At 31.1% G+C, this 144179-nt stretch overlaps 7 protein-coding genes across 13 annotated transcripts in view; all 7 read left to right on the forward strand.

Moving 5' to 3' along the window:
• LOC122270360 (uncharacterized) overlaps positions 1 to 9396 on the forward strand; it is a 9906-nt gene extending 510 nt beyond the window's left edge. The window contains exons 1-3 of the mRNA XM_043047396.3: positions 1 to 1254; positions 3476 to 3573; positions 7390 to 9396. The exon at positions 1 to 1254 is cut by the window's left edge and continues 510 nt beyond it. Coding sequence (XP_042903330.2) covers positions 1 to 1254; positions 3476 to 3573; positions 7390 to 8808 — 2771 coding nt within the window. The 3' untranslated portion in view covers positions 8809 to 9396. The remainder of the gene's footprint in view (positions 1255 to 3475; positions 3574 to 7389) is intronic.
• A 7639-nt stretch (positions 9397 to 17035) lies between these two features.
• On the forward strand, positions 17036 to 17572 carry LOC107436286 (speckle-type POZ protein). The gene has a single exon (XM_087156522.1). The coding sequence runs from the start codon at positions 17036 to 17038 to the stop codon at positions 17570 to 17572; it is 537 nt and encodes a 178-aa protein (XP_087012648.1).
• A 3869-nt stretch (positions 17573 to 21441) lies between these two features.
• On the forward strand, positions 21442 to 31469 carry LOC107436339 (uncharacterized). The gene is made up of 2 exons (XM_016048017.4): positions 21442 to 23474; positions 30062 to 31469. The coding sequence occupies exons 1-2, from the start codon at positions 22043 to 22045 to the stop codon at positions 31333 to 31335; spliced, it is 2706 nt and encodes a 901-aa protein (XP_015903503.3). The 5' UTR covers positions 21442 to 22042; the 3' UTR covers positions 31336 to 31469.
• An 8891-nt stretch (positions 31470 to 40360) lies between these two features.
• Positions 40361 to 100846, forward strand: LOC122270362 (uncharacterized). Of its 3 annotated transcripts, none has more exons than XR_015431318.1 (2): positions 40361 to 45545; positions 100372 to 100679. XR_015431318.1 is itself a non-coding variant. In XM_087157064.1 (2 exons), the coding sequence occupies exon 1, from the start codon at positions 54555 to 54557 to the stop codon at positions 56061 to 56063; it is 1509 nt and encodes a 502-aa protein (XP_087013190.1). In that variant the 5' UTR covers positions 54343 to 54554; the 3' UTR covers positions 56064 to 56091; positions 100372 to 100679. The 3 variants fall into 3 exon arrangements, 1 of the variants encoding a protein (XP_087013190.1); XM_087157064.1 differs by lacking the exon at positions 40361 to 45545 and adding an exon at positions 54343 to 56091; XR_011636112.2 differs by lacking the exon at positions 40361 to 45545 and adding an exon at positions 82750 to 84394 and having other exon boundaries at positions 100372 to 100846.
• On the forward strand, positions 50611 to 114877 carry LOC107436317 (speckle-type POZ protein B). 4 transcript variants are annotated; one of them, XM_087157068.1, is made up of 2 exons: positions 50611 to 52813; positions 113112 to 114877. In XM_087157068.1, the coding sequence occupies exon 1, from the start codon at positions 51384 to 51386 to the stop codon at positions 52788 to 52790; it is 1407 nt and encodes a 468-aa protein (XP_087013194.1). In that variant the 5' UTR covers positions 50611 to 51383; the 3' UTR covers positions 52791 to 52813; positions 113112 to 114877. The 4 variants fall into 4 exon arrangements, with proteins under 4 accessions (XP_087013194.1, XP_087013192.1, XP_087013191.1 ...); XM_087157066.1 differs by lacking the exon at positions 50611 to 52813 and adding an exon at positions 86155 to 87672; XM_087157065.1 differs by lacking the exon at positions 50611 to 52813 and adding an exon at positions 105902 to 108588.
• On the forward strand, positions 63825 to 76663 carry LOC107436303 (uncharacterized). 2 transcript variants are annotated; one of them, XM_071177313.2, is made up of 3 exons: positions 63825 to 64229; positions 66983 to 68459; positions 76297 to 76663. In XM_071177313.2, the coding sequence occupies exons 1-2, from the start codon at positions 64224 to 64226 to the stop codon at positions 68429 to 68431; spliced, it is 1455 nt and encodes a 484-aa protein (XP_071033414.1). In that variant the 5' UTR covers positions 63825 to 64223; the 3' UTR covers positions 68432 to 68459; positions 76297 to 76663. The 2 variants fall into 2 exon arrangements, 1 of the variants encoding a protein (XP_071033414.1); XR_011636111.2 differs by lacking the exon at positions 66983 to 68459.
• LOC147814871 (uncharacterized) lies at positions 96022 to 96408 on the forward strand. The gene has a single exon (XM_087156523.1). The coding sequence runs from the start codon at positions 96022 to 96024 to the stop codon at positions 96406 to 96408; it is 387 nt and encodes a 128-aa protein (XP_087012649.1).
• Positions 114878 to 144179: the final 29302 nt, after the last annotated feature.

Genomic DNA, 144179 nt, shown 5'->3' on the forward strand with positions numbered 1-144179 from the left:
CAGTCTCGTTCATATTGGAAATAATTGATTCGCAAGGTAATATTTTAAGTTCAACTGAATTTACAGATGAATGCAAAATGTATAAATCTGAAATGCATGGAAAACATGAATTTCTCACCCAGGAGCAACTTGCTAATTCCATGAAAAGATGGAAGGAAGACACTTTAGTATTCCGCTGCCATGTGTTTAGCGAAACCTATAAGCAAGAAGCAATACAATGGGAATCCCGAACAGAAATATTGGTAAAGAATTGCTCTTTCAGGTGGAAACTTAAGCCAAGTGACTTAGAAAACTGGACGAAATTAATAAAACTACCATTTCAGAACACTACCGAGTTTGCTATCACTGCTACTGCTTCCAAGGAAAAAGTACGCTTCGAAATTAAGAAATCCAACTCGATGTTTGATTTTTTAACGACAACTTTGCAAATGCTGAAAGTTGGCGGAATGTTCGAAAGCTTTTTTGTCGGTGAGATTTACAAATTAGAATTTTTTATTCTCGATGACAACGGAGTGCAAATGAATGTGGAAATACCTTCCATTTTGTTTAAAACAAGAGAAGGAAACCCTTTATTGAAATTTGAGCTTTCTGTTGGTAGGAAGAAAGTGATTGATTTAACAGATTTCACATTGATGTGTTCTATTTCGTATGCGAATGGTATGTGGACATCTGAAATTGAGAGCTATTCTTTTGGGAAAGTCTCTAAGCAGTTTGTGGTTCCTTCATTGTCCTTGCAAGAAGATCTCAAAAATATGTTATTCGGCGGGAAATTCTGCGACGTGAAATTACGGACTGCCGAAAAAATTTTACCAGCTCACAAATCTTTAATGTGTGCCCGCTCGCCTGTCTTGTCCGCCATATTCGATCGATTAAAGCTGGAAGGTCAGATTGATACTGTTGATTTTACTGATACCGACGCTGAGACAGTTCTGTCTTTCTTAGAGTTTTTGTACACTGATACCATCACCAATACTGCAAGTGATCATATTTTTAAGCTGATCTTATTGGCTAATAAATACCAAGTGAATGCGTTAAAAGAATATTGTTCTGATATCTTAATGTCCAAATTGTCAACAGAAAACGTCTGCGAAGTGATATCGGTTGCTGAGGCGATCAATCTGCTAAATTTAAAATTGTCTGCATTAGAGTACATAAAAGCAAACAAAAAGGATATTCTTTCGACTCCTGTTTGGAACGATTGGGCAGAAAAGAATTTGCAGCTATCTAATGACATTTTATCTAAAATAGTGCTTGACTGAGTTAAAAAAAATTGAGAAAACATAGCTCTTTCCATTGATAATAATAATAAAAAAATAATTAGAGGTTATGTTACTTTTGAAATAAATTAAAATGAACATTTAATCAAACTAAACAGTGACGTTGATGCTTCTATCAACAATCAATAATTGATGTAATAAACATGACCTCTAATTTAAGTTGCGTTAATAAGTTGTGTCGTAACTATGTTTGATTTTACGATAATAATGGAACAGAAGCTAAAGTATGTATGATAATTATTTTTTTTAAATTTACTAACTGAGTTTCGCAAAACATATGCTTTTAAATAAATGCCCTTTTATATTTACAATTGTATTTTAATTTTTTTGAAAACTTAAAGTAAGAGTAATGAATTAACGCATATTTTTTCTTGATATATATAAATTTGTCTTTGCGGCATTATTGTTAATTTCCTTTACTTCATGTAACCCAATTTATAGATAACGTTTTATGTTTATGTTTAGTTTACTTTTCTATTGTAAAAAAATTATAAATAAGAATAATCGAATGTGGAAATTAGAAAAACTTGTTAATAGTTTACTTTTCTATTGTAAAAAAACAATAAATAAGAATAATCGAATGCGGTAATTAAAGAAATTCGTTAATAGTTTACTTTTCTATTGTAAAAAACGATAAATAATAATAATCGAATGAGGTAATTAAAAAAACTTGTTACTCGTTTACTTTTCTATTGTAAAAAAAACGATAAATAAGAATAATCGAACGTGATAATTAAAAAAAACTTGTTAATAGTTTACCTTTCTACTGTAAAAAACTTTCTTAACTTACTACAATCAGATATGTTATTACGAAATTGCATACGAAGAGGGCAATATTGGGATGTCTAGATTTTTTAATATTGGTCCTAAAATGGTCTATATAGGGCCTGCATTGGCCAATATATATATATATATATATATATATATATATATATATATATATATATATATATATATATATATATATATATATATATATAACCGTTTTTCAGCCCTCTTATCAAAAGAAACTATTTCCAACACCCCTGATGTATGTTACCGTAAATGACGGAAATCAAAAGAATGTAGACATTCACCGCTGAATGTCAACAATCACATAGTCGTTTTGGTGAATGTTTGAAATAATTGTTATATCCTATTTGATATGAATTTTTTCATTGATATTATTATATATTTATTATCTACTGAGGACAGAGTAAGAGAAGTATCAGTGCTCGGAGTACCGGTTAAATGCCTACAGGGCAGTGATTTTTGACTTTAAAAAATTGATGTAGGGCATACCGGGCAGTGGCGTTAAACTAGACCTAATATATATCTCAGACATTTACCACAGCGACTATGTGATTATCAACATTCACCGGTGGAAGTCAACAACCACCAATTTTTGTCAAATGTTCAGTCAACAGCAATTTTTTGTTGAGCAGTTTAAAAAGAAATATTTTTACATTCGCTAATTTCAATTTGGTGCACTTTTAATGTTGCCGTTAATTTATTGAAAATTTCTACTAACCAATGTTTTTATATTTAAACATTTTTACTGTAAAATTTTAATTAGAGTAGCCCTTACGTGAGCAAAAGACTTGTTTCTTGCGAACTTTTATGTTAAACGATGAAAGATTAAATTAGTGGTTATTTTAAAAATTCCATACTAGTTTAACATCGTATCCATATTGCATAAAAAATAACGAAACTAAATATTTTGTTAAAAATCCAAAAAGAATCGTTTGAGTTTTAAAAGCAAAATAAAATGTCACATTAAATTTTCTAGTGTGCATTATTTTGTTTTTGTATAGAACATCAAGCAAATTATTACTCTCTATATAAAGTTGGTAAATAATCTTTTTATCTGTAAATTGACGCAATTATTAACTATCAATTAATAGCGCGTAATGAATGGGAAGTTAAATAAGTACATGTTTTTGATACTAAACAAAATAAAATTCGTGAATTTAAAGAGCACTCGATTTAAAAGAAAAAAATTCTTCTGTAAGTTTTTACCCAGCTTCTAGATAGTCCCAACTCCCACTCGGGAAAGGGGTACGATAGTGCAAAAATTGGGAACTTATACATAGGTTCCCGAAATATGCTCCACGGAACCTTAGGACCCCATGGAAGAATGACAGGAGTTTCAAACGTTTGGATACTTTTGACCAGAAATATAATAATTACCTGATTAAAAACCTCATTCCCTTCAATAGTACCTGAATTGGAAATAGCATTCGATACGTTTCAAGCTCTCGAAAGCGGGCTTCCCTTTTCAAAACTTACCAGATCTGAACATAAGCATCAACGTCTGGTAAGTCTTGAAAATGAGCGCCTGTTTTCGAGCAATTCGACTATTATTTTCAATTCATGTATTTTTGAAGTGAATAAATTTTTTAATCAAGTAATATATTACAATTTAAATTTTTTGGCATTATTTATTCAAGAGTAATAAAAATATTTATATCCAAACAATTTACCACAATTTATTAATATTATTTCAAGTGCTTATATGAACTTTTTAACGTAAATTCTAAATAAAAAAGTAGAGAAATTTAAAAAAACATATATATTTTTTCCAATAACGATATTTTGAATGAATTATGAAAATAATATGAATTTATAAAAATTTCACAAGTACTTCTGATCGAGCTTTTTTGCTAAAAATAAAATAACTAAATTCGAAAATAAGAAATTATGTTTTCCTGATAACTTCTCATCGTTTAGAACAGTTCTAGTTTAAAAATCCTAATTCAACTTAATTTATTCATTTTCAGCCTGTGCACACGCTAGAAAAATTTGAAAACATTAAATATATTTCATTCTAAACTCTAAAAATAGTGTCAAAATAATAAGTAATATTTTTTTTTTGTTTCACTGCTGCTAATGAACTTTCTCTTATATAATTGCCAGGGGTTACGCCAAAACAAGTTAGATTATTTCGGGTTTGATTGCCGAAACAAATTGAGAATTGCCGCTTTAGAGGAAAACATAACTAAAAAGATACTGGGCAATTCCATTGTAACAAACAAACTTTAACAAATAAAAAAGTGGCAATAAAAAGTGGTAAATATATATGAAAAAACTAATTTATGTATGTTTCTATTTAGAATGTGACTTTAGGTAGGAAGGTACTTGATTTACATCGCACAAGAGCTGGACTACCATCTGGGAAAAATATCCCTGAGAATGATCCGAAGATATGTAATCGCAACTTCGATCCGCTGCAGAGGGAAAGACTCCCTTGCTTTGGTAGTCCGACGACCTGCTCGCGAAGTCTAGCACTTCACGGTAGAACAGTTCAACGAGGACCGATATTCCTTTAGCAGGCTGATCAAAGTGGTCACCCACCAGCTTACTGACCGCAGCCAGTGATGCTTGATTTTGGGGATCTACTGGGAACCGTGTCTTTACAATCAGTCCACTGTGGGACAAATGTGATTTCAGAATCCAGTGACTTTATGGGGCTAGAGGATGCACAAGTTAAGGGAATATTGTGAACATATCTCATGCAAAAAATTAGGGTTAATTGCTAACATATATTTCAGCAGGAAATTTATAGATTGAATTGTATTAACATTAGGTAGCTATTTACATTTTTTATATTTATTCAATTTTTTTATGCTTTACGCTTTTGTTTTTCAATGCAATTTTATTCATTTTTGAACAGCTTAATTCAATGCAATTCTATTCATTTTGGAAAGCTTAGAGATATTTTATTTAGCTTCTTAATTATCTTTACTTAGTTCGTTATTGATAAAGAAATACACATGTTGGATCAACACGTGCGGACACGAATAACGGCCTTAAAACCCTTATCAATTCGAATAACAGAAATGCATAGTTTAGGGAAGGCAAAGATACATTCAAATTTATGACGAGATTCGAAATCGCTACCATTTTGCTACAGATCATTTTTGTAGCAGTTGTAAAATGCGTGATTTGATTGACATTGCATTTGACTTAAGAAATTTTTTTCCCTCATCAAGCTTTTATTAATAATTATTCTATTTATTTTTGAGAAAAATCAAAATTTCATGAAAAATTAGTGCTTTAAAATGGTAAGCTTCTTTTAGTTATGCTGTTATTAATGACTTTTATAGTGATTGTTAAATGTAAACTTACAAAATTGGCTAGTATTTGATGACATGTACCTGTGAAAACAGGCTTGGATCGCTTGGCTGGTAAGGCGTATGGCCGAGAGGTCGTGAGTTTTATCCCGGCCAGCCAAAGACTTCCCGTGTGCAAAATGGTGACTGGTGCAAGCTCAATCTGTCAAATAAGTTCCCATAGCAGATCAATACCACTGGGGGTACTGGATTGGAGATTTGTCGTACACTGGTTCAGATCAAAATTACGATCTGCGGAGGGATGGTAGGATGGTATTTTATTCATGTCGCACTACGCAATAGGAGATGGTCTGGGAAACATTTCCGATGGTGATCCGAAGTCATGCGATCACAATTTTGATTTGCAGAGGGGATGGCTCATCCGCTTCGTTAGTCTGACCACCTACGTACTACCTTAATTTAGGACAACAGTGCCACCAAACAGGAACTAATACGAGCACACTGCACTTAAAAAACATGTAAACCGAGCAAATGTACCAGGCAGTAGCGTTTAACCTTAAAAATAAACATAAGTGTGGACCGTTGGGTATATCGGGCAAACGCATATCGAGAAGGAGCGCTTAATCTTAGAAAAAAAGACATATGGCAAACCAGATAAGTACAAATAAAGCAATAACGACATAAAAAAATTGAAAATAATAAGATAGTGAGAGATTCGATGTTGCCAGTTACAAATTGTAACATTTGTATTAGAGTAGTAGTAGTAGATAATTTACTCTGCTCTATAGCTGCAGAATGAGTTATTTGCAATAGTCTGGGAAACATTTTTAAGGATGATCCAAAGGTATACCATTACAATTTGTTCCGCTCCTCCTCTTTGATAACCAGATGTCCTGCGAGCAAAGTTGAGCACTTAACGGTAGAACAGTTAAACGAGGACCGATATCGCACACCCTCGATCCCTACGTAGGCCGATGAAAGAGGTCACCTACCCGCTCGCTGACCATAACCAATGATGCTTGACTTCTGTGCTCTACTGAGAACCGTGTCTTTACGATCTGTCTTACTGCGGGAAGAAGATAAATTGATGATGTGTGAATGTGTCCTCTTCTGAAACGGGATGTGACGGATGTTTAACTCAAACATTACTTAAAAAATTCTTAAAGTGGTAGCAAAAGTTAGAAAATAGAATGTATTTTTAAAAATTCATATCAAAAATTCATTTCAAAAGTCCTATGCTTAATTTTTAGAAAAAATCATATGTAGTAACAAAATTGCCGTTTTTGTATTTTTAATGTTGAATTGAAGGCTAATTAAAACAAATTTTTCACTTTTTTATTAAGATATTATCGCCATATTTTACTATTTTTAAGGACAGTCAGAACTCCACAATTCAAAATAAAGACAAAATTTCAATTCGTAAGTAAAAAAGGGGGCTGGCTAATTCCAACTGATGTTCTGTAAACTTTTTGACAATTTTTGCCCTACATTCTTTTCTCTCCAATTGCAATGAAACTTAGAGAACAAAGAATGTGCGGAAAATAAGAACTAAATTGAAGTTTCTTTTTTATTATGAAGCTTACAAAGAAGCTTAAAGCACTGAATAAAAACTTTGATTTTCTTCTAATAGTGTGTTGCTTAAATCTCCCTTGCTTAAATCTTAAAACTCTTAGAAAAATCTAGCTATAGACAAGAGGGTTTGGGACAATTGTTCAAACGTTTTTGGACAAGATTTTATCGCGAACTTTTCGATCATATTATGGTGTCAAAAATTTTAACAACACTGATTCAACGAATGCATTCCCAATAAACACATCTTTTTTTATGAGACAATAACAACAAAGCTGATGAAAATTGATAAAAAACAAATTCTAGTTCTCAAGCTGAAGTGATAAGCAACACTTTTTAAAAAATATCTTATCTGTATTAATTTTAAAGATTATAAAGTGTTCCACGTATACTTTTATTGTGATATCGTTTTCCGTTTTACGCATAGTATTCTAGATCCTATCGAGCTACTTTCTATTCAAATTGTTATATTCGAAGAGTTTTAAACTTCAACCATGGAGTCGGTTCCTGGGAAAGTATTCACCTTTAACTGGAAAATTGAAACTTTTCATTTATCCACATTGGATAAGATACTAGTCATAGAGAGTCCAACAATTAGTATCAAATGCTTGGCAGATGCAAGATGGTATTTAAAACTTTATCCCAATGGAATAAGCTTTGCTTCAAGAGGTTTTGCGTCGTGCTTCCTTTGTAAGAAAGAATCTGTTGATAGTAATAATGATGTTATATTAGAAATTCTTAATTCAAATGGCGAAATACTGTCATCAATGGAAAGAACACCTCTTATTGGAAGTGATGCTGGAAAACCTAAATTTATTGAAATAGAGCAATTGAGAAATAGCTTAAAAAACTGCAAGACTGGTATATTACAGATTCGCTGCCATGTCTATGATTCATCCTACAATCAACCCTCTGTTTTATGCGAAGCTCTCACCCAAATGGAAACGAATAAAATTGAATTCAGTTGGAAAATTACATTCTCAAAAAATCGAAAATGGATGAGAAAGATAAATTGCCCCTTCCAGGGAGATTTACCGTTCGACATCACACTGTCTTCAACTGACGATACAATTTGGATAAAGTTTGAAAAGTTAAAAGACCCCTTATCTAAAATAAGTGTTCTGAAGATACGGATTATAAACGACACAGGTGTTGATGTTGGTTCGAACAATTCCTCTTTCTCCTTAAAATTGCCAGAATTTGAAACATCATTTCTACAAAATCAGCTAGAATGTAAACCAGGTTTTACTTCCACCATTTCTTTCCAGTTAGTATGTACCATCTATAATTCTGAGGGAAATTTTTCAACTGAATATGTAAACTATTATTATGATGAGTCTTCTGACGATTTAATTTCAAATGTCTTGATCCACAGATTCCATTTGCAAGATGATCTGAAGGATATGTTTTTATATAAAAAGCATTGCGATGTTAAACTGCGAGGAAGGAATGAAATCATACCTGCTCACAAATGCTTGCTGTCAGCTCGATCTCCAGTGTTCTCCGTCATGTTCGATCAAGATATGTTGGAAACTCAGACAGGTATTGTCGATATTTCAGATGTAGAAAGTGAAACTCTGCAATCATTTTTAGAATTTTTGTATACCGACTCGATCACCAATACTGCTTTCAAAAATATCTTGGAGCTGATGTTAATGGCTGAGAAATATCAGGTGAGTATCTTGAAGGACAGATGCTCTGAATTATTAATGTCAAAGTTATCCTTAGAAAGTGTTTGTGATGTGATTTCGGTTGCTGATATGGTTAATGAGTTTAACCTAAAACAGTCAGCATTATATTTTATAAAAGCTAACAAAAAGAGGATTCTTCTGTCTTCTGAATGGTCAGAATGGTCACTAGAAAACATGAAGTTAGCCAATGAAATTTTGACAAAATTGTCACTTGATTAGATATGAACTATCTTTAGAACAAACTTTACCATTAAAACCATCGAGGAAAGAACGAAAGGAAATTATAAAAAAACTATGGCAATGGTCATGCTTTTACTTTGTTTCGTCCTTAAACCTATATAGTATTCAATTTCTCTTATACAAATTTCAATATATTGATCTATTATCGTATTACTATTCAAGAATCATTAATCACTGATTAGTTTAAAATAAATTTCATTAGAATTGAACCCCAAATTTTATTGATACTCATTTTCATGAATTTCTCAAATTTTTACTGCAATTTATTGATTTCTGACGTATTAGTTTATATAAATTTTACTTTTAGTAAAATAAAATTTAAAGGACCTCAAATTTATATATTTCTTTTATAGTGATGTAAATGAAAGTAGCAGTATCTTTACTCAAAACAGATGAATTATGCTGCTTATTACATTTGTATGCTATTATTTTATTATGTATGTTATAGTTATATGCTACTCACTTTAATCAATTATATGTCATTCCTTAACTACCATATTAATGATATGTAGAAAACTTATATTTAAATATACTGCATGGATTATTTTATAAAATATTTTACTCTCAGTTATTCTACATTTATTAATGGTACTAAGAATTCCAGATAAATAGAAGTTATAAAATAAAAAGAATAGTCCCAAGAAACTTATAAATGGAAAGATATAATTGATAATGCTTCAATTGAACGATATAATTGATAATGCTTCAATTGAACGATATAATTGATAATGCTTCAATTGATATAATTGATAACTTCATTTGCTTCAAAAAAATATTACGAGAATACAAGTCGACATGTTTCAAGCACTCAAAAATAAGTTGAGTTTCGCTATTCCCTTGGTGAGAGTTCCCTGATCTTGAAAATGTGCGCCTTGGCTTCGAGCGCTCGAAACCCATTAATTTTTCTAATAATCCTCAAAACCTTTTTTATCTTAATAATTTTAGAAGCTAATTAAGTTTTTTTTCATTATCAAACAGTTATCTATTTTTTTTTTTTTAGTTTTAAAGGCATGCATTTTTTCTATACTTTCTATATATAACTCAGGATGTGAATAGAATAGATTGATAGGTAGAGCATTGGGTCCATGTTCAAGAGATCATGATTACAATCTCTCCCTGTTGAAGACTGGTGCCCATTAAATTTGTCGGGTCACAAAATCATTCACAATACTCCCATTACAAATCATACCTCTGAGGTTACTGAACTGGAGATTTTCGTTTTCTGATTCAGATCAAAAGTATGATCTGTGTATGACTAAATGGATGTATGAATGGGATTGCCCTATAAACGGGCTGTGACGTGTGTGTGTGTGGCTGAAATCGTATTCTGATCCATAGATACCGAAAAACAAGAAACGCAATCTCTGCCCTAAATTCACTTGGTTCCAACAAGCAGGCTTTCAGGTATTGACAGGTATCATAAAACAACATAAGGTTTGTACTATTCATTTGAATAGATTATATTTTTTTACTTATTGGGCATATTAATTTAATTTTCAAATTTCATTTTGATATAGCTCAACTAAAGCTTAAATAAAATAACTTTTTATGGTTGAATTCACTTAAGAAAAGAAGAGTAATAGTGAATAATTCACAAGAAATAATTAAAATGAAATTAAAGTGAAAAGATTCATTTTTAAATGTTATAGCACCGAAATATTTGTCCTTTAATATTAATATATCAAATATATTAATGTTGCATAATATTCTAAAATTACTTAGATTAACATACGGTAATACTTCTGCTACATTTTATATGTTATCCTATACTTTGTTTAATTTATTGACTAAGAGTAAAAACAGCACAGTAGACTTATCCGTTGTTTTTTCATCATATTTTATACTCCTATACAGTTTTTTTGTACCTCGATTTACATAGGATGTTCCACTACATGTTCAAACTAATACTCTTTCAGCCGATTTTACCTCCATATACAGTTTTTTGTACCTCTGTTCTTTCTCAGTGATCCATTCGTGATAAATGAAACCAAAAAGCAAACATATAAGAAGCCTCAAAACGATAATTTAACGTCGAATTTCTCGTTAAAGAAGGAAACTAAATTAATATAATGGGGAAAGTAAATAAGAAGCATCATGAATACCAGGTTGATTGCTTCATGAAACTTAAATTTGCTTCTAATTATACATTATCACCTTTGCTTTCTTTCCGGTAATCAACCGGGATTTGTTTCTTTTTTAGTTCCAACTAATTTCGATCGCATACTTTTCTTTATTTAAACATTAAGCTAAGAACGCTAAGACAACGGTTCCCAAATGGTGTTCCACGGTACCTTTGGGTTCCGTGGAAGAATTTAGGAGTTTCCGCTAGTTAGTACTTTTTATAACCAGTAATGAGTTTTGCAACCTCTGACTATATTTATATATATATAGATCCAAACTATAATTCATTATTTATATAATCTTACGGTTATCTTTATGAAATTATTTCAAGTAAAATAGAAATGAAATAGAAATTTCTTTTTTTTCTTAAAGTAATAATTCCAATAACAATATATTGAACAAATTATGAAAAAAAAAACAAATCTTTATAAACATTCAATTTGTATTTCCTATAGCGCTTCTCAAGTTAAAATAAATAAATTCTTTAATAAAGAAACATGTTTTCATAATTTCATTTCGAAATAAGCCATAATTCGGCTTATTTTAATCATTTTCAGATTATGTATATACCAGAAACGAATCCATAACTAGACTAGATACAGCACAAAGAATGCAGATTCAACTGCTGGACATAAAACCTAATTAACCTAATTATTAATTATAAAACTATGAAAGATCTTCATTCTTTTTATTAAATACTTTAAATTTATTGCTTTATAGATCATAACGTTCGCGATTACCTTAAACTTTATTTATAAAGTTGGAGTTCCGTCGAATGAAGGTGACATTAATATACAAACTCAGTTGTTTTCGTTATTTACGAGAGTTCTACAAATATGTTTTTCTATTAATGGAGATTACAAAATATTCTGCATAGGTCTCTAATTTTTTTAAAATTACTTTTTATATAAATCTAAAATACTACTAAAAGTTTTTACTTTATTTTCAATCCTTAAATAAGCTAATTTCATTTTTTGCTGCAAAACTTTGGCCATCTTTAGTTCCTTATCAGAAGCATAAGGGAATATAAATATGTGGTATAAAAGATGCCTGCATTTTTCTAAAAAAATTTTATTTTAATTAAATTCCTCCCCAAAAAAATGACTCAACTACAAAATCATACTTATAGCTGGTACACATTTTCAAGAGTTTTTGTAATAAAAGTATTTAAAAAACTAAAAGTATACAACTTATATTTGCACTGCAAGTTTTAAATAATTATCTGTGTAACTAAAACAATTTTGTTTAACGTTTTAAAACACCTATAAAGAAACATTTAGTAGGCTTAGTTGATTTTTATTCTGAATCAATTTTTGGATCAGATTTAATTGGATAAGAGGCGTCACGTGAGTGTGTCGATCTTGATTGGGTTCTAAATCGTGGCATAAACGAATTATACGATTTATCCCGGCTGTGACAATTACTGACCAATTACTGACTTCATAAGCTCTTAAGACGAACTGAACCAGTATTTTAGTATTTGAAAATAAATTTTCTTTTACTATTTTGCTGAAAAAAATCATCCAATAATATTTTTGATTTCAGCTATTCAATATTAAAGACTTTGAACTAAAAGTTGTGTCATGTATGTAAATGTGCTAATTTATGATTGAACAATTGAAAATATATTAAAATTGTTATTTTTCTGCTAATTAAATAGTTTTACGATTAATAAGTAGCATAAAAATGAATCAATTATACTTGGAATTTATTTACTTTCAGGTAAAATTATGTCAATTAAACTTACGTCACTATAAAATATTTAAAGCAAAATAATTATGCAAGGTAATTTTTTAATCGATTAGTAAGCACTGTCAACCGCTTTGTCACCCCGGTGACCCAGAGGGAAAAATATCTTCGTATTAGAAAATAAAATTTTGAAAATCAAGCATTGCTTTAGTGGCATCTATTTACGCAACTGAAATTTATTCTTTCAGAGCGATGGACGAGATGACTCGCCTTCCAAAAATATTCGTTGAGCTCCATTGTTGTATCAGTGAATACAGTTATTGATTGCAATTAGTTACTAATTTTTAAATGAACAGATTTAAGGGAATTTGCGTTTTGTTTCAATTATAGTGCTGTTGGGAGGGGGGGGGCAAAAGTTCGTCACTGTCGCTATGAATATGTGCAGAGGCTTTCAAAATGCTTAATAGACTTCTAATCCTCCTTATTTAATTTTCTCAGATACGAATGCTTACACTAATTAGCAGCATATATTAAACATGAATTCGTAGTATCAAAATGAGAGCTGTGCCGAAGTTTTTAAATTAACTCGACCACTAGTCTAAGTATGCACGTGGTTTTCGAAGCTTTGCCGCCAAGGAAAAAGAAAGCCATTATTTAAGTGCCTTGCACTTAAAACAATACTATGAACTATACTATTACCTATACTATTAAATACTATTAAACTATCTGCGGATTATTTTGCCGTGAAGAATTATCTGGGCTTTAGAACAGACGAATAACTGAAATATTTTGAATGTTGTTGTTTTTGAAAATCGCTCTCACATAGTTTTTGCTAATTTTAGTGAACCTAGGTAATGCAGCATTAGTGTGAGTTTTTAAATATCAAAAAAATCAGATCACAAACGCTTTTTATTTTCACAATACTGTGGCTTTTTTTTCATATTGACGTTTTGCGCCATTTTCAAAATAAGCTTATGCAGCGCTGGGTTTAGATAGGCTAAAATTGACCTAACAGACATGAGTAACAGCTTCAAACTCACATAATTATAGAAATGACATATTCTTCGCAAATAAGGCCTTTTTTCACATTATGATGGAGCCTTTGAGAAACAGCGTTAAGGATAGAAAATGGATATTTAATAAAGGAAGAAACAATTGCACTTTAGCTTTTTTTTCTAATGCCCATCTGTGTTAACATCCGTCAATTTAGGCAAATACAGGGCGATTTTGTTGACCTCTCTTTCAGGGACACCATATTAGGCGGGCCAACACAGCTCCCACAGTGAGGACAGATAGTACAGAGAAGGACGTCCATGCCTTGCCCGGGATTCGAACCCAGAACCTTTCTGATGCAAGGACAGTCCCCTGTCCCCTACACAGGCCGGTCAGCACAATTGCACTATAGTAATGTGCGAGAATTAGTGATAAAGCAATGTAAAAACCATAGTAACCATCTTGGTAGCCAGATAAAACTTTGACCTATTTAGTACCTGTTTAATTATTGATGTATTTTTAATAATATATAGCCCTCTGTTTTTTCCAACAATCAAACAAATTTTGACGTTTTTAGTTACTACACACTTCATTTTTGACAAAGGTTCTGAAACCACATATTAAGGGTATATAGTACAGGAAGCCCTGTATTCTCCTATAAATTCAAAAGAATTATCCAGAAAGATAATTTATTATTACATTCAGGTTTATTTTTAAATTTTGCCAGATTAAATGATTATACTAAGTCTTAAAAAAGAAATATTAAGAGCAGACAAATTTACAACATTATACTAACTATCGAAAAAAAGATTAATCTTATAATATTATAAAATATTTTCTTTTCGTAATATATCTAGAGAGGTTCGTGATATTTCTCCCAATCTTATATAACGATGTTTTTATTTCTAAGTTATAATAATCTGAAAATATATATTAAGGATAGGCATTACGGAAAACTTTCCACTTTTCTTGAATTTCAAAGGATTTATGCACAAGTTCAATCTTAAACTTCGCCATTTTAAGTGATGATGCTAAATTTTTAAAACAGGAAATATAAAAAGAAAGCAACTGTATAGCGTTAAACTAAATATCGAAAGAAGTTTATGCAATAACATATATTAATTTCTTGTGATAAATATAGAGAAGTTCTGAAATATATCTAGCTCATTTTCTCCCAACCTAACATGGAAATTCCATTTTTTCTATGTTATAATATTCGTAAACTACATATTAAGAATAGACATTAAGGAGGACCTGGTATTTTTTTTTTTAAATTCAAAATATTTTTTGTCAGAAAAGTTATTCATTATACTCAAGTTCTATTTGAAACTTTGCCATTTTTAGTGAAAATACTTAATTTTCGAAAAAGGAAATAGAAAGCAAATGTGTTGAGTTAAACTAAGTATCGAAAAATGACTAACAATGTAATATAAGAAATTAAATTTTTTGTAATAAATCTAGAGAAACTCTATTAGATATCTGGCGCAATATCTCCCACTAACGATGCCTCTATTCCTGTCTTTTTTGAGAGATAATATACTAACGAATACTTCCTAAACAGCTTTCGTAAAATTCTTTTAAAGAGAAAAAAAGTATGAAGGAAATGAAAAACATCAAATCAAAAAAAAATTAAACTGAAATCAATTAACAAGCAACACTCTGTGGGAAATAATTAAAATTACAACTTTAAATTTTAATTCTGATTTTCTGTTGTTGTTGTAGTTAATTTCCGTCGCACTAGAGCTGCGCAAGGGGCTATTGCCGACGGTCTGGGAAACATCCCTGAGGATGACCCGAAGACATGCCATCACAATTTTGATCCTCTGCAGAGGGGATGGCTCCCCTGCTTCGGTAGCCCGACGACCTTCACGCGAAGTCGAGCACTTTGTAGTAGAACAGTTTAACGAGGACCAATACCGCACACCCTTGGTCCCTACGCAGACTGATCTAAGTGGTCACCCACCCGCACACTGACTGCAGCCGGTGATGCTTGACTTGATCTGCTGGGAACCGTGTCTTAACGATCAGTCCACTGCGGGACTCTGATTTTCTGATTATCTTTTCTCTACCTAATAATATGTAGAAAAAACAGTTGTATAGAATGCAAAAAAAGGTTAAATATAACTAAAATAATAGAATAAATAGAAATTTTTAATATAGAAGAAAAAAAATTTAAAGTGGAATGCAGTAGAACGATGGATACTTTATATCGATTCTAATGATTTATACTGAGTAAATTTGTTAAAAAAAATTGAAAGAAATTCCATGATAGCAGGCGCTTATGGTCAGATGAAAAGAACCATTATGCATATTGACGTTGTTGCAATATCGCAATTATTACTAGAAATACTTCAAATAATAAGCTTAAAACATACCTGTACTCAAAAAATAAAATGCGAAAAACTAGCCTTATAATCAAGTTTATTAAATATTTAATATTGATATTTTTATGATACGGTCGCCAACTGGCAACCTTTCTCGGGATTGTTCACATCCTTCGCCCAAATCTAGCGTAATAGTATCAGCGGTTACCACGTGACGGAACCAAGTGCCAATTCTTCGTAAAAGAACAGAATAGTTACGTCAAGCATGTCTGGAAAAGTGTTTACGTTCTGCTGGAAAATCATAAATTTCTTATTGTGTTCAATGGAGAATGGAGCCTATTTACAAAGTCCTATTATTCGTACCAACAATTTTAAAAATGCGAAATGGTTCTTTCATTTGTTTCCGAACCTCTCAGATTTTATTTCACTTTCTCTCAGATATGAATTTGATGACTGCAAAGATAACATTGAAATATCTTATATGTTAGAAATAATTGATCCAAATGGCAAGATCTTGAAACAGAAGTATATTCCCCAAAGTTACTTCGCTACAAACTCTAGGCAAGGACCATATTCCCTGATGAAAATTGAAGAATTAAAATATCACCTGGAAAAATGGAAGACGGGTACGCTAGAAATCTGCTGCCACGTATTCGATGAAACTTATAATCAATTACCATTTTTTTACGAAACACGAACCGAAATCCAAGTGCAAAAGTATGTATTTGACTGGAACGTTACAGTCCCTCCATACAAGGACTGGTCGAAAAAAATAAACTGCTCTTTCCAAGAAGCGTACTCGTTTGATATCACTTTCACTGCACCTGATAAAAAGATTTGCGTACACATTAGGATACCTGAGGAACAACCACTACCTAGACTACACAAACTGAAAATATCTGTATTAAACAAAAGAGGAAGAGGATTATCTCTGTTTGCAAAACTCTATTTATGAATTCCAACCATCAGAATTTGAAATTTCATTTGAGAAAAACCAACTTGAATATGTAACAGGGTCTCTTTACTCTTGTTCATTTACATTAGCATGCACTATTTATGCACCTGCTGAATATAAGGAAATGGTATGTAACAGTTCTTTCCTGGAAAATATCTCTGGTGAGGAATTACAACAGTTTCTGATCCAGAGGCGCACTCTGTGTGATGATCTTAAGTGCATGTATGAAGACAAAAAACATTCTGATGTGAAATTACGATCAAACAATGAGATTATGCAAGTCCACAAATGTTTGCTGTCTGCTAGATCTTCTGTGTTTTCCGCCATGTTCGATCATGACATGGTTGAAAATCAGACTGGCATTGTTGACATTTTTGATGTAGATAATGAAACTCTGCGAGCCCTTATGGAATTTCTGTACACTGATACAATCAATATTACTGATTATGATCAGACCTTGAAGCTGATATTAGTGGCTGATAAATATGAGGTGAATATTTTAAAAGATGAATGCTCAAAGCTGTTAATGTCTAAGCTGTCTCCGCATAACGCTTGTGAAGTGATTTCTGTGGCTGAAATGATTCACCAGAAAGACTTAAAATATTTCGCATTAGATTATATAAAGGTAAACAAAAAATTAATTCTTTCGTTACCTAATTAGACAGAATTGGTAGATAAAAGCAAAAAATTAGCTATCGAGATTTTGACTAAGTTGTCAATTGAATAGATAGCATGCCTTATTATATCAATAACTTTGAAGCAAACTGCTTCTTAACTTAAAGAATAATTTCGCCTTCCTCAAAAGGCATTTTTATCTTTTTCTTCTATTAATTTGAATTTTAAGTGTCAAAACTTGATTTATAAGACAATCAGTTTTATTTAGCGTTTATCATATTGCAACACTCAATCAATTATATGCTATTTATTTAAACAGTATGAGAAAAATTACGAAGTTTAAAAAATAGTGGAAATAGTTCTTAAGTTTATTAAAGAACACATTATCCATCTCTGTTTATCACCTCAAAATTATGTTACTAAGTTATGTACTAAGTTAAGTAAATTATGTTACTAAGTTATGTAAAACTAAGTTATGTACTAAGTTAAGTAAATTATGTTACTAAGTTTTATGTTACTTCAATCTTGGAAACTTGAATGGAACAGTTCTTTCGTGTATGCTGTAGAAATAAAGTGCTGTAAATGTTTGTATTTTTTATTTGTTAATGGAATATGTTAATTATAGTTAATTAAAAATGAAAACCAAAATGTAGTCCCAGCGAGGGTTAAAAGTCCAAATATAAGACGAAAGAGATTAAAAATTCAATTGAAATCTGACAAGGTGGCAGAATCGATTATTAAAATTAGTTTGATTTTTAGTTGAAATTTTTTTAATAATCAAATTATCGTTGTTCAAATATATTTCAGTTGACTCCGATAATTAAACTAATTTTGATATTTAATGAATCGACCTTCCTTGACTGTGATTTATCAGATTTCGGTATCATTTTTGTTTTTTCAACACTTAAATGGGCCTTGGTAGCACACTGGTTAGAGAATTGGACTACGGTTCGGAGGGGCGGGGTTCGATCCATGACCCCGGTAAGACCCACCTAGAAAACGCAACACACGTTCTTGTAAAATCTGTTGATTCGAAAGTCTTGTAGTCGGTTACTGAGCACTACCATAGGTACAAGAGTCTGGAGAATATTTCATTCTAATTTAGATCTATTTGTAAATTGAGGAAGTTGTCTCCAAAAATTGTGATGGCATGTCTCAGGATCATCCTCAGGGATGTTTTGCAGACCACCGTCAATAGTCCATAGTGTAGTTCCAGCTTGAAGTATATAAAGTACCTGCCTAACCCAACACTTAAAAACTAATTTGAAACCCTTAATGCGTATACTTTCTTGAATTCATTTTTGTCAAGGATTCTAAGAATTCATATTAAGAGCAGTCACAGCGGAACACCCTTCACATTTCCTTAATAAAAAAATGCATGAAGCAAAGAATATTTACGATAAGGGTTATTTGTCTATACATACTCAAATTTTGCTTAGACAAGATATTCAATAAAACAAAAGCGTTTGTAAATACTATATAAGTAGTTTCCTTTGTTAATTTTTTTTAAACTGCTCTTTAACGTTATCGAAAATGTTGATACACCAGTAAGTATTTTATTTTCGCCATCCTAGAGCTGCTCAACGAAATATTGGCGACGGTCTGGGAAACATCCCTGAGGTTGATCTGAAGATATGCCATTGAAATTTTGATCGATTCCCTGCAAGGGCTTCAACCTGTTGAGTAGTCCGATGACTTGAGCATGAAGGCGAACACTTTAAGGTAGAACAGTTTAACGAAGGCCAATATCACGTAGATAAACTAGCTATATAGATAAATAGATAAACTGGCAACTATCATTAAAATTAAGATTTCAGATATATTTTATTGACCGCTAACTAGATTTCTCTTGTTCCTTCTACCACAAAATATTTCCAATCATAATCAATTCGTACTTATAATTATCATCCGTTATGTTTCTAATTCCCACACATATTATAAAAATAAACACCGAAGAGTAAATTTAGCAGAAAAACTTATTTTTAAGCCATATTTGAAAGAATCGCGATAAAATAACGAGATTGCCTTAAAGAACCATTTATTATTTGGTAATTTGATGGCTATCCTTTTTTATTAAATTTTGATCCTGATACTTCAACTTTGTGTCTGTGCTATTCGTGGACCTTTTAATAAATAGAATGGCTTCAGATATTAGAATCCGTTTACTGTGCAACGGTTTATTTAAAATGACGATTTATTAAAATGTTTAATATGAGTTAGATGATGATTAATTATTAATTTTAATACTAACTTGGAGAGAGAGGGCGAAAAGGGATATAAATTAGGCTTTCAAAAGCTTAATTATAATGTCCTGTGAGATAGATCTGTTTTATGCATCTTTTTTTAGGGTACTGAGATTTGTATATCTATTCGCGTACATATGCAGGTTTATTTACATATACAAAGAAAGGCTTATGAAGAATGGAATCGATATCAATTTTAAAAACAGATAACACAAGTTTGAACAGGAGAGCATAAATATAAATCCAGCGTTATACCGAGATTCGATCTCGCTACCTTTATGCTTTAGAGCGTTTAGCAGAAGAGTGATACTTCACGAACCAAGAATATGAGACTATTGGAGGGGTATACAGAGGGTATTGTCCTTCTACCAAACGCTCTGAAGGATAGAAGTAGCTGGTGCAATAGCTTTGGGCAAACTTTTTCAAATTTATGATATCTGTCCTGAAATTTTGTAAAAGTTTGCAAGTAATTCTTTGTATTGTACACACTAACAAGGGCACATGTACGTAAAACAATTTCAAGTCCCGGAGTGGATTGATCGTAAGGACACGGCTTCCAGTAGAACACCGAAGTCAAACATCACTGGTGTCAGTGAACGGGAGGGTGACCACATTGATCAGCCTGGGTAGGGACCGAGGACACGGTATCGGGCAAAGTGCTCGACATCGAGCGCCGTTCGTCGGGTTACCAAAGAAGGGGAGTAATCCCCTCTCTGCGGAGGATCAAAATTGCGATGGTATGACTTCGGATCATCCTCTGAGATGTTTACCAGACCGCCGTCAATAGCCCATTGTAAAGCTCTAGTGCGGCGTAAATAAAGTACCTAAAACAATTTTATTTATTTAATGTTACTTAGATGAATGCAAATTTGTGTATTCATCATAAAGTAAGCCCTAGTAAAATCGTAAAACAGATTGTACGAGTTAGTAATGGATATTAAAACGATGCACCCAGGTTTGCGGAGGGATTCGAAAATTCTACCTTCATTCTATAATGCATTATAAGAAGTGGAGTCCCGCAGCGGACTGATCGTTAAGACACGGTTCTCAGCAGATCACCGAAGTCAAGCATCACTGGCTATGGTCAGTGTGCGGGTGGGTGGCACCACTTGGATCAGTCTGCGTAGGGACCGAGGGTGTGCGGTATTGGTCCTCGTTAAACTGGACTACCGTAAAGTGCTTGACTTCACATGTAGATCGTCGGGCTACCGAAGCGGGGGTGCCATCACCTCTGCCGAGGATCAAAATTGTGATGGCACGTCTTCGGATCCTCCTCAGGAGTGTTTCCCAGACCGTCGTCAATAGCCCATCGTGCAGCTCTAGTGCGACGTAAATTAACTACAACAACAACAATAAGGAGCGGAAGCAATACTATTTCAAGTATTTATTTATTTATTCCTTATAATACATATGTGATTGCATGGTCATTACAACACATGATTTATGAGTCCTTATTAAGTTGAAGAACTGATAGCACAAGTTAGAGAAGGACGATACAAAGAATCAATCATTGTAGTGTCAAAGTAGCGGGTTCGAACCCCACCATAAACTTGCATCTTTGCAATATTCTTCTTTATCTTGTGCTATCAGGATTTTCAATTCATCAAGTACTTATGAGTCAAAATTTGGGACCACAAGACTGATGTGCATGTAACAATAAATGAGTAAATCAAAATTGATGCATACAGGCTTGCAACGGTATTCCAACCAGCTACCTCCATGCTTCCGTCTAAGGATGGTGGGACGGCCTGTTTGCTACATTTCAATGAGACACATCTTTATCACTTTTATAATAGTGTCTGTTAATTGCTATTTAAATAGAATCTTAAAAATGAAAACGATTTAAAAAAATTATGTGGACAAAATATAGAAATCGATTATGAGAATTTTGTACAGATGTTCTGATTTGAAGCATCACTGTATCTAAATGATGGAAATGTAGTCTTTTTAGTCAATATTTTGAAACCAAAAAAATCAGCAATCAAAACATTTAAGCGCTTCTTTAGTATTTATTAACTCAGAATGATTAACATCTACAAAATTAATCCAACACTATCAACTATTATCAAATGCATTCGATGAAAAAAGGAAATTAGAGAAATGATAAAACTTTTATGACATTTGACTAATCAGCGAAAATGACGTCAGCAATAGGAAACAAAACCTTTTGAAAACACTGAACAAAAAGCATTCCAACAGTGTTCGAACAAAGAATGTTCTTTTAATGATTCTGCTCTCATTACAAACAACCATATTTTTAGAAGCGTTTCATAATGCCGACTCTGTCTGGAAAAGTATTTACGTTTTCTTGGAAAATTGTAAATTATTCGCTGTGTCAATTGAAAAATGCGGAGAGATTGAAAAGTGTAGTGATTAGTACTGAAGATTTCCAGGACACCAAATGGTACTTAAGGCTGTACCCAAAAGGAGCTGACAAAGAAAATGTTGGTTTTATTTCATGCTTCCTATACAGAAATAAGGAGTGCGAGAAAAATGAATATGGTTTTTCAACATCCTGTACTTTAGAAATACTCAATCCAAATGGTAAAATATTGGCGTCCATGGAAAGAAAGTCCGTAGATGAACGTGGGAGAGGTTTGTTTCAATTTCTGGAAGTAGATCAACTTGAAAATGATATGAAAAGTTGGAAGACTGACATATTAGAGATCCGTTGTCAGTTATTTGATGAAAACTACAAACAACAATCTGTTATATGTGAAGCTGTAACCAAAATACAAAAGAAAAAACATTCATTCAACTGGACGATAACAGTTCCTGTAATGCAAGACTGGGTAAAAAAGGTTAAATGTCCAATCGAAGAACAATATCCGATTAACATAATTTTGACTGCGTCTGAGGGGAAAATTTTTTTAAAATTTAAAAAATCAAAGGAGCAACCATTAGCGGAGTTCTGGAAGCTCAAAATATTCATATTAAAAGAAGAAGGAATTGATATAGATTTAAAAAATTCTACTCATATATTCAACTCATCTGAGTTTGAAACTTCATTTGAAAAAAACCAGCTAGAGGATAAAAGTGATGTATATTCCATGTGTTCATTTAAATTGGTGTGTACAATTTTTATTTCTGATGGTACTTCAAGAACGAAATTTGTAAATTATTCCTACGAAAATGATGCATGTGTCGGACTTGGTCTGTTGGAGATTCCTAAGTTACCTTTGCAGAAGGATTTAAGGAAGATGCTTTTGGAAAAAGAACATACTGATTTGAATTTGCATGCTGGAAATGAAATTATTCCAGTCCATAAATGCTTATTGTCAGCCCGATCTCCTGTTTTCTCTGCCATGTTTAAGCGAGATATGATGGAAAATCAAACTGGCGTTGTTGACATTCCTGATGTAGAAAGTGAAGTTCTGCGCTCTTTTGTTGAATATCTGTACACTGACATATTCTCTAACACTGATTTTGATCATGTCTTGAATCTGTTGTTAGCGGCTGATAAATATCAAGTGAATAGCTTGAAAGAAAGATGTTCTAAAATATTGATTTCCAAAATATCGACGGAAAACATTTATGAAGTGATTTCTGTCGCTGATTTAGTGAATCAAGTAGCCTTAAAACAGCTTGCATTGAACTATATCAAAACAAACAAAATGACAATTATTCAGTCACCTGAATGGTCTGAATGGGTGGAAAGAAACATGAAACTGGCTATTGAAATTTTGACGAAACTATCATTAGATTGAAAAGGAAATGTTAATCATTATCACAAAGTTATTCAGTTTAAGATAGAAACAGAATGACACTTTTATTTACAGGGAAAACATTTTTCAATTTTCTTAGTGCTATTGATTTGATTCATTTATATATTAAACATGATTCTTAACACCAAGTATCGTCAATCTAGATATTTTATTCGCATATTTTTTTGTAAATCTGCTAATAGAAGTATTATATATTTAACTTTTTTTCTAAGAATACTGGATGCGTGGAGTCTAGCCCAACTGACAATAATAAAATAGAAACTTCGTTCTAAACAGGTACATCAATCAATAGCCTCGTAGTAAGTATATTAAGTTATAAATAAAATGTTATTTTTAACATAATATAAAAAGCATATTTGTCAAAATGTCAAATTTTTTGACGTGTTTTGAGGAGATTTAATAATTCCTGATGAGCTCATTGGTGAGCCCCATTTTACTTTTTTTATTATTTTTCCTAGAATGTAAGTTTGTCTATTTCATTAGTGCACTTACCTTCACTAGAATTTAGTGCACGAAATATTTATCGCACTATTTTAATGTGTTACATTACTGAGTGTTTAATTATTTGCATGAATTTTTTTTTATTCTCGTTAAATACACTTTATTTTTCTGTTTTAAAGCATATTCTCAGTTTCAAAAACTCCACCATGGCAAATCTGTGATTGTTAAGAACTAATTTATCTCTACCTAAAAGAAATATAAAATTTAAAGGTTTAAGTTCCATATTCTCCTATGTTTTTAGAGCTAAAATGATAGACATTAATAATTTTTTTAAAACTAAGTTATTTTGTGAAAGATTCTGCATTCCTATGTTGAAATATTTGTAAAGTACAGTTGATTATTTTCCGAAACCATTCATTTCAATAGGATTTGAAATGCTCTTGGATAAAATTATGACTAGGATATATCGTCGCTTTGAAACTAAACCGTGGTAATTCAAAAAAGCAAGTTTTTCAGGAGAGCGATTTCAAACTTTCCGCGCTAATGCTAACCGCGGCAATGCGATGACGATTTATCTGCTCTCTAAATTAACTTTATGGAACTATAAAGATAACAGGTTGTTTTTCTAAAAAGGTAACTTTTTTTAAACAAAATGTCCCAAAATCTCATTTTTCGACTTTTTTAAGATACAACGGTTTAGTTCAAAGCGACGATATAAGAAAGACTTTTTAGAAAAAATGGAATCTCCTAGTTATTTAAAAAGTAGCAAATGAATTAAAAACAATAACATTTAATTGGTTTTCAGGCATTCTTGATATCTTAAAAATGGCCTCTTTAAAAATACTTATCAAAACATAAGAAAATGTAACGAATTCAATCACAATATGATCTTTTTTATTTTATATAATGTCCTAGAAATTGTTAACCCGACTATAAGCACAATTATCGGTTAATATTTGATTTTTAATTTGATAATAATATTGCATCCTTTTTCCATTTAATTTTTTACTTGGTTCTGAATTTACATAATATAAAACAGGTTCAATTAAGACGAAATATAAAATGGGAATTAACATTATTTTTTTTAAAAAATAAAACGAAATATTACTGTTGAAACTCATGTTATGTGTAATTTCTCGGATTAAAAATACTTCTTTTATTAAGAGTCATTACAGTTTTCATAAATTTGTTATTTTTTATCGAATTTATGTTTAAGTTGTATTTTTAAGGCAAAAAGGAAAATATATTAAACGTATTTTACTTACTAATTTAGAATAAAATAAATGTGTAAAGAGAAATGCAAATTTTCATTGATACTATCCTGTTTCGGAGATCTGCGAAAATCTTTTTACAGCAACATCTATATCCGTATATTAAATATCTAATTCCACATTACCATTTGTACATAAAACTACAATTCATTAAGCACGATTGGTATCAACTATAAGTTAGCAATTTTTGCGGAATAATAAATTTTTATTCTGAAATTTAAAGGTTTGTATGAAAGGTTATATGGGTGTCTTCGTAAATTTGTATTTACAAAGAAGCAGCTTAATAACTCTCTTCTCAGTTTGAGAAACAAATAGAACTATTAATGAATGGCAGCAAGAAAAAGTAGGTTACAGCAGAATTTGAAGCCTGTTCGACACTTCATAGCAGTCAGCGGAAGAACAATATTGAAGGGCAAGGTGCAAATTAAAAAAATAAAAAGCATGTTATCAGGGCCTTCTTTGTGGGGTGTTGTCTTTCTGCCAAATGCTCTGAGGGGTTGAGATAATGGGTTCAATATCATTGTACTGTTTTTTTTCTTCATTTTTTTATTATCTGTTCTGCTTAAAGGCCATTAAACACACAAGTCTGTATATGTATCTAAAACAAATTATATTTACTAACGCATCCATGGTTAAGCTTTGATTCGAACCCACTTCCTCTATTTCAAACAGCGCTTGGCGGATGAACCAACCTGCTGTAAAAGAATAAAAATAAAAAAATAGATAAATAAAAGAAAAATAAATAATAGTATTCCAATTATTTATTTGTATTTGTGTATTGTTTCACATACATTATGAACCCTAGTCAAGTTAAAGAATGGATTGCTCAAATTAGAGAAAGACATTACAAACATGCATCTAATGTAATGTGGAGATAGAGGGTTCGTGTCCCAGTAAATGTCGTTTGTGACGTCCTTCTCAATCCAGGCAAGACATAAGCCGACTAGACTTGACAAGGGCATAAGCCGAGCCTTGTAATGAGTACGCAATCCTGGTAACAAATTATAAATATACATAAATAGCTGCATCCAGGGTTGCACTTTGTGTTAGATTGCGAACACTTATACTACTATAGCACTATACACTTACTATAATCGAGCACTTTATGTTAAAACAGTATATCGAGGACGGAAACCACACACACACTCTGGTATTTCGAAGGATTATTAAAGTGGTCACCGAACCGTTTAATGAGCGAAGAAGTCTGCAAGTCTGTATAACAATAAATGAAAATAAATAATTGAATACTTTAAGTTTATAATGGGATTCGAACCCATCTCTACGCTTTCATTTCAGGATTCTGGAACAGATCTATGGCGTAATAATTAAGGTACTGATTTAGTTTAGCCTTGTCCGGGCATTCATACATTTATATGCGCATGTTTTCTTGCAGTCATAATTTTTTCAAATGTTAGTACATAGAGAAAGAAACTATAAACCGACATTTAATAAATGTAACAATCGTTAACTAAACGAATTTATTCAACTTCTGTGCCTTCTCAAACTCTACTAGTGTTATTTTTGTTAAAATTCATCAAAATTCCAGCAATTTAAGCGTTTCAACACAAATACAGTTCCTCCAGGGAGTGAAAATACTCCTCAATTACTTCAGTGCCTTAGTGAGGAATTAAAAAAAAATAGAGATTACTAATTTATAGAAAATAGACAGTTTTGAACTAAACGTTCTTTTTTAAATAATTTATTGTAAATTTTACGAACCTTCTTAAATTTTAGCAAAATTTTTTAAAAAAAATGGGATTTAAATAATGTTTTAAATTAATGATACTTTAAATTAAACAGTATCCTTTTCTTATTATTTTTATATAACAAACACTTTTTGTCAATAGTTTTGATCTTGTCCTAATCTTAGTCACAAGGAGTCAAGTTTCACCTCACCCAATCCCCCTTATGACAAGACCCGCTACATAAAAATATACCAACAGTTTAGAAATAAAATTCCTCCTACAGATCATTTTCTAAATTTTGCTTTTAAACTTTCGAAATATCTATTTTAATCTACTTTCTAAGTCAAACAACAATAATGGGAAGGTGAGTACTTATTCCAATAAATATGAAGAAAGAATTATAAAATAGGATTATGTAATAATATTTAATCCATAACTGAATGCCTCTGTTGACCTACGAGAAAGTATAAGGGATAAGAGCTGGAGTGAGGCAGATATTAAGGCAGTGCCAGATAAGCCTCGCCGAGATGCAGCAGCCACCTTTAGACTCCTAACAGGTCATGATTGTCTAGGAGAACACCTACATCGTATAGGTATTTATGATCACCCTCAGTGTCAACTGTGTGGTTTTGGAAAACCAATGAATAGAGAGCACCTCCATGGCTGTAGGAGGCTCCACGGACTTGAATCGGAGACCGCAAGATATTGGCATGGGAGGGAGCTTTTGGGAAAATGACTTCGGTCTTTTGTTATTTTCTATTTTTATTGTTCCTCTGTGTTATTGTTTGTATTCCCTGCCATTGAAAATTTAAAAAAAAATAATATTTAATCTGCGGAGATCGAAATGCGTATGTCACACTTCTTGGTATCTCCTCTCCTCCTGCCCAGTAGAATGCCGAAGTCAAGCATCACAATCAGCGGGTGGGTAATCATTTTGATCAACTTGAAAAGGGAGAGAGGGTGTGCTGTATCCGGTTTCATTAAACTATTCTATCATAAAGGGCTCGACTTCACGTACAGGTAGGTCATTAGGCTACCAAAGCGGGGAAGTCATCCCCTATGATAAAGATCAAAATTGTGATAGCATGTCTTCGAATCATCCTCGAGGATGTTTGCCTAATCGTCACCAATGGTCCATTGTGCTAACCGTGATGGTTATGGGATTAAAACTCTCGCCTCTCAATAAGATGATCGGGGTTCGAATCCTGGCGATAGCTGGTTTATACTAATTCCGCTCCCAGCTCACATCGACCACATTGCTGATGTAAAATATACTCTGAGTTAAGCGGATCATGGATCCGTTTAACACCGGATCTCGCCTTGCCATCAGGCTAACAGTGGGAGGTTTTCCTGGTTTTCCTCTCCATGTAAAGCAAATAAGGGTTAGTTCCATCAAAAAGTCCACCACGAAGTTTAGTTTCTCCCAATACTTGATCCAAGAGTTCTTTTGTCTTCTGGATAGGCCTCAAAATTACAAGGCAATGGAGTTGAAGACTGGTATACCTAAACTCAAAACTGGAACTATCGTTCAGCAACGGTTATAAAATAAAATAAAATCCATTCTGCATCTTTAGAGCAAAGTAATTCATCAAAATCTGCTAAGCCATTCCGCATATTTACGAGAGAAAAAAATTCTCATTTTATTGCGAAAACACAAATAAAATTCCAACTTAATTTGCTTTTTTTCTGAAAAAGAAAAGAAAACGCTTAAGTATTAAACTAGGTATCCATTTCTCACTTCTTACACTTTCGCTAACAAATCTAATTCCCTCCTTGGCATTGAAAAACCCATACGTCAATCGCATGGAGCTTCAATTCCCAATAAAAATGAGGCAGTTTCATCTGAAACTGAGACATATGAATTCTTCATGCACCTAATCATATGAACTCTTCATGCATCTTCAAGCACCTTTTCGCACTTCTTTTATGAAAATTCAAAAGATGCAAAAGATAATAGGTGGATACAGATTGGTTAGTTTTATAGACGAATGCTGCATGAAGCTAAGGAAAAAAAGTTTCAATTTATTTATATATTGGAGAAAGTTATTTTAATTTTTAAATACATAAAAAGTTTCTATAATTGACAGACTCTGTAAACAATGTTTAACTTGAGGGAAGTATCATACTTTTGATTATCATTTTAGATTTAAGATAAAAGTTATTGCCACTGGCACTAATTTCTCAGAAAATTATTATCAACATTGCTTCATATAGTCATAACACAAACATTAAATGATACACTCTGTTATTTTATGTAATACTCGAGAAATGATTAAAGAGCATTTCAAATATAGAAATATTATTGATGCGGTAATTATGCTTCAAGTTATTTTACACCAAAATTTAAGATTTATTTTTTACATCCTTTCATTCAGTTTAACAAAAATTCTTACGTCACGGTGAGTTAGTAAATCTGAATACAGCTCGAAATGCACGTTTACGAAAATGGACATAACTCGAAATGCGTGTTTTCAAAAATGGACATAATTCGAAATGCATGGTTACGAAAATGGACATAACTCGAAATGCGTGTTTTCAAAAATGGACATAATTCGAAATGCATGGTTACGAAAATGGACATAACTCGAAATGCGTGTTTTCAAAAATGGACATAATTCGAAATGCATGGTTACGAAAATGGACATAACTCGAAATGCGTGTTTTCAAAAATGGACATAATTCGAAATGCATGGTTACGAAAATGGACATAACTCGAAATGCGTGTTTTCAAAAATGGACATAATTCGAAATGCATGGTTACGAAAATGGACATAACTCGAAATGCGTGTTTTCAAAAATGAACATAATTCGAAATGCATGGTTACGAAAATAGACATAACTCGAAATGCGTGTTTTCGAAAATGGACTTAACTCGAAATGCATGGTTGCGAAATTGAACCCAACTCGAAATGCGTGCTTACAAAACTGATCACAGCTCAAAATGCATGTTTACGAAGCTCTAGCTGTGTCCACTTTCGTAAAAACGCATTTTGAGCCGAGTCCATTTTCATAAACATGCATTTTGAGCCTTCTCCAGATCTCATCGACAATTAGCAAGGGAATTACGTATTCTCATGTCCGTAAATGAGTAATATGTTCCTGATCTTTCATATGCATCTGATTGTTTTTTGTATAACCCCAAAGGTTAATCTGTATGTTTTAATCTTTTATTAAAAACCAAATAAGTTGTCGTTTATGTTTTTATTTGGGGAATAAAAAGTATTTATTTCAGGCTTCAAACACTGTAAATTTTCAAAGTATTAAGGTTTTTATCATGTCACACGAAACTGCAGGAGTGCTTACAATCAACTTGACAATCGGCAATCTCGGTCCAATTTTAAATACAATGGGTGAATACCAGAAAAAAAGTAAAATTATTGAGGCTAAACAATTGAATGGCACAAAATGGTATTTAACACTGCACCGATATCATTCATCACCTCCAGGTTGTTTTTCGTGTTTTCTATGCAGGCAGAATGACGACGACAAATCTGAAAATATATCAGTAACATATAAATTAGAACTGATTGATATGATGGATGGGACAATTTTAAAATCAGTCGTAAAGGAAAATATCACTTTTTCAAAAGTATCCAGCAGTGAAGTTAGCAGTTTTCTTGATAGTAATTCCTGGGAAATGTATCGGGAAAATTATGGTTTTTCGACAATCCGGACAGTTACTGTCCGCTGCCACATAACTGACGCAAGCTACAAAAAACAAGCAATGACGATGGAAATTCCAACTGTAATCCATACACAGTGGAAAATAAATATTTTTGGTCCAGAAATCTGGTCAAAGAAAGTAAAAGTTCCATTTCATGAATCTACTCAAATAGATATTATTATGTGCGCTTCCGATGAAAGAATCAACATAAAAATTGAAAAAGTGGATTCGTTACAACCTTATGAAATTAATATATCAATATTGAGTGATGGAAATCGTAAAATAGATTGTGAATTGCCAAAAAAAGCCGTCGAAAACCAGAAATTTGAGACTTGGATTGAAAAAAGTCAGCTTGTGGACAAATCACGTTTTCACTTACCGTATTCGTTCATTCTGGTGTGTACCATCATAACTTCTGATGGAAATTTGGATTCAAGAGCTGAGAATCGGACGCAGGATAGTTCTTTTCCATGTTTAATGGTTTCTCCTTTACCTCTACAAGAGGATCTCAAAGAAATGCTATTGAACGACAAGCATAGCGACGTTAAATTGAAGACACATGACAAAATCATACCGGCTCACAAATGCTTGCTGTCAGCCCGATCTCCCGTGTTCTCCACCATGTTCGATCAAGATATGCTGGAAACTCAGACTGGCGTTGTTGATATTCCTGATGTAGAAAGTGAAACTCTGCAATCATTTTTAGAGTTTCTGTACACTGATACGATCACCAACACTGATTATGAGAAATTGTTGAGACTGATGATGGTGGCTGATTAATATCAAGTGGATTACTTGAAAAAACGATGCTCATTAATACTGATGTCCAAACTGTCGTTGGAGAACGTCTGTGAAGTGGTTTCTGTTTCTGATGTGGTCAATCAACCGAATTTGAAATTGTGTGCAATTAATTTTATAAAAGAACACAAAAAGAAGATTGTTTCCTCACCTGCTTGGTCTGAGTGGGTGGAAAAGAACTTGAAATTGGCAGTTGAAGTTTTGTGGAAGTTGATTGATATTTGAACCGAAACGCAATGCAAATTTCACTAAAGTAAGTCATTTTTTAATGGTACAGAAATTTGGTACAGAAATTTAAGTTAATATTTATATAACCTATCTAATAATTAAGTTATTGTAATTATAGCTTATAAGCTTACCCTCAAAACGCAACTTCTTTTTTCTTTTAATTGTCAATTTCATTAATTTTATAACGTTTAGAAAACAGTTTATAGAAGGTGTTTTGGTTAGGTGTTAGGTTTTGCAAATTTACTTTTCTGGCTTTAATACAAATTAATACCACTGCATCTTCTTTTTAGATAATTTTCTGTAATGTTATTAATGTATTGCTTTTCTTATTGACTTCGCTGTATTAGATTTGACAAAGCACGTTTTATAAGGGCGCTTTTTATATATTAATAGAAATATTAAAAATATTTCCTTATTCCTAACAATCAAGCTTTTTCTCAATCATAAGTTTGCACAAAAATTATTAGCATACAAAGATTTATACCTGAAGTTATTCTGCAATGGGGAGGTTACATTTTTTTTCATCATTAAAAAAATCACACTTTCACAAATACCACTCAAACGTTTAGAATGAAATATTCTAATATTGATTGATCTTTCTCGTGTTTTTTAATATCAGTAAACCAATTTTCATCGAAATGACCTTTGATTGCAAACCCTAAGAGTGAAATTATTTGTTCACAGATACAACGCAAATTTTCGGAGTAGAATGCTCTAATGTTGAAAGTGACCCCACCTCCATGCTTCAAAATATCTGAGAACCATATTTCATTGAAATGGTATATTAAGTGTTAGCTCTAATAAAAATTCGTTTTCACACCACTCGAAATGTTCGTAATAAAATGCTCTAATGTTAAAATTGGCCTTGCTCATGCTTCAAAATATCAGTGAATCAATCTTCATTCACTGATAATTTGAATAATTGAACACACCAGAAACAGATAAACAATCAATTTTTAATTCATGCATGTTTGAAAGTTGTGCTTTTTTAAATTGAATGATATTACAGTGTTAAACCATGACCCCGTTTAAATTTTCTGCAACCAAATATGGTGCTTCGTAAAACCACATTTTCATATTTAGGTTTATCCTTTTTGTACTGTAGATAAACCTGAATAGAAATCGAGCTCAATTGAGCACCTTATTAATGAATATGACATTACAAACGGACTGTGTCTGGTCACATAATTCAAACGCGTCACGACTAATTATTTATCTATAGTAAACTAGATCGAAAGCCTTACAACCGGACCTAATCCAAATATTGCCTGAAGACGTAAACAGACTGTGCTGAAAAATGTTAGTATCTTCTTTAAAAGAGGAAACTAATTAAAACCTTAAGAGAGAACTTGAGGGCCGAGCTTAATCTTTTAAGCTAATAACATCGTATTGTGGTTCTATCTATTATGGCTCAACGTTAAACTTGTTTTTTCTAGTATAGATGAAATAGCCCAGGGATTCTCTGAAGATATTCCGCGGAAAAATCAGTTTGTTAGTTTTTTTTTTCCTTTTTTTTGAAACTTTTAAAACTTGCTTTGAAACTTGTAATAGGTTTATATCTAACCAATAAGCTTTTATTTATTTAAAAAAATATTTGGGTTAGTCTATTGAAATTAAGTAAAATGTGAATAAAAAAGAAATGACAAATTTTAAAATAGATATACATATTTTTCCATTAACAATATACAGAATAAATTGCTGAAAAAATAAGTATTTGCAAATGATTACATCAGTATCACTCACCCAATATTAAAATTCAAAAAAAAATCGAAAATCTAAAATCCAAAAATTAAAAGAAATTTTTCTTCCTTGATTAGCATTCATCCAGTTTATAACAGTTTTTTTTTCAAAGACCGTAATTCAGCTTACTTTACTTCATTTGATTTATGCATGTGCCAAATACTACTAGTCTTTCCTTTTGCCAAAGAAAAAGCTTTCTTAGCTAAAAAAATATTTTAAACCACTAAACTAAGCATTTTATCATAGTTCAAAAACATTAATCTACAGTTTTTCTGCAATAAGGCTTATTCAAAGAAAATCAGAGAAAAAAAAAAGATTTAAAAAGAAATCACAAAATCTTGTATATCTTTATCTGAGATATCACATGAGGGTAAAAAAACGTTAAAAATAGAGAATTACAGCACAAAAACGATAAATACTTTTGTTCCATTGATAAGTAGTTATAAGTTCCATATTTTGAACATGAGGAGTTTTTGAAAGATTATTTATTTATATTAAATGATTTAAAGTATTTATTTTATGTGATATGTGGTTGAAGGAGTGTTTTCGTTTACGAAATGTGCTAACAATAGTCAGTTACTTCGATTAAGGCTTTTAGGAACAATCGAAAGTTATCGATTCAGTTTTTAATTTCTTTCATTTCGATTACAAGACTGTTAAAAAATGATCCTCATACACTTTACGTTGTGAGTGACAGAAAGAGCTTTTCTGTCTACCTGGTGTGCTAACAGTAGTCAGTTACTTCGATTAAGGACTTTAGGAACAGTAAAAAACTATCCATAAATTATATAAATATAAATAATATAAATTGGCAAATGAAATTTATCGAAAATGATAATGGATTAAACTGAACAACAATGTGGAAACAAACGTTTCCTTTAAAAAGCTGAGGTTAGTAATTTGTTTATTCTTTTGGATGAAAACAAAGTGCCTTTTTTGTTTCTATTCGAGGACTATTCGATTTCTATTTTTTATCTCCATCCGAGGTGTTAAGAAAAGTGCTATCTTCTCTTTACTGGATAGTAACAACAGAGTAAAATAATTTATCATAATAGGACATGAAAATCTCTTAGATCATTCAATTTTAGTGAAAAAAAATTATGTTTTATTTTTAAAATTAATTAATTTTAAAAATAAAACTTAAATTAATTAAATTAAAAATTAAATTAAATTAATTAATTTTTAAATCTTTTTTTTTAAATTATTAATTTGCAGGTCTACTTTTTTCAACTAAACGTGATCTACACAGTAAAAAATTAGAATTCGGAACAATATTTTAAACAGGCAAAATAACGCCAATAAGTAGAAATGATGAAAAAAGCAGGATATACATTTTTATCAATTCTGCACATGACTCTGACTGCAAAGGAAATTAAGAAATAGGGGAGAGGGGGCACATGTGGACATAGTATGTTTTACCAATATGATTTGAAATAAAAAATCTTGAAAAATTTTCAATTGATGGCAGTACTAGTCCTACCCATATATGGCAGTACTTTTACTTTCGTTACTTGTACCGGCGGTACAAGTAAAAAGTACGTACTTTTACATCGTTACTTTTTAAATTTAGTACTTTTACTTGTACTTTCGTTACTTTTCTTAGAGAAAAAGTACAAGTATTTGTAACGGAAATATGGAATGAAATCATTACTTTTTTCTGAAACTCGGTAAGCTTTCTAAAAAAAAAAAGAAATTAAATTTAAACATAAATGCTTATGTTTTTTTAATTTATTAAATTAATGTGCAATATATATGCATTCACAGCTAACTTCGTGTTTAAATACTTTCTGTTTCAACTTATACTGCACATTCAATTATTTTTTACTAGCTCAAAGATCACAAAGCTATCTGAAACCCCGTGTTTGCTTTGCTTATGTTTGTGCTTTTAAAAAGCGTTTCTAAAGAGTAAAATAATTTTAAATCAATGGTAATTTAAATAAATAAAAATAATAAATTAAAATTAAAATCAATAGATAAAATTTCTTTTTCGTGCAAATCTATAAAAAGATAAAGTTATATTTGATTTTAAAATTATATTATACGATTATATTATGAAATTATATTATAATGTTCTTCGAATTTAAAAGTAAATGAATGTCCATAACTTTCAAAATTAAAAATAATTAACAACAATTTTGCAAAAACATAAGAGAACATAAGAATATTATTCAATAAAATTTTAGGTTACTTTAAATTTTCGATTTCCTAGAAATGTGCTTTTAAGTCGTTACTTTTTTTGTTTAGTACTTGTACTTTCACTTGTACTTTTTACTCGTTACTTTTTAAAATAAGGACTTTTTACTTTTTACTCGTTACTTTTTTTAAAAATACTTGTACTTTTACTCGTTACTTATTAAAAGTAACGTTGCCATATATGGTCCTACCTCTCTGCAAAACTTTCAGAGCAATGAGACATTTTGTTGTTCCATTCTGACAATTTCTTTGTATTAGCTGGTGTTGTATATATTATAATCACTCGCTTCTTCAAGGGAAAGCATGGTATAAATCAACTAATAAATTAAAATTAACTATTTCAGACCATTATATGAACATTCAGGTGAGTTTATGACAATAATTTTTTTTTTTACTCAATTAAAAATTCTTTATTTTTGAAATTAGGTTTAAGAAGGATGATGGGACACTTGTGAACAAAACATCTGGGGCAGATGTGAACAGTTCACATGTGCCCCTACATAGTATTAAGATTATTATCCTCATGATATTATAAGTTTAAAAAATATGTATGCATTCAAAATTAAAATTATTTAATTTTCCATAATTAATTTCTTAATTTTTTCTTTAATTTTTTTTAAAATTAAATGGTTGATCGCGCATCACGCATATTAACTGATACACCTGAGGAAGATAGAATTGCTAAAGCTACAAATGAAAAGATAGAAAAAATGAAAAAAAAAAGCATGAAAGAGTATTAGAGAAGAAAGAAAAAGGCCCATTACAACTCCTGAGGAACATGAAGTTGCGAAAAATCCAACATTGAAAAAATTATTGCACAGCCGAAAAATTATTTTCTTATTGACAGTATTGCTGTACAAATTAAATTCACATAGTAAGCTACAACCCCTTCAGTATAATGCGGATATATATCTGTTATATTAAAGATTCTTTTTCTTTGAAATATGATGATTGCTTTGTATTTTTAATCTTGTTCATATGTGCCCCAGGCATGTTCACATGTGCCCCCAATAGGGGCACATGTGAGCGATTGAAGTCATTTTTCTAAAATATCATAAAGTAAAGAAATATTTTATTGAAAAATCTCAAAAAATTCCATGAGACAAAGAAAACACTATTTAAACATATGGACTTCGTTACTGCGAGAAATCGATGATATTTTTTGAAAAATGAAGAAATAAAAAAATTTGTTCACATGTGCCCCCTCTTCCCTAATAGTGCTTTGATTGCTGAATAATGCTTTATTTCACTTTGAATTGAACAAGGGAGTCAAAATCACCTTGTACTAAAATATTTTTTTAAAATACTACTTTATATTTTTTATATTTTACTACACAAATGCAATTTCAATTCTTATTAAATTATACCGGGCGTCCTTAGTGTCCACCTATTGCATATTTTTGTATATTTTTATATGTTTTTAGTGCTATTATAAATTTTATACGTTTTACATATTTTTATAATGTATTGCCAGAAATGAAATCAAGAATATCTACATATTAGGGGTCAAAATTATTTTTGGACAAAAAGTGAGAAGAGTGAACGATATTAATGAAAAATATTGTTTTATGAGTGATGTAGATTGAAGTAGATGACGAAAACAGGATCATAATCACAAACTGTTTGTTGATGTTGTTTCTAATTCTACATGCCACAGGGGCAAGCCTGTTTGGTGAAACCGAGCAAATTTAAGGCAGAGAGTGCGTTTCTTGTTTTTCAGTGGCGCCATCTGTGGCCAAGAATTTGATTTCTGCCATACCATACGTCACACCTGTTCATAAGGCGAACCCATTCATACATCCATTCATTCATCCACAGATCGTAATGTTGACCTAAATCAGAGAACAATCGATCCAGTACCCCCCAGAGGTATTGATTTGTTATGGGAACATGAAGGACTTTGCGACTCCACAGAATTTTTACGTGCATCAGTCACGGGATTCGAACCCATCAACTATCGGACATGGGTCCAGCGCCCTACCGGCCAGCTATTCCAGCCTACAAACTGTTTGTAAAAGCATGAAATCTCTTATGGTTATTGGAGGAAACAGAGAGGAGTTAAAAAGGTGATTATTAGATACACCTCAAGATTCCTCAAGCAAACAAACTGTTTGTAAAAAACACGAAATTACCTTTTCAACTCCTTTCTGTTTCCCCCTATAATCATATGAGATTTCGTGTTTTTACAAAAAATTTGCTTGCTGATCAATCTTGAGGTAATCGCTTTTTCAAACAGTGACTTACACAGACTTAGGTGCTCCCCGCTGCAAGATTTACAAATATGTCCTATTTTTGACTAGACACAAAATTTTCAAAAATTTAATACGAGACAAGAACACTATGAACGGACTTTCGGAAATTTATAATTATTCATTTTTTATTAATTTATATAATATAAATTATTTTAATATTAGTTAATAAGGAATTAATACCTGCGATGGAAAGGTACCAAAGAAGAAAAAGTACTAAAATGGAACATTGTGTAACACTTGCCGACTAACCACATTGAGAGAAAATTTATCTTAATAATACTAGAAAATAGCAAATAACCTCAATAATAATTATATTCAAAGCTTAGTTGAGAGTAATTTTTATCGGTAAAGTAATTTAAAAAGTAGCTCATTATAGAAGAAAATATTGAAATTCATATGGTAGAGTCGACAACATTTTTGAGTCTAAATATCCCCAATTATTCAGACATGTTGCCGGCAAGTGTTATAATTTAGCATAAAAATCAGTTTTTTAGACACCGTTCTTTTTATTAGTCAACTCAGTAATATATATTCGCATGAAATTAAATTCATTAAAATAATTAAAATTCTTTTTAATAATTTTAATTAATTCAACTTAATAGTCTAAACTTAAATCAACTTATCAATCAACTTAATAGTCAACTTAACAGTCAACTTAATATATTTGCATGAAATTAAATTCTTTTTAACGTTAAAATTCATTCAAATGTGAAGAAAACCGAACATGAATTTCAAAATAACGCCACTGTTTTCAACTCTTTTTCTCTTAGTAATCAAATATGATTCCATGTTTCTATTTGTCGCGAATAACTTAGAGTACGATATACCAATTAGAGATGGGTTTCTACTCCTTATTTAAAAGTACCTAGTATTCGAAACGAATGCATCTTAAAATACATTTTATAATACTTCATTTTGTATCATAGTATATTTAGCCCAACTACTGAAAAAACTATGAAGTTTTTACTTTATGAGTTTTCTGTACCTGATACTAAAAGTGTGAGAAGTTTTTATAATAAGTTTTTTTTGTACTTAAATGTACCAGTATCACTTTGTAATTGAAACAAAAAATTGGTACTTACCCATTTCTAGTCTTAAAATTATAAAAGAAGTAATTCATTTAAAAAATCTTGTCTTTTTCAGAGAAAGATTCCTGAAATTATAAGAAAGAGCTGCCTTGGCACAGATGGTGAAATTGGCTCTATTTCTGTGATAATGAAATTTTTAGTTACGTATTTTTCAAAATGTTAGATAAAAATATACTTTTTATGTAATTTGTACTTTCATAACAGTATATAATTTTGATTATATTTCTTGTGCTTATTTCAAAATATTAAGGAACGAAGTTATATTTTTATGGAGCTAATTTAAAGTTATATTTCTTACCTTACTTCGTTTATTTGCAATTTCATCAAAAATAAAATGAATACGCCAGCAATTTCCATACAGTATTTGATGATTTAAATTTAATTTTATCTGTTGTTAATCTAAGTTGCATAAGTAATGCATGCACATGTGTTTCAAAAAATATTTTTGAACATAAATCATTTTCAAATTTCATCACAAATAAAAATTCGTAACTCCTTTGTCTATTGTTAATTTTGTTTCATTCAATGTCACTATAAAAAAAATGGTAAAAGAATTTAAAAATGCGAAATCCTTAATTTTGAAAAAAGTATTTGCGTGGGTTTTAACTTTTATGGAAAAAAGCACATCTTTTTAATAACTTATTTAAGTAAAAACTAAACAATAGTTTATTAGCAAAATTAATAAAAATTGCACATTATTATGTTTACAACAAGATGCCCAATGGTTTAATGCAAATAGCTTCGGACGTTCATAATTTAATTTGGTTAAATTTTGTTTTCCTTCAGTATTTTCAATTTCTTTCAAAGTTACCCCATATAGCTGTTTTCGAATTATCCTTTAGGGTTTTCAGTTTTAATAATGTTGTTCCAGTTGTAATAATGTTTTTCCAGATTTAATGATATTGCTTCAGTATAATTAAACGAATTTATAATGTTTCTTTTTATGTTCTGCTTGGTGTTTTTTCGACTTACCTCTTTCTGCAACCTAAACTGCAATTCTTTGTATTATACACACTAACGCGTGCAATTGTACGTAAAATAATTTTACGTCCCGCAGGACGCCGATCGTAAGGACACGTCTTCCGGTAGAACACCGAAGTCAAACATCACTGGCTGCTGTCAATGAGCTGGTGGGTGACTACTTTGATCAGCCTGCGTAGGGACCGAGGGTGCATGGTATCGGTCCTCGTTAAGCTGTTCTGCAGTAAAGTGTTCAATTTCGGGTGCATGTTGGAGGGTTACAAAAGCAGGGGAGCGATCCCCTCTGCAGAGGATCGAAATTGTGATGGCATGCCTTCGGATCATCCTCTAGAATGGTTCTCAGACCGTTGCCAATAGTCCAATGTGCGGCTCTAGTGTGGCGTAAATGAAGTACCTAAAACAATTTTACTTATTTAATGTAACTCAGATTTGTGTGTTCATCAAAAAGTACGTTATATAAACCCTAGTAAAATTGTTAAACAGATTTCATGAGTTAGTGAAGGACATGAAAACGGTGGTATTTGAAAATTCTACCTTCATTGTGTATGTCCCGCAGTGGACTGATCGTTAAGACACGTTTCCCAGCAGATCACCGAAGTCAAGCATCACTGGCTGCGGTCAGTGTGCGGGTGGGTGACCACTTGGATCAGTCTGCGTAGGGACTGAGGGTGTGCGGTATTGGTCCTCGTTAAACTGTGCTACCGTAAAGTGCTTGACTTCGCGCGCAGGTCGTCGGGCTACGGAAGCGGGGGTACCATCCCCTCCACAGAGGATCAAAATTGTGATGGCATGCCTTCGGATCATCCTCCGGGATGTTTCCCAGACCGTCGCCAATAACCCACTGTGCAGCTCTAGTGCGACGTAAATTAACATCAACAACAACAAAGTCTAGAAATCATGAGAATTTAGTGCTGATGTTTTAATTTGAAACACCTCTGTATCTAAACGATGGAAATGTAGTATTTTTAGTCAATATTTCGAAACCAGAAAACCAGCAGCCAAAAAATTTAAGCGCTTCTTTAGTATTTATTAACTCAGACTGATCAAAATCAACAAAATTAATCCAACACTCTCAACTGTTATCAAATGCATTCGATGATAGAAGGAAATTCGTGAAATGATAAAACTTTTTATCACGTTTGAATAATCAGCTGAAATGACGTCAGCAATAGGAAAAATAATCTTTTGAAAACACTGAACAATAAGCATTCCAACAGTGTTCGAACAAAGAATGCTCTTTTAATGATTCTGCTCTCATTACAAACAACCATATTTTTAGAAGCGTTTCATAATGCCGACTCTGTCTGGAAAAGTATTTACGCTTTCGTGGAAAATTGTAAATTATTCGCTGTGTCAATTGAAGAATGTGGAGAGATTGAAAAGTGCAGTGATTAGCACTGAAGATTTCCAGGACACCAAATGGTACTTAAGGCTGTACCCAAAAGGAGTTAACAATAAAGATGTTGGCTTTATTTCATGTTTCTTAATCAGAAATGAGGAGTGCGAGAAAAATGAAAATGGTTTTCCAACATCCTGTACTTTAGAAATACTCAATCCAAATGGTAAAATACTGGCGTCTATGGAAAAAAAGTCCCTATCTGAACGTGGGAGTGGTTTGTATAGATTTCTGAGCAGAGGAAAACTTGAACATGATATGAAAAGCTGGAAGACTGACATGTTAGAAGTCCGTTGTCAGTTATTTGATCAAAACTACAAACAACAATCCGTTACATGTGAAGCTGTAACCGAAATACAGAAGAAAAAACATTCATTCGACTGGAAGATAACAGTTCCTGTAATGCAAGACTGGGTAAAAAAGGTTAAATGTCCAATCGAAGAACAATATCCGATTAACATAAGTTTGACTGCGTCTGATGGAAAAATTTATTTAAAATTTGAAAAATCAAGGGAGCAATCATTAACGGAGTTATGGAAGCTCAAAATATCTATATTAAACCTAGAAGGAATTGAAATAGATTTAAAAAATTCCACTCATATATTCAAATCATCTGAGTTTGAAACTTCATTTGAGAAAAACCAGTTAGAGGATAAAAGTGATGTCTGTTCCACGTGTTCATTTAAATTGGTGTGTACAATTTATATTTCTGATGGTACTTCAACATCGACATTTGTAAACTATTCCTACGAAATCGATACATGTGTCGGACTTGGTCCGTTAGATATTCCTCAGTTACCTTTGCAGAAGGATTTAAAGAAGATGCTTTTGGAGAGAGAACATACTGATTTAAATTTGCATGCTGGAAAGGAAATGATTCCTGTTCACAAATGCTTATTGTCAGCCCGATCTCCTGTTTTCTCCGCGATGTTTAAACGAGATATGAAGGAAAATCAAACCGGCGTTGTTGACATTCCTGATGTGGAAAGTGAAGTTCTGCGCTCTTTTGTTGAATATCTGTACACTGACATATTCTCTAACACTGAATTTGAACATGTCTTGAACCTATTGTTAGTGGCTGATAAATATCAAGTGAATAGTTTGAAGGAAAGATGTTCAAAAATATTGATATCCAAAATATCCACGGAAAACATTTATGAAGTGATTTCTGTCGCCGATTTAGTGAATCAAGTAGCCTTAAAACAGCTTGCATTAAACTATATCAAAACGAACAAAATGGCAATTATTCAGTCGCCTGATTGGTCAGATTGGGTGGAAAGAAACATGAAACTGGCTATTGAAATTTTGACTAAATTATCAATAGATTAGATCAAAACAGAAATGTTTATCATTATCACAAAGTTATTTAGTTTAAGAAAGAAACCGAAAGACACTTTTCATTACAGGGAAAACATTTTCCAATTTTTTTAGTGCCATTGATTAATTATTGGTATCTGCATGTATACATTCAATTATATATTAAACAGGATTCTTAACTCCAAGTATCGTCTATCTAGATATTTTATTCGCATATTTTTTTTGTAAATCTGCTAAAAGTATTATATATTTCACTTTTTTGAAAACTACTGGATGCGTGGAGTCTAGCCCAATTATCAAATGATAATATAGAAAATTTGTTCTAAACAGTTATATCTATCAATGGCTTCATAGTAAATGCATTAGGTTATAAATAAAATGTTATTTTTAACATAATAAATACTTTATAAAAGTTAACAGCATATTTAGGAAAGATGCCAATATTTTTGATGTGTATTGAAGGGATTCAATAATTCCTGATGAGCTCATTGGTGAGACCAATTTTACTTTTATTATTATTTTTTCTACAACGTAAGTTTTTCTATTTCATTAGTGCATTTACCTTTAATAGAACTTAGTGCACAAAACATTTACCGCAATATGTTAATGTGTTACATTATTAAGTGTTTAATTATCTGCATGAATTTTTTTTATTCTCGTTAAATGCACTTTCTTTTTCTGTTTTAGAGCTTATTCTCAGTTTCAAAAACGACCCCAGGATAAATAAGTGATTGTTAAAAACTTATTTATCTCTACTCAAGAGAAATATCTAGTTTAAATGTTTAGGTTCCATATTCTCCTATGTTTTTAGAGCTAAAATGGTAGACATAAATAATTTTTAGTAAAATTAGTTATTTTGTCGAAGATTCTGCATTCCTGTGTTGAAATATTTGTCAAGTACAGTTGATTATTTTCCAAAACCATTTATTTCATTAGGATTCGAAAGGCACTTGTATAAAATTATAACAAGTATATATAAGAAAGACCATTTAGAAAAAATAGAATCGAATAGTTACTAAAACAATAGCAAGTGAATTAAGACTTAACTGGTGTGACTTAACTTAAGTGAATTAAGATCATTTAACTGGTTTTAAGATATTCTAGCTATCGTAAGAATGGCCTCTTTAAAAGTATTTATCAAAATATAAGAAAATGTAAAGAATTCAATCACAATATGATCTTTTTTATTTTATATAATGTCCTAGAAATTGTTAATACGATGATAAGTACAGTTATCAAATTATAATTTGTTTTTAATTTGATAATAATATTGCATCCGTTTTCCATTTAATTTTTTACTTGGTTCTGAATTTACATAATATAGAAGAGGTTCAATTAAGAGGAAATATAAAATGGTGTTTAACATTGTTTATTTTTTAAAAGAAATAAAACGAAATATTACTGTTGAGACTCATGTTATTTTGTCCATAAATATGTAATTTCTCAGATTAAAAATACTTCTTTTATTAAGAGTCATTACAGTTTTCATAAATTTGTTATTTTTTATCGAATTTATGTTCAAGTTGCATTTTTAAAGCAAAAAAGAAAATATATAAAACGTATTTTACTTACTAATTTAGAAAAAAAGAAATTTGTAAAGAGAAATGGGAATTTTCATTGGCACTATCCTGTTTCGGAGATCTGCGAAAATCTTCTTTCCGCAACATCTATATCTATATATTAAATATCTAATTCAACAATACCATTTGTACATATAACTACAATTCATTAAGTACGATTAGCGACTTTCGAGGAATAGTACCTTTTTATTCTGAAATTTAAAGTTTTTTATGAAAGGTTATGTGGGCGTCTTTGTAAATACAAAGAACGGCTTAATAACTCTATTCTCAGTTTGAGAAACAAATAGAAATATTTATGAATGACAGCAAGAAGAGATAAGTTATAGCGGGATTTGAACCCTCTACTTTGACGATTCATAGCAGTTAGCGGAAAAGCAATATTGTAGGGCAAGGTGAAAATTAAAAAAAAAAAAAAAAACACGTTATTAGGACGTTCTTTGAGGTGTTGTCTTTCTGCCAAATGCTCTGAAGAGCTGAGATAGTGGGTTCAATATCGTTGTGCTGTTTTTTTTCCTTCATTTTTTTATTATCTGTTCTGTTTTTAGGCAAGAGAAAAGCCATTCTTCGCCTTAAGCACACAAGTCTATATATGTATCTGAAACAAATTATATTTACCAACACAACCATGGTTAAGCTTTGATTCGAACCCACTTCCTCTATTTCAAACAGCGTTTGGCGGAAGAACCAGCCTGCTGTAAAAGAATTAAAAAAATATATATGTATATAAATAAAATAAGGTAATAGGTATATATAATGAAAAAATAGATAAATAAAATAAAAGAATAGATAAATAAAATGAAAATAAATATTAGTATTGAAAGTATTTATTTGTATTTGTGTATTGTTTCACATACATTATAAATCCTAGTCAAGTTAAGGAATAGATTGCTCAAATTAGAAAAGGGCATTACAAACATGCATCTAATGTGACGTGGAGATAGTGGGTTCGTGTCCCAGGAAATGTCATTTGTGATCTCCTTCTCGATCTAGGTCTATTTTGACTTGACAAGGGCATAAGCCGGGCCTTGTAATGAGTAAGCTATCCTGGAAATAATTAATAAATATACATAAATAGCTGCATCCAGGATTGCACTTTGTGTTAGATTGCGAACACTTATTATACTCGTATTATAGCACGATACACTTACTATATTCGTGTACTTTATGTTAAAACAGTATATCGAGGACCGATACCACACACACTCTGGTATTTCGAAGGACTATAAAAGTGGTCACCGAGCCGTTTAATGAGCGCAGAAGTCTGCATGTTTGTATAACAATAAATAAACAAACATTGATAATTGAATACTTTAAGTTTGTACTGGGATTTGAACCCATCTGTGCGCTCCCATTTTAGGAATCTAAACAGTTCTGTGGCGTAAAAATTAAACTACTGATTTAGGTTAGCCATGTCCAGGTATTTGTACATTTATAAGTGCATGTTTTGTATTGTCTAATTTTTTTAGATGTTAGTACATAGAGAAAGAAACTATAAGTCAACCTTAAACAAATGTAACAATCGTTTACTAAGTGAAGTTATTAAATTGGTCATTTTTTAAACCATTACTTTCTCAAACTCTATTACTAGTGTTATTTTTGTTAAAATTCACCAAAATTCCTGCAATTTACGCGTTTCAACACAAATACAGTTCCTATAGGAAGTGAAAATATTCTTCAATTATTTCAGTGATTTAGTGAGGAACTTAAAAAAATAGATATTAATAATTTATTGGAAATAGACAGATTTAAACTAAACGTATTTTTTTTAAAAAAAATTTTTAAAAAAATGCAGTTTAAATAATAAATGATACTTTAAATTAAACATTGTCCTTTTAGTATTATTTCTTTATAACAAAAACTTTTATTCAATATTTTTGATCCTGTCCTAATCACAAAGAGTCAAATTTCACCTTCCCCGAACAGCTTGAGGACAAGACTCGCTACATAAACATATAACAGCAAATTTCTTGTTATAGATCATTTTTAAATTTTGTTTTTTGACATTGGAAACGAGTATTTTAATCTACTTTCTAAGCAAAACAACAATAATGGATGGGTGTGTACTTATTCCAATATCAATGAAGAAAAAAGTATAAAATAGGATTAGATAAAAATATTTAATCTGCAGAAATCGAAATGTGCATGTCACACTTCTTAGTTTCTACCCTTCTCCTTCCCTGTAGAACAACGATGTCAAGCCTCACAATCTGCGGGTGGGTGATTATTTTGATCAGCTTAAAAAGGGACCGAGGGTGTGCGGAATCGGGCTTCGTTAAACTGTTCTACAATAACGTGCTCGACTTCACGTACAGGTCATTGGGCTACCAAAGCGGGGGAGCTGAAGCTCAAAATTGTGATGCACGTCTTCGCATCATCCTCATGGATGTTTTCCCAATCATCACCAATGGTCCATCGAGCGAGCCGTGGTTAAGGGATCAGAACTCTCGCCTTTCAATAAGATGACCCGGTTTCGAATACTAGCGATGGTTGGTTGATACAAATTCCGCTTCCAGCTCACATCGACCACATTGCTAATGTAAAATATACTCGGTGTTAAACGAATCAGGGATCCGTTTAACACCGGATCTCGCCTTGCTTTCAAGCTAACAGTGGGAGGTTTATCCTGGTTTTCCTCTCCATGTAAAGCAAATAGACAGGGTTAGTCCTACGTCATCAACGACGTCACTAGCTCTCCCCGTTCCAAACAAAGTTTCGAACGGAGCAAACAATATGGCGTTTCTCATGTAGTTAAAAGTGGGTCAACTAAATCTTTGAATTTATTAATATAGAGTCGAATTTAACCACTGAAAGGGCAAGAAAAAGTGTTGCATATATTAATATTACGTTAATCTCTTTTTATGATATTAATTGGAGTAGCTTATTAATTGTAAATGATTATGAAAACTTTTTGTATGTATGATTGGGAGAATTAGTATTTAATATTTACCATATAAATTGTAGTTATAATCTGGAAATCGGAAATTTGTGAATCTTATTATTTGAAAAATGTTATTTCTAATTTATGTTTAATTTTTCTTAAAATATGTATATTATATTAAATAAATTTTTTTTATAATATTGAGACAACTTATTAATTGTAAATAATAATGAAAATTTAAAAACAAATTAAAAAGTTATGTAAGGAGCATGAATAAAGTCAGATAAGTTAGTGAAAATTATAAAGCATTTAAGATACACGTTTTTAAAATAGTAAATTTACCAATAAATTTGAGCTAAAATGATAGGAAGTAAAAAAAAAAAAATATTATGTAAACAAGATCTTAACACAGACGTTGACAGATCTTAAAACATATTTACAACCAAATTATGAAATAAATTTGGATGACTTGAATATTACGTTCACTGTAACAAATAAAATATTACTATACTATTAATTATTAAATATTATTAATTAAATATTACTATTAATTTAAAAATTTTTGATTTAGACTGTTAAATGCAAATTTTATTCTCTAAAAAGTGATAACAGTAACATTTGCCAAATATAAAAGCTGTATAACTAAATATGTATACATGCATTAAAGAGTTAAGTTTCTAAATTAAAAATTTTCTTAAAAATTTGAATTATATTTATTTGAAATGCATGCGAAATTAATATTATTATATAAGTAAAATTTAAACACCTATGTGAATACATAGATTAATAAATATGAATGTTAAATAAAAGTTTCTGTATGGGATAAGTATGTTTTAAAGAATTCTAAAAAATTCATGTTGCACTTTCTTATCGAATAAAATAGGAATCTGAGATTTTAAGATAAATTCATATAAAACACATACAAAAATTGTTCCTCTCGCATTTTAAAATGAAAATTAAAAAAAAATTTAAAATAATTTAGCTATTCTATATATTAAAATTCTGGAAACTAAACATAGTATTGACCCTTTTAACATAACACTACACTGCACTATCATAACACTACACATTAACATAGCACTACACTAGTAACGTTAAGAATAATCTAATATTAATTATCTAATAATAAGGTATCTTAATTTTCTCAAAAAATTTATGCATAAAATTATTGTTAAAAACTATTTAATGATGATGTTGACAAATATAACAAGAAAAAATCTCAAGTCAAAATAAATCTCAGTTTAAACTAAAACTCTGTGCACATTTAACAATAAGTTAGTAACATAATTTATTCCTATTTAGTAGTTAAAAACTAAAGCTAATGAGAATTAGCAGCAATAATCAGAAAATCTTAAGCAAACAAAGTTTACAATAACTACAAATTTAATCATCAGACTTAATTAAATAAACAGACATTAGTATTGATAAATACAATCTAATTATAGATTAAAAATTACAAAACGTTTTTAAAAACAATGCACGCCTATCCATAACTAAAGAAAAAAATTAGATGTAGATAAAGAATATGTAACAAATTCTAAATAAAATAAGACATTATTATAAACATGAAACAAGAGTTAAAAATATTGACGCTTAAATTTTTATACATCAAAATTAAAGATAACTTGACCATTTTGAAACTTTTTTTATAGCATTTAATGCACTTAACTCGTAAAACCTACTGATACCCCGTATAAAGAAAACTACATAAATTAGGAATAAGTCTCTTAAAAGCGCTAAATAATTTTATTTATGTCAATAAACAACTAAAAATCTTGCCGTCTTAAATAAACATAGGAAATGCCATTTAAATGGATCGTTCAACAGAATGTTTGGAACGGAGATTGGAAGGACGCGTCGTTTGACGTCATGAAATACGTCATCACTGTCCCTGTCTATAAGGGTTAGTTCCATCTAAAAGTCCACCACGAATTCTAGTTTCTCCCTTTGCTTGATCCAAGAGTTCTCTTGTCATCTGGATTGGCCTCAAAATCCCAAGGCTGCGGAGTTGACGATTGTAGACCTAAACTCAGAACTGGAACTACTGCCCAACAACGGTAATAAAATAAAATAAAACTCATTGTGCAGCTTTAGAGCAGAATAATTAAGAAAAATATGCTAGGCCATTCGGCATATTTACGAAAATTTATTTTTTTCTCATTTTATTGCGAAAACTCAAATAAAATTCAAACTTAATTTGCTTTTTTTCTGAAAAAAAGAGAACGCTTAAGTATTGTTCTAGGTATTCATTTTTCACTTCTTACACTTTCTTCTACAAAGCTAATTCCCTCCTTGCCGTCGAAAAGCCCATATGTCAATCGCATGGAGCTCCGATTTCCCCATAAAAATGTGCCAGTTTCATCAGAAATTGAGACATACCAATCGGCTACTCTTCAAGCACCTCTTCGCACTTCTTTTATGAAAATTCAAAAGGTGAAACAAAGAATACGTGGATATAGTTTGGTTAGTTTTATAGACGAATGCAGCATGAAGTTATGGAAAAAAAGTTTGAATTAAATTATATATTGGAGAAACTTATCTTAATTTCTAAATACAAAAAAAATTTCCATGATTGATAGACTCTGTAAACAATGTTTAACTTAAGGGAAGTATCATACTTTTGATTATCATTCAAAATTTAAGATATAAGTTATTGCCACTGGCACTAATTTCTCAGAAAATTATTACCAACCTTGCTTTATACTGTCATAACACATACATTAAATGATACATTCTGTTATTTTATGCAATACTGGAGAAATGATTAAAGAGCATTTCAAATATAGAAATGTTATTGATGCGGTAATTATGCTTCGTGTTATTTTAGCACAAAATTGAAGATTTAATTTTTTGCATCCATTCATTCAGTTTAACGAAACGTCACTGTGAGTTAGTAAATCTGAATTCAGCTCGAAATGTACGTTTACAAAAATGAACATAACTCGAAATGCATAGTTACGAAATGGACATAACTCGAAATGCGCGTTTTCGAAAATGGACATAATTCGAAATGCATGGTTACGAAAATGGACATAACTCGAAATGTGTGTTTACGAAAATGGACGTAACTCGAAATGCATGGTTGCGAAATTGAACCCATCTCGAAATGCGTGTTTACAAAGCTGAGCACAGCTCAAAATGCATGCTTACGAAAATTGACAATTCTCAAGCTCTATCCACTTTCGTAAAAACACATTTTGAGCCGAGTCCATTTTCATAAACATGCATTTTGAGCCTTGTCCAGATCTCACCGACAATTAGCAAGGAAATTACGTACCCTCATGCCCGTAAATGAGTAATATGTTCCTGATCTTTTATATGAATCTGATTGTTTTTTGTATAACCAGGAGGGTTAACCTGTATGCTTCCATCTTTTTTCAGCAAGCAAATTTAAATAATGAAATAATTGGGAAGTTGAAATAATTACATACCTGATAGTAGGCTCAATGTCAATATTTATATAAAGTAGTATCTTTCTTTTCTTCCCTTGCTCATGTGACTATCTATCTATTCGGAATTTGACGAGATATACCTATTGCCAAATCATTTGATTCGTGGGATAATGAAAAATTAAGTCTTTATCTTAGCTGTGGATTAATTTATGTTTACTTATCAATTGGTTCATTATTTATTGATTAGATAAATAGGAAAGCTATAGCTCAGTGTAGTCAAGGGGCTTATAGAGTGAAGAATCCTCAATTTTGTGACCAACAGGCTGATCGTGGGGATAAGGTTAGCATTGCGCTCATGCCGCCTTTACTTCCTGGACAAGCTGATACCCATCAATCTGATGGGCCTGAGGATCGAACCCCAGTTTTCTTAACAGTTAAGTGCCTAATTTTATTGACCAATTACTGCTGGAATAATTATGCATGAGATCGTTAGACCTTTAATAAATTATTAGAATATAGTAAGTCAAAATGTTAGCAACAAAATGACTTTTTTTCGAAGCAAATGAAAAGCCGGCAAATACAGGGCTCTGTCAAATTAGAAGTTTTATTTGGCAAAGTGATTATTTCCCCCTCCCAAAAATATGTGTTTGCGGTTCCCCTGTCACAAAATGTGATAATTTTAAAAACCTCATCTCTCCCCTTCAAGTGTGACATCATTATGAAGGATCTTAAAATGAAACTTTTTCATCGGGAGTAGCAGATACCAGTTAAAAAAAGTGTAAAAAGCAAATCTGAGAATGTGGATATCTTATCACGTGCATGCATTACATGATATGAGTAACTACGTCAACAGATTAGAAGAAATAATCAGTTCACGAACGGCACATTTAAGGTAAGACCAATTTTCGTTTAGATTTAAATGCATGGAATGAAAAGTATTTATCACAGACAAAAATGTGAATTTTCGCATGATTAGGTTTGAATCATGTCGAACAAAACTGAAGGAATGTTTACGTTTACTTGGAAAGTTAACAACGTCTGCGATTTATTTGAACTAAAAGATATATACCAGAAAACGAGTCCCATAGTTGAGGCTGAAACATTGAAGGGAACTAAATGGTATTTAAGAGTGTACCGCCGTGAATCATCACTTCCAGGCTGTTTTTCGTGTTCTCTGCGCAGGCTATATGACGACGGCAAATCTGAAAACATTTCTGTAACATATAAATTAGAACTGATTGATAAAGATGGGTTTATTTTCAAATCTATCAGAAAGGAAAATATCACTTTTTCACAAGGATCTAGCAGTGAAGTTGACAGTTTTCTAGATAATAATTCCTTGAAAAAGTATTCGAAATTTTTGGGATTACCTTCTACGATGCTAACTGTCCGCTGCCACATAACAGACGCAAGCTACAAAAAACAAGCAATGACGGTGGAAATTCCAACTGCAATCTATACACAGTGGAAAATTAATATTCCTGGTCCTGAAAACTGGACGAAGAAAATAAAAGTTCCATTTCATGAATGCAGTCATATAGATATTATTATGCATGCTTCCGATGAAAGAATCAACATAAAAATTGAAAAAGTGGATTCGTTTCAACCTTATAATCTGAAAATCGCAATATTGAATAATGAAAATCATAAAATAGATTGTGAATTTCCAAAAAAAGTCGTCGAAAACCAGAAATTTGAGACCTGGATTGAAAAAAGTCAACTCATGGACAAGTCATGCTTTCACTTACCGTATTCGTTCACTCTGGTATGTTCCATGACAACTTCTGATGGAAATTCAGATTCAAGTGCAGAGAATTGGAAGCAGGATGATTCTTTTCCAAGTATAAAGGCTTCTCCATTAACTCTGCAAAGAGATCTCAAGAAAATGCTATTGAACGACATGCATAGCGACGTAAAATTGAAGACACATGACAAAATCATAGCTGCTCACAAATGCTTGCTGTCAGCCCGATCTCCCGTGTTCGCCACCATGTTCGATCAAGATATGTTGGAAACTCAGACTGGCGTAGTTGATATTCTAGATGTGGAGAGTGATATTCTGCAATCATTTTTGGAGTTTCTGTATACAGACACGATAACCGATACCGATTGCGAGGAAATTTTGAAACTGATGTTAGTGGCAGATAAATATCAAGTTGACGAACTGAAAGAACGATGTTCACAAATACTGACTACAAAATTGAGCTTGGAAAATATTTGCCATGTAATTTCTGTTGCTGAAAGGGTAAATCATCCAGAACTAAAACTGTCTGCATTCGATTTTATAAGAGCAAATAAAAAAGAAATCATTTCGTCCACTGTTTGGTCAGAGTGGATGAAAAAGAACATGGAATTGGCTAACGAAATTTTAATGAAAATGATTGCCGATTAAAACCAAAACAACTTTTTATAAAAGTGAGTAATTCTTTTTTTATAAATTTATATCATTGCTAGAAATTTATTTATTTAGAAGGCCTTTCATTGAGATATCAAGTCTATTTTATGTTTAAAATTAAAAAAATTTTTTTATTAAAATATCGATGACGCTATAACATAGCACACATTTCTATCATATTTGACATGACTTCCCAGGGTGGGGCATGGACTATATTCACCAAGATTTGAAATATATTTCCCCAAGACAGCCTACTGTTTGACCCGGACTGTCAATCTTTTCTTCCAATAGCTTTAAAATCTAAATCGAGACTAGAATCGAGTCATAGTGGTTTTGCCCTTCTTCTTTTTCGATTAGTCCGTTTAGGTTTCTTTTAATCCATTCTTTCTGATAATATCAGAAGCAAAGTTAATTTTTTTATTTGATTTTGATATTCTTGATAATATGGGACTCTTTAAAAAATTTATAAATTTCTGAGCTAAATGTCTTCGCCAGAGGTCATTTTATCTAAATTAGCAAAAAAAAAAAAAAAAAAAAAAAAACCTCTCAAGAACTTTTTTTCTTCAAAAACTGCTATTTTTGTTATCTATTTATAGTTAGAAGCTAGTTGTTTTAACCTTAAATTAGAACTAGTCTGATGGTCTGTTTTATAGATTAGGAACTTTTTTTTTTTGGATAAAAGAAGAGTTTTCAATAAAAGCGTTTTATTGCTGAATGAAACGTGCATACCTAAATGCTTTTGTTAACATTTATTGACCATACAGTTTAATAAACATATAGAATTTACAGTGTATAATCAAATTGATTGTTAACAATGTATTAAAAAATTGATTGTTAATAGTATACTATAAAATTGATTGTTAAAATTGCATCATATGTTCGCAGTTAAAATTTTTATTATACGAAAATTGACCTAGTTGCGATTACTTTAAAATATGGTTTCATGAAGATAATATATTTGCCGTATTTTTTAAGAAATGAAAGTTATAAAAATATGACTGAAAATGAAAATTAGCTGTCACTACATTATGAAATTCATTTCTTACCAAAGCATTATATGTTTGCCGCTAAAATGTTTTTCATGCAAGGAATTAACCAAGTTGCAATTTGTTGAAAAATATGGTTTGGTTTTACGTAAAATTAAATTTCCCCTCCGCAGAGGATCAAAAATCTGATGGCATGTCTTCGGATCATCCTCCGGGATGTTTCCCAGACCGTCGCCAATAGCCCATTGTGCAGCTCTAGTGCGACGTAAATTAACAACAACAACAACAATTTACGTAAAATTTGCCGTATTTTTTTTAAATAAAAAAATTTGGAAAATAAATATAAAAAAAGAAAGTGAAACAAACTTTTTGTCGACTATCATATCGTAAATTATAATTTTTTGAACTTTTTTTTAAGAAAGATTCACTTATTCGATGATTAACCGATTCACGAAAACGAGCGAACCAAATCTTATCTCTCGTCAGCATTGAGATGATAACATTCAATTCTTGCGTTTCGAAAGATTTATTGTTTTCCCAAAATATAAATTGATAATTGTTGTGTCGTGAATTCCCCTGAAAAAAAATTTAACCTTCCATGTTCCGTAATAAATTATCGAATATTTAAAATTCGTCGAATCAACGTCCTTCAAAGGAAGTCACTAAATATATAGTAGAAAAAAAATCTAAAACTTTTGATATCTTATCACGTGCATGTGTCACATGATAGTAGCAACTACGTCAGCAGAAAGAGAAGAATTAATCAGTTCATGAAATGCTGATATGTGGTAAAAATGATATAGGTTGTCGTTTATGGAATAAAAAGTATTTCTTTCAGGCTTCAAAGACTGCAAATTTTCAAGGTATTAAGGTTTTTATCATGTCTAACGATATTGAAGGAGTGTTTACGTTCTCTTGGGAAATCGGCTACATCAATGATTTAGTAAATAGAAGAGATGAATACCAGAACGAAAGTCAAATTGTTGAGGCTGAACAATTGAATGGCACAAAATGGTTTTTAAAAGTGCACCGATATCAATCACCATTTCCAGGCTGTTTTTCGTGTTCTCTATGCAGGCTATATGAAGACGGAAAATCTGAAAATATATCAGTAACATTTAAATTAGAACTGATTGATGGAAGTGGGAAGATTTTCAAATCAGTCGTAAAGGAAAATATCTGTTTTTCAAATGGATATAGCAGTGGAGTGGACCGTTTTCTAGATAGAAAATCCTTGGATATGAAAATGACGCAATACATTACGAATCCGACATTAACTGTCCGCTGCCACATAATTGAAGAAAGCTTCAAAAAACAAGCACTGGCGGAGGAAATTCCTACTGCAATCCGTACACAGTGGAAAATAAATATTCGTGGTCATAAAAATTGGACGAAGAAAATAAAAGTTCCATTTCATGAATCTACTCGTATAGATATTATTATGCAAGCATCCGATGACAGAATCAATATAAAAATAGGAGAAGTGGGCTTGTTACAACCTTATGAAATGAATATATCAATTTTGGGTGATAAAAATCGCAAAATAGATTGTGAATTGACAAAAAAAGCCGTCGAAAACCAAAAATTTGAGACTTGGATTGAAAAAAGTCAGCTTGTGGACAAATCACGTTTTCACTTACCGTATTCGTTCACTCTGGTATGTACCATTATAACTTCAAGTGCAAATTTGGATTCAAGCTCTGAGAATCGTACGCATGATGATTCTTTTCCATGTTTAATGGTTTCTCCTTTACCTCTGCAAGAAGATCTCAAAGAAATGCTATTGAATGACAAGCATAGCGACGTTCAATTAAAGACACATGACAAAATCATTGCTGCTCACAAATGTTTGCTGTCAGCCCGATCTCCCGTGTTCTCTAAAATGTTTGATCAAGATATGCTGGAAACTCAGACTGGCGTTGTTGATATTCCAGATGTAGAAAGTGAAACTCTGCAATCATTTTTAGAGTTTCTGTACACTGACACGATCACCAACACTGATTATGAGAAATTGTTGAGACTGATGATGGTGGCTGAGAAATATCAAGTGGATTACTTGAAAAAACGATGCTCAGTAATACTGATGTCCAAACTGTCTTTGCAGAATGTCTGTGAAGTGGTTTCTGTTTCTGATATGGTCAATCAACCGAGTTTGAAACTGTGTGCAGTTAATTTTATAAAAGAAAACAAAAAGAAGATTCTATCCTCACCTGTTTGGTCAGAGTGGGTGGGAAAGAACATGGAATTAGCCAATGAAATTCTGACGAAATTGATTGATGTTTGAACCGAAACACAATGCAAATTTCACTTAAGTAAGTCATTTTTTAATTGTAAACTTTGTGAGGTTTTGCAATTTCAATAAATTGCATATGAAAATTGCAGATTTGGGACAATACTATAACGGAGTATATATATTAAAATAGTATTTAAGATGTTGGTTATTAATTTTAATTTCATAATTACGTTACTCATTTTAACAGTTCATATTTAAAAATCAATTATAAACTCTCGCCTTATCTTAGTAGTATCTCGATATTAGTCCTGAAAACAAGCACTAGGCAATTTAACGAAAAAATGCGACTTGAATAAACAACAGAGCTTTTTCTTAAAACTCATTTAATGATACAAGTGTAACAATGTAGCAAGAGTCTCTGTAAAACCGAATTTTCATTAAAATGTCTCCATTCAAAATTTTGATCTTTAAGAATCCATCAATTTGGGGTGGAAAGACCCAAATGGAAAGAAAGTTCGTTCGAAAACTTAGTTTTAAAGTTCGAAAACTTTAAAAACTTTTGGCGTATTCGTTAAATGTATTTTCCCTCCCCTAATATTTTTATTTAAAGTTCTTCAATATGTGAGTATGCTTAACTAAATTTTCTCAAATATTTGCATTATTTTTATACAACTTTTGAGTTACAACTTTTGTTATTGTATTATTTCACTTATTTTATTATATAATTGTATTGATAATTAATTGAAAGGATAATTTAATCCAAGTGAAAAAAAAGTCTGCAATAAGTGGCTTTAAAGTGAAAAGGACCGATCAATTCACAGACTAATTTATTTCGAAGAAAAAGCGGCTGCAAATTTATTAGTTTATCAGTCACTGGTTAGTAACTGAAAATTTAAATTTTCCTTCCATGGTGTATCGTGTACTTAAAACTGCTTCATCTGTTTCGAAGAGTGGTTAATTTATCACCTATTCTTCGTTAATCAGCTTTATACTCTAATATGTACAATATGATAGCTTGCGCGAATCTAAATTTATTTCGACAACTTAATAACTTGTTTACTTTGAAAATGACTTTTTAGAGTTAATTTTGAGTTCGAACAGAAAAATTGCTTTTATATCATCATGTTAAATTCAAATCTGAACGCTGGTTCAAAATTAAAACGACACTTCTGCACTCACTTCTCATGTTATTTGAATGAGAAGTGAGTGCAGAAATGTCGTTTTAACTTTGAACCAGCGATATGTTCTCGTTACAGTTTAACATTAAAACGTAAACTGTGCATTTTAAAACTCAAGTGCATAAAATTCAACTTGTAATATGAATATTATGGTTATTTAATATTCGGATTAAATAATTAAATTAATTCGTTTTTTAGCCTTTAGGATTAAATTATGATATTACTAATTTTGCCAATATATACAAATTTTTAATTCAATAAAATTCAATTATTACTGTCTATATGGTATATAATCATCTACATATAATAAGGTTAAATTTTTAAGTTTAAAATAAACTATTATCAGTGATATCATGGTAATGATTTTTATATAGCTTGTGATAGTTATGGTTTTCATGCAGAATTACATTTTTTAATTCTACTAATTAAATTTGATTATGATGATTAAAGGTTTTTCATAATTAGTTTATCTGTAATATCTTCGAAGTATAAGGCATTTTTTAAGATGCGATGCTAAAAATGGCACATGAAATATTATCAGATAATATCTCATATGCAAATTTGAATTATATTTACTAAAAATTTAAGTTTTAACAAAATTAACTTAGTAAACTTAAAATCTTTTGTAAATACCTAATTAAAACAAGTTTTTCTTGATCTTTGAAATATGCTGATAATAATGATAAATTAAAATCAGATGAATAGTATACTATTTTTCTAAATTAAAAAATGAAATGCAGTTTGATAAAAACTCACTTCAAATGATAAACAGTTTGTAATTTAATTCTTAAATTTAATTACTCTTGGTATCATTGTAATTATAGTTATTTTGAGTGAACAGAGCAAAACTATTCAATAGATATCTCTTTTTAACCCTGTAAGCCCGCTAGACTGGTACATACATTTAAGTTAATAGTAATTATATACCCAATCTATAATTAAATTATATTAATTATCGCTTATAAGCTGGCCCTTATTATGTCACTTCTTTCTTCTTTTAATGATCCTTTTCATTACTTTTATAACGTTTTGAAAAGAGTCTGCAGAAGTTGTGTGGGTTAGCGTTAGATTTTACAAATCTGCTTTTCTTCTTTTACAACAAATTAATACCGCTGCATCTTCCTGTTTAGATAACTTTCAGTAATGTTATTGTATTGCTTTTCTTACTGACTTCGCATTGAAAAAATACACTTTCTAGGAGCACTTTTTTATGTATGAATAGAAATATTTCTCAATTTCTAACAATCATGCTTGTCATCAATCATAAGTTTACACGAAAACTATTAGCATTTATGCTAAGATTTATTCATGAAATTATTCTAAAATTGAGGTGAAGAAAAAAATCGCTTTTCACAATTACCACTCAAACGTTAAGAGTAAGACATTCTAATATTGATTGATCTTCCTCATTCCTTATAATATCCGTAAACCAAGTTTCATTGAAATGACATTTGATTACTAACCCTAAGAAAAAAATTAGTTTTTCACAGATATAACGCAAATTTTTCAGAGTAAAATGCTCTAATGGTAAAAGTGGCCTTCCTCATGCTTCAAAATATCAGTGAAACAATTTTCATTCACTAATAATATGGATAAGCGGTATAAGATATATGGTATAATTACGCATCCGTAACAGTCAGACAAACAATAAATTTTTAACTCATGCACTTTTAAAAGTGAATGATATTATAGTGTTAAACCATGACCCCTTTAAATTTTCTGCAACCTAATATGGTTGTTAAAACCTTATTTTGTATTTAGGTTGATCCACTTTATGCTGTAGATACACCTGAACTGAAATCGAGATCATCTGAGCACCTGAATATGGCATTACGAACGGACAGTGTCTGATCACATAATCTAATTCAAAAGCCTCACGACCAATTGTTGTTGTACCATGCCTGTTTGGGTAGAGGTGTGCGATTGTTCTTGTTTTCCAATAGCCACACCATACTTCTGCCACAACATACGTCACACCCGTTTATACGGCGGACCCATTCATACATCCATTCATTCATCCACAGATCGTAATTTTGACCTGAAACAGAGAGCGATCAATCTCCAATCCGTTACCGCCAGAGGTATTTATTTGTTTATGGGAACATGGAGGACTTTTGCGACTCGACAGATTTAACGTGCATCAGTCACTTTACTACATGGGGAATCTTCGGCAGTCGAGGTTTGAACCCACGAACTCTCGGACATGAGCCCAGCGCCCTACCGACCTATCCCGGCCTACGACCAATTATTTCTCCACAGTAAATTAGACCGAAAGTGTTACAACCGGACCTGATCCAATTATTGTCTGAAGACGTAAACAGACTGAAAAATGTTAGTATCTTCTTTAGAAGAGGAAACTAATTAAAACCTTAAGAGGGAACTTGAAGGCCGCGCTTAATCTTTGAAGGCAATAACATCGTATTGTGGTTCTATGTATAGATATTATGGCTCAACGTTAAACTTGTTTTTTCTAGTATAGATGAAATAACCCAGGGATTCTCTGAAGGTATTCCGCGGAAAAGTCAGTTTGTTAGGTTTTTTTCTGTTTCTTTTTTTTTTAAAACTTGTAATAGGTTTACATACTATATTGTACAGGTTTATATCGAATAAGCGTTTATTTTTTTTGAAATATTTCGGTTAGTTTATTGAAATTAATGAAGTAAAATTTCAATAAAGGAAGACAAATTTTAAAATAGATATACATATTTTTCCATTAACAATATACTGAATAAATTGCCAAAAAAATATGTATTTGCGACTGATTACATCAGTATTTCTCATCTAATAATAAAGTGCAAAAAAATCGGAAGTTAAAAGTCCAAAAATCAAAAGAAATTTTTTTTTTTTATGAGCATTCACCCAGTTTATAACAGTTCTTCTTCAAAGACCGTAATTCAGCTTATTTTACTCAATTTGATTTATGCATGGGCCAAATACTACTAGCGTTTCCTTTAGCCAAAGAAAAAGATTTCTTAGCTAAAAAAAAATTTATACCCACTAAACTAAGCACCTTATCATAATTCAAAACTATAAATCTACTGTTTTTCTTTTTACAATAAAGCTTTATTCAAAGAAATTCAGAGAAAAAAAAACATATTGAAAAAGAAATTCCAAAATCTTGTATTTCTTTATCTTATGCATCACATGAGGATGAAAAAAAAACGTAAAAAAAGAGAATTACTGCACAAAAACGATAAATACTTTTGTTCTGCTGATGAATAGTTCTAGACTTTGAACATGGAAAGTTTTTACAAGACTATTTATTTTATCGTCTTCATTGCCAAACTCTTACACTGGTATTAAATGATTTAAAGCATTTATTTTATGTTATATTGGCCTGAAGGAGTGTTTTCGTTTACCAAATGTGTGAAAAATAGCCAGTTACTTCAATTAAGGCTTTTAGGAACTATCGAAGGTTATCGATTCAGTTTTTAATTTCATCATTTTCGATTACATGACTGTTAAAAAACGATCCTCATTCACTCAGTTATTTATTTCGATTCCATAGGTTTTTAAAAGAAAACCCCTATTTAATTTGTGCTCTGAGTGACTCAACGAGTGTTCCATACGGTTACTAAGAATTTTAAAAGAAAATTCTAATTTAATTTGTGCTGGGTGTGACTCAAGGAGTGTTCCATACCATTCCTAAGGTTTTTAAGAGAAAATCTCCGTTCATTTTGTGTTCCGCGTGGCTGTTCCATACGATTCCAGAGGTTTTATAAAGGAAAAAATATCCAGTTAATCTGTTCCGTGTGACTAAAGGGGTATTTTCGTTCATTAGATATGCTATCAGTAGTCAGTTAAAGGAATAGAAGAGTGGTATTGATCGTTTGCTGATTCTTATCGATTCAATAACTAATTACATTAATTTCGATTCAATATTAGTTTAACATATATAAGAAGTAATTTTACTTAATTATGGCTACTGAGACTAAAGTATTTACGTTTACTTGGACTATTGACAGTACTCAATTACTTATATTAAAGAGTACAAGAGCGATTGAGAGTCCTATTGCTGATGATGATATAGTTCAAGGAAACAAATGGTCTTTAAAAATGTGCAGGAGATCCCCTCTGTCAGATCATATCAATATTCACTTGGAGAGATGTAATTTGGATGAAGCTATAAAAGATGTATCGGTTTCATTGAGTTTAGAAGTTGTTAATTCGGATGGAACTTCCTACAATATTGCTAATGAATCATATACATTTTCGAAGCTTTTATCACCTGCAGTCGATTTTTTTATTACAGATAAGAATTTTTTCTCATATCTAGGAAAAAGAATGGAAAAAATTAGTGCGAGAGACAAATTGATGCTGCGTTGTCATATAACTCACGAAGAACAGCATACTTGCAGCAATCATGCAGCCATTCAAGCGCAGATGGAAAATAAATATTCCTGAGATTTCGATTGTTTCAGAGAAATTAAAAGCTTCCTCTCAAGAAAATATTCTTTTCGACATAATAATATCCGAGTCCAGTGAAAGAATTTACATAACAATTGAAGTGGATTTTAATTTGTATGAGCTGAAAATAATGGTGCTAGATGATGAGGAAGTGGAAATCGACATTAAGGATCCAAAATATATACTCGAGTCTACTCAAAGATTTGAGACTTGGATCGAAAAGTGGCAAGTTGCGGCTCATTCATGTTTTCATTTAGCTTATTCGTTCAACCTAATATGAGTTATTTCTGCTTACAGTGGAGTTTTGGAATCGATTGAACGTGGTTCGTTTGATGATCATGGTGATAAATATGCCCTTAAAAAATGACTTCATCATTCTTGTAACAAGATTTAAAAATTATGTTATTAAGTGAAAAGCATACCGACGTGAAATTAAGCATTGGAGACCTCTTTTTACTAGCCCACAAATGCTTGCTGTCAGCCCGATCTCCAGTGTTTGCCACCATGTTCGATCAAGATACAGTGGCAGTCAAAAGTATTCGTACAATGAATTTTGAAGTGCTCATCGCTTCATAGTATTTTATTAATTATACTACGTCATTAAACACAGATACCAGGCCTTGTATCCTTTATTTTTGAGCAATTTAATCAAAAGAAGTTTTCTTGTAAAACAATTACAGAAAAAAAATATAAAAAATGGAAATTAATTATCAAAACTTTTGTGCCAAAAGTATTCGTACACTTAAGAAATTTCCCTAAAATTATATAGTATATCACAGTTTAATACTTAGAAGGATACCCTTTCGCCTTAATTATTGCTTTCATTCGACTTGGCATTGAATCTACCAACTTCTTTGTAATATCTGGTGTAATTGATGCCCATTCTTCCAATATGGCGGTTTTCAGCTGATTTTTATTTTTTACTCCTCAATTTTTGATTTTGTCGTCTAAAATACTCCACAAATGCCCAATAGGACTCATGTCTGGTGATTGTGGAGGTGTGTTGAGTCTTTCGGGAGTGTTATATAATACCCAGAGCTTAGCATTATAAGCTGTATGCTTTGGGTCGTTATCTTGTTGAAATATATATTTAGTTAGTTTGAAGACCCATTTGTGAAGCGCTAGAATTTAAATTACTTTTTAGAATGTCAATGTACTTTTTGTGATCCATAATCCCATCAATGATGTGCAATTTACCCACTCCATGTGCGCTCATACATCCCCAAACTAGAATGTTACCACCGCCATGCTTTACTGTCGCACTCAAATTTTTTGGTTGTAGCTCTGTACTCTTTTTACGCCACACAATTTGTCTGCCATCAGATCCAAACACGTTAAACTTGCTCTCATCCGAGAATATAACCCTGTTCCAGAAATCAGGATTTTTATTAACATGCTGTTTGGCGAAAGACATTCGTTTCTTTCTATTAACTTCCGACACAAAAACTTTTTTCGAGATACTCGATCATGGAATCCTGATTCGTTAAAAGTGCGGCGTATAGTACTTACCGAGATCGAAATTCCCTGTTTGAGGAGTTCTGCTTTTACTGCCGGGGCACTCAATTTTGGATTTTTCTTAATCAATCTTACGAGTAGGCGTCTGTGCTTAATGCTGAGAATTTTTGGGCGTCCACTTCGTGGAATATTTTCAACAGTATTGCGTTGGCAATGTCGATCTATAACACTCTGCACTGTAGATCGGAGTCTTCCAATAGCAAGTGATATCTTTCTTAAAGAGTTATTATGTAGTTTCATTATCAGTTTTCTTTCAGCGAGAGAAGTTTCTTTTCCCTTCCGAGCCATCTCAATTTAAAGCTGTATGATTGACAACCAAAAATGCGAGTTTCAAAGCTAGTAAACATAAGAATGAAACAGATAAAGCGGTAAAAGTAAGAATAATATAAAATCTCGCCAAATATATTCCCACAAACGATATTTGGTGCACAAATTCTCTTAATTTTATTATTTTACAACTTGAAATGTGGATGTACGAATACTTTTGAAGCACGAGGTTTAGTGGTGAGATTCAAATTCTCACTCTATCGAGGAGCTCTTTATGACCAAATTTAAAACTTTTCTCTTAAAAATTCAAATCATTCATGCAACAACTTGAAAAACATTAAGATTTTTTGAAAATTTCAATTAATTTTTACGCAATTTCAATTTTTATTCACTTTTGAAGTTAGTAATTTAAGTGTACAAATACTTTTGACTGCCACTGTATGTTGGAAACTCAGACTGGCGTTGTTGATATTCCAGACGTGGAAAGTGAAACTCTGCAATCATTTTTAGAGTTTCTGTATACTGACACGATAACCGAGGCCAATTGCGAGGAAGTTCTGAAACTGATGTTAGTAGCTGATAAATATCAAGTTGACAACCTAAAAGAAAGATGCTCACAAATACTGACATTAAAATTGAGCGTGGAAAACATTTGTCATGTAATTTCTGTTGCTGAAATGGTAAATCATCCGGAACTGAAACTTTCTGCATTCGATTTTATACGAGCAAACAAAAGAGAAATAATTTCATCCTCTGTTTGGTCAGAGTGGATGAAAAAGAATATGGAATTGGCTAACGAAATTTTAATGAAAATGATTGCCGATTAAAACCAAAACAACTTTTTATGAAAGTGAGTAATTCTTTTTTTATAAATTTATATCATTGCTAGAATTTTACTTATTTCTAAGTCTTTTCGTTCTTATCAAGTCTATTATATTTTTAAAATCAGCAACTGAATATCGATGACGCTATAACATAGCACACATTACTATCATATTTGACACGACATCCCAGGGTGGGGCAAGGTTTTCTGCTGAATATTTCACTAAGACAGCCTTCTGTTTGATCTGGACTGTCAATCTTTTCTTCAAATCGCTTTAAAATCTGAATCGAGACTAAAATTGACTCATAGTGGTTTTGGCCTTCTTCTTTTTCTAATAATAAATGGCTTCTTTTATTCCATTCTTTCTGATAATATCAGAAGCAAAGTTAAATTTTTTTATTTTAGTGTAATATTCTTGATGACATGGGGCTCTTTAAAACAATTATAAGTTTCTGAGTTAAAATGTCATTCATTCAGATTTTATTCAAGGCCATTTTATTCAAATTAGCTACAAAAAAAGAAAACCCTCTTGAGAAACGTTTATTTTGTTTCAAAAACTGCTATTTTTGTTCTCCATTTTTAGCATGAGTTAAAACTAGTGTGATGGGCTGTTTTATATATTAGGAACTTTTTTTCCGGATAGAAGAAAAGTTTTCAAAGAAAAGTTTTTATTGGTCAATGAAAAGTGCTTAATGCTTTTGCTAAAATTTATTGATCATGGAGTTTAGTGAACGTATGAAATTAAGAGTGTATTATAAAATTGATTGTTAACAATAAAATGTTTACATATCAAATTTAAATGCGATGGATTTCAATACGTTAAATTATAAGCAGACAACATAGTTTTTTATGATAAAGTGATATTTGTTATTTCCTGCAATATTAAAATCCAATAGTTTTTTTAACGTCTTGAAAAGCAATACTTTTTTCACCAGTTTCTATTTATATTTCAAATTTAAGGATTTTTATGGCATTTGTAATTCCAATAGAATGCGCAACGCTAGAAAGTTCTATTTTATTGATTGTATTGACTGAAAACCATCGGACGATTCCATAACCATAAACCATTAACGATTCTGAAGCGCCAAAAATAATCTACAGCATTTATATATCTCGTGATAACGAAATCAAAAGGTGATTCATACTTAATCAGGCTCAAAAAGAAGGAACAAATTAGAGTATATGTCATTAAAGTTATTAAAAGGTCTCCTGATAAAAAAAATACACTTGAATAATTTACTTTATTCGAATAACATCTGAAATTTTAAGATAAGGATTTTTAAATACAAAGGTAACCTTATAACATATTTTTTAAAAAAGACTATGAGGACTATACTTATTTAATAATGCTTGCTCGCAACCCATAATAAGGAAGACTCAAACGAAGGTGTGAAAGCAAACGAAAGAACTGAAAAAGATCTAAAATGAAATTTCGTTGACTCAAAACAAGCGTCATATAAATAAAAGAATATCGGTATATTATTGAATTTTAAAGTTATTGTCATTTTAGTGATAGTAACCTTTTACTAAATTTGTTATTTTAAATGGTGCAAACTATTTTGGATGTCATTATCTTCTACATGAGTGTTGTTTTAATTGTAATTATAATAATAAAATGTTACTAATTTTTAAAAAAATCTTAAATTTTTTTTTAATCATCATACAAAATCTAAAACCTAGCTTCAAAGAGTATTTATTGTTTATTGTGATATTACTTTTACTTTAAATTACATATTATACATATTACATACACTTTAAATTACATATTATTACTCTAAAACGAACTATTGTTATTAATTCATATCGGCATTCTTACTTATTATGCTATGAACCACGTTCCAAAAAGGGAGCAACCTTTACTAACAAATCTTCTGCGAGTCAATAAGTTAAAAAAGTTTAAATCAATCCCTTATAAATTGATCTTTCTTTTTTTATACATGACAGAAAACATTATATATATATATATATATATATATATATATATATATATATATATATATATATATATATATATATATATATATATATATATATATATATATATATATATATATATATATATATATATATATATATATATATATATTCTATGTGATGAGAAAAGCAAAAAATTTTATTTTTTACTTTTCAATCCTTTGAAAAGTTATGCGATAAAATACCATTTTTCTCTGTGTTTCTGAAATCACACTAAAACAAATTCTTTGACAAACATATTACAATTTAATACAGTTATTAATAATTTTGTAAGCTACGCTATTTTGAGAAAAAAACACGAAAGGAAATAATTATGCTGTAGAGATCAATGAAAAGAAAACAAACAATGAACTTCATTTAAAACTTAATGCAAAAACGAATGAAACCAACTCTAATCTCTTGCCAACATTGAGATAGTAACATTCATTTTTTAAGTTTTGAGAGTCAATAAATTGTACTATTTTTTAAAAATTTAAATAGCTTATTTTGTTAAAATGTATTAAATTAATAATTGTTGTGTCTTGAATTCCCTTGAACAATAATTGAACCTTCCATGTTTCATAATAAATTTTTTAATATTTAAAATTCGTTCTATTCAGCGTCCTTCAGAGGGAGTCACTTGATAAATATTTAAAAAAATCTAAAAATGCTGATATCTTATCACATGCATATGTCACATGATAATATTAACTACGTCTACGGAGAGAGAAGAAGTAATCAGTTAATAAAAGTTTGATATGTGGTAAGAATTATATAAGTTGTCGTTTATGTTTTCTTATATATAAAATAAAAAATATTTATTTCAGGCTTCAAACACTGTAAATTTTCAAAGTGTAAAGGTTTTTATCATGTCTAACGAAACTGAAGGAGAGTTTAAGTTCACTTTGACAATCGGCAACCTTGATCACATTTTAAATACAACAGGTGAATACCAGAAAAAAAGTAAAATTGTTGAGGCTAAGCAATTGAATGGTACAAAATGGTATTTAAGATTGTACCGATATCAATCATCACCTCCAGGTTGTTTTTCGTGTTTTCTATGCAGAATTAATGACGACGACAATTCTGAAAATATAACTGTAACATATAAATTAGAATTGATTGATATGTATGGGAAGATTTTCAAATCTGTTGTAAAGGAAAATATAACTTTTTCAAGAAGATCTAGCAGTGAAGTTGACAGTTTTCTAGACAGTAATTCCCTGAAACAGTATTGGAAATTCACCGGATTCTTGCATTTAACATTAATTTTCCGCTGCCACATAATTGACGCAAGCTACAAAAAACAAGCAATGACGGTGGAAATTCCGAGTGTGATCCATACACAGTGGAAAATAAATATTCCTGGTCCTGAAAATTGGACCAAGAAAGTAAAAATTCCATTTCATGAATGTACTCATATAGATATTATTGTGCATGCTTCTGATGAAGGAATTAACATAAAAATTGAGAAAGTGGATTTGTTACAACCTCATAAAATGAATATATCAATATTGGATGATGAAAATCGTAAAATAGATTGTGAATTGCCAAAAAAAGCCTTCGAAAACCAGAAATTTGAGACTTGGATTGAAAAAAGTCATCTTGTGGACGAATCACGCTTTCACTTACCGTATTCGTTCACTCTGGTATGTACCATTACAACTTCTGGTGAAAATTCGGATTCAAACGCTGAGAATTGGAAGCAAGATTATTCTTTTCCATATTTAATGGGTTCTCCATTACCTCTGCAAGAAGATCTCAAAGAAATGCTATTGAATGACAAGCATAGCGACGTTAAATTGAAGACACGTGACAAAATCATAGCTGCTCACAAATGCTTGCTGTCAGCCCGATCTCCCGTGTTCTCCAAAATGTTTGATCAAGATATGCTGGAAACTCAGACTGGCATTGTTGATATTCCAGATGTAGAAAGTGATACTCTGCAATCATTTTTAGAATTTCTGTACACTGATACGATCACCCACACTGATTATGAGAAATTGTTGAAACTGATGTTTGTGGCTGATAGATATCAAGTGGATTACTTGAAAACACGATGCTCAATAATACTGATGTCCAAAGTGTCGTTGGAGAACGTCTGTGAAGTGGTTTCTGTTTCTGATATGGTCAATCAACCGAGTTTGAAACTGTGTGCAGTTAATTTTATAAAGGAAAACAAAAAGAAGATTATTTCCTCACCTGTTTGGTTAGAGTGGGTGGAAAAGAACATGAAATTAGCCAATGAAATTCTGATGAAGTTGATTGATGTTTGAATAGAAACGCAATGCAAATTTCACTAAAGTAAGTCATTTTTTAATTGTAAAATATCTGAGGTTTTATAATTTGAATAAATTGTATTTTAAATTTGTAGATTGGGGACTATACTATTACGGAGTATATACATTAAAATAGTATTTATGATGTTGGTTATTAATTTTAATTTTATAATTACATTGTTCATTTTAACAATTCGCATTTAAAAATCAATTATCAACTCTTGCCTAATCTTAGTAGTATCTCTATATTAGTCCCGAAAATAAGCACTTGGTGATTTAACAAAAAAAATGCGACTTAAATAAACAGCAGGGCTCTTTCTTAAAAATCGTTTAATGATACAAGTGTAACAGTGTAGAAAGATACTCTGTAAAACCGAATTTTCAATGTCTCCATTCAATATTTCGATCTTTCGGAATCCATCAATTGGGGGAGGAAAGATTCAAGTGGAAAGAGATTTCTTTAACAATTCGCCAAGTTTTGGCGTACACGTTAAATGTATTTCGATTCCCCAAATAAAAATTACATTAAGTTCTTCAATATGTTAGTATGTTTCACTAAATATTGTCACATATTTGTATTATTTTTAGAACTTTTATTATTGTATTATTTTACTTACATTATTATATAATGTTATTATTACATACTGTATTATTTATTTCTTAACGTTTTATATCAGTATATTTCTTCTAATATATTTTTTTTAAAAAGATAATTTAATCCAGGCGAAAGAAAGTTTGCAATAAGTGGTTTTAAAGTGCAAAAGGCCTATAAATTTACAGACTCATTCATTTTGAAGAAAAAGCGGCAGCTAAGTTAGGGTTTACCTGCCACAAGTTACTAACGGAAAATTAAAATTTTCCTTCTATGGTATATTGTGTACTTGAAGTTTGCATTAATTTCAAAATTGCATTCCTCGTTAATGTGCTTTAAACTCTTATATATATAATAAGATAGCTTGCACGAATTTAAATTTATTTCAACGATTTATTTACTTTGAAAATGATTTTTCAGAGTTAAGTTTGAGTTCGAACAAAAAAATTGCTTTTATATCATCATGTTAAATTCAAATCAAAACGAGTATATGTTCTAGTTACAGTTTAACTATAAAACGTGTATTATTTATTGTGCTTATTAAACTCAAGTGTATAAAATTTAACTTGTAATATGAAAATTATGGGTATTTTATGACCGAATTATATAATTAAATTTATTCGTTTTTCGGCTTTTAGAGTTAAATTATGATATTACTAAGTTTGAAACCCAATATATATGAATTTTTAATTCAATAAAATACAATTATTACTCTCTACAGGGGCATATTGTTATTGACAAAAAAAATGAAATTTTAAATTTAAAATAAACTATTATCAATAACATCAAAATATTTTAATGATAGTTATATAGCGTGAGATAGTTATGGTTTTTATACAGAATTATTTTTTTGATTATACTAATTGAATTTAATTATGATGATTAAAGGTTTGTCATAATTGGTTTATCTGTAATATCTTTGTAATGTATGACATTTTTTAAGATGCAGCGCTAAAAATGGCATGCGAAATATTATGAGATAATATCTCAGAGACAAATTTGAATTATCTTTACCAGCAATTTTAAGTTATAAGAAAATTAACAAAAGCTTAAAATCTTCTGCTAATACTGAATTAAAACAAGCTTTCTTAATCTCAATGAAATGCAAACTGATAATAATGATATATTGAAATCATATGAATAGGGTGAGTATTTTCTAAACTAAAAAAGGAAATGCAGTTTGATAAAAAAAAAGGCAATTTAAGTGATAAACAGTTTGTAATTCTCAAATCTAATTACTTTTAGTATTATAGTAATTATGATTATTTTGGATGAGTAGAGCGAAACTAAAGTATAGATACCTGATTTCAACCCTGTTGTAAGTCCACTTGACTAGTACAAAAATTTAAGTAAATAATTATATACCCTATCTATAATTAAATTATTGTAATTATAGCTTACAAGCTAACATTTAAAACGTAACTTCGTTTTTCTTTTAATTGTCATTTTCATTAATTTTATAACGCTTAGAAAAGAGTCTACAGAAGGTGTGTGGGTTAGCGTTAGGTTTTACAAATCTGCTTTTCTTGCTTTACTACAAATTAATACCACTGCCTCTTCTTTTTTAAATAATTTTCAATAATGTTATTAATGTATTGCTTTTCTTATTGACTTCACTGTATTAGATTTGACAAAAAACGTTTTATAAGGGCACTTTTTATATATGAATAGAAATAGTAGAAATGATATTTCTGAATTCCTAACAATCAAGCTTATCCTCAATCATAAGTTTACACAGAGACTATTAGCATCTATGCCAAGGTTTATGCATGAAGTTATTCTACAATTGAGATGTTAACATCGTGAGAGAAAAAAATCGCTTTTCACAAATACACAAAAATTCGAATCAGTTTCATAACATAAAATGTCTATAAAAAAGAAATAGCAATTTTTAAAATAGATATACATATTTTTTCATTCACAATATACTGAATAAATTGCTACAAAAATATGTATTTGCAAATGATTACATCAGTATTTCTGATCGAATATGAAAATTTAAAAAAAAATCGAAAGTCAAAAATCAAAAGCAACCACCCGCTTTATAACAGTTCTTTTTCAAAGACCATAATTCAGCTTATTTTACTCAATTTGATTTATGCATGCTCCAAATACTACAAGCCTTGCCTTTAACCAAAGAAAAAGGTTTCATAGCATAAAAAAAATTTAAAACCACTAAACTAAGCAACTTATCATAGCTCGAAAATATTAATCTACAGTTTTTCTGCAATGAAACTTTTTCAAAGAAAACCAGGAAGAAAAAAAAAGATTTGAAAGGAAATCACAAAATCTTGTAATTCTTTATCTTATACGTCACATGAAGGTGAAAAAAACGTAAAAAAAGAGAATTACAGCAAAAAAACGATTGTTGCTTTTGTTCTATTAATAAATAGTTATAAATTTTAGACTTTGAACATGAGGAGTTTTTGGAAGATTATTTATTTTATCGTCGTTATTTCCGGACTCTTATTCCATTGGCATTGAATGATTTAAAGTATTTACTTTATGTTATATGTGACTGTAGAAGAGTTTTCGTTTGCCAAATGAACTAACAGTTGTCAGTTACTTCCATCAAGGGTTTTTGGAACAGTTATCGATTCAGTTGCTAATTTCATTAATTTCGATTAGAAGACTGCTAAAAAACGATCCTCATATAGTTTATGTTGTGAGTGAGAGAAAGAGCTTCTCTGTCTACCTGGTGTGCTAACAGTAGTCAGTTACTGCGATTAAGGACTTTAAAACCTATCAAAAACTAACGATTTTGTTATTAATTTCGATTCCAGAGGTTTTTAAAAGAAAATCCTCATTTAATTTGCGTCCTTGTGACTGAAAGAGTATTCCATACGATTCCATAACTTTTTAAAAGAAAATCCCTAGTTAATTTGTGTTTCGTGTGACTGAAGGAGTGTTCCATACGAGTCCATATGTTCGACTGAAGGAGTGTTCCATACGATTCTATATGTTTTTAAAAGAAAATCACCATTTAATTTGTATTCTACGTGACTGAAGGAGTGTTCCATACTATTCCAAAACTTCTTAAAAGAAAATCCCCATTTAATTTGCGGTTTGCGTGACTAAAAGACTGTTCCATACGATTCCATAGGTTTTTTCTTTTTTAAATTCCTCATTTTTAAGAGGAAATCACCACTTAATTTTCCGGGTGACTGAAGGAGTGTTACATACGATTCTATAGCCCTTTAAAAGAAAATCACCGTTTAATTTGTGCTCCGAGAGACTGAAGGAGTGTTACATACGATTCTATAGCTTTTTAAAAGAAAGTCACCGTTTCATTTGTGTTCCTCGTGACTGAAGGAGTGTTCCATACGATTCTGTAGCTTTTTAAAAGAAAATCACCGTTCAACTTGTGTTCCGCGTGACTGAAGGAGTGTTCCATACGATTCTATAGCTTTTTAAAAGAAAATCACCGTTTAATTTGTGTTCCGCGTGACTGAAGGAGTGTTCCATACGATTCTATAGCTTTTTAAAAGAAAATCACCGTTTAATTTGTGTTCCGCGTGACTGAAGGAGTGTTCCATACGATTCTATAGCTTTTTAAAAGAAAATCACCGTTTCATTTGTGTTCCGAGTGGCTGAAGGAGTGTTACATACGATTCTATAGCTTTTCAAAAGAAAATCACCGTTTCATTTGTGTTCCGAGTGACTGAAGGAGTGTTCCATACGATTCTATAGCTTTTTAAAAGAAAATCACCGTTTAATTTGTGTTCCTCGTGACTGAAAGAGTGTTCCATACGATTCTATAGCTTTTTAAAAGAAAATCACCGTTTAATTTGTGTTCCGCGTGACTGAAGGAGTGCTCCATGCGATTCCAGAGGTTTTTAAAAGAAAATATCCATTTAATTTGTGTACCGTTTGAGTGAAGGAGTGTTTCATATGATTTCATAGCTTTTCAAAAGAAAATTCTCATTTAATCTGTTCCGTGTGACTGAAGGGGAGTTTTCGTTCATTAAGGTCTGGTTTCTTAGGACAAGCGCCTTATCTGGGCGTCAGCGGGACGTCAACGTCGCGCTGACGCCAAAAAAATACTTTTTTGTTAGCTCAGCGTGAGCAGTCGGTCCAACGCAGACATTATCTCTCATTACGCATGCGTTAATAAAGTAAACAAATATTTATTTTGAATTTGTATTGATTTTGTGATTGTCGACCAGTGTTTTAGAGAACAAATAATGACTTTGTCCAAGAAATAACCCATTATAGCTGAGCTAAATGAAGAGTGCTATGCTTAATGAAGAAGCTATGTTTAATGTCAAAGTCAAAATCTTTGCTGATTTCAATGTGCTGTTGGATGTTGTCCGCCATTGCTTCTGCGGTTAACGTCACGTTGTAATCCAACTGCAGTTGAGTTGGACGGCAATTGTAGTTCAAGATGAGCGTTCGATGACGTATACTATCAAACTCACAAATGGACCAATCAGAAGTTAACGCTGATTTCCAGCTGACGGCGTCCTGTTCTAAGAAACCAGGCCTTTAGATGTGTCAGTTAAAGGAATATAGGAGAGATATCGACCGTTTGCTAATTTTTATCGACTCAATAACTAATTACATCAACTTCGAATCAATATTAGATTAACATATATAAGAATTCCTTTTTTTAAAATTATGGCTAACGAGACTAAAGGAGTATTCACGTTTATTTGGACTATTGACAGTACACAATTACTTATATTAAAGAGTGCAAGAGCTATTGAGAGTCCTATTGCTGATGATGATATAGTGCAAGGAAACAAGTGGTCTTTAAAAATGAGCAGGAGATCCCCTCTATCAGATCATATCAATATTCACCTGTAGAGGTATAATTTGGATTAAACTATAAAAGATGTATCGGTTTCATTGAGTTTAGAAGTTGTTAATTCGGATGGGACAGCCTACAAAATTGCTAAGGAATCATATACATTTTCGAAACTTTCATCACCTGCAGTCGATTTTGCTTTATTTCGGATAAGAATTTTTTCTCATATCTGGGAAAAAGAATGCAAAAAATTGGTGCGAGAGACAAATTGATGCTGCGTTGTCATATAACTCACGAAGAACAGCATACTTGCATGAATCATGCAGCCATTCAGACACAGATGTGCTCCTTCAAATGAAAAATAAATATTCCTGAACTTACGAGTTTTTCAGAGAAATTAAAAGTTTCCTCTCAAGAAAATATTCATTTTGACATAATAATATCCGAGTCCAGTGTAAGAATTTATATAACAATTGAAATGGATTTCAATTTGTATGAGCTGAAAATAATGGTGCTAGATGATAAGGAAGTGGAAATCGACATTAAAGATCCGAAATACTTACTCGAGTCCACTGAAAGATTTGAGACTTGGATCGAAAAGTGGCAAGTTGCAGCTCATTCATGTTCTCATTTAGCTTATTCGTTCAACCTAATATGCGTTGTTTCTGCTTACAGTGGAGCTTTGAAATCGATTGATGATCATGGTGATAAATATGCCCTGAGAAAAGTGATTTCATCATCGATGCAACAAGATTAAAAGTATATGTTGTTAAGTGAAAAGCATTCCGACGTGAAATTACGGGTTGGTGACGACTTTTTACCAGCCCACAAATGCTTGCTGTCGGCCCGATCTCCCGTTGTTCGCCACCATGTTCGATCAAGATATGTTGGAAACTCGGACTGGCGTTGTTGATATTCCAGACGAGGAAAGTGAAACTCTGCAACCATTTTTAGTGTTTCTGTATACGGACACGATCACCAATACTGATTATGAGAAATTGTTGAAACTGATATTAGTGGCTGATAAATATCAAGTGGAAAATCTTAAAGAACGGTGCTCACAAATGTTGATTACTAAAATGTCCGTGGAAAACATTTGTGAAATAGTTTCTTTTGCTGACATGTTCAATCAACCAAATGTGAAACTATTTGCAATTAGTTTTATAAAAGCAAACAAAAAAGAAATAATGTCGTCACTTATTTGGTCAGAATGGATGGAAAAGAATACGAAATTGGCTAATGAAATTTTATCGAAAATGATAATTGATTAAACTAAACAACAATGTGGATACAAACGTTTCTTTCAAAAAGCTGTGGTTAGTAACTTGGTTATTCTTTTTGATGTAAACAAAGTGTATTTTTTATTTCTATTCGAGGACTATTCGATTTCTATTTTTTGATTATATTCGAGGTGTAAATAAAAGTTCTTTCTTCTCTTTACTGGATAGTAACTACAAAACAAAGGAATTTATCAAGAAAATTTCGTGAAAGTCTCTCACACATGATATGACATGAAAATCTCTCAGACCATTATATATTAAATTTTAGTGGGAAAAATTGATTTTTATATTTAAAAAGGTTCATTTTTCAAAAAAAAAATTTTAAATTATCAATTTACAGATCCACTTTTTTTTACTAAGCATGATCTACACAGTGAAAAACTATAATTTAGAACGATATTTTAAACAGGCAAAATAACGACAGTTGGTGGAAATTATGACAAAAGCAGGTTATAAATTTTTAGAACTTCTGCACATGGCTCTGACTGTAAAGGAAATTAAGAAATAATAGTGCTTTGATTGCTGAATAATGCTTTATTGTTCTTTGACTTGAACAATGGAGACAAAATCACTTTGTACTAAATTTTATATTAAAATACTACTTTAAATTTCTTTATATTTTACAACACAAATGCAATTTCAATTTCTATTAAATTATACAGTTTGTCCTTACTGTACGCCTATTGTATATTTTTATATGTTTTTAGTAATATTACATATTTTATAAGATTTATATATTTTTATTTCCCTGTCAAAAATGAAATGAAAAATATATATACATAAGGGGTCCAAATTTGTTTTGGGTAAAAAGTGAGGAGAGTGAACAATATTAATGAAGAATATTGTGTTGTGAGTGATGAAGATTAAAGTCGATGACGAAAACGGGATCATAATCACAAACTGTTATTAAAAAATATGAAATCTCTTATGATTACTGGGGAAAGCAGAGAGGAGTTAAAAAAGGTGATTATTAGAAACACTTCAAGATTCATCAAGCAAGATTCATCATTTTGTAATAATTCATTTTGTATTATAATAGATTTAACACAACTACTCATGGATTAACTTAATGATTGTTCTTCTCCTCAATAAATTAAGATTTTTGTGTACTTGATACTAAAAGTGTGAGAAGTTTTTTATAATAGGTTTTTTTTGTACTTAAATGTACCAGTATCACTTTGTAACTGATAAATTTTAAAGTTATAAAAGAAGTAACTCATTTGTAAAATCTTATCTTTTTCAGAGAAATATTCTTGAAATTATGCAAAAGAACTGGCTTGGCGCAGATTGTGAAATTGGCACTATTTCTGTAATATTGAAATTTTACTTATGTATTTTTCAAACTGTTCGATGAAAATATATTTGTATATTTTTTTGTTGTATAATTTGTACTCTTATGACAGAATTTAATTTTGATCTTTATTTTTTTATGCTTACTTCGAAATATTAAGGAACGAAGTTATCTTATTGTGGAGCTAATTTAAAGTTATATTTCTTACCTCTTTCACTTACAATTTCACCAAAGAAAAAATAAATATATACAAGCAATTTCCATGCAGTATTTTGTGATTTGAATTTCATCACAAATAAAAATTCTTAATTCCTTTTTCTATTGTTAATTTTGTTTCATTTAATGTCTCGATAAAAAAAAGGTAGGTAAAGGAACTTAAAACTGAGAAATCTTCAATTTAGTAAAAAGTATTTGTGTGGTTTTAAACCTTTATGGAAAAAATCACATCTTTTTAATAACTCATTTAAGTAAATACTAAACAAAGTTTATTGGCAATATTAATTTAAAAATTGCTGATCATTATTGTGTATCACAGTTAAGTCTACAACAAGATGTTCTATGGTTTAATACAAAGAGCTTTTGACGTTCATAATTAATTGTGACTAAATTTTGCATTCTTTTAGTATTTTTAAATTTTTTTAAAGTTACCTCTTATAGCTGTTTTCGAATTATCCTTTAGAGTTTAAAGTTATACAAATTTAGGCTTCTTTAATTAACCTCTTATGGCTTAAAAAGGCTAACTTAAAACTACTCTTTACGATTATTTAAGAAAAAGAAACAATGGATTTTAAATGAAAGGAGATTTAAAATTTCTCCATTAATTATTATCATAATTAGGGATTAAAAAAATAGTTATGTAAAGAATGAATAGTATACTATATGCAAAGTATTTTGAACTTTTTTATTCGCGTTTTTTTTTCAAATAGTTTTCTAGATCTTCTGGAAGGTTAGTTGGCGTTGCAAGTCGGAACAATTAAGAGAGTTAAAGCTGATCTCTTTCTCTTACACTTTCTTTTCAACAATTGATAAAATAAAATTGTGAAATAAAACGGAATGTGACGAAAGAACTTGGAAAAAAAATAAAAAAGATTCTACGCCTTTTCAAAGGAAGTTAAATGAACCATGCTTTATCAAGCTTTCATTGAAATTAGTTTTCGAAATAAAAATATTAATGGGTAAGCTATTATTAAGATTCACTTTGTTTAAATAGATGCTTATATACGTAAATATTTTTTCTTCCACAACACAAAATAATGTAAAAAAAAAATATTATAACTAAAGCTGTTTCTTTTGTTATACTTTTCTGCTGAAGTTAATTTTAAACTATGACAACTAAGATCAATATAGTGCGCATCTAATCCAAAACGTGTGTTACTAGGAAATAGATATAATTCATGATGAAAATTGTAAACTTAGCCTATGGGTTGGTTATTTTTTTAAGGAGTTCTGTTCTCCTGACCGACAACATACATTTGTGGCTATTTCTAGCTTAATAGTAATTGTTAATCAATTGTGGAAATAAAGGGAAAGAAACTATAAACCGACATTAAACAAGTATAACAACAGTTTACTGTTGTGTTGTTGTTGTTGTCGCTTGACAAGTGCAGAGAAGTACAAGTTAAATAGGACCAAGGGCATGGAGTACAGCCCTGGCCACATCTCCGACTTTTTTTGGAATAAAGGGTGTCATGCCAGCAGATGAGGTCGATGTTCAACAGTTTACTAAATGAAGTTATTAAACTGATCATTTTCTGCGCCTTCTCAAACTCTACTACTAGTGTTATTTTTGGTAAAATTCACCAAAATTCCTACAATTTACGCGTTTTAAAACAAATACAGTTCCTCCAGGGAGTGAAAATTATTTCAGTGCCTTAGTGAGGAACTTAAAAAAAATAGAGAGATCATTAATTTATTGGAAATAGGCAAGTTTGAACTAAACGTTCTTTTGTAAATTAATTTATTAAATTTTAACAAAAAAATTTTATAAAAAATGGGATTTAAGTAATGCTTTAAATTAAACAGTATCCTTTTTTTTTTAATTTTATTTATAGCAAACAAATTTTTTCAAAATTTTTGATATTGTCCTAATATTAGTCACAAAGAGTCAAATTTCATCTTACCCAATCCCCCTTATGACATGGCCCGCTACATTAAAATGTACCAGCAGTTTAGAAACAGAATTCTTGTTATAGATCATTTTTTAAATTTTGTTTTTCAACTTCTGAAATGTGTATTTTAATCTACTTTCTAAGTGAAACAACAATAATGGGTAGGTGTGTACTTATTCTAATAAAAATGAAGAAAAAAAGTATGAAATAGGATTAGATAAAAATATTTAATCTGCAGTAATCGAAATGTGTATGTCACACTTCTTGGTTTCTCCCCTTCTCCTTCCCAGTAGAGCAACGATGTCAAAACTCGCAATCTGCGGGAGAGTAATCATTTTGATCAACTTCAAAAGGGACCGAGGGTGTGCGGTATCGGACTTCGTTAAACTGTACTACCAAAAAGTGCTCGACTTCACGTACAGGTCATTGGGCTACCAAAGCGGGGGAGCCATCCCCTATGCTGAAGATCAAAATTGTGATGGCACGTCTTCGGATCATCCTCATGGATGTTTTCCCAATCATCACCAATGGTCCATTGAGCTAGCTGTGATGGTTAAGGGGTTAGAACTCTCACCTCTCAATAAGATGACCCGGGTTGAAATCCTAGTGATGGTTGGTCAATACAAATTCTGCTTCCAGCTCACATCGACCACATTGCTGTTGTAAAATATACTCTGGATCCGTTTAACACCGGATCTCTCCTTGCCATCAGGCTAACAGTGTGAGGTTTTCCTCTCCATGTGAAGCAAATGAGGGTTAGTTCCATCCAAAAGTCCACCACGAATTCTAGTTTCTCCCAATACTTGATCCAAGAGTTTTCTTGTCTTCTGGATTGGCCTCAAAATTACAAGGCTACGGAGTTCAAGATTGGTAGACCTTAACTCAAAACTGAAACTACCGTTCAACAACTGTTATAAAATAAAATAAGACCCATTGTGCAGCTTTAAAGCAAAGTAATTCAACAAACTCTGCTAGGCCATTCGGCATATTTACGAAAATAATTTTTTTTTCTCATTTTATTGCGAAAACACAAATAAATTTCCAACTGAATTTGCTTTTTTTCTGAAAAAAAAAGAATGCCTATGTATCGTTCTAGGTATCTATTTCTCATTTCTTACACTTTCTTCAACGAATAATGAACTTTTGGACAGGAACCATCCATTGAGATGCTCGGCTCTGCGTGGGGACTCTGAGGTGAGGCGCTACTGGAGTGTCCTACATTTGTTAATGAGATAGTGACTTTTTACTCTTACCTGTTGTTCACTGTATTTGTAAGAGTTTGTCGTTTTCTTTTACCATTAAAAAAAAACACTTTCTTCAACAAATCTAATTCCCTCCTTACCGTTGAAAAGCCCATCTGTCAGTCGCATAAAGCTCCAATTTCCCAGTAAAAATGAGCCAGTTTAATCAGAAATTGAGACATATCAATTGACTAATCTTCAAAATCCTCTTCGCACTTCTGTTATGAAAATGAAAAATTCAAAAGGTGCAACAGAGAATAGGTGGATACAGATTGGTTAGTTTTGTAAACGAGTGCTGCCTGAAGTTAAAGGAAAAAAGTTTCATTTTATTTATATCCTAGTGGGCTGCGCACTTGCTCGCTAACGCTCGCCAACCCCCGAAAATTGCTACTCAATCTTATACGCTTCGCTCGCTACTAACTTAGGTAAATTGCAAATGCACAAAATTCTAAGAATTCAAAACAATCATTCAAATTCATATAACAAATACAAAGTAAATACAAAGTCATTAAAATAAATTTGAATTCAAATAAATGACATGCAATTCGCTAAACCTGTAGTATAAAATCTTAAGATAAAATTTCTTAAACTAATATCTCTTTAAAAAGGTTAAAATTTTTACTATAATTAAGTCTATTAAAAATTTAAATAAGTGAATTGAAATGGAAAAACCTGCATAAACAAAACTTGTTTTTAAACGCATTATGTTGCTACGCATTCTTTCACCACTACGTCTTTCATAGCTGTCATCAATGCTCTCTTCCAATCTTCAAACACGCTTCTTTTTATTATATTTCAAAAGCGTAACAGTACTACTGAGACTCATTTTTCAATGAATAACTAATAACAATAATAAAACAAATTAATTCGTGATATAAATCAAAAATCGTCAAATAAATTCGTAATAAATAAATTCGTGAAAAAAAGCGCTATCGACAAAATACTAAAACAGAGATATATCGACAAAGACTACTCACTTCTGCCTAGCTTAATAGTATGAGATTGCCGCAGCTGAATTGAACATCCTGATAGGGTGAATTTCGGAAGAGATCACATTTGGTGAGAATGTTTTCTCTGGTTATTTCCGTTTTTAAAAGCGCTATATGTTGAGCCAATTTTAACGGCAAACATTGGTCGATTTTCCAGCATTGCCAATCTGAGAGTTGTAATGGGGCTTTTTTGTCGCCGTGTAAGAGAAATATATATATATATATATATATATATATATATATATATATATATATATATATATATATATATATATATATATATATATATATATATATATATATACAGATTTGAGAAACTTAATTGATAAATACATAAAAATTTTACATGATTGACAGACTCCGTAAACAATGTTTGACTTGGGGGAAGTATAGTACTTTTGATTATCATTTTATACTTAAGATAAAAGTTATTGCCCCACTGTTACTAATTCTTCAGAAAATTATTTCCTACCTTGCTTCGTACTGTCATAACACAATTATTAAAAGAAAAATTCTCCTTTTATTTTTTTTCTTCACAATACTGTAGAAATGATTAAAGAGCATTTCAGATATAAAAATGATATTGATGTGGTAATTATGCTTCCAGTTGCTTTACACCAAAATTGAAGATTTATTTTTTGCATCCTTTCATTCAGTTTTACGAAAACTATTACGTCACTGTGAGTTAGTAAATCTGAATACTGCTCGAAATGAGCATTTATGAAAATTGACAAATCTTAAATACGTGCTTACGAAAATAGACATAACTCGAAATGTATGTTTACGAAAATAAACTCAACTCGAAATGCGTGTTTACAAAATGGAAAAAATCTCTATCTGTGTCCACCTTCGCAAAAACGCATTTTGAGGTGAGTCCATTTTCATAAACATGCATTTTGAGCCTTGTCCAGATTTTATCAACAGTTAGCTAAGGAATTACATACCCTCTTGCCCGTAAATGAGTAATACGTTCCCGATGTTTTATATGCATCTGATTATTTTTTGTATAACCCGTATGTTTTTATCATGTAACCTGCATGTTTTCTTCTCTTATTAAAAACCAAATTTAAATGATTAAAATAATTGGGAAGTTAAAATAGCTGCATACCTAATAGTAGGCTCAGTGTTAATATTTATATAAACTAGTGTCTTTCTCCGCTTCCCGTGCTCATGTGACTATCTATCTATTCGTTATTTGACGAGATTTACCTATTGCCAAATCATTTGATATTTGATTCGAGGGACAGTGAAAAATTGTGTCTTTATCTTACCTGTGAATTAATTTATTTCTCTTTTTTTAACTTATCAAATGGTTCATTATTTACTGACTAGATAAAAAAGAAAGCAAGAGCTCAGTGTAGTCAAGGGGCTCATAGACTTAAGAATCCTAAATTTCACGACCTACGGCCTGATTGTGGTGATAAGGTTAGCACTGAGCACAAGCCGCCTTTACTTCCTCGACAAGCTGATACCTGTCATCCGATGGGCCTGAGGATCAAAAACCAGTTCTTCATAACAGTTCAGTGCTTAATTTACTGACCAATCACGGCTCATTTACTAGAATAATTATGCATGAAATCGTTAGACCTGTAATACATTTGCTGAATATAGTAAGTCAAAATGTTAGCAACAAAAAAATTTTTAATCGAAGATAATGAAATACATGCGTATACAAGGGGCTGAAAAATTTGGAGTTTTATTCGGCAAAGTGATAATTTCCCCCTTCCAAAAATATGTATTCGGTGTGCCCCTGTCAAAAACTGTGACAATTTTAAAAACCCCATCTCTCCCCTTCATGTGTGACATCATTATGAGAGATCTTAAAAATTAAACTATTCCTCCGAATGTAATTATAAACCAGATAGTACTGGTCAAAAGTATTGAAAGTCTTGCGGCCTTGCGGAATTTTGTTTTTAATGTAAATTTGTAAATTTTTCTCCTTTTGTTTTCTACTTACAACTGTAGGCCTCATGCTATACTTTGTGGTGCATGAGGAGTTTTAAGTCGCTTAAATTTAAAAAAAAATATTAAAAAAAATAAATAAAATTTTAAAAAAACCAGATAACAGTTAAAAAAATTATAAAAAACAACTCTTAGAATGGGGATATCTTATCACGTGCATCCTTTACATGATATGAGTAACTACGTCAGCAGATAAGAAGAAATAATCAGTTCACGAGCGGCAAATTTGCGGCAAGAGCAATCTCGCTTAGTTTTATATACATGGAGTGTTTATCACAGAGAAGAACGGTGAATTTTCATATTAAATTTGAATCATGTCGAACAAAACTGAAGGAGTATTTAAGTTGGACTTGAAAATTGGCTACGTCGAGTATATATATAATCTAACGAGTTACTACGAGAAAACGAGTCCCGTAGTTGAGGCTAAAACATTGAAAGGAACTAAATGGTATTTAAGAGTGTACCGATATCAATTATCACTTCCAGGTTGTTTTACGTGTTGTCTATGCAGGCTAAATGACGACGACAAATCTGAAAATATATCAGTAACATATAAATTAGAATTGATTGATATGTATGGAGAGATTTTAAAATCAGTCGTAAAGGAAAATATCACTTTTTCAAAGAGATCTAGCAGTGAAGTTGACAGTTTTCTAGACAGTAATTCCCTGAAACAGTACAGGAATATACCGGAACTCATTTTCCTTCAGTCAATAGTAACTATCCGCTGCAACATAGTTGAAGCAAGCCACAAAAAACTACTAATAATGGAGGAAATTCCGAATGTAATCCATGCACAGTGGAAAATATATATTCTTGGTCCTGAAAATTGGACAAAGAAAGTAAAAGTTCCATTTCATGAATGTACTCACATAGATATTATTATGCATTCTTCCGATGAAAAAATCAACATAAAAATTGAAAAAGTGGATTCGTTACGACCTTATAAAATGAATATTTCAATATTGAGTGATCAAAATCGTAAAATAGATTGTGAATTGCAAAAAAAAGTCGTCGTAAACCAGATATTTGAGTCTTGGATTGAAAAAAGTCAACTTGTGGACAAATCACGCTTTCACTTACCGTATTCGTTCACTTTGGTATGCCCCATTACTTCTTCAGATGGAAATTCTGATTCAAGCGCTGAGCATTGGAAGCACGATGATTCTTTTCCAAATTCAAATTCTTTTCCGTTAACTCTGCAAAAAGATCTTAAGAAAATGTTATTAAACGACAAGCATAGCGACGTAAAATTGAAGACGCATGATAAAATCATTGCTGCTCACAAAGGCTTGCTGTCAGCCCGATCTCCCGTGTTCTCCACCATGTTCGATCAAGATATGTTGGAAACTCAGACTGGCGTAGTTGATATTCCAGATGCAGAAAGTAATACTCTGCAATCATTTTTAGAATTTCTGTATACTGACACGATAACCGTTACCGATTGCGAGGAAGTTTTGAAGCTGATGTTAGTGGCAGATAAATATCAAGTTGACGAACTGAAAGAACGATGTTCACAAATACTGTTCACAAAATTGAGCGTGGAAAACATTTGCCATGTAATTTCTGTTGCTGAAATGGTAAATCATCCAGAACTAAAACGTTTTGCATTCGATTTCATAAGAGCAAATAAACGAGAAATAATTTCATCCTCTGTTTAGTCAGACTGGATGAAAAAGAATATGGAATTGGCTAACGAAATTTTAATGAAAATGATTGCTGATTAAAACCAAAACAACTTTTTATGAAAGTGAGTTACTTATTTTTTATAAATTTATATCATTTCTAAGGCTTTCTTTTTTTACTTATCAAGACCATTTTATTTTTAAAATCAGCAATTAAATTGTTTTTATTAAAATATAGATGACGCTATAATACAGCACACATTACTATCATATTTGACATATGACTTTCCAGGGTGGGTCTAGGACTTTCTCTGAATATTTCTCTAAGGCAGCCTTCTGTTTGACCTGGACTGTCAATCTTTTCTTCCAATCACTTTAAAATCTGATACCACAGAATCGAGCCACAATAGTTTTGGCCTTCTTCTTTTCGATTAGTAAAAAACTTCTTTTAATCCATTCTTTCTGATAATATCAAAAGTAAATTTAATTTTTCTATTTTATTTTAATATTCTTGATTATATCTGGCACTTTAAAAATATTTATAAATTTCTGAGTTAAAATGTTTTCGTCAGAGGCCATCTTATTTAAATAATTAGCCACACAAAAAAAAACTTCTTCAGAACCTTATTCTTCAAAAACTGCTTTTTTTTTCTCCATTTTTAGTTAGAGGCCAGTTATTTGAATCATAAATAAAACTAGTCTGATGGTCTGTTTTATGGATTAGGAACTTTTTTTCTGGATAGAAGAAGAGTTTTCAATAAAAGCGTTTTATTGATCAATGAAAACAGCATACTTAAGTGCTTTTGGGAAGATTTATTGACCATATAGTTTAGTAAACGTATGAAATTCAGAGTGTATTATAAAATTCATTGTTAACAGTGAAGTAAAACATTGCTTGTTAATAGTATATTATAAAATTAATTGTTAATAGTGTATAATATGTTCGCAGTTGAATTCTTAATGTACAACAAATTGATCTAGTTGCGATTACTTGAAAAATATGGTTTCATGTAATATATTTGCGCTATTCTTAAAAAAAGCAAAAGATATAAAGATATCAACAAAAATGTAAAAAAAATAAAGATTTAGTTGTCGTTACATTATAAAATGAATTTCTTACCAGTGCCTTATATGTTTGTAGCCAAAATGTTTTACATGCAACAAATTGATTAAGTTGAGATTTGTTGAAAAACATGGTTTTAAGTAATAGTTGACCGTATTTCTTTAAAAATAAAAAAATCTAAAATTAACAAAAGGTAAAAAATAAAGTTTTAGCTGACAGAGCTATATTATAAAATCGATTACCTACAGTATATTATATATTTGTAGATAAAATTAACCAAGTTGCCATTTGTTGAAAAAAAAAGATTTGTTTTTAAATAAAATTTTACTGTATTTTTTTAAATAAAAAAATTTAAAAATAAATATGAAAAAAGCAAAAGAGCAAAACTGTTTTCGCTATCATACCATAAAGTATAATTTTTTAAACTTTTTTTAAAAAAGGTTCACGTATTCAATTATTAACCAATTCATGAAAACGAACGAAACCAATTCTTATCTCTAGTCTGCATTAAGATAGCATTCATTTTTTACGCTTTGAAAGATAATAAATTCTATTGTTTTTCCAAAATATAAATTGATAATTGTTGAGTCTTGAATTCCCTTGAATAATTATTGAACCTTCCATGTTTCGTAAAAAATTATTTAGTATTTGAAATTCGTCAATTCAACGTCCTTCGGAGGAAGTCACTTGATAAATATTTAAAAAAATCTCAAAATGTTGATAACTTATCACGTGCATATGTCACATGATAGTAGCAACTGCATCACCAGAAAGAGAAGAGGTAATCAGTTCATGAAAGGCTGATATTTGGTACGAATTATATATGTTGTCGTTTAAGGAATAAAAAGTACTTATTTCAGGCTTCAAACACTGTAAATTTTTAAATTATTAAGGTTTTAATCATGTCTAACGAAACTGAAGGAGTGTTTACGTTCACTTGGGAAATCGGTAACCTCATTGATTTAATAAATACAATGGGTGATTATCAGAAAACGAGTTCCATAGTTGAGGCTGAAACATTGAAAGGAACTAAATGGTATTTAAGAGTGTACAGATATCAATCATCATTTCGAGGTTGTTTTACGTGCTGTCTATGCAGGCAAAATGACGATGAAAAATCTGAAAATATATCAGTAACATATAAATTAGAACTGATTGATAGAGGTGGGAAGATTTTTAAATCAGTCGTGAAAGAAAATATCACTTTTTCAAAAAGATCTTACAGTGAAGTTTACAGTTTTCTAGATAGAAATTCTTTGACTCAGTATAGGGAAATGATGGAACTCTCTCGTCCGACATTAACTGTCCGCTACCACATAATTGACCCAAGCTACAAAAAACAAAAAATGACGGTGGAAATTCCGACTGTGATCCATACACAGTGGAAAATAAATATTCCTGGTCCTGAAAATTGGACGAAGAAAGTAAAAGTTCCATTTCATGAATGTACTCATATAGATATTATTATTATGCAAGCTTCCCATGAAAGAATCAACATAAAAATTGAGAACGTGGATTTGTTACATCCTTATAAACTGAAAATCGCAATATTGAGTGATGAAAATCGAAAAATAGATTGTGAATTGCCAAAAAAAGCTGTCGAAAACCAGAAATTTGAGACTTGGATAGAAAAAAGTCAACTTGTGGACAAATCACGCTTTCACTTACCGTATTCGTTCACTTTGGTGTGTACCATTATAACTTCTGGTGGAAATTTGGATTCAAGAGCTGCGAATTCGACGCAGGATGATTCTTTTCCATGTTCAATGGTTTCTCTTTTACCTCTGCAAGAAGATCTCAAAGAAATGCTATTGAATGACAAGCATAGCGACGTTAAACTGCGATCACATGGCATGGTCATACCGGCTCACAAAGGCTTGCTGTCAGTCCGATCTCCCGTGTTCTCCACCATGTTCGATCAAGATATGCTGGAAACTCAGACTGGCGTTGTTGATATTCCTGATGTAGAAAGTGAAACTCTGCAATCATTTTTAGAGTTTCTGTACACTGATACGATTACCAACATTGATTATGAGAAATTGTTGAAACTGATGTTTGTGGCTGAAAAATATCAAGTGGATTACTTGAAAAAACGATGCTCAGTAATACTGATGTCCAAACTGTCGTTGGAGAACGTCTGTGAAGTGGTTTCTGTTTCTGATGTGGTCAATCAACCGAATTTGAAATTGTGTGCAATTAATTTTATAAAGGAAAACAAAAAGAAGATTATTTCCTCACCTGTTTGGTCAGAGTGGGTGGGAAAGAACATGAAATTAGCCATTGAAATTTTGTCGAAGTTGATTGATGTTTGAACCGAAACGCAATGCAAATTTCACTAAAGTGAGTCATTTTTCAATTATAAAATATGTAATGCTTCGTAATTTTAAAAAAATTTAACTGAAATTTGTATACTGGGGACTTACAGGGTATATAAATTAAAATAGTATTTACAATGTTTGTTATTAATGTTAATTTTATAATTACGCTGTTCATTTTAACAATTCATATTTGAAAATCAGTTATCATCTCACGCCTAATCTTAGTAGTATCTCTATACTAGTCCTGAAAATAAGCACTTGGTGATTTAACAAAAAAATGCGACTTAAATAAACATTAGGGCTCTTTCCTAAAAATCATTTAATGATACAATAGTCACAATGTAGAAAGAGACTCTGTAAAACCGAGTTTTCATTAAAATGTCTCCTCTCATTATTTATATATACATATCTTTCAGAATCCATTAATTTGGGGGATGGGGGAGATTTAAGTGGAAAAGGCGCTATTAACAATTTACAAGGTTGTAGCTTATAAGTTAAACGTATTTCACCTCCCCAAATATTTTTGCATAAAGTTCTTCAGTATGTTAGTATTTTAAGGTCAATTTTGTCACATATTTGTATTTTTGCAACTTTTATTATACTATTATTTCACTTATATTATTATATAATGGTATTATTACATACTGTATTATTTATTTCTTAACGTTTTATGGCCGTATATTTCTTCTAATGCATATTTTTTTTCAAAAGATACTTTAATCCAAGCGAAAAAAAGTTTGCAATAAGTGGTTTAAAGTGCAAAGGACCTATCAATTCACAGACTCATTTATTTTGAAGAAAAAAATGACTGCCAAGTTAGAGTTTACCTGCCACTGGTTACTAACTAAAAATTTAAATTTTCTAGTCTACTCTATCGTATATCGAGTATTTAAAATTGCATAAATCAGCTGTTTCGAAGAGGGGTTTTATATCCTTTATTCTTCGTTAATCTGCCTTAAACTCTAATATATAATATGATAGCTTGCACTAATTTAAATTTGTAACGACAATTTATTTACGTTGAAATTGATTTTTCAGAGTTAAAAAAGAGTTCGAACGAAAAAATTGCTTTTATATCATCATGTTAAATTTGAATCTGAACGAGTGTATGTTCCAGTTACAAATTAACATCAAAACTTTTATTATTGACTGTCCTTTTTAAAACTCAAGTGAATAAAATTCAACTTGTAATATGAAAATTATGGTTATTTTATATCCGGGTTACGTAATAAAATTAATTCGTTTTTTGGCTTTCAGAGTTAAATTATGATATTACTAACTTTAAACCTAATATAAGCGAATTTTTATTTTAATAAAATTCAATAATTACTGTCTACATAGTATACAGTTATATACATATAAAAAGTTAAATTTTTAGGCTTAAAATAATCTATTATCAATGATATCAAAATATTATAATGATAGTTATATAGCTTGAGATTGTTATGGTTTATATACAGATTTTTTTTTAATTATGTTATTTAAATTTAAATATGATGATTAGAGGTTTGTCATAATTGGTTTATCTGTAATATCTTCGCAGTGGTATTTTTTAAGATGCTGAAAATTTCACACGAAATATTATCATATAATATCTCAAATGCAAATTTGAATTATCTTTACCAGCAGTTTTAAGTTATGAGAAAATTAACATATGTACCGTTACCCCTTTGGCTGTGATCTCAAAATTTAAATTTATTAACGGTTACCCAGGTTATTTAGTAGACAAATATCTAATGAATTACAGAAAACTTTCAACATTTAAAACTCATTTTTATTGCACCTCTAAATCTTCAAAAACATAATTTCACACATTTCCAAATGTTAACATGGGAATAAATATTTATACATTAATTAAAACAAAAATGCAACCTTAAAACACTCAAGCATAACCTTCAATTTCTACAGTTCAAAAAAGAAATTTATAAAATAAAAACTGCATTTAACCTTACTAAAAACACAGACTTGGTTTATGATATCTACAAATCACACTTAAATACTGATTGTTCTCCTACACAAAAAAAACACCATAACAGTTCTGAATTTACGGTAAATGATTCCTCGAAAATGTTAACGAAATAAAATCTAAAGTTTTATAAGTACCCTACGGAATTTACTGCTTTCACTCTGGAACCGCCCACCGGAAAGGTAGATGAACTCATGGACAAACTCCTCGGCTAGGATCTCGAAATTTCTCCAGCTATTCTAATTTCAAGCGACTTAGGCATGTAGAAGGGGGACACCGGACGTCCAGCATAGATTCCTTCGGACTTGGCCCATCGTCTCAAAGATATCGGCTTTTGGCTTATCCCGGTAGTCCTTCCCGCTAGAGACTTCAGTTTAGCTTTCCCTAAGGTTACGATCCACCATCTCCGAGATACTGTCACGAACCACTCCTTCAGCGGACAAACTCCGTATCCCCAGGATACTGCTCTGGTCAACTGCTTACTACTGGTACTGCCTTTTAGCCACATTCGTCGCTTCTCTTTTATCCTCCCTTCAACAAGGCGAAAGAATCTAGACTGACCTGTTTACCACGTCCAGAGTCATCCCGCATCCGGCGGACGTCAGAACCAAAAAAAAAGGTCCCTGAGAAAAACCGTCATAAATCCACCAATACCCTATACAAGTTATAATACCATCCTCAATAAATATTAATAAATTTAGTTACATAGATTTCACCCCAAAAATCCCATTTTCAAAGACTAATTCAAAATTTCTAAAGAAAATATCATTATTATGATTGCATTTAAACTTTACCATAGTGGTGCCATCTACAGACAAATAACCTATCTTTAAAAGTATTGAAAAAAAAAACCTATAATAAATTTCAATTTATTACACATAGTGAACTTAAAATCTTCTGCAAATACTGAATTAAAACAAGTTTCATTGATCTCAGTGAAATGTACACTGATAATAATGATATATTAAAATCAGATGAATAGAATGAAGATTTTCTAAACTAAAAAATGTAAGTAGGTAAAAAAAAGCACATTAAGTGATAAACAGTTTATTAATTCTCAAATCTAATTACTTTTGGTATTATTGTAACTATAATTATTTTGGTGAGCAGAGCGAATCAATACTATAGGTATCTGTTTTTAACCCTGTTGTAAGCCCACTCGACTGGTACAGAAATTTTAGTTAATAATTATATACCCTATCTGTAATTAAATTATAGTAATTATAGCTTATAAGCTGACACTTAATACGTAACTTCTTTTTTCCTTTAATTGTCCTTTTCATTAATTTTATAACGTTTGGAAAAAAATTTATAGAAGGTGTGTGGGTTAGAGTTTGGTTTTACAAATCTGCGTTTCTTGTTTTACATCAAATTAATACCACTGCATCTTCCTTTTAGATAACTTTCAATAATGTTATGAATGTATTGTTTTTCTTATTGACTTCGCATTGAAAAAATACACTTTCTTGGGGCATTTTTTAATATATGAATAGAAATATTAGAAATATTTTTCAATTCCTAACAATCATGCTTATCCTCAATCGTAAGTTTACACAAAACTTAAAAGCATCTATGCTAAGATTAACTATGTAATTATTCTACAAGGTGCATTCTTAAAGTAAGTTTCCCTATTTTTTTAAAAAAAGAACTCACATTTTCAAGAACATATTTATTGTTGTTTTAAATACAACAATGTTTCAGCTATTTTTCAACATAGCCACCACCAGAATTGAGACACTTGTCGTATCGTGGGATCAACTTTTGCATCCGTCTATCGTAGAACTCTGCCGCATGTGAATGGAACCAGCGTGTGCCGAAAAACCTGACACCCAAACACAAAATTCAACGCTTTGGACGCTGTCGGTACGGAAAGTGAAGTGCACTGTGTTCTGGGACAGGAAGGGTATTCTGCTCATTGACTTCCATCCACATGGAGAATCAGTAAACGTTGACCGCTGCTGTGAAACACTGCGGAAATTGCGGCGTGCCATTCAAAACAAGAGGCGTGGAATACTTACTGCAGGTCTTGTGCTCCTACTCCATGACAATGATCTTGCTCCCAGCGATTTTCACGTTTTCTTACACCTCAAGAAATTCCTGTGCTCCGATGTGTGTTTTGGCTACGACGAAGAGATGAAGACGTCTGTCACACGCTGGTTCCGTTCACAGGCGACAGAGAGCTACAATAGAGGGATACAAAATTTGATCTCATGATACGACAAGTGTCTCAATTCAGGTGGTGGATATGTTGAAAAATAGCTGAAACATTGCTGTACTTGTTGCCAATAAATATGTTCCTGAAAGTGGGGGTTCTTTACTTTAAAAAAATAGGGATGTTTACTTTCTGGATGCGCCACGTATACATTTGGGTGCTAACATCTTGAAAAAAATCGCACTTTCACAAATACCACTCAAACGTTTAGAATAAGATATTCTTCGTGCTTTATAATATCAGTAAGCCAAATTAATTATGAATGACATTTGATTGCTTTTGATTTGAATGACCTTAAATTGACATTTGATTGCTATCCCTAAGAGAAAAATTAGTTTTTCACAGATATAACGCAAATTTTTCAGAGTTGAAAGTAGCCCCCCTCCATGCTTCAAATTATCCGAGAACCATATTTCATTGAAATGACATATTAAGTGCTAGCCCTAATAAAAATTCGTTTTCACGCATACCACTCGAATTTTTCATAGTAAAATGCTCTGATGGCAAAAGTGGCCTTCCTCATGCTTCAAAATATCAGTGAATCAATTTTCATTCACTAATAATATAGATAAATGGTAAGATATAAGGCATGATCACGCACCCGTAACAAACAGACAAACAGCACTTTTAAAAGCTGTGCGTTTTGAAATTGAATGATATTATAGTGTTAAACCATGATCCCTTCTAAATTTTCTGCAACCTAATATGGTGCTTCGTAAAATCACATTTTTTTATTTAGGTTTATCCACTTTTTACTGTAGATAAACCTGAACGGAAAGGGAGCTCAATTGAACACCTTATTAATGAATATGGCATTACGAACGGACTGTGTCTGGTTCTATAATCGAATTCAAAAGCGTCACGACCAATTATTTCTCTACAGTAAACTAGACCGAAAGCGTTACAACCGGACCTGATCCAGTTATTGTCTGAAGACGTAAACAGACTGAGCTGAAAAATGTTAGAATCTTCTTTAGAAGAGGAAGCTAATTAAAACCTTAAAGAGGGAACTTGAGGACCGCGCTTAATCTTTTAAGATAATAACATCGTATTGTGGTTCTATATACAGACATTATAACTCAACGTTAAACTTGTTTCTTCTAGTATAGCTGATATAACCCAGGGATTCTCTGAAGGTATTCCGCGGAAAAGGCAGTTCGTTAGTTTTTTTTAAACTTGTAATAGGTTTATATCCAAGCAATAAGAGTTTTTTTTTTAATATTTTGGTTAGGTTATTGAAATTAATTAAGTAAAATTTCAATAAAAAAAGGCGAATTTTGAAATAGATATACATATTTTTCCATTAACAATATACTGAATAAATTGCTGAAAAAATATGTATTTGCGACTGATTACATCAGTATTTCTCATCGAATATTAAAATTTTAAAAAAATCGAAAGTCAAAAATCAAAAAATCAAAAGAAATTTGTTTTTCATTGATAGGCATTCACCCAGTTTATAACAGTTCTTTTTCAAAGACTGTAATTCAGCTCATTTTACTCAATTTGATTTATGCGTGAGCCAAATACTACAAGCATTTCCTTTTGTCAAAGAAAAAGATTTCTTAGCTGAAAAAAAGAAATTAAAACCACTAAATTAAGCAACTTATCATAGTTTAAAAATATTAATCTAAATCTTTTCGGCAATGAAGCTTTATTCAAAGAAAACCAGGAAGAAAAAAAAGATTTAAAAGGAAATCACAAAATCTTGTAATTCTTTATCTTATACATCACATGAGGATGGAAAATAAAACGCAAAAAAATAGAATTACAGCACAAAAACGATTGCTACTTTTCTTCTATTGATAAATAGTTATAAATTCTAGACTTTGAACATGAGGAGTTTTTGAAAGATTATTTATTTTATCGTCGTTATTTCCGGACTCTCATTCCATTGGTATTGAATGATTTAAAGTATTTATTTTATGTTACATGTGACTGCAGAAGAGTTTTCGTTTTCCAAATGAACGAACAGTAATCAGTTACTCCTATTAAGGGTTTTTGGAACAGTTATCGATTCAGTTGCTAATTTCATTCATTTCGATTAGAAGACTGCTAAAAAACGATCCTCATACAGTTTATGTTGAGAGTGAGAGAAAAAGCTTCTCTGACTACCTGGTGTGCTATCAGTAGTCAGTTACTACGATTAAGAACTTTAAAACCTATCAAAAACTATCGATTCTGTTATTAATTTCGATTCCAGAGATTTTTAAAGGAGAATCCTCATTTAATTTGCGCTCCTTGTAACTAAAAGAGTGTTCCATACGATTCCATAACTTTTTAAAAGAAAATCTCTAGTTAATTTGTGTTTCCTGTGACTGAAGGAGTGTTCCAATCGATTCCATATGTTTGACTGAAGGAGTGTTCCATACGATTCCATAGCTTCTTAAAAGAAAATCCCCATTTAATCTGTGGTTTGCGTGACTAAAGGACTGTTCCATACGATTCCATAGGTTTTTTTTTAAAAAAATCCTCATTTTTAAAAGGAAATCACCACTTAATTTGTGTTCCGCGTGACTGAAGGAGTGTTACATACGATTCTATAGCTTTTTAAAAGAAAATCACCGTTTAATTTGTGTTCCGCGTGACTGAAGGAGTGTTCCATACGATTCTATAGCTTTTTAAAAGAAAATCACCGTTTCATTTGTGTTCCTCGTGACTGAAGGAGTGTTCTATACAATTCCATAGATTCTTAAAAGAAAATTCCCTTTTAATTTGTGTTCCACGTGACTGAAAGAGTAATCTATACAATTCCATAGATTCTTAAAAGAAAATTCCCATTTAATTCGTGTTCCACGTGACTGAAGGAGTGTTCCATAAAATTCCAGAGGTTTTTGAGAGAAAATATCCATTTAATTTGTGGTTTGTTTGACTGAAGGTATGTTCCATACAAATCCAGAGGTTTTTAAAAGAAAATATCCATTTAATTTGTGCTCCGTGTGACTGAAGGAGTGTTTCATATGATTCCATAGCTTTTCAAAAGAAAATCCTCATTTAATCTGTTCCGTGTGATAGAACGGGAGTTTTCGTTCATTAGATGTGTCAGTTAAAGGAATAGATATATCGATGAGTAGAGATAACTGATTTTTATCGACTCAATAACTAATTACATCAACTTAGAATCAATATCAGATTAACATATATTAGAATCCTTTTTTTTTTAAATTATGGCTAGAGAGACTAAAGGAGTATTCACGTTTATTTGGACTATTGACAGTACACAATTACTTATATTAAAGAGTGCAAGAGCTATTGAGAGTCCTATTGCTGAGGATGATATAGTGCAAGGAAACAAATGGTCTTTAAAAATGTGCAGGAGATCCCCTCTGTCAGATCATATCAATATTCACTTGGAGAGATATAATTTGGACGAATCTGTAAAAGATGTATCGGTTTCATTGAGGTTAGAAGTTGTTAATTCGGATGGGACTGCCTTCAAAATTGCAAAAGAATCATATACATTTTCGAAACTCTCATCACCTGCTGTCAATTTTTTTATTTCGGATAAGAATTTTTTCTCATATCTAGGAAAAAGAATGGAAAAAATTGGTGCGAGAGACAAATTGATGCTGCGTTGTCATATAACTCACGAAGAAGAGCATACTTGCAGCAATCATGCAGCCATTCAAACACAGATGTGCTCCTTCAAATGGAAAATAAATATTCCTGAACTTTCGAGTTTTTCAGAGAAATTAAAAGTTTCCCCTCAAGAAAATATTCATTTCGACATAATGATATCCGAATCCAGTGAAAGAATTTACATAACAATTGAAGGGGATTTTAATTTGTATGAGCTGAAAATAATGGTGCTAGATGATAAAGAAGTGGAAATCGACATTAAGGATCCAAAATATATACTCGAGTCCACTCAAAGATTTGAGACTTGGATAGAAAAGTGGAAAACTACAGCTCATTCATGTTCTCATTTAGCTTATTCGTTCAATCTAATATGCGTTATTTCTGCTTACAGTGGAGTTTTGAAATCGATGGAAAGTGCTTCGTTTGATGATCATGGTGATAAATATGCCCTGAGAAAAATGACTTCATCATCGATGCAACAAGATTTAAAAAATATGTTATTAAGTGAAACACATACCGACGTGAAATTACGGGTTGGTGACCACTTTTTACCAGCCCACAAATGCTTGCTGTCGGCCCGATCTCCTGTGTTCGCCACCATGTAAGATCAAGATATGTTGGAAACTCAGACTGGCGTTGTTGATATTCCAGACGTAGAAAGTGAAACTCTGCAATCATTTTTAGAGTTTCTGTATACTGACACTATCACCAATACTGATTGCGAGAAAATTTTGAAACTGTTATTAGTGGCTGATAAATATCAAGTGGATAACCTAACAGAACGGTGCTCACAAATATTGATTACAAAATTGTCCGTGGAAAACATTTGTGAAATAGTTTCTTTTGCCGACATGTTCAATCAACCAAATGTGAAACTATTTGCAATCAGTTTTCTAAAAGCAAACAAAAAAGAAATAATGTCGTCCCTTGTTTGGTCAGAATGGATGGAAAAGAATACGAAATTGGCTAATGAAGTTTTATCGAAAATGATAATTGATTAAACTAAACAACAATGTGGATACAAACGTTTCTTTCACAAAACTGTGGTTAGTAACTTGGTTATTCTTTTTGATGTAAACAAAGTGTATTTTTTATTTCTATTCGAGAACTATTCGATTTCTATTTTTTGATTATATTCGAGGTGTAAAGAAAAGTTCTTTCTTCTCTTTACTGGATAGTAACTACAGAACAAAGGAATTTATCAAGATTATTTCGTGAAAGTCTCTCACACATGATATGACATGAAAATCTCTTAGACCATTATACTGGTCATTCTCACTGAAAAGGTATAAATAGACTAAAAAAAAATCTTAAATTAAAGTAATTAAAAAAGTAATAAAAATTACATAAATGCCTTTATTTATTTTTGTTATATGTCCTTATAATAATGGTCAAGTTTTCTATTTTATTTTTTGCAAGATTTAAAATATTTTAAATTCTGCATTGTCCACGGAGGAGATGTAATAGTCAACGGAGGAGACATTTTATGTTATAAAATATCAAATGTCAATGAAGACTAATTCATTAATTATTGGGCACAACTGATATGAGTTTAACATTAATAAGTAAATAATAAAATATTTCATTATTAGAGATAGAGCTACTTCCGATTAATCATGCTGCTATGAAAGGAAACATCCATTTCTAACCTAGGTGTACAATTTCTTAAGTAACTCTTACTGAATATTAATGAATTAAAATGTAAAGTGACTATTGAAATAAAAATTCAGACTCCACATGAAAGTTGAGTGTTGAGGGTACTCTTTTGTGACCATTTTATGCAAGTGAAACATACTGTCATCCAAATAACGTTTTTGTTTTTTCTCTTTTCTTCTTGTTATTGTTTCTTTTTTCCCTGGACACAAACGGCTTGCTCTATCAATTTCTAGAAATTTAAGTACATTTAATCCCGATTTTCCTGTGAAATTTTTTTCTTATACAAATTTTAAAGTTTCTTGCTCTTTTTTTTATTTTTTTTTATTTTCTTCAAACAATATAGGGTTTTCTTTTAATATCTGTCTAGCTTGTCTCATACTAAGTGTTTTCTGTTCCCTTCTCTTTTACATTCGAACATTTGATTGCTTTCTTTTCTTAAATTTTGGTTTTGCAATTTATTCCTAAAATTTGAAGAGAAAAAAATGTTAAACATCACAGAAATTATTTAGAAAAATTGCCAATATTTACTTCTCCGATAAGAAAAAGTTAAACCTAATTGATTTTTTTTAAAAAAATAAACAAATTAACGCATTTGTTCCATTTTAAAAAATATCAATTAAAAGAAAATAGTTTTTTAATTATTAAAATTGTATTATGGTTATCTAACACATTGTCTCTTACATTGACTGTGTCTTCTCTTCCGTGGACTTGTTATGTCCACGCAGGGGACGTCCACGGAGGAGACAAAAACTAGTACTTGAATTTTTCTGATTTTTAATTTTAAAGTTACAAGAATGGGGCAGTTCTTTTTGCTAAATATACTATTTTTGCAATCTAAAATTCTTCTATCAAAAATAAAATAATTTTCTCTTACCTTCTTTATGATGTTCACGGAGTATACGGTGAGAACTTTGCCAAACCCCAGTTGAACACAACAATCCAAAACTGACACCTAAGAGAACAAAAACAACTGATATTGAGCATTAGCAAATGGAATGGTTACCCCTCCCAGCAGCTGTCTTATAGGGATTTCGCATATGCTGCCCTTTATTGCATATTTACAGAACTATATTAATTGTCCACGGAGGGAGACATCATTTTTGATGGACAAAGTTTACTAATCATTTATTTTATAAAAATAATTTTTTTGAAAGTATTAAGGCTACAGTGGACGTTCAAAAAAATTTTTTTTAGTTTTTATGCTACACTAAAACTTTTTTTATAACTTATGTATTCTATCAAGATATGCCCTTGCGAAAATTTTTGTAAAAAATATTTGGACCATTTCTGAGAAATTTAAAATTTTTTAAAAAAAATTTCATCAATTTTAAAATGCTCCCAGCGGCTTAAATTAAAATTTTTTTTTTATTTTTTTTTAATATTCTTTTTTTAGAGATAAATGTTAAAAGCTTTATGCATTATATAGGAATTTTCCTAAATTTATTTTAAATTTATGACCAAAAAACAAATTTTATGTAGATTTTTGTTTCAAAATAAAGGTCGTTAGGTACATGAAACCCGATAACTCTTTTATTACTTGTTATAAAACAGAAACAAATGCATAAACTTAATCTAATATACATATAAATAACTAGAAAAAAATTTCATCTCAATAGGATGAAAACAAAGTCGACTGGAACATTTTGAATACGTGAAACATAACAAAATTTCAATTTTGAGAAAAGCAGCTTTTTGTGTAAGAAAAGGGGCGTGGCTTCATAATGTGAAAACGAAACTACCCTATAACTTCTCAAAAAAAATGACGAAATTTAAAAAAAAAAAAAAAATTCAGTTGAAAAAGCAATGAAACAAGTGTCTAAATATGTCCAAAAAAACCCCGAAATTTTTATCAATTTTTGGCAATATAAAGGTCCACTGTAGCCTTAAATAAAAAGTTACTATAAACATTTAATTAGGTAAAACTACAAAAATCATTAAAATAACATTTAAATTCTTTAACAGGCATTAAAACTTATTTTGTGCCACAGACGTTGGGACGTCCATGGAGGGGATTTTGAAGTCATGTTTATTAAAAAATAAGAATGAAATATTAAATACATTTAGCAGAAATGCATATGATTTGTTAGTTAAGAACTTCACGAAAAATGATAGAGAAAAATATTAAGAAATCTGCTGTATTTCCTAATATTTATTACTCAGGGACTTAAAAAATCACCTTTCCGTGAGAATGACCCATACATTAAATTTTAGAGGGAAAAATTAATTTTTATTTTCAAAAAGGTTCATTTTTTTAAAAAAAAAATTTTAAATTATCAATTTACAGATCTACTTTTTTCAACTAAGCGTGATCTACACAGTGAAAAACTATAATTTAGAACAATATTTTAAACAGGCAAGATAACGCCAGTTGGTAGAAATTATGAAAAAAGCAGGTTATAAATTTTTAGCACTTCTGCAGATGGCTCTGAATGTAAAGGAAATTAAGAAATAATAGTGCGTTGATTGCTGAATAATGCTTTATTGTTCTTTGACTTGAACAATGGAGAAAAATCACTTTGAACTAAATTTTATTTTAAAATTCTACTTTATATTTTTTGTATTTTACTACACAAATGCAATTTCAATTCCTATTGTAAATTTTTATATGTTTTTAGTGTCATTATAGATTCTATAGGCTTCATATATTTTTATAATGTATGTCAAAAATGAAATCAAAAAATATATACACATAAGGGGTCAAAATTACTTTCGGGCAAAAAGTGAGGAAAGTGAACAATATTGATGAAAAATATTGTGTTGTGAGTGATGAAGATTAAAGTTGATGACGAAAACGGGATCATAATCACAAACTGTTTTTAAAAAATATGAAATCTCTTATGATTACTGGGGAAAACAGAGAGGAGTTAAAAAAAGGTGATTATTAGAAACACCTCAAGATTCATCAAGCAAACAAACTGTTTGTAAAAAACACGAAATCACCTTCTCAACTCCTCTCTGTTTTCCCCACTAAACATATGAGATTTCATGCTTATTTTTTCATACAATATTTAATATGCATTCGAAACGAATGCATCTTAAAATACATTTTGTAATAATTCATTTTGTATTATAATAGATTTAACTCAACTACTGATGGATTAACTTAATGAATTTTCGTCTCCTCAATAAATTAAGATTTTTGTGTACTTAATACTAAAAGTGTCAGAAGTTTTTTATAATAGGTTTTTTCTTGTACTTAACTGAACTAGTATCACTTTGTAACTGATACCAAAGAATTGGTACCTACCCATTTCTAGTCTTAAAATTATAAAGGAAGTAACTCATTTATAAAATCATATCTTTTTCAGGGAAAGATTCTTGAAATTATGCAAAAGAGCTGGCTTGGCGCAGATTGTGAAATTGGCACTATTTCTGCAATATTGAAAATTTTACTCATGTATTTTTCAAACTGTTCGATGAAAATACATTTGTATATTTTTTTGTTGTATAATTTGAACTCTTATAACAGAATTTAATTTTGATCTTTATTTTCTTATGCTTACTTCAAAATATTAAGGAACGAAGTTATCTTTTTATGGAGCTAATTTAAAGTTATATTTCTTACCTCTTTCACTTACAATTTCACCAAAAATAAAATAAATATGCAAGCAATTTCTATACAGTATTTTGTGATTTGAATTTAATTTTATCTGATGTTATTAAAGTATCTAAGTAGCATATCTCGTAACTGTAAGATATGCACATGCACTTGAGTTTCGAAAAATATTTTTAAACATAAATAATTTTCAAGTTTCATCACAAATAAAATTTCTTAATTCCTTTTTCCATTGTTAATTTTGTTTCATTTAAAGTCTCGATAAAAAAAAGGTAGGTAAAGGAACTTAAAACTGAGAAATCTTCAATTTTGTAAAAAAGTATTTGTGTGGTTTAAAACCTTTCTGGAAAAAATCACATCTTTTTAATAACTCATTTAAGTAAATACTAAACAATAGTTTATTGGCAATATTAATTTAAAAATTGCTGATCACTATTGTGAATTACAGTTAAGTCTACAACAAGATGTTCTATGCAAAGTAAGGTAAAACAACGTTTAAAAGCACAAAAAATTTTATATTTTTATATAAAATTTAATACAAAATATTTTTTTCTCTTATTTCTTTCTGTTGCACTGATGAAGGTTGCCCTTTGAGAATCCGAAACAGCTGTCTGCATTTTAAATATTTTTTGTGCTCTTAAACGTTGTTTTACCTTACTTTGTATTTCAGCACAAAGGTCGCCCTTATGTATATTTACGATGTTCTGTGGTTTAATACGAAGAGCTTTTGACGTTCATAATTAAATGTGACTAAATTTTTTTCATTCTTTTAGTATTTTTTAATTTTTTTAAAGTTACCTCTTATAGCTGTTTTCGAATTATCCCTTAGAGTTTCAAGTTATACAAATTTAGGCTTCTTTAAATAACCTCTTATGGCTTAATTAGGCTAACCAAAAATTTATCTTTACGATTATTTAAGAAAAAGAAACAATGGATTTCAAATGCAAGGAGATTTAAAATTTCTCCATTAATTATTATCATAACTAGGTATTAAAAAAACAGTTATGTAAAGAATGAATAGTATACCATATGCAAAGTATTTTGAACTTTCTTATTCGCGTTCTTTTCAAATGGTTTTCTAGATCTTCTGGAAGGTTAGTTGGCGTTGCAAGTCAGAACAATTAGGAGATTTAAAGATGATCTCTTTCTCTTACACTTTCTTTTCAACAATTGATAAAATAAAATTAACGGAATGTTACGAAAGAACTTGGAAAAAATATATAAAAGATTCAACGCCTTTTCAAAGGAAGTTAAATGAACCATGTTTTATCAAGTTTTCATTGAAATTATTTTTCGAAATAAAAATATTAATGGGTAAGCTATTATTAAGATTCACTTTGTTTAAATAGATGCATACATACGTAATTATTTTTCCTTCCACAACACAAAATAATGTAATAAAAAATATTATAACTAAAGCTGTTTTTTTTTTGTTATAGTTTTTTGCTGAAGTTAATTTTAAACTATGACAACTAAGATCAATATAGAGAGCATCTAATCCAAAACGTGTGTTACTAGGAAATAGATATAATTCATGATGAAAATTGTAAACTTAGCCTATGGGTTGGTTATTTTTTTAAGGAGTTCTGTTCTCCTGACCGACAACATACATTTGTGGCTATTTCTAGCTTGCTAGTAATTGTTTGCCAATTGTGTAAATCAAGGGAAAGAAACTATAAACCGACATTAAACAAGTATAACAACAGTTTACTGTTGTGTTGTTGTTGTTGTCGCTTGACAAGTGCAGAGAAGTACAAGTTAAATAGGACCAAGGGCATGGAGTACAGCCCTGGCCACATCTCCGACTTTTTTTGGAATAAAGGGTGTCATGCCAGCAGATGAGGTCGATGTTCAACAGTTTACTAAATGAAGTTATTAAACTGATCATTTTCTGCGCCTTCTCAAACTCTACTACTAGTGTTATTTTTGGTAAAATTCACCAAAATTCCTACAATTTACGCGTTTTAAAACAAATACAGTTCCTCCAGGGAGTGAAAATTATTTCAGTGCCTTAGTGAGGAACTTAAAAAAAATAGAGAGATCATTAATTTATTGGAAATAGGCAAGTTTGAACTAAACGTTCTTTTGTAAATTAATTTATTAAATTTTAACAAAAAAATTTTATAAAAAATGGGATTTAAGTAATGCTTTAAATTAGTATCCTTTTTTTTTTAATTTTATTTATAGCAAACAAATTTTTTCAAAATTTTTGATATTGTCCTAATATTAGTCACAAAGAGTCAAATTTCATCTTACCCAATCCCCCTTATGACATGGCCCGCTACATTAAAATGTACCAGCAGTTTAGAAACAGAATTCTTGTTATAGATCATTTTTTAAATTTTGTTTTTCAACTTCTGAAATGTGTATTTTAATCTACTTTCTAAGTGAAACAACAATAATTTATAGGTGTGTACTTATTCTAATAAAAATGAAGAAAAAAGTATGAAATAGGATTAGATAAAAATATTTAATCTGCAGTAATCGAAATGTGTATGTCACACTTCTTGGTTTCTCCCCTTCTCCTTCCCAGTAGAGCAACGATGTCAAAACTCGCAATCTGCGGGAGGGTAATCATTTTGATCAACTTCAAAAGGGACCGAGGGTGTGCGGTATGGGACTTCGTTAAACTGTACTACCAAAAAGTGCTCGACTTCACGTACAGGTCATTGGGCTACCAAAGCGGGGGAGCCATCCCCTATGCTGAAGATCAAAATTGTGATGGCACGTCTTCGGATCATCCTCATGGATGTTTTCCCAATCATCACCAATGGTCCATTGAGCTAGCCGTGATGGTTAAGGGGTTAGAACTCTCACCTCTCAATAAGATGACCCGGGTTTGAATCCTAGCGATGGTTGGTCAATACAAATTCTGCTCCCAGCTCACATCGACCACATTGCTGATGTAAAATAAACTCGGTCTCCTTGCCATCAGGCTAACAGTGGGAGATTTTTCCTTTTTTCCCTCTCCATGTAAAGCAAATGAGGATTAGTTCCATCCAAAAGTCCACCACGAATTCTAGTTTCTCCAAATACTTGATCCAAGATTTTTCTTGTCTTCTGGATTGGCCTCAAAATTACAAGGCTACGGAGTTCAAGATTGGTAGACCTTAACTCAAAACTGAAACTACGGTTCAACAACTGTTATAAAATAAAATAAGACCCATTGTGCAGCTTTAAAGCAAAGTAATTCAGCAAACTCTGCTAGGCCATTCGGCATATTTACGAAAATAATTTTTTTTTCTCATTTTATTGCGAAAACACAAATAAATTTCCAACTAAATTTGCTTTTTTTCTGAAGAAAAAAAAAGAATGCCTATGTATCGTTCTAGGTATCTATTTCTCATTTCTTACACTTTCTTCACCGAATAATGAACTTATGGACAGGAACCATCCATTGAGATGCTCGGCTCTGCGTGGGGACTCTGAGGTGAGGCGCTACTGGAGTGTCCGACATTTGTTAATGAGATAGTGACTTTTTACTCTTACTTGTTGTTCACTGTTTTTGTAAGAGTTTGTCATTTTCTTTTACCATTAAAAAAAACACTTTCTTCAACAAATCTAATTCCCTTCTTACCGTTGAAAAGCCCATCCGTCAGTCGCATAAAGCTCCAATTTCCCAGTAAAAATGAGCCAGTTTTATCAGAAATTGAGACATATCAATTGACTAATCTTCAAAAACATCTTCGCACTTCTTTTATGAAAACGAAAAATTCAAAAGGTGCAACAGGGAATAGGAGGATACAGATTGGTTAGTTTTGTAGACGAGTGCTTCCTGAAGTTAAAGGAAAAAAGTTTCATTTTATTTATATACTATTGGGCTGCGCTCCTGCTCGCTGACGCTCGCCAACCCCCGAAAATTGCTACTCAATCTTATACGCTTCGCTCGCTACTAACTTAGGTACATTGCAAATGCACAAAATTCTAAGAATTCAAAACAATCATTCAAATCCATATAACAACTTTCTTTTAAAAAAAAAATTACATCTCTTTAGTAAATACTAAAAGTCATTAAAATAAATTTGAATTCAAATAAATGACATGCAATTCGTTAAACCTATTAGAAATGTGATATAGTGTAAAATCTTAAGATAAAATTTCAAAAACTGATATCTCTTTAAAAAGGTTTAAATTTTTGCTATAATTAAGTCTATTAAAAATTGAATTAAGTGAGTTGAAATGGAAAAACCTGCATAAACAAAACATTATGTTTTTAAACGCATTATGTTGTTACGCATTCTTTCACCACTACGTCTTTCATAGCTGTCATCAATGCTCTCTTCCAATCTTCAAACACGCTTCTTTTTATTATATTTCAAAAGCGTAACAGCACTACTGAGACTCATTTTTCAATGAATAACTAATAACAATAATAAAACAAATTAATTCGTGATATAAATCAAAAATCGTCAAATAAATTCGTAATAAATAAATTCGTGAAAAAAAGCGCTATCGACAAAATACTAAAATAGAGATATATCGACAAAGACTACTCACTTCTGCCTAGCTTAATGGTATGAGATTGCCGCAGCTGAATTGAACAACCTGATAGGATGAATTTCGGAAGAGATCACATTAGGTGAGAATGTTCTCTCTGGTTATTTCCGTTTCCGTTTTTTGAAGCGCTATATGTTGAGTCACCTCAGCTAGATTTGGCATGTGATATTTTTAGCGGCAAACATTGGTCGATTTTCTAGCATTGCCAATCTGAGAGTTGTAATGAGGCTTTTTTTGTCGCCGTGTAAGAAAAATATATATATATATATATATATATATATATATATAGATTTGAGAAACTTAATTGCTAAATACATAAAAATTTTATATGATTGACAGACTCCGTAAACAATGTCTAACTTGGGGGAAGTATCGTACTTTTGATTATCATTTTACACTTAAGACAAAAGTTATTGCCCCACTGTTACTAATTCTTCAGAAAATTATTTCCAACCTTGCTTCGTACTGTCATAACACAATTATTTTTACAATACTGTAGAAATGATTAAAGAGCATTTCAGATATAAAAATATTATTGATGTGGTAATTATGCTTCCAGTTGCTTTACACCAAAATTGAAGATTTATTTTTTGCATCCTTTCATTCAGTTTTACGAAAACTATTACGTCACTGTGAGTTAGTAAATCTGAATACTGCTCGAAATGAGCATTTACGAAAATTGACAAATCTTAAATACGTGTTTATGAAAATAGACATAACTCGAAATGCATGTTTACGAAAATAAACTCAACTCGAAATGCGTGTTTGCAAAATGGAAAGAATCTCTAGCTGTGTCCACTTTCGCAAAAAGGCATTTTGAGGTGAGTCCATTTTCATAAACATGCATTTTGAGCCTTGTCCAGATTTTACCGACAGTTAGCTAAGGAATTACATACCCTCTTGCCCGTAAATGAGTAATACGTTCCTGATGTTTTATATGCATCTGATTATTTTTTGTATAACCCGTATGTTTTTATCATGTAACCTGTATGTTTTCTTCTCTTATTAAAAACCAAATTTAAATGATTAAAATAATTGGGAAGTTAAAATAGCTGCATACCTAATAGTAGGCTCAATGTTAATATTTATATAAACTAGTGTCCTTCTCCGCTTCCCGTGCTCATGTGACTATCTATCTATTCGTTATTTGACGAGATTTACCTATTGCCAAATCATTTGATATTTGATTCGAGGGACAGGGAAAAATTGTGTCTTTATCTTAGCTGTGAATTAATTTATTTCTCTTTTTTTTAACTTATCAAAGGGTTCATTATTTACTGACTAGATAAAAAGGAAAGCAAGAGCTCAGTGTAGTCAAGGGGCTCGTAGACTTAAGAATCCTAAATTTCACGACCTACGGCCTGATTGTGGTGATAAGGTTAGCACTGAGCACAAGCCGCCTTTACTTCCTCGACAAGCTGATACCTATCATCCGATGGGCCTGAGGATCAAACACCAGTTCTTCATAACAGTTCAGTGCTTAATTTACTGACCAATCACGGCTCATTTACTAGAATAATTATGCATGAAATCGTTAGACCTGTAATACGTTTGCTGAATATAGTAAGTCAAAATGTTAGCAACAAAAAAATTTTTAATCGAAGATAATGAAATACATGCGTATACAAGGGGCTGAAAAATTTGGAGTTTTATTCGGCAGAGTGATAATTTCCCCCTTCCAAAAATATGTATTCGCGGTGCCCCTGTCAAAAACTGTGACAATTTTAAAAACCCCATCTCTCCCCTTCATGTGTGACATCATTATGAGAGATCTTAAAAATTAAGCTATTCCTCCGAGTGTAATTATAAACCAGATAGCAGATAAAAAAATTATAAAAAACAACTCTTAGAATGGGGATATCTTATCACGTGCATGCATTACATGATATGAGTAACTACGTCAGCAGATAAGAAGAAATAATCAGTTCACGAGCGGCAAATTTGCGGCAAGAGCAATCTCGCTTAGTTTTATATACATGGAGTAAAAAGTGTTTATCACAGAGAAGAACGGTGAATTTTCATATTAAATTTGAATCATGTCGAACAAAACTGAAGGAGTATTTAAGTTAGACTTGAAAATTGGCTACGTCGAGTATATATATAATCTAACGAGTTACTACGAGAAAACCAGTCCCGTAGTTGAGGCTAAAACATTGAAGGGAACTAAATGGTATTTAAGAGTGTACCGATATCAATTATCACTTCCAGGTTGTTTTACGTGTTGTCTATGCAGGCTAAATGACGACGACAAATCTGAAAATGTATCAGTAACATATAAATTAGAATTGATTGATATGTATGGAAAGATTTTAAAATCAGTCGTAAAGGAAAATATCACTTTTTCAAAGAGATCAAGCAGTGAAGTTGACAGTTTTCTAGACAGTAATTCCCTGAAACAGTACAGGAATATACCGGAACTCATTTTCCTTCAGTCAATAGTAACTATCCGCTGCCACATAGTTGAAGAAATCCACAATAAACTACTAATAATGGAGGAAATTCCGAATGTAATCCATGCACAGTGGAAAATATATATTCTTGGTCCTGAAAATTGGACAAAGAAAGTAAAAGTTCCATTTCATGAATGTACTCACATAGATATTATTATGCATTCTTCCGATGAAAAAATCAACATAAAAATTGAAAAAGTGGATTCGTTACGACCTTATAAAATGAATATTTCAATATTGAGTGATCAAAATCGTAAAATAGATTGTGAATTGCAAAAAAAAGTCGTCGTAAACCAGATATTTGAGACTTGGATTGAAAAAAGTCAACTAGTGGACAAATCACGCTTTCACTTACCGTATTCGTTCACTCTGGTATGCTCCATTACTTCTTCAGATGGAAATTCTGATTCAAGCGCTGAGCATTGGAAGCACGATGATTCTTTTCCAAATTCAAATTCTTTTCCGTTAACTCTGCAAAAAGATCTTAAGAAAATGTTATTAAACGACAAGCATAGCGACGTAAAATTGAAGACGCATGATAAAATCATTGCTGCTCACAAAGGCTTGCTGTCAGCCCGATCTCCCGTGTTCTCCACCATGTTCGATCAAGATATGTTGGAAACTCAGACTGGCGTAGTTGATATTCCAGATGCAGAAAGTGATACTCTGCAATCATTTTTAGAGTTTCTGTATACTGACACGATAACCGTTACCGATTGCGAGGAAATTTTGAAACTGACGTTAGTGGCAGATAAATATCAAGTTGACGAACTGAAAGAACGATGTTCACAAATACTGACTACAAAATTGAGCGTGGAAAATATTTGCCATGTAATTTCTGTTGCTGAAATGGTAAATCATCCGGAACTAAAACGTTTTGCATTCGATTTTATAAGAGTAAATAAACGAGAAATAATTTCATCCTCTGTTTGGTCAGACTGGATGAAAGAGAATATGGAATTGGCTAACGAAATTTTAATGAAAATGATTGCTGATTAAAACCAAAACAACTTTTTATGAAAGTGAGTAATTTATTTTTTATAAATTTATATAATTTCTAAGGATTTTTTTTTAACTTATCAAGACCATTTTATTTTTAAAATCAGCAATTAAATTGTTTTTATTAAAATATAGATGACGCTATAATATAGCACACATTACCATCATATTTGACATATGACTTCCCAGGGTGGGTCTAGGTCTTCCTCTGAATATTTCACTAAGGCAGCCTTCTGTTTAACCTGGACTGTCAATCTTTTCTTCCAATCAGTTTAAAATCTGATACCACAGAATCGAGCCACAGTGGTTTTGGCCTTCTTCTTTTTCGATCAGTAAAAAACTTCTTTTAATCCATTCTTTCTGATAATATCAGAAGCAAATTTAATTTTTCTATTTTATTTTAATATTCTTGATTATATCTGCCTCTTTGAAAATATTTATTAATTTCTGAGTTAAAATGTTTTCGTCAGAGGCCATCTTATTTAAACAATTAGCCACACAAAAAAAAACTTCTTAAGAACCTTATTCTTCAAAAACTGCTGTTTTTTTTCACCATTTTTAGTTAGAGGCTAGTTATTTGAATCATGAATTAGAACTAGTTTGATGATCTGTTTTATGGATTAGGAACTTTTTTTCTGTGTAAAAGAAGAGTTTTCAATAAAAGCGTTTTATTGGTCAATGAAAACAGCATACTTAAGTGCTTTTGTGAAGATTTATTGACCATACAGTATAGTAAACGTATGAAATTTTGAGTGTATTATAAAATTCATTGTTAACAGTGAATTAAAAGATTGCTTGTTAATAGTATATACAAATTTATCTAGTTGCGATTACTTGCAAAATATGGTTTCATGTAATATATTTGCCCTATTCTTAAAAAAAGCAACAGATATAAAGATATCAACAAAAATGTAAAAATAAATAAAGATTTACTTGTCTCTACATTAGAAAATGAATTTCTTACCAGTGCATTATGCCAAAATGTTTTATATGCAACGAATTGATTAAGTTGAGATTTGTTGAAAAACTTAGTTTTATGTAATAGTTGACCGTATTTCTTTAAAAATGAAAGAAGCAAAAATTATCAAAAGGTAAAAAATAAAGTTTAAGCTGTCAGAGCTATAGTATAAAATCGATTACCTACAGTGCATTACATATTTGTAGTTAAAATGTTCTGTATGCCATCAATTGACCAAGTTGAAAATTTGTAGAAAAACATGGTTTGGTTTTATGATGGTAATATTTGCCGTATTTGTTTTTAAATAAAGGAATTTAAAAATAAATACAAAAAAAAGCAAAAAAGCAAAACTGTTGTCGCTATCATACCTTAAATTATAAATTTTCAATTTTTTTTAAAAAAAAGGTTTACTTATTCAATTATAACCGATTTATGAAAACGAACGAAACCAATTCTTATCTCTCGTCAGCATTGAGATAACATTCCTTTTTTAGAGAAAGATAATAAATTGCATTGTTTTTCCAAAATATAAATTGATAATTGTTGTGTCTTGAATTCCCTTGAAAAATAATTGAACCTTCCATGTTTCGTAATAAACTATTTAGCATTTAAAATTTGTCTACTCAACGCCCACTTCGAAGGAAGTCACTATAAAAAAATTCTCAAAATGCTGATATCTTATCACGTGCATATGTCACATGATAGTAGCAACTACATCATCTGAAAGAGAAGAAGTAATCAGTTCATGAAATGCTAATATGTGGTAAAATTATATAAGTTGTCGTTTATGGAATAAAAAATATTTATTTCAGGCTTCAAACACTGTAAATTTTCAAAGTATTAAGTTTTTTATTATGTCTATGGAAACTGAAGGAGTGTTTACTTTCACTTGGGAAATCGGTAACCTTATTGATTTAATAAATACAATGGGTAATTACCAGAAAACGAGTCCCACAGTTGAGGCTACAACATTGAAAGGAACTAAATGGTATTTAAGACTGTACAAAAATCAATTTCTTCCAAGTTCATTTATGTGTTGTCTATGCAGGGAAAATGACGAGAGCGAATCTGAAAATGTTTCAGTAACATATAAATTAGAATTGATTGATATTGATGGAAAGATTATCAAATCAGTCGTAAAGGAAAATATTACTTTTTCAAAAAGTTCTAGCAGTTTTCTAGATAGTAATTTCTTGGAACTGTGTGAGAAATTTACGGAACGCGTTAATCCGACATTAACTGTCCGCTGCCACATAATTGATGCAAGCTACAAAAAACAAGTAATGACGGTGGAAATTCCGACTATCCATACGCAGTGGAAAGTGAATATTCCTGGTCCTGAAAATTGGACGAAGAAAGTAAAAGTTCTTTTTCATGAATGCACTCATATAGATATTATTATGCACGCTTCCGATGAGAGAATCAACATAAAATTTGAAAAAGTTGACTTATTACAACCTTATAAACTGAAAATCGCAGTATTGAATGAGGAAAATCGTAAAATAGATTGCGAATTTCCAAAAAAAGTTGTCGAAATACAGAAATTTGAGACATGGATTGAAAAAAGTCAACTTGTAGACAAATCACGTTTTCACTTACCGTATTCGTTCACACTGGTATGTACCGTTATAACTTCTGGTGGAAATTCGGATTCGAGCGCTGCGAATTGGACACAGGATGATTCTTTTCCATGTTTAAAGGCTTCTCCTTTACCTCTGCAAGAAAATCTCAAAGAAATGCTATTGAATGACAAGCATAGTGACGTTAAATTGAAGACACGTGACAAAATCATCCCGGCTCACAAATGCTTGCTGTCAGCTCGATCTCCTGTGTTCTCTGAAATGTTTGATCAAAATATGCTGGAATCTCAGACTGCCGTTGTTGATATTCCAGATGTAGAAAGTGAAACTCTGCAATCATTTTTAGAGTTTCTGTACACTGACACGATCACCAACACTGATTATGAGAAATTGTTGAAACTGATGTTTGTGGCTGATAAATATCAAGTGGATAACTTGAAGAATCGATGCTCATTAACACTGATGTCCGAACTGTCGTTGGAGAACGTCTGTGAAGTGGTTTCTGCTTCTGATGCGGTCAATCAACCGAATTTGAAATTGTGGGCAGTTAATTTTATAAAAGAAAACAAAAAGAAGATCATTTCCTCAACTGTTTGGCCAGAGTGGGTGGAAAAGAACATGAAATTAGCCGTTGAAGTTGTTTCGAAGTTGATTGATGTTTGAACCAAAACGCAATGCAAATTTCGCTAGAGTAAGTCATTTTTTAATTAGAAAATATGTTATGTTTCGTAATTTAAAAAAAAATGTAGCTGAAATTTGTATATTGGGGACTTACAGGGTATATGAATTAAAATAGTATTTATGATGTTATCAATTTTAATTTTATAATTACGTTGTTCATTTTAACAATTCATATTTAAAAATCATTTATCAACTCTCGCCTAATCTTATTAGTTTCTCTATATTTGTCCTGAAATAAGCACTTGGCGATTTAACAAAAAAATGCGACTTAAATAAACAACAGGGCTATTTCTTTAAAATCATTTAATGATCATTTAATCAAGTGTAACAATGAAGAAAGAGACTCTGTAAAACTGAATTTTCATTAAAATGTCTCCATTCAATTTTTTGATCTTTCAGAGTCCATCAATTTGTGGTTGAAAGATTCAATGGAAAGAGATTTATAGCACTTCTATTAAAAATTTTTAGCACTTCTGCACATGGCTCTGACTGCAAAGGAAATTAAGAAATAATAGTGCTCTGATTGCTGAATAATGCTTTATTGTTCTTTGAATTGAACAAAGGAGGCAAAATCACCTTGTACTAAAATATTTTTTAAAGAACTACTTTATATTTTTTATATTTTACAACATAAATGCAATTTCAGTTCCTATTAAGTTATCCAGTGTGGTCCTTAGTTAAAATCCTATTGTACATTTTTATATGTTTTTAGTGCTATTATAGATTCTATACACTTCATGTATTTTTATAATGTATGTCAAAAATGAAATCTAAAATATATACACGTAAGGAGTCAAAATTATTTTTGGACAAAAAGAGAGGAGGGTGAACAATATTAATAAAAAATACCGTGTTGTGAGTGATGTAGATTGAAGTAGATGACGAAAACGGGATCATAATCACAAACTGTTTGTAAAAAGTATGAAATCTCTTATGATTACTGGGGAAAACAAAAAAGGAGTTAAAAAGGTGATTATTAGAAACACTGTTTGTAAAAAACACGAAGTCACCTTTTCAACTCCTCTCTGTTTTCCCCCTAAACACATCGAAACGAATGCATCTTAAAATACATTTTGTAATAATTAATTTTGTAATAGATTTAACTCAACAACTGATGGATTAACTTTATGATTTTTCTTCGCCTCTATAAATTAAGATTTTTGTGTACTTCATACTAAAAGTGTGAGAAGTTTCTTATAATAGGTTTTTTTTGTACTTAAATGTACCAGTATCACTTTAACTGATACCAAAAAATTGGTACCTGCCCATTTTTAGTCTTAAAATTATTAAAAAAAGTAACTAATTTATAAAATCTTATCTTTTTCAGAGAAAGATTCTTGAAATTATGCAAAGGAGCTGGCTTGGAGCAGATTGTGAAATTGGCACTATTTCTGCAATATTGAAATTTTTACTTGTGTATTTTTCAAAATGTCCCAAGAAAATATTTTTTTTAATATTTCTTTGTTGTATACTTTGTACTCTTATAACAGAATTTAGTTTTGATATTTATTTTCTTATGCTTACTTCAAAATATTAAGAAACGGAGTTATATTTTTATGGAGCTAATTTAAAGTTATATTTCTTATTTCTTTTATTTGCAATTTCACCAAAAATAAAATGAATATACAAGCAATTTCCATACAGTATTTTGTAATTTAAATTTAATTTTATCTGACGTTATTAAAGTATCTAAGTAGCATATCTGGTAACTATAAGTAATGCAGGTAAATGTGCGTTTCCAAAAATATTTTTTAACATAAATCATTTTCAAGTTTCATCACAAATAAAAAGTCTTAAATCCTTTTTCTATTGTTAATTTTGTGTCATTTAATGTCACGATAAAAAAGGTAAAAGAATTTAAAACTGAGAAATCTTCAATTTTGAAAAAAAAAAGTATTTGTGTAGTTCTAAACCTTTATGGAAAAAAAATCACGTCTTTTTAATAACTCATTTAAGTAAATACTAAACAACAGTTTATTGGCAAAATTTTTTAAAAAATTGCTGATCATTATTGTGTATTACAGCTAAGCCTACAACAAGATGTCTTATGGTTTAATGCAAAGAGCTTCTGACGTTCATAATTTAACTTGATTAAATTTTGCTTCCTTTTAGTATTTTCAATTTCTTTCAAAGTTACCCCATTTAACTGTTTTCGAATTATCCTTTAGGGTTTCAGGTTGTACCCCTTTCAGCTTCTTTAACTAACCCATTACGACTAAAAAAAAGGTTATTTAAAACTACTCATTACAATTATTTAAAAAAATTTACTTTTCATGCAAAGGGATTAACAATTTGGATTAAAAAAATGGTTATGTAAAGAATGAATAATATTTATTCACTATAAATATGATTTTTTAAGAAAACTATTAAGCTTTTACAATTATCCGATATTAAAAGAAAACGAATTATGTTCTCAAAATTGTTTTTCTATGAAAATTTTATGTATTTTCTAACAATTGTTCTAAAGTACTTTACATACACTTAACATAAAGAATATGTAGTTATATTGTGTTACATTTTTAATAATGTTGTTTCAGCTTTAATAATGTTTGTTTCACTTTAATTAAACGAATTTATAATGTTTCTCTTCATGTTCTGTTTGGTGTTTTTTACATTTACCTTTTTCTTCAACATTCACGTTCAAGATGTAAAGTTAAATCTCGAAGTGGAACATTTGAGTATACCTTAGACTAAGGAAGTATTCTAAAGTTAAGCATTATTAGTTCCAAGGAAGTAAAAATACTTCCTAAGTCTGAGGTATACTCCAGCCTTGTATTCCATTCCAAGATTTGACTTTACATCTTGAACTTTAATGTTGTGTGTGTGTGCATATGTATAATCGAATGAGATTAGATATCGGGAGCTTATTATGTAACAAGAGCTTTAGCGAAAAATAAACGGTTGAAGAAGCATATCTGAAAAACGATATGCCGACGAGATAAATGTTACGTATATTTTGAAAGAGCATATTTTAATTTTTTTTAGTAAATGCATTAGATACCAAAATATTATCAACTTTTTTTAAATTTGTTTATCAGTGTAATTTGAAATAAAACTACAATGTGCAATAAAAGAAAATATTTACGTGTCTACCACAAGTATTCTTTACTTTTTGTTTTTCGAGTTATTAATTCAATTGTAGACAAGTTAAATGGCAAATAAAAACACAGTTCGTGTCATGATAAATTCTACACAACGACAACATTCGTTGGAGTAGCATTTTTATCCTAATAATTAGTTAATTTATCAGTGAAAAATAATCTCCTCATAAATAAATCACCGTCTTTCAATATGTAGACAGCCTCTGTGGAAAAAAAAGAAAAAGAAAACTTATTCGAGTTGAACAGCATCGCAGACGAGACTTTTAAAAAGGATAAAAAAAATCGAAAAGAGAACGACTTGAATGAGAAGATGGGTGGCAGTACGGAGGGAAAAAAAAGAAAATGAAAACACTCCAAAGAATAGAAAACGGAATATTCATCAACAACAACAATAGTTTTTGCCACTTTCTTCCCTATTTCTGAAATATAGCCTCCAGTTCCATTCTTTCGATGACAGTCAAAAGATGCAAACGATAAGAAAAAATAATAATACTGAAACTTGAATAAGAAGTGAAGTGAACTGAGTATAAATAAAAACTTTTCTATTTTGTGAGAGACAAAGGAAAGCGAAATAAATCAGTGGGATTTTTCACTTTAAAAGGAAAGCATTTCCGTTTTAAAGATGTCACCAGAAATGAAGATTTTGGCGATATTCAAAGCATTTAGAACTTTTTTATTCGCGTTTTTTTCAAATAGTTTTCTAGAGCTTCTGGAATGCTAGTTGGCGTTGCAAGTCAGAACAATTAGGAGAGTTAAAGATGATCTCTTTCTCCTATACTTTTTTTCCAACAATGGATAAAATAAAATTAACGGAATGTGACGAAAGAACTTGGAAAAAAATGAAACAGATTCAACGCCTTTTCAAAGGAAGTTAAATGAACCATGTTTTATCAAGCTTTCATTGAAATTAGTTTTCGAGATAAAAATATTAATGGGTAAGCTATTATTAAGATTCACTTTGTTTAAATTGATGCTTATATACGTAATTATTTTTTCTTCCTTTTTTTTCTACAGCACAAAATAATGTAATAAAAAAATAACATCATAACTAAAACTGTTTTTTTTTTGTTATAATTTTTTACTGAAGTTAATTTTGAACTAAAGATCAATATAGTGCGCATCTAATTCAAAACGTGTGTAACTAGAAAATAAATAAAACTTGTAATGAAAGTTGTAACATTACGCCTATGGGTTGATTATTTTTTAAGGGGTTTTGTTCTTCTGACCGACATTTGTGGCTATTTCTAGTTTGCTAGTAACCCAATAAAATGCATTTTGAATCGAAACAAAAATTAAGTACGGAGTAAGCACAGAAAGAAAAGGTAAAAAGCAACTCACTTCTTCATTAACCTTGAATATTCTCAGATTTAGGTGCACAGAATTATCTAATAACAGTTAGATACTGTCTAAATTTATCATGAATAGAATCTGTGTACCTCCATCGCCACATAAATGCGACGAAATACGAATCGAAAATGGCGTCTGTGATACCGGACTAGCTGTGATATCTTTTTCTTAAATCCCTTTTTATGACTGCCCACATACCTTCGATCTTATTGACCAGATGCAAAAATAACCTTATCAGCCGGTATCCAACGTTGAACTAATGGACCTCTAACATAACACATACCCTTGAACATTTAGAAACAGCGTTAAAATCTAAGCCAATAAGAATCACGATTGGGTTTTAACATCGCCCAGCTTGGCGATCAACCGTGATCACAAATTGGCGAGAATCAAGGGGCACTCTCAAATATAGTCTACCTAAAAAAATTATTGTTCTTAAAAATTTCGCATTTTAACGTATTTTTAAACCTAGACACTTTTACATATTTTGAGTGACCGTCTACGGGAAGTGGTATTTAAACTTAATCGGGGTGGATCCTATAATAACCCACTCCGTGGCGATTGTTTTAAATCTCGCCAGGCAGGTTTTTGACATCTCGCCAAACTAGGTTTCCGGGATATAATTCGAGGAGATCACTTTGAACGTCCGATCACTCAACCAAAATTCTTAAACCTGATTGGTTATTTGATATGTATACCTATGCGAAAGTTCGTTATTTCGTTATAGCAAAGAGATAAAAGGGTTATTTTTTCGTCATTTATGCTGTTAGAATCGTCGTTATTATTTCATTTTTTGAGTAAAAATAAATTTCTTTTATTCTATTAAAATATTTTAATAGATTTGTAATTATTTAATTTTTTTTTTAAATAATATAAATTATTTTTCCAGTAATGATTGATCCCAGTAATGATTGCCAACTTGGCGAGATTTCAAAAAGTCCCCAAGAGGTGAGCTATAATAGGATTTTACCGGCCTGTTGCATTTGCTTTGGACCGATCTAAATTACATTACTGAGACTGACTTGTGGTGCGATCCTGTGCTTTTTAAATTTTGTTAAGCCTAGCAGAAAAAAATATTTTTCTTAAAAAACTGGTATATATTTTCTTAAAGAGGGTAACATTTTAATATTTATCTACTTTTGTTTTGCCTCCAAATTTAAGTACTATAAGAGTTTTATTTTCCAGTCAAACTAATTTAAAAAACGTATTCAGCCGCTAACAAATCTATAAAAAAAATCTCTAGCACATGCTTGAAGATTAGCATATAGTACCTTTTGTTACAGGTACCTATTACAAACACATGATTCAAAATTCTTTTGCTGGATGGCGTAAATAATGACACCGGTCCAAAACAAGTCTTATAACTAATTTACATTACTTTTATTGAGACTCATTGCACCTCAAAGATGGAGAAAGTAAATTTTGAGTCGGCCGCCAGTATATTGTGTATTTTAAAAAACTCCAGCAATCATACTATATAATTAGAAAAATAAATCATTAGAACGCCTCACTAAACTGTGGGAAATATGTAAGCTTTTTTGTGAAACTTTTTTCAAAGAAAATATCACCCCATCTTGTAAAATAAACAACAAAGTATAAAATTGCTTCTTACTTTTCAAAGACGTTCGCATTATATACCCTTTTCTTGGGAGGAAACCCAAGAATCCCCTCCCAGTAATAATTTCAGTTCTGGAATCTTCTTTTGTCTGTAAAGCAGAATGACTGTTGTGTACCCCCCAAATGATTACGTTTATTTTGATTAGATTCTTTTCTTCCGCTGGGGGACAGCTTTTGAGATGCGGGAGACGTTGAAGCTAATTAAAGAATCGTCTGCAGGGAAGCTTTAAGCGAGAAATTCAAGTTTTAAATTGAATGTTGAGGTTTCAATTTAAAGGGTGGAAGACATATTTTTTTTCTTTTTAAAAAACAAGTTTTAATATGATTTTTTATGGAAAAAATTATGTCATTGCGGAGACAGATAGGAAATTGTTTTCGTTTCCGAATTTGTTTCCGTTTTGTTATTAACTGAAAAACTTTTAAATTATTGTTCTTCATCTTTTGTGTTACCTTTGCAATAAGAAAAAAAATAATTCCGAAATATCAAAATAATTCCAAAGTACGGTACAATATATCTGTAGACATTTTGTATAAAATTGGAATGAAATTTAAACCTAAATTTTTTTTTTAGATATTTGTGTTACTATTCTGTAGTTTCATCAAGGATTTAGCTATGGAAAGAAAAAAAATGGGTTTTGTGTACTACCAATAACTGGTATTCTGACTTATGATCTGCATGCTGTAAGAAATTCGTTTATTCGAAACAAATCAATCCAAACTCTGTAAACTAGCCAGTCAGTAAACTAGTTAAAACGAACCAGTCGAACTAAATGGAATGTTGAATTCGAGTTACGATGGTGTCTAAGGACCTGTCTCCAAATAAGTGTGCAAAATAAGAAAAACAAAACCTGAATAACTTTTGGTCTCATGATCGGATTTTCACGTACTAATGTAATTATTTCACAAACGGTTAACTGTAAATAGATGAATTAATTTGTGCAGACGATATTTTAAGTTATGAAAACAGAAACAAAAACATACTTTATCAGAATAAACATTCTTTATTGAACCGGATTAGCATACTTGATCATCAAAATACACTTTATTTCAAAAATATTATTCACAATATATTTTATGGAGTTATACAGCCGACTCAATTCCGTGTTAACGACTATCAATGTTTAACTCAGTAATCTTGTAATTTTGATCCCACCCCAGAGGACGAGGGAACTTCTAGATCAAGTATGGGGATAATCTAGCCTTTATGGAGGACTTTTTTAATGATACCAACCCGCATTTGAGTAACAAGGAAAGGAAAATCATTGAAACCTCCCTCGCTTAGCCCAACGGCAAGGGAATTCAAATCCATGAACCACTGAGAATATTTTAGATCATTGCGGTCAATTCGAGCTGGGAGCAAAATTCGTACCAACAGGCTTGGCAACAACAACAACTTTGAATTTCGAATTTCGGCATTTGAAAATGCATAGTTTAAATTAGGCATAAAAAATTAAATGCATCAAAAACATCTTAATGCTTGTAAATCTGATCATTAGATCAAAAGCTATTAATGTGGTCCGGTTAATTTTGAGCACCGTACAAGGTGTTCAACAGAGACCGCATTTAATATATACTTTTAGAATCCTCCATAAAAGGTCTGACAACTATGAAAGGGTTCATAAATTAATATTAAAATCACAAACACATTTCAAAATCACTTCAAACTCAAATACGTTTTTTCACTCATGACTAAGATCAAAAAGACCAAAGCTAAGATAAAGCGAAGATAAAATCATCTAAAGCATTGAGGTCGAAGCTTAAAGGAAGCCATTATTCTCAGTATTAATAAAAGTTTTTTGTTTTATTAAAACATAATTCAACTAAATTTATTCATTTTCAGATTATGCATACGCTAGAAAAATATTCAGGACTTTACTAGCAGATGCCATAGTCTTATAACTATTCTCAATATTCATATCAGTCTTTTGATTTCGTAAAACATAATTCAGTCTATTTTATTCCATTTCAGATTATCCATACGCTAAAAACAAATTCATCATTATACTAGAAGATGCACCATACTTATAAAAATTTCATACAGTCATAACAGTTTTTATATTCGAAAATCAATTAATGAACTTAATTTATAAACCGGGTTTACCAGGAGAATTTTTTCGATGAAAAGTTCTTTAGAAAAGAAAATAATCAAAGAAGAAGGCAAAAAACCAGTTTAAGTTTTTAAAAAATATGAAACAAAATAAATATCTTCAAAAAATTTAAATCCTTATTTTGAATCTATATTTTAGGTACATACATTTTAGTAAAAATAGTTGCATTGTAAAAAATTGAAAATTTCAAATAAAATATTTTGCTTTTTTTTCTTAAATGTTATTTAAGAAACGGTACGGTACGATACTGTATTTTTATTTACAAGAGACAGTAAAGCTGTACGATGGGTTATTACCGACGGTTTGGGAAACATCCTTGAGGATGATCTGGAGACAACATCCCGTTTTACATGGTCACATTCCCACACCATCTATCCTCAGATCGTAATTTTAACCTGAACCAGAGCGTGATCAATCTCCGATCCAGTGACTTCAGAGGTATTGATATGTTATTGGAACTTGGAGTACTTTGTGACCTCGACAGATTTACCGTGCACCAGTCACCATTTTGTACACTGGAAGCCTTCAACTAGCGGGAATTGAAGTCAGAACACCCGATATGAGCCGAATGCCCTACCATTGGCAGAGCGGTATCATCTCCAAACGCTGTGCAAGACAAGGAGGTAGCGGGTTCGAATCCCGCTGTTACCCTTAATATCTCTTAGTGCTGTCCTCATCTGTAATGTACTATCTGTAATTCTACTTAACAATGTTTCATAAGCCTTAATTGAGCACACAAGCGTGCAAATGTATGCTTATCAATAAATAAATAAATATCCTGAACCACCCAGATTCAGATCAGGTACCGACTTACTTAGGAAATAAAAGTGGTATAACGTGCGACGCTGGCCACATTACCCCAATCATATAACTGGTCACAAAACTGTGGGACTCTACTCCCATAAATATATATATATATATATATATATATATATATATATATATATATATATATATATATATATATATATATATATATATATATATATATATATATATATATATATATATATATATATATATATATATATATATATATATAAAACATTCTAAGAAATTTCAAAAGCAGACAATTGTAGTATAGTTTTCGAAGATAAAGTTTACGCATCTATATATTAAAGCAAAATATAAAGCGGCAAAACATGTTATGTCAGAATAAAAGTAGTTAAAGACATTTGGTGAGCACAAACAAAAACTATCATGCACTTCTGCTGTGTCATTAAGCTGTAATTATTCATTAGTTAGTTAGACGAACACAAAGCTAGCCCACCTTATTTTCGAATTTGATTAGTGCAATGTTTACGTGAGTTTGATCGCATTGCGATTTTTAAAAAATTTGAAATTAAAAAAATTCCTTTTTTTTAGAGAAACTGTTTCTTTCAGTATGTAATAGAAATAATAATATTGAGAACTTTTTTCTAATTTTCGAGGCCTCTCAGAAGTGGGCCCTAGACTCATAACTTTTGGGCCTAGGCGATGAGGCCCTGATTTCTAACAAAGGAACATATTTTAGGAAAATTTAACTTTAAATATGCTATTTGTAATATGCTATAATAGGCAATATTACAATTGCTAATCCTAAGCCTGGAAAAAGTGTGAAGGTAAGTGTTATGAGCACATTTTCATAACCGTTATTAAAGTGGTCCAATTATTCGGATTTTCCTTTATTCGTAGTCCGGATAATCAGCTCTCTACTATAATTTCAAGTAATTCAATCAAGCTAAAGTTCCGGGTAGTTTCGATTATTTCAGCTCTATATTACACCGAATTTCAGTAAGTAGAATTTTTAACGAATGCTTTGATTTCAAATAAAAAATTAGGAATTTATTTTAATTCCAATTTAAAAAAAAACTTAAAAATTACTGAACTTTAGTAACTTTGATATTTGCCGAAATCTCACTCTCTCTCTTTCTCTTTTTTATCGAAAATTCGACTTGAAAACCATACTCTAAACATTAAAAAGAGCTGTGCACTACAGCAAATAGACTGGAAAAAAACTATAAATTCTTCGAACTTTTTAAATTAAGTTACACAGTCTTCCAAACAACAAACATCAAAAATTGCGAATCAACTTAGATTTCGAAAGTCTGAGCAACTTTAAAGCCAACTCTCAATTTCATTACATTATTCAAATCAATTCTCATCTCTATAAACTTTGAAGAGTTTAATGTTCAAACATGTATTTTCGCGTCGATATTCAACTAGACGTCTAGACAATTGTTGCTCTACTGACTAATGCTTATAAATCTTCAAAATCGAATTAGTTTCTTGTTCCGTTACTCTATCGAGAAAATAATAAATCACTTCTATTTTTATATAAAAGAGAGAAAACCTATCACATTCCTTTTGATTTCAAAGATTTGAATTTTAACGACATGAAAACTAAACTGCCGAACTTTTGATTTAAAAATAACTTTAAATGTTTTAACTTTAAATTCGAACGAAAACAGTTTTGTTCGTCTTTTCTCCTTTTTTTTTTTTTTTTTTGGTAAGGAGATAAGGAATAAAAATTATTAATTTCTAAGCTTACATTTTCAAGTTTTCAGCCCTTTCCACAATTGTCTTGAGCTCTGTTTTCCTCTATCTAGTATTATGTTGGTTTCTCAATTATTTAAAAAGTTTAAAGAGCTTTGCTATCACGGCACTTAATATATAATTTTAGAATCTTTGAAAAATGAAGCTGAAAAGTTTAAACACGTTAGGAATTGTAAATTCGTCAATTAAAAACAAAAATAAAAACTAATATGATAATTCTTACATTAAAATATTGTTTAATTTTAATTTCGAATCTAAAAAGAGGAAAGTTGGTTTTTAGAAAATTGATTATTAACTGACCTATTAATCTAACTTTGATTTTCTTTTCTTTTTGAAAAATTAATGAAAGGACATTTTTAAGCTTTGACGCTACTTATTCGGTTTAGTCAAAAAGTACAAACAATTAAGTCAGGCAAATTAAGACTCAAAGTACAAACATTAGTGTTCACAAATTGTCACGGAAGAAACCAAAATGCTTTTGAAATTTTACAAATCATTATTGAGGAAGGTAGAACTAAAAACATCGAAATATGTTCGTCTGAAGATTGAAAAACATAAGAACTTTTCATAAATTATGTAACACTTGCTTACAAAAAAAAAATTATCTCCCTTTTCTGATTTATTACAATATGTTACGCGTAACCATACCCTTTTCTCTCTCTACCATACAAGACACTATATTACATAAAAATATTCTTGTTGTTTAGAAGCAAAGCACTAAGTTATGGTCAAATTTAAAATTTTATTTCAAGCATTAACTAAGTGTTTTACTGTAATTTATGAGCATAGCAATAGTAATTACATGTGTGCACTTTTATGATGAAATTATATAAAAATGAATAACATAAAAGTAAATAATATAAAAATAAACAATATGCTGATTTTAACTGCTTTACTTTTAACCAGAAGATGGGCTGACATACTTCTTGTTACAATATTTCTCCCTATTGTCACAAACTGTCACAATTTCATGGGCGCCCTCCTCCCCTCCCATCTTGATATCTTTCCTGGACGGCCCTATAGTTATTAAAAGACGATTTTTAAAAAGAACCCTTAAATTTCCTCAGACAGCCTAACTGATTAAGATATTTTTCCTCTCACCTTCTTCGCTAGTGATTCGAAAGATTTTAATAGAATTTTTGTTTCTTCCTATCTTCATTATTAATTTGCAACATTTAATGTGTAAACTTTTTTGATTTCCTTTATGGCAAGAATTCAAAAAATATATATAATGAGTGGAGACAGAGGAACACTCTAGAGACTGGTCAATAATAGAAAAGGGACTAAGAGAAATTGTGTCAGTTTGTGACAAAGAGGAGCAATAAGAAATGCAAAAGAAGTAATTTCTATTTTATGATTATGTGTATAATTTTAACAATCCTGGTACGATATCACCATTAATTGCATCGTAACTTAATTCATAATTTAGTTTAACTGCCGACAGGATGTGTAGTGGTCAGGGGAGTTCACCTCGCATCAAAAAGGTACTGGAATAAAGGTACCGGACAAGAAATGAATGTTCTTTCATTCTTTGTACTATCTGCCCTTACTTCGGAAGCAACGTTGGCCCACCTAATATGGTACCCTTAAAGGAGTGGCCAATAAATCTGCCCGACTGATACCTGGGTCTAACTTTGAAGGCCAGTAGAAAAAGATTTTTATAACGAAAGAGAGATCGAAAGAGGATGAGGATGAAAAAAGGATGTAAAAACTTGGATTATAGTAGAGCATTAAATATAAAGAGAAAAGAAGGAAAAAAAACATTGAAGATGCGGTATAATGGTCAGAAAAGTGTATCCTTAAAATTTTGCTTTTTCAGAATGTAACCTGAGTAAAAACAAATTAAAACATAAAATTCAAAATCTAACTTGATATTGCATAATTATTTGTCAAGCACTTTCTAAGCGTAAGAAGTGGAATAAAGTTTACGTTGTCCAATGTCGCATCATAAAACTAGTAATTGATGAATCTGCAACCTCAACAGCAATCCCATCTACACTGCAACTTCCTGCTATATCTAATGCAGTTCTTTTTATCTTAAATGTAAGCATTTACAATTTTTTTTTAAAAATCAAAACTGCTAAAGGGACACATTGAAGTTTCACGAAATGATTTCAAGTTATGTTTTTGGTTTAAACGTATGTTTTTTGATGAAACAAAATAATCTTAACGGACCTGATGAGCTAACATGTTACTGATATGATTTAAGACAAGTAACTTCATATCTATTCGATCACATTCGAGGAAGGTGGATCAGTTACGATATGGGAAGGTTTCAATGACAAAACTAAGATTGATATCCATTCAGACAGCTAACATGAGTTGAATGGGGTAAGGAATTGTGCTTTTTAACTACTTGTTAAAAAACTAACCAAAGGTCTAAACTTTTATACTATTGCAATTAAAGACTTAGCCTAAAACTGTATATTGTGATTAAATAATCTCACCCTGAATGGTTATCAGAGAAGAATACTGAGACACTGAAGTTTTGGCTATAAGCGCAAGTTGAAATTCTATATAAAATTTGTGAGGATCTTTAGTTAGTGATGCACTAGTAGTAGAACTTCATTTACGTAACACTGAGAGCTTCATATTGTTAGAGTTTCTCACTGGGTTAATCTTTTTTGAACAGCAGACCAAAATTTGAGTTTATAACTACCAATATTCAACTCCGCAACCTCGTAATTTTGAATCCAATCCAGAAAACAAGGAAAATTCTGGGTCAGTACCACAAGAGGTATTGATTTGTTATGGGAACTTGGAGGACTTTGTGACACCGGCAGACTTAACGTGCAGCAGTCACTACTTATTACACGGGAATTCTTCTGCTGGCTAAATTCGAACTCTCGTTCTCACGAACACGAGTCTAACACCTTACCAACCAAGCTATCCCGGTCCCACACTGTGTTATTTGCGACATCTCTGAGGAAGATCTGAACGCATGCAGTCACAAGTTCGATCCTCTTCAGAGGCGATGGATCTTCCACTTTGTTAGCCCGACTACCTGCGAGAGAAATCGTGCAATTTAAGGTATAACAGTTTATCAAAGACCGATACCGCACATCCTCGGTCCCTTAGTAAGTTGATGAAGGATGTCCCCGCCCGTTCACTGACCGCTCATAGTGATGCTTGACTTCGGTGATATACTGTGTCTTAACTCATTTGAGGTACAGCTATAATAGGTGTATATATTTTTAAAAAAGCAATGCTAATCAATTTCTGAACCAAAATAGCAAACAACAGGAGAGAAACTGCTTTTTCCATAGGCAAAATTCTTTCCAAATTATTTTTTTCCAAGTCCCTATTATTATCAATCTATGATTATTATTAGTTAGCAAATATTAATCCATATTTCAAAGATTATGAAATACTAGGAGGCTCCGCCCCCTGCTCGCTAACGCTCGCCAACCCCCGAGAATTGCTACGCAATCCTATGTGGTTCACGCCGTGAACCATGGCTCGCTGCGCTCGCTCGCGAATGAACACAATGTTCTGGCACAAAGACATAGTATATTATCATCAAAGACATAGTATTGTACTTATGTAGAAGAATTCTATCAATGTTCTTATTGGATTTTAAAAAAGTATATTAGCTATTTAGATTGTACATGGTGAAAAAATCAAAACCTTAGCTAAATGAGAAACATATTAGCAAAATAAATTATCAAATATTGCAGTTACTCACCTAAATTCAACTAAATGTGTATAATAAATTAGTTAATGCTAGAAATTCTGAAAGTTTTAGAAAAAAATTTTATTATTTAAAAATATAAACTTTAAACCCTAACTTTTCCTTGTGAGATAATAACCCTCAAAAAATCTTTCATTTTCAAGAACACAAAAATTTGTTTTATCGCGAAATGAAATATTTTTTGGTGATCAGCATTATTGAAATCAATTTCTATATTAATTAACATTTGTGATAAAGTACATAACATTTTAGAACAAAATAAGGATGTTTTACATACAATAAATTAAAATGCATGGCTGTTAGCATTACCCGAGAAATACCACGTGGAGGTCGCCATGCTGCATTTCTAATCGGGGAGTTTTGATTTTGGCAGTTCCCCTTGCCTTCTGCCAATAGAAGTTTCAATAAAAAAAATTTCCAAAAAACAGTTTTTTCTGCAAAGCTCTAAGAAATTAACACTAAGCATTTAGAATTTCTTTGAAAACACAATTATAGATTTGGCATCTTGGAGCAATTACTGAAAGGCTGTCAAATGACTTAACTCTTGACAGGCCAACATAAAGTTGTCCATGTCTAAAAACTTGTTTAGTCAATACTAAACTGATTTTCTCAAAAGTCTGACCTTGTGACTTATTTATAGTCATGGAGAAGGTCAGCCTAATAGGAAATTGTTTTCTCTTAAAAGAAATTCAATGCATTCAATACAAACACTTAGACGTTTAGGTAGCTCCCAGTAGAAAAATATCAATTCAACAGCGGCCTTTTAAAGCATTCTCACCTCAATTAATTAATTAATTCCTAATTGAGTTTAAATGAAATATTATCATGTTTTTAGGGCATGAATCTGAATTGAACAACCAGATAATGCTCACTCTGGTTATTGTTTCCGTTTTTAAAAGCGCTATATGTTGAGCCAGTTTAAATTAAATATTATCATGTTTTTAGGGCATGAATCTGAATTGAACAACCTGATAATGCTCACTCTGGTTATTGTTTCCGTTTTTAAAAGCGCTATATGTTGAGCCAGTTTAAATTAAATATTATCATGTTTTTAGGGCATGAATCTGAATTAAACAACCTGATAATGCTCACTCTGGTTATTGTTTCCGTTTTTAAAAGCGCTATATGTTGAGCCACCAGAGCTAGATTTGGCATGTGACATTTTCAGCAGCAATCATTGGTCAATTTTCTAACGTTGCCATTCGGGGAGTTGTAATGAAGCTTTTTTTTGGTGCCGTGTAAAAGAAATATATATATAGATTAATATTAAGCGAGGAAATCTTAATGAAAATCTATATATATAAAAGAAAGTCGTGTTAGTTACTTCACTTATAACTCAAGAACGGCTGAACCGATTTAGCTGAAAATTGGCAGGGAGGTAGTTTAGAGCCAGGAGAAGGACATAGGATACTTTTTATCCCGTGCGATAAACCGTTCCAGCGATATCAGTGAAAGTCGAAATGGAATTTTCTGATTGGTTAAAAGCTAGCCATTGTTTTAAATTTTGCTATAAACGATTCAATTTTCAAATATCTTGAAGATAACAACAGTGATATTTTCTATCTTATAACTCTATTCATTTAGAAAAGTAAATTAAAGTAAATTGCATATACTTTAATTTTTAATTCACGCTTTTCTTTATGTCAGGTGAGCACAAGCAAGTAAAATCAACGAGAATAGATTTCTTAATTGTTGGTCGTATCACGGATTCAGTACTGTGAAAACTGTTTAATAAATATAAAGACAAAAGCAAATTTCATTCAAATTGCACGTTTTCAGAAATATTTATATTTAGTACGTAATTTTAGGTTAGCAAAATTAAATATACTTTTCGAAGATTTCAGTGCTGTGACAGTTGTCATTTGAAAACTATTAGTTTGTTTGTTTATTTATGCAAAGTTTTCGAATTCATCCATTTTATTTCTTTCATTTATAAAATTGATTTTTGTTTTAAATCTTATAATTTTCATATTTCTTATTCATCTCATTTTTATTGCTCTTTTTATTATTTAAAATATGTATGTGATATTTCGATTTAGCAAATTTGCGACCACTGCCAACTTTTACATTTCTTTTTCGTTGTCAGAAAGAATATTTGCAAAAATATGCCGCCTAAGCAAATCGCTCTTAGTCGGTCGACATCTCAAGCGCGCAAAAAGAGAACTACCCGTGTTTCAGAAACATTGGAGCAACGGGAAAAAGACTTGAAACTAATCGAGAACAGAATGCCTTTGCCCGTTCCTTAGAAACGTCTGAGCAACAGGAAAGAAGACTGTCAACAAATCAACTACGAACTACACAAGCCCGTTCGTCGGAAACATCAGAGCAACGGGAAGCAAGAATGAAAACCGACCGAGAACGCATTTCGCTATTCAGACGCTGCCAATACTCTGATTTGAATTTCAGTGCATTTCACTATGATCCGACAACAAACTATAGTCTTCCCCCAAGTGTCATCATCGGAGAAATATATCAATTATGTATGTTTTGTAATGCTCTCAAATTTAAAAATGAAACAGCTGAAATTTGCTGTTCTAGAAGCATACAGAAACTACAAGATTTTACGTCGCCTGCCGAGACATTATCAACCTTCGTATCAGGTCAAACAAACCAATCGAAACATTTTTTGGCGCATATACGCCGGTACAATTCGTGTTTCTAAATGACTTTATTCGGTGCTACACGTATCCTGAACGAGAATTACATCCCAACATTCAAAGTGCAAGGCCAAATTTATCATCGTGCAAGGATCACTTCTTTCAATGCCTAACGCAGATCATAAATTTCTACAAATTTATTTCATGAATAACACAAATGATCAAGTCAATCAACGTTGTCAGGTAAACAATGGCACTATACGAAAAATTGTTACCGTATTACAAAAATTTTTCGATCAACATAATCAGTTAATTAGGCTGTTCACAATTGCCCTAGACTAAATGTCATCCGATATTTACAAAGTTGTTATTAGAGCTGAAAAAACACCTGTAGGCCACCACAAAGAAAAATACAATGCGCCAACATTGGATGAAGTGGCTATTGTTATAGTTGGCGAAGAATTTACCTCCCGCGATACAGTTCTTCATCGCAGAAATCGTGACGTTCAAAGAGTTCTCAGAAACGTATCGATCATATGATGCATTGCAATATCCTATTTTATTTTGGTGAGGAGAGGAGGGATATTATTTTAACATAAAATTAAGAAGTCCGCAAACAGGCGAGAAAACCAATAAGAAAGCAAGTGCAATAAGTTTTTATGCATATAGATTAATGATTGCGAAAACGCTGATAATCATGCTTTAAAATGTCGACAATTAGTTCATCAATACATTGTCGATATGTATGCGAAAATTGAAACTGAACGCCTACTGTATATTAAATTAAATCAAACCAAATTACGTTCAGAAGAATGCATTCATTTACGGGATGCAATAATTAATGATGGTAACGTTAATCCTAATGATGTGGGGAAAATAATTATATTGCCGACTACATTTGCAGGGAGAAAAACTTGGACTCCCTGCAAATGTAGTATTCATACATGTCTGAGTATTCATACATGTCTGAGTATTCATACATGTGCCTTGGACTCCAAGGCACATGTATGAATACTCACAGGATGCAATGACATATGTTCTCGCATATGGGCTCCTAGATTTATTTATTACATTTACGTGCAATTCTGCTTGGGTTGAAATTAGAGATATTTTGTTACCAGGACAATCATCATCGGATCGTCATGATATTACAGCACGTGTGTTCAAACAAAAATGATAATCTTTACTTGATTTCATTGTGAAGCGTCATGTTTTTAGAGAGACACGGTGTTGGGTGTACTCTAAAACGAGACAAAAAAAGGAATGGCAAAAACGAGGATTGCCTCAGGCACACATTCTAATTTGGCTTATTGAAAAAAAACCACCTTCTAAAACTGATCAGATATCAGCAGAAATTCTTGATGTCACCATAGATCCAGTCTTATTTCAGATCATTGTCCAAAATATGTTTCATGCTCCGTGTGCATCACCATACATGTCTGTTTGAAAATGCACTAATGATATCCTAGAGAATTAACTGCTTTTTTTCACCATTAAATAAAATTTGCATTTCAAATCATAATCGCAAATGTCATTTACACACTTAAATACAAAATTCAAATTCAAATTGAAAGCGTTGCAACGCACGCAGGGTACAGCTAGTAATTTATACGTGTATAAATTTTCCTTTCTCAGATGACTATGGATTTTAATAAAATTTAAAATTTATTTTAAAATTAATTATTCTCAAGCTTTATCCAAATTAAATATTTAAAAAAATTAAAGGTAGGTTTATATACGTATTTGTTTATACCCAATGCAACAAATGGTTTCTTTGAAGAGCTCCATATTAATCTTTTAAAGGATTATTTTTTCTAGCAATGTTGTGTTAAAATATTTTTGGGATGGTGATTGATTTATAAAAAGAAGTTCTTTTAACTTATACTATAAATTCCCTTAATTTTTAAGAGCATTTTTTAGGGTATGAAGGGTATCTTTAGGGTAGGAAGGTGGTTGGTATTTAGCTATAAATGAATTACTCGTAAACTTGAACTTCTGTCCTCATAAATAACAACAAATTAACTCAAAGCGAAATTATCAGATGAACAAACGCATTAAGTGCAAGATAAAATAACTTCCCAGTGTTAAGCTCTCTTCTTTATCCCACTTAAACTTTACTGTAACTCAGCCCTTCAATAGTATTTTTTTTACTGAAATTGGTGAGTAATTAGCAATAGCTGTAGGTGGAAAAATATATATTCATCGACACTTAAAAACTAATGAAGTTTTTGGGAAATATACTTCCCACTGTTATATAAAGGGTTATACAATCAGTTCTATTAAAATATTTTCCCACTACAATGACTGGCATTATAAAAGGGAGGATTTTCCTTTAACAGAACACAATGATACAGTTTTCTATCCATCCATACACTAGGTTTAAAATAAAAGTTCCATTTTTTTGTTCACAATGCAGACGATTTCAGCAAGTCAGCAGCCCTACTGCCGATTCCATCCATCTACTTCTGGAGCATAATCTATAGCATTCAGGCGTAATAAACGATGATTCGGCATCGACTGTCGAAAACGTTCTTGGACCAGAGACAATCTTCGACAAAGAGGGGAATGGAACAAAATCGCGTGCTTCGGGTGATGAGCTAAAGGGTGGGTTGGAACGATTCCGCTCGTCTTCTATGAAATTGGCAATGATTGAAATCGATCAACGGTTTTCCTCCCACCCTGCCCTATCTTCCAGCTTTCATGAGACGATGAATTTCAATTTGGAATATAAGAGGACGAGGGTAGGGGAGGGAAATTTCTACAGAGACAATGGAATAGGATTAACGTTGGCATCGCCGCAGTTACAAGTTAGAGGTATAAGGGGTTGTTCGGAAAGGGGAAAATTCGAAATTCTGTGGTTGGAAGTGTCTTGCGGTTCCCTTTAGTTTCTAATTTTTTTTTTACCCCAGTCTTAACCCCAGGGGCAAGACACCGTTACTGAAAAGGGGTTGGGTTGCACAAATTAGAATATTTGAAAATGTCTGCGAGTTGGGTGGAAGAGCTCTACATATTAAGAACTTCCATTTTGTAGAGCAACCATGTGGAAAAATGAGGGGAAACGGAAGATATATGGAAATGTTTCTCTCAATGAACATGCCTATAAACGAACTGCATCACACAAAAAAGTTCTTTTTAATCCAGGAAGCAACTAGAGATTTTCAGGCACTGAACTTGAGTAAGAAGTTTTTGTTTCGTTTATTCGATTTCAGGTCATGCTGTAGGTTTTAGAATTTTAGTTTTAAGAATTTAAAAACTTACAGAGACATTAAAAAATTTATATAGGGTGAGATATTTAAATAAATGTCATTTAATAGAATAAATAATTGTAATAGCTTTAAACTAAATATACTCTGCTTTCTGTAATTTAAAAACGTGTTTTCTCTGAATAAACATTTTTTTTCTTTTTTGACGTATTCTGATTCCAGAATCTCAAATTATGAGTGATAGTCAAAATCTGGAAAATGAAGTCTCATTAATTTGGCCATGAGAATGGTCTTAAATAGTTTAGATTTAGTTTTTTTTTTTTTTTTTTTTTGTGTGTCTCGCCATATCTTAAGGACTTTTTAAGTGAATCCAAAAAATGTTTGCACTGAATTATAAGATTGATTTTCCCCAAAAAAAATTCCTTGCCAAAATTATTTTCGATTGTTTATTTATTGTTTTTCTTTATTGTATTTAATAATGGCGGAAAACATTATAAATTATAAGGTATCCAAACTGTTACATCTTTTAAAAAAACTCAATTTCATATAGCAGAATTCAATGAAATCGGTTGAATAGTTTCTGATTCATCGAATTTTAAAAAGCTGAACAGTTAAAATTCAACTTCACAAGAGTTTTTCAGCCGATTTCTTTCAAATTTTGTATCTTTTTTTTCATTGTTGCTTACTATGGCCAGGCCATTATTTTGAGAACATTTAAATTTCTTATTAAACAAATAATTTATAATTTCCGGTAATTCTTTTACAAGTTGTAAAAATACCCTCCGCTTAATATTATCGAATTTGAGTTATGGCTGATACGCTATACGCTGAGAAGGACTGATACGCTACTGTTAAAAGCACATACAATAATCAATGCCCTAAACACAGAGGAAATTATAGGGTAAATAAGGGAAGACTATTTTTTTTAAAGAAAAAAAAACATTATCTCAAAATTATTTCAACGCACTGACATTTCCGAAAAATATAAAATTAACTAATGTACAGAGATAAAACAAAAAACTCTGAAATGATATGGGGGTTTAGTTTGTGTAATAATATTTAATACACTATTTAATATACGATTTAATATTCGATTTGAACCAGTCCTAATAAATTGTGAAAAAAAAACTTGTAAACAATCGAGGTTCATGTTTTCGAGTTCTAATTTTCAAGTATTTATTTTTGTTAGAAGAGCTTTAATAGTTAATTTTATATTTTTCAAGAATAGGTCGAGTTTTACTCATTTTTGAAAAAAATTTATAGTGTATAGAATAACTCAGTGAAACAATTTTTTGATATCCTAAGATTAAAAACGAACCTGTTGTGCACATTACTGATAAACTTTAAAAATCCTTATCCCAAAACAGAAATTTCCTCTGGCTACTTGAGACATTTAAAAAAAAAAACCACAACATATTATGAGTCAAATATTTTTTCAATTTTTTCAATAAATTTTTTAAGTTTTTTTTTTCATCATTAAAATCGGTATGCTAATGCAAATAGTTCTGGAGTTGTAAGACAAATACACTACACAGACACACAAACTTTTCCTCTTATTATTATTCGCGAAAGCAATGACCTATAGGCAGCTTTGTTATTTGAGACGAATGAATGCTATTAGACCAAAACGATCAACAGTTGCACTAGCGATTTCTCCATGGTAACGTTGTGGATTATTAAATTTAAAAAAGAAAAATGTTTGATATTATTTTTTATGCAAACGAACACAAAACGGAATCTTTTTTTTAGAGAAGGAACATCCAAAACACATCAGAGTAATATAGATTTAAATAAGCAGGAAAAAAAATATGTAAAACAGTAAAAAAATATATAGTTTCAATAAAAAAATCATTATTTATTAATTAAAAAACGTAAAATATAAAATGCTTATAATTCTAAAAATTCCTCATATTGAATTAAAAAAGTTATATTGTTTTTTTCCTTCTTTTTAATCTTCTTAATCAGACGTAGAAAACCATTCTTTAGGGAACTATCATCAAATTAGAAAAAAAAGTTTTTTACGAGTAATTTTTTTATTTTCTTATCTTAAAAATTATAACACTTACCAGCTTTATTATTCCGGAGAATTTCAAAATGAAATTTTCTTCATTTGAAAATTTTATTCTCAAATAATATATGCATAGATTATCCCTACATATTAATTATCACTTTAAGATGACATTCCACACAATAAAATTTTATAACAGTAAGATCTCGATATGAATCTCAATATGTAACTTAAAAACAGAATAGCTGAATTCTAGTTGGAATTAATCATTTAAAATTAAAAAATATTTTCTAAGAAAAAGATAAAAATTTATTAATAATAACACAAATGATACTATTTCAAGTAATTTGGAGGATTCCTTATTGATTTTTTTTTTCTTCTTAATTATATAGATACTGAAATATATACTATTCTATAAAGGAGAAGAATATTCTAAAACTATTACAGTTCTGCACGTTCTGAAATCATATTTATTCATTGGAATAAAAGACTTAATATCTTCGTTCTAATGAAAATGTATTTTACCGTAATACACACATCTGTAACAGTATGGGAACACAAAATCAAAGTTATCGGTTGCAAGTTTGTTGATATCAGAAATGAAAAAATTATTGAGAAATTGTTCTTTGTCTTCAACACGTTTTGTCTCAGTATAATTTCCCAATGTTCTGGGTCGTTTTTTTAAGTTCTTCTGACTTTTCCTTAGAGAAATTTTGCTTCTTATTTGCTGTTGAAAAACAAATAGTACTACTCTACCAATGATTCTGATGGAACTAAATGAAAACTTAATATATAGAACCTAATAAATATCCACCCCGCTAGAGGGCGTATTTAAGCGCTGTGATAGCGAATATATTACCTATTTCAGCATTTTAATTTTTGTTTTAAAGCCGACTGAACCGTGTAAGGGGTCAGAAAACTGGCCTTGCATCGGAGAGATTCTGCGTTCAAATCCCGGGCAATGTCCTTTCATTCTCTATACTATATATGTCCTTACTGTAAGAGCAATGTTGGCCCACCTAATATGGCTCCCCTGAAAGAGTGGCCAACAAATCTGCCCTGTAAAATGCCTGAATTGACGAAATGTTAACACAGGTGAGCATAGAAAAAAAACTTAGTTTCTAATTTAGTTTCGATTCGAACATTTAAAGTAATTTCTTATTCATGTCTTTATAAAAGCTATAAACTAATCTTCTCGTTTTTATCTCAAACTTATGTTTAGCATAAGTTTGGGGGTTTAGAGCTCTATAAGCTCTAAACCCTACCCTTTCTGAGATTCGCAAAAGAAGAAAAAAAATTATATTATTAATTGTTTTAGTAATTTCTTTTTCCAAAGTATTCTTAAGTTTTCTTGGTATATAAGTGTGAGTTGCAGGTTATGAAGATATAGTGATGTATTAATATGAAGGATTATGATTACAGCATCTTTGATATGAATTATTTGGATTAGAAATGAGTTGAAAAACTGTTATCTGAATTTATATAAGAATTTACTTCTTAACATTTCCTTATGTTTAGCATATATGTTCCTTTTTTGAGAATAAGAATGAAATAAGTGAAAGAAATGTTCGACTATTATTTGTAAAATAGATCTGTGGTTTTTGGGTATGTGATACTAAGCAATCCTCTACAACAAACGACAATCTTACAAATAAAAATCATAGAAATAAAAAATACTTTATATTAAGTACAAACCCTTTCATGCCTTACTAATATTTACAACCTGGTAATAAAGAAGCATCAGTGTCATATATTTTCGTTGACGAAAAGTTATGAAGCGGATTAATCCTTCTAAACGGCAAAGAATATGCCCGCACACGAACTACCCTTTAAGCCTAGTCCACTCTACCCAGAATCTTCCATCGCAAAGAAGAAAAAAAAAACTCATCTCAAACTCAGTATTGTGATGGAAATGAGGTTGTACACCAGGATTAAATACGCACTTACATTAATTGAAGCCAACCCATCGTTTGGGATAAAAGAACATTTTCATCACTCCATCTGTGGAACTCACGGGAAAAAAGAACGAAATGGCGAATGCATCTTCGTTCTCAATCAGGATGTGCTAAATGGATTGAGGCCAGCCTAAAGGGTTAGTAAAATACAAGAACCTAGGCACCACTCTAGATTTTCGCTTCCTAATACGTTTTTATTTTTCGCTTAGTAGAGCTGAAAATCTTCCATTTGGGTTCTTTTAAATTGATTAAAGCAAACGATATGGAAAACACAGAATTAAGAGTATGTTGCCAGAATTCCAATGAGTAAATTTGAGATACTTCTGGAATTAATTCTCATTAGTAACAAAAGAGAGTGATATGAAGTTATTTAAAAACTATTCAGATTAAATTATATTGATAAATCATTATTTTGATTTCTCAGTTTTTTTTAAACTGATTATAGCAAACTGTATGGAAGATGAAGAATTAAGAGTCAGTAACCAGAATTCTAATAAGTAGATTTAAGATTCTTTTGAAATTAATTTTTTTTTGTGACACATTAGAGTAATAAGAAATTGTTAAAAAATTATTTACAATAAAGTTATTGCATTAATAAATCATTATTTTGACAGTTCAGTTTCTTTTTACCTTGATTCGACAGTTCTGTTAAATTGATTAGAGCAAACAATATTGTAAAGGCGTAATTTAGAGAATATTATCTGAAGATATTGATTTTTTATGCTTTTGAAATTATTTTCATTTGTACTACTGGGGTGTAATGTAGAGACGGTTAAAAATTATTTAGAATAAATTATTAGTACATTAATAAATGATTGTTTTGATCGTACAATTTATTTTATTAGAAAGATATATATTTATACCGATTATGTTGTTACTCTTGTCCAGCGAAATTCGCTAAGATGATTTTAACAAAGTCATAAATGTTTATTTATTTTTAGTCTTTTTAGGATTGAAAGAGAAAAGTGATCACTTTTAAAATAAAAAATAGCGTTGTTATAAAAACTTTATAGAGATATGAATAATAAACATATAATCAATAACGTCATAAACAAACCAATTATGCATCGAAGTTGCCAGGTGCAAAACAAAAATACATCACGATTACAATAAAATTTCAAAAAAAAAAAAAACAAAAAAAAAAATAGTGGTGCCTTAAAAATGAAAGGGTCCTAAGCTAAGGCCTCTCAGTCCTGATAATCTATCTCGTTCTAATTGTTTATTTTCGGTAGCCTCTTTCACACCTAATAAATATTTAAAGATAAATAGCATAAATATCTATAAAAATATTTGTATAATTACTGGACATACTGCTAAATTTTTGATATACATTAAATAATTTTCTTAATTTTCATTGCTTTTATATATATATATATATATATATATATATATATATATATATATATATATATATATATATATATATATATATATATATATATATATATATATATATATATATAGCCGTCGTTGAACAGTCGACCTAATTTTTGGATTAACGACTACTAATGTTTAACTCCGTAGCTTTGTAATTTTGACCCCTATCCAGAAAACAAGGGAACTCCTTGATCAAGCATTGGGAGAAATTTGGACGACTTATTTGATGGAACAAAGCCGCCTTTTGCGTTACATGGAGAGGAAGACAAGGAGAACCTCTCACGGTTAGCCTGACGGCAAAGGGACTCTATCCCTGATCCGTCTACCCATGATATCATGATCCGGCAACCCATGATCCGTCTACCACTGCTGAGGATATTTTACGTCAGCACTGTGTTCAGCGCGGGCCGGGTGCGGAATTCATGCCGACCATCCATCGCTGTGATTCGAACCCGATTCACCTCATTGTGAGGCGAATGCTCTATCCTCTTAGCCATCACGACTCTAAATAAATTTTTGTTAAATATTTGGTCTATCAAGTGTCACACATTGTTGGAATATCCCTGGAAGGTATTCATATCGTAGAATAACATTCGCATGATATTATAAAACGTCTGATTTATAACGCTATATAATATTTAAAAAACCTGTTGCGGGAATACTATCTCAAAATTTTTCCAATACTGCAACAGTATTATTGAACAATCTGTCGAATCTTAATTCACGATATTCATATGACATTTCAAAACGTCTGCCTTTCGATGCAGAACTGAAAAATATATGGGGATAAATATTTTTTTTGGAAAAATTTCGATATTTGTGTTGCTTAGGGATCCTATGTTTAGTAAATTTGATTTAAAGTTATTTTCCTCGCTTGTGGCGTTCAAAAGTTCATATAAAGAGTCACTTTCTTTCAGTTTTAAAATGCTGGCAAAATTAATCTTATTTTGAAAGCGTTCTTGTTCTTCTATCACTCCATAAAATATTTTTCTAGAAGCTTGATAGTCGGTAGCTATTTATATGATATGTAATAATTACATCAGTATAATGAAATAAAAGTTTTATCAATTTTTCGGAAGATCCGAAATGGAGTAAGGGTAATTCGCCCTTTTCGTCTTTCTAATGCTGCGTATTGGAATAAATTTATCTCCTCGGAAACTTTTGCTGCGCTTGTTACTATCGCCATCTTGTGGTAGAAATGAGATTTACAATGAGACTCGAGATTTTTTCTTGTGGAAGTTTTTTGTTTTGTTTTTAATTCGCTACGTTTCCAAGAAATGAAATTATTTTTGGAGAAATATTGTAATGCTTACAGGAAATGCATGAAGCTGATTACCACAAAAAGTTATCTAAAAATGAAATATTTATTTACATTCAGTTTACACAAAAATCAGATAATCTAATGCTATTTATCATTCATATTAAATTTAATGAAATAAATCATAACTCTGCTGTGCAATTCGAAAACCAACGCAAGCGACAAAAAAATTCGAAATTAAGAGTTTAATATATTTGGCATCTATGTATGAATAGCTACATTTTGAAACAAAATAATTTTCAAAAATAACTTTTTGGGGCAATTTTTTGAAATTTCGTTTCAGAGTAACTCCGACAAAATCTTTAATTTACAGACAAAAAAAAGGTAACTCCAAATTATAGTTTGAAAAACAACGTAACGTAGTTATCTAATCTAAGTGATCGTTTAGCTATCTATTCTAAGTGACCTTTTCTAAGTGACATATTCTAAGGAACCTTCAGTGACCAGTAGAAATATGGACTTACGATGATTTCTGTATTGACCGATGGGAAAGAATAACCTAGTAACTGAAAGATGGGAAAGAATAACCTGGCGGCCCTTGTACTTATGTTGTTTTTTTTATGTTGCCTCATTTCCTTAGCCTCTTCCGCTAATTGAGTAAATGCTAATTTAAATGTATATGTTTAACACAAATGTGTAATGAATGAAGTAATTTCATACTATCAGAGAATTTCGCAAAAACTTCATCAGAACTACAGAACATCGTTCTCGACTATGTGTTACGACGAAAAACGTACGATTTTTTTTTATCTAAATGCTACGAATATGTTTATAATTAATGACCGCCAAATATTAATAATAAACAAGTTTTTTTGAAAATGACACGCAACTTGGCACATTAATCACACTAAGTGATTATTATTAATAATTACCGTTGAAGGTTGGTAAGCGTAATTAATTAGGCATTATTTATGTTTTTTATTTTATTTTATAACCGTCGTTGAACAGCCGACCCAATTTTTTGGGTTTATGACTAGTAATATTCAACTCTATAGCCTTGTAATTTTAAGCCCAATCCAGAGAACAAGAGAACTCCTGGATCAAGTAGTTGGAGAAATTTGCCTTCATGGAGGACTTTTTGATGAAACTAACCAGCATTTGCGTTGCGTGGGGAGGAAAAACCTCGAAAACCTCCCATGTTTAGCCTCACGGCAAGGGGACTCTAACCCATGATCAGTCTACCACTGAGACTCGAATTGATAACCATTGAGATTGAGTCCTAGAACGCGAAGAACTGATCATTAGATCAAAAGTTTTTTAGGATAGTCCGTTAATTTTTTTGCGCGCTGCGTAGACTTAAGATGTTCATCGTGGCGGAAATTCGCGGTAAAAATTCGAGCTCATTTAGCTCCAGGCTTAATAGATGGTTTCCTCTGCATGTAACGGAAATAGAAATTAGTTTTATTCCTTAAATACCACGCACATTATATTCACTAGCAAATACCTACTCATACCTTCCCCTATCAGTAGAGTTAGACACAAAATGACAAAACAGAATTTAACTTTATTATCTAAATCCAGTTTGTGGATTTAAGCTCGATAATGAGAATTTTTTTAAAAAAAAATTACATCACATTTATAGACACCAATTCAAAGTATAAAATGAGGTTGAATTTCACTTGTTCAATTTCGTCAGCACTTAAAACGTCAAATCCATGATTATTAGTCTTACATATTTGTTTAAGTAGTGTATATCATCGAAATCGCATCAAAATAATTTTTAATTAAATTTAGCAAAAATAAAAACGAGTTAAGATAAAATTTACAATCCTTGTAAATATTCCACATACTGTTCACACATTAATAATTCCAGCTAAAAGGAAATGTGGGCAAGCTTGAACATAGCCGAATCGCTCAAATGCAGTAACCCCGTCATTTGGTAAATATAAATTTGGAACCTTTTCTTACCCTCATTCCAAGGGTCCCACAATCTTCGGATGCATCTCTAAGTTTTCTTAATTTTCCACTTCTTTTTAATCAGTTTTAATTTAAAGCACCATTTGCTTGATAAACTTAGATTACTTAATAGAGGGACTGAGCAATATGGCCGATTCTGACTTTTGTATGGTACAATTAAAATTCGCATTCAACTTGTATTGAAATGAAACCTTTCACTAAAGAATCATTAAATGTATCAAAGTTTGATAATATATGTACAAACAGAGATATAATAAATAATAAGCTTATCGTGATATGAAAAAAGTTTCGTAATCTTATCATTCTCAATTTATTTAAATTTTATTTTTGGTACAAGTAAAGAGAGATTCAAAAATCTATTTTCACTCTTTTCAAAACTTATCAGTTAGATGGTCATGATAACAGAGATAAACTTGCGAGTTCATTATTTTTTCGGGTTATCATTTTTGTATAATCTCTTTTTTTTCTTCTTAATTTTACTTTAGCTTTAGTTTAACATCAGCTTTTTCTAATTTGCAAAAAATATATGAATAAAATTAGTTTAATACATATAAATATTTCTATTTTATTTCATAACCGTCAATAAACAGCAGAACCATTATTTGAGTTGACCACCACCAATGTTCAACTCCGAAGCCTTGTAATTTTGAACCTAGTCCAGAAGACAAGGGAACTCCTGCATCAAATGCTGGAAGAAATTGAACTTCGCGGAAGACATTTGGTGGAACTAATCAGTATTTGCGTTACAGGAAGCGGAAAACCTCAAAAACATCCCACTGTTATCCTGACGGCAATGGCACTCAAATCCATGATCCATGTACCACCAAGGATATTCTACGTCATCACTGTGATCAGGACGAACATGGCGTGGAATTCGTACCGACCGGACATGGCTGGGATTCGAACCCGATTCACCTCATTGGAAATCAAACGCACTATCCCCTGAGCCCCCCCCCCACCCCACTCGGTTCAGAAATTTTATTTTGTAACAGTCGTTGGATTTACAACTACTAATGTTCAACTCCGTAGCTTTGTAATTCTGAACCCAATCCAAAAGACAAGGAAACTCCTGGATCAAGTATTGAGGGAAATTTGCTCTCGTGGAGGACTTTTTGGTGGAACTAACCCGCAGTTGCATTACAAGGAAAGAAAAGCCGGGAAAGTCTCCCACTCTTAGACTGACGGCTAGGGGACTCTAGCCCATGATCCGTTCACCACTGTGGATATTTTACGTCAGCAATGTGGTCGATGCGTGCAGGTTGGGAAATTCGTATCGACAATCCATCGCTTGGATTCGAATCCGGGTCACCTTATTAAGAGGCTAGGATAGATAGAGGCTAGGATTAGGGGATAGCTCTCTATAGCGCTCTATCCCCTGATTAAAAAAACGATTATTAAATCTTTCAAAACGATCAAGCAATAAACGAATTTTTTTATTTACATTTCGCCTTTTAAAGAATTTTTATTTTTGCTTAATATTTCGAACAATACGCTTTAACGAAAAAAATATAAGTTTATGTTTGAGTTAGCTGAGAAAATCCTTCACTAGAGATAAACATAAACAATCAAGGAAAATTTGCAGTTTGAAAAGTAGGTAAAAATTAAATATTTTAGCTAGTAAGAAAATTAATATCGATTTTTTTTTATTGGACAAAAAAATTTTTTTTATTCTTTATATTGTTGGAAATGACAAGAAGAAAGAGTAAAAAACGTGCTAAATAAGCTCGATAGGAACCTGTTGATATTAGCCTATCCCTAACAGGTTTTCAATGCGATTGTAAAAAAGTAAGATAAGAGATTAATTCGTTTAAAATTCAAAAAATAAAAAAAAATTTAAAAAGAAAAATAAAACCTCACTCTAACAATGCATTCTAATTGTATGGTAATTCGAAAGAACTGAAAATTTCTCATTTTAATCCATTTCTATTCGGTAGATTTAGAATACACACGGAGAAATAAAATTCTGGTAAAATTACCGTACTGTATGTAACTGTATGGAAACAGTTAACCGGAAATTCTGTTTTTAAATTATAATTCTTTTCCCCCCACATTTTGTAAAAAAATGCAAAACTGAAAAGAGAATCTAATCTAATAAAAAAAATTATACCTTACTCAAAGGCATCATGATAAAATTACCAACTTTTAATGCATCACCATAACCATAAACCATATTTTATTGTTTATTTTTCCGAAAGTATTCCCAAATCATTTCAGTGAAAATTATTGAGATTTTTAGTGTTCCCATAGAGACGGAACTACGGTAAATTTCACCAAATTTTGGTAGTTTTGACCATACTCTTTTCTCAGTGCACCATCGGAAAACGACGCATTAATTATGATGAACTTCAATCATTTTTACTATAACTGTCTCCTGTTTAACTAATAATTTTAAAAAATTCTATATTAGTCATAAAACCTCTGTCCGGAATCCGTAAAGCAATAGTGTGTATACAAAATATTACAATGGTCTTTTCAGTGACACTGCCTCTCAGGCTAGCAAAAATTTACATAGTTATAATAAGTTACTACAATCATCAAATTCTTCTACATCAATACTTGCCCACGATTTAAAAAAAAACCTGCTCATGTTCCAAAGAAAATCGAGTGAAATAAATAAAATATCAATTTATTATAATATTAGAGTAACGCGCTCAAAGGTAGACACATTAAACGTGCACTTAGCATTTGTGAATAATTTGATCTCCAATTCGAAATTTTTGATATTGGTAAAATTTTAGCACTATTTTCTCTAAGGTACGGGCACTACCACCTAATTGCAGAACTGAGATATACGCTTCACATGCTCTATTGTAGAGAGAAGAAACTAACAGTAGACACAGCTGACGATAAACATTGCTCTGGAGCACTATATGAATAATTTTCAATAAGCCGTATATAGAAATTTATCTTTTTTATCAACAGTACTGTTTATTGCCAATATTCCAGTCGCCCACGTGCTCTAACACTTATGAAAAAATGAGGTGTCCTCCTCGCGGGCAGGTACTACGTATGGAACCTGCTCCTACACATCTTTTGATAGTTCAAAGTCTAACAACGGAAGAATGCGTCATTTCTTTAAAAATCTCCTAACAATGAATAAGCAAATACTGAAAATATACACAATAAATGATTAAAAAAAAACGTAGCATAGCAAGGTCAGGTCAACGACTCGTTCAAGTTGCATAAGAACATGAATCGAGGAAATTATTCTAGACGTCCTTGTCCCTTGCAACATTATGTCACATGTTTCTTTTTCCGCAAACGTGAAATTAACATGAATTATTCTTTTTTTTAAATATTATTTCAGCATGATATGAAAGAGATTTTTTATCTTTGTATATAAATATTTTTCTTTATCGTTTCAATTGTATCTATTTATACCAGAACTTATTTATTTTTACAATTTTAAGTAAAAATTAGATAAACGTCGTTTAAAAATATTCTTATTGAGCGAGTCGATTTCAATTATTCAAAAGGCATTTTTCACAATTCTAGAATTAATTAATAATATAAATTACTATTCTTTTAATAATGTGTAGATGAAAGGAAGTTTATCCCATATTATTATTAAATTAATGAATACGAATTCACATTTTTATTAAAGGAGAAAGATGTCTTAAT

This window comes from Parasteatoda tepidariorum, chromosome 2 (assembly GCF_982258835.1).
Source record: "Parasteatoda tepidariorum strain Cologne lab strain chromosome 2, Ptep-v5.0, whole genome shotgun sequence".
Lineage (NCBI taxonomy): Eukaryota > Metazoa > Arthropoda > Arachnida > Araneae > Theridiidae > Parasteatoda > Parasteatoda tepidariorum.

Bases quoted from the DNA above. Each gene is read 5' to 3' on its own strand.
- LOC122270362 (XM_087157064.1), top strand. From the start codon at position 54,555: ATGCTGATATGTGGTAAAAATGATATAGGTTGTCGTTTATGGAATAAA.
- LOC107436286 (XM_087156522.1), top strand. From the start codon at position 17,036: ATGGTATGTAACAGTTCTTTCCTGGAAAATATCTCTGGTGAGGAATTA.
- LOC107436339 (XM_016048017.4), top strand. From the start codon at position 22,043: ATGCCGACTCTGTCTGGAAAAGTATTTACGTTTTCTTGGAAAATTGTA. The intron at 23,475-30,061 runs GAAAAGGAAATG...TTTAATCTTTTA, and splicing joins GACGAAACTATCATTAGATT to TTAAAAACCAAATAAGTTGT.
- LOC147814871 (XM_087156523.1), top strand. From the start codon at position 96,022: ATGTTGGAAACTCAGACTGGCGTTGTTGATATTCCAGACGTAGAAAGT.
- LOC107436317 (XM_087157065.1), top strand. From the start codon at position 107,153: ATGTCGAACAAAACTGAAGGAGTATTTAAGTTAGACTTGAAAATTGGC.